Source organism: Pituophis catenifer, unplaced genomic scaffold (genome assembly GCF_029215685.1).
Source record: "Pituophis catenifer annectens isolate HBS135680 unplaced genomic scaffold, rPitCat1.0.hap2 SCAF_6, whole genome shotgun sequence".
In the NCBI taxonomy this organism is placed as follows: domain Eukaryota; kingdom Metazoa; phylum Chordata; class Lepidosauria; order Squamata; family Colubridae; genus Pituophis; species Pituophis catenifer.
The window spans coordinates 30872087-31016265 of record NW_027256886.1 but is presented as its reverse complement, the minus strand read 5'-3'; the positions used below and the strand labels follow the sequence as shown (position 1 = coordinate 31016265).

Below are 144179 nucleotides of genomic sequence, written 5' to 3'. Positions count from 1 at the left end.
GAGGAAGTTGCATAACATTTTCAGAGACTCTTACAATCTTTTTGGACTGTTGCCTTCTGGCAGAAGATACAGAACAATTAAAATTCGGACCACATATTTTCTGAATAGCTTTTGTCCCAGAGCTATAATTGCACTCAACAATGAACTAAAGGGCCACCATCAGGGAGCTGTTGGACAACATTACTTGGTCGTGTTGTGTGGATGCTTGGGTGGTTTTAGGGGTGGGGAATTTTTGGTGGGTGGGGTGTGTCTGGGGATTGTCATGTGAGTTGGGTCTGGTCTCTGGGTGTTATGTGAATTTCGTTGTATGGGTATACTGTGTATACACATACAATGACAATAAACTATTTTATTTATTTAATACTGGCTAGAATACAGCTGCTGAAGTTTTAATGATGATAAACAATTGATGGCTCTAGTTTTTAGTTTGTTTCTAGGCCTTAACATAAAATTCTATTTGTAAAGCAAGATACAATTTGAATACAGGAATGAATTCATACAATAATTTGAAAATTTACTCAGTATTCCTTCAATAGTACATGGATCAACATGAGATAAAGCTTCCAAAAGCAATAAAGAAATTCTGAATTCTCAAGATGACTCCAAAATCAGACTTTCTTGGTTTGTAATCTCATAGGAGGTGATAAAGATGTCCTTTACCTGAACCAGTAACATCATTCAGTTTTATTTAATTTTACAACTGGTATATTCTACCTACTAAGCCATTCTGGTAAAATGCACAAGTTACCACTGAAATATTGTGATGCCTCTGCAATATCATTTTTTATTTGTTCACCCAATTCTATATAAATTGGAGAGCAAAATATAATTCCTGATAGGATGATTTAAATGAGTCTGCATGTGTATAATATTGAATGCCAATTGACGAATTACCTTTTAATCTAGTATTTTGTGAAAAACCAGTTTGTATGATTCATTCATAGCTAAAACTCAGAAACTCAATCCCCCTAAAAATTGGCTCATTTGAATAAATTGTAGTTAAGTTAACCATAGTGAAAAAAAATTGTAAATATATGCATAGTGTTCTTATGCAGTGAAATAATCTATGGTAAATTTTGTATTAAATTCATCTATAATCGTGATGGCAAACCTATGGTATGCGTGCCACAGATGGCACACATAGCCATATCAGGCATGCGTAGCCATATTGGTGGGCACGCGAGCTCAGCTCCGGCACGCATGCGTGTTCTGGCCAGTTGATTTTTGGGCCTTCTGAGCCCACCAGAAGTAGAGAAACAGGCTGTTTCCTGCCTCCGGAGGACCTCAGGGGATGATGGGGAAGGCCCGTTTTTCTCTCTCCCCAGCCTCCAGAGCCTTTCTAGAAGTCTGGGGAGGGCGAAAATGGCCTTCCCCAACTCCCCGGAGGCCGAAAAGGGCATGTTTGCCAACTTCCAGTCTCCTCCGGTTAAAAAGGTTAGCCATCACTGATCTATAAGCTGCCCAGAATTGCTATGTGAGCAGGACAATTATATATCTATATCTATCTATCTATCTATCTATCTATCTATCTATCTATCTATCTATCTATCTATAAAATTGCATGAAACTTTGAGTGATGCAAAATACTTAGGCAAGGAGATTCTTATTAGCTACAGTATATGATATAAAGCAGCTTATGAAGGTGAATTGCAGCTGACTTGCAAAAACCTATTTATATATACTCAGAAATACTCTTCTTTACACATTCCAGGTTTGAACAATGTCATAGCAACATTTTAAAAAATGCCAAGGCTAAATAAAGATCTATTCTCTTGGAGAGGTCACTCTTTCAATTTGTTCATCCTTGAGCAAAGACTGAAGTTGGAGCCAATAGTCCTTAAGATGAGCTGAGCCACTGCATGAGTAAGGGAGAAAAGAATCTTCTTCCATTAAACAAATCTTGATATTTTTTTCTAAGATATGCACAGCCTTGAATTGTCATGGATCCTGGGTCATCTGAATCCAGACAATAAATTAAAATGTGAACAATGTGCCTTACGATTTGACAGGTTGAGCATGCTGTGGTCCCTTCACTTAAGCAGTGTCATGTGGCAGGACCCAGGAGATATGCCTTCTCTATACCCAAGCTTGCCCTTTTGAATAGCGTTCCCTGAGATCTGGATAGCCTTGACCTTAACTGCCTTTTGAAAAGCTTTTAAAACTTGGTTTTCCCCCAGCACTACGTTGATAGGTTTTGTGCCTATTGAATATTTTGACTGCATGGCAGAATGAAATTACCTTGCAGGTCATACTCTTTTTATTGCTTATATTTGTTTGGCTGTTACGTGTTCTTTTTATTTGACCTCACCATTGAGTCATTTGTTGATTGGACAGATATATAATTTAATAAATATAAATAAATAAATTAACTAGTCAGCCACAATGTGTAATCACAGGCTTGTAGGTTAATTAATCCTAATTATGATTAGATATGTCATACAGACTATCAATGGTTAAGCTGCCACTACTCCACTAAGAAAATAAGGTAGGGAGAAGCAGCAACTACTAAAACAAATCGTTCTTCTAACAATATCTCTACTATTATCAACATAATTTTCACATATGAACAAGTTTGGATCTTTTTTAAAAAAATAAATAGAATAAAAGAAGTATCTGTCTTCTGTCACATGATGGCAAAATGCTTACTGGGCAGTCATTCCAGGAAGCAGGAAGTGAGATGTGTTATGGTTGAAGGTGATTAGTGGGCCCTAATGCTGGCTTTTTTAAACTTATATTTATAGCACAGAACGTTTTTGTCACCATTTGTTGTATCTGTCCTACTTCTGATTGTGATTTAGCACAAATTTTAATGATTGTTACTGCTATTTCTACTACAATTACTATAATAGTATTTTATGTAATCTTGCAATGTTTAAGATTTTATTAATTACAGATTCATGCATTTTATTGTTGTACTTTCTGGCTCGTAAGCCATAATAAACATTTTGATTTGATTTGGCTGAAAGTGATTGTTATATAACTTGACTAATAGTTGTCAGTTGAGTCCTTTTAACCCCAGTTTTTTTAATGTCTTGTGTGCACGTTGAGTCAGGACACTGGCCTGCCATATCCATTATTGGTCATTTCACTGGGAAGGATCTTCTGCCAAGTTCACTTACTTTCTGAAGAAACTTTTATCAGAATGCTACAAGTACTCTGCCACAGAGCTAAAATCACTTTTAAGTGGTCCAGAAGTTTTTGCATCTGTCCCATTTCCTTGCTTCACTGTTGGAATCAACACTGCTGAAGCAAGCATAATCTTTTTCAATTTCCTTCCAAACTGCATTTGGAAAGAAATGCTAGCTACTCTTTCAGCTTCAACTAAAACAGTGGTTCTCAACCTGTGGGTCGCAACCCCTTTGGGGGTTGAACGACCCTTTCACAGGGGTCACCTAAGACCATCAGAAAACACATATTTTCGATGGTTTTAGGAATAATTTTATGGTTGGGGGTCACCACAACATGAGGAACTGTATTAAAGAGTTGCGGCATTAAGAAAGTTGAGAACCACTGAACTAAAACCATAGTTTGGGACCAACTGTTGCTATAGGAATATCTAAACTTATTCACTTGAATATCCAGTTTAAAATCCACATGGAGCTATCCAGGGTGCTAGCTGAAGCATGAATTTGTGGACTCCAAAGTTTGGCTGGAACAACCATGTGGCTGTTAACCACAACTTACTTCTGTATATCTTTATTTAATTAAATACTTGCAATATGTGACTCTGGGTAGCATATGCAACTAAAAACAAAAAAAAAAAATTAACTCAAGTGAAACAGATTGCTCCAAAGTAATCCAAACAACCAAAAACAAGCAAGAGGCTCACCAAACCATCTGACCAGTGCCTGTGGGAGGAGCCCTGTCTTCAGATCTTTGGAAGACAGACGGGGTCAGGCCTATGCAAATTTGTGACTGCACCCTATTCCACAGGGTTTGGTGCAGCAATAAAGTTTTCTGGATGCCAGAGATGAGCCTACTTAAGTAACAGCACCCAGTGCACAGCAGTCCCATCAAAGTCTCAAACATGCTTTTCATGATGCAGTTGGACTTCGTTTTTTCTTTGAAAATGAAGAAGTGAAACATTTAAAAAAAAAAAAGTCCAGTTGCATTTTGAAAAGCATCTTTGGGATAACTGTGACCTGAATGATTGAGAATTTCCCTAGACAGTTCCATCAAACCTTACGAAGGACTTTATAGGTTACTGTGAGCAGTAATTGCATCTGGAAGCCCACTGACAGTGAAACTTGTGAAATAACAATATTACATAGTATATTAAGGTGCACCCAGAACTACTTGCGCTGCTGCATAATGAATAAGTTAAAGTGGTCTTCAAGGGCAGCCTCATGTAAAAGTTACTGCAATAATTCAGATGAGACAGCCCAAAATATAAATGACCATGAGTAGGTTTTTTCTGTGTAGGAATCTGCACAATTGGTGCACAAGATGGATTTGTGCAAAGATCCCCTCAGCCACAGCTGTAACCTGGTCTTTAAGCAGGAGCCCATCAGTCTAAAGTGAGCCTTAAACTGTGTACAAGATTTGATACAGTGCAACCCCATCTAGAATTAAAAATAAAAAAAAATTGCAGATGAAGGAGGCCCCCAAATCCACAAACATTAAGTCTTTCTAGGATTGAATATGATCCTGTTTTCCCCCGTCTGTAATTCAGTCTACAGACACTGAGACACAATATCAGTAATTGCTGGCCAGCTGTGGGTGAGATACATAACTGAGTATAATCAACATACGGATGATACCTAATCCCATACTGATGGGTTATCTCATTCAGTGGCCTCAAATAGATGTTAAACAGGAAAAGGGAGAAAGGGTGATTCTAAAGTATCACACAAAGCAAGGGCTAGACCTCTTTCATCAATGCCAAATGGACGCATCTGTGAAGGAAACAGAACCACTACTCCCACTCCCACCCTCTGAGGCAGTCCAGAAAAAAATGATTGATGACATCAGAGGTCAACAAGGAGGAACAGGATAGGTTGAGCAATGAGTTTCTGAAGAGGGGGATGGGGCAACTTCCTCACTTGGGGATGAATTCATTATAATCGGGACCCAATCATATGTTACTTTCACGAGAACCTAACCAATCAGAATGCATATGAATCTGATGAACAAGGACCCATGCACCCAGCTCTGAGGATGAAGTCACTTCCATGGAATCAATAAGATCTAACTCTTCTCTTTGGGTCAACACTATTGGGAGTAGTTTCATTTGATTCCATAATTTGTTTACAGAAGTTTACAAGTAAAAATATGTGCTTTGTTTTTAAGGCCATGTAAATTTAAGTTTTCTCATGTTCTTCTACAGAAATCATTGACCCTTGAATTGCCTTTCTAAATTGTCTCTGCATTTTCTGCTAAGCTCATTTTACAAATGAAATTTTACAAGTGTGTGCCACAGAAGACGTGACATTGTGGTTTGTTGGACTTCCTATATTTCAGCTAACTTAGTGATAGATAGCTGAGCAATTTTATTACTACAAAGAAACATACACATAGGTAGGTACACTGTTCAAGAAGTTCAAATTATCAATATTTTCATACTATTTAGACCAAGCTTCAGTTTAAATATATTTAGCATCTAATTATTCTCAGATGACTGAGAAAGCATCCATTGATCATAATGGGTCTATATCTTATAAATAGCTTAATTAACACAATATAAAGGAAATGGTAATGAATAATCATTTGGGAATACAGAGATATAATCACACTCATAGTTTATTGTTGCCATGAAACACATGTTCATATTGAAAAACTGAGATGAATAATAAAAAAACAAGCATCAAAAAACTTTCACCATATAACAGTATTAAACATCCAAAACTGTTTAACAGTTTGCACAATCCTTAGCAGTTTAAATGCACAATTATTTATGAAAAATCTGAATACAAAATGCTTAGGTATAAATTTACAACATAGCACTTCAGCATGTTAAAAAGGAGAAACCATCTTAAGCACAATATAAATATACAAACAATGCTTTTGTATTTTACTTATTATAGAGTGAACGTTGAAGGCCCTGATCTGGCTCTACCAGCATATAAACAAGAAGTCAATGCACTTTTGAGTGTACAAGGATATTAAAGGCAATATATTGAGATAGAGGATATTTTCTCACATGTAACTGTTAAGAGGAAAGTTGGATTTAAGCTTATGACTCTCTAGTGAGCAAGTTTATACAAACAGTGATACATAATTCCTTGGAGTGTAACACATTTCATCAATAGCCAGCAAGTGAGCCTTTATCAGAACAATATTCTTTAACTGATTGAATAGCAGTAAATATTCTGATGCAGAAAGCAAGCATTTGTCATTATTAAATGATTGCACTGGAGAACAATTTTTGTTCAAAAGTTTTGCTTCTTGAAAAACTTTTGGTATTTTGATAGACCCTTCAAACTGAACATAAATACAATTTTGAATGACTTTATCATGTAGGCATCTTGAGAAATATGAAAGTAAATTTTAATGATTGTAACATTATTAATCGCATGTTTCTCACACACTGCATGAATTCAACAGGGCCAAAAGTGTTTTGTTGTTAATTTTAATTTGTATTCCATGCCCAATGCATCTTACTGTAATGTCTGGAATAGTCATCTATTCCAGTTGCCCTGATACCATTTCCTTTGTGGCAATGCCCTGGAGAAAACTTTCACCATGTTCATCTCTTGACTGCATCTAGATTTTTGAAAAAGTCGTCAAAGTATGAATGCAGAAGATGAATCTTCAGTGACATGTTGAGCTTCATGGTCTTGTATGCTGTAAGAAGTTAGTCAACCAGCTGAATGTATGTTTGGTGCTCTGTACTTGCCAAGAAAATTCTCAAGGACATCCTTGACTGCTTTCCAGGTGATTTTCTCTGGCCCCATAACAGATCTTCAAATTACTTATCATTGATAACGTATCTGTTTTGTGGGCTAACAAAAATGCCTTTCTTAATCCTGGCATCAGCTATTCCTGGAATAGCAACTCTCAAATAACAAAAGCTTTCACTTTCCTAGTTCATCACTTTCACAAAAATTTCAGTCAGAGTTTAAGTGAAGTGGAGGCAAAAATATATTTGTTGAATCAAGAAGTGTTTCATGTGCCATGGTTTTCTGAGCTGGAACGGAATTATCTTAGATTGGCCATTTCTTTTTAATGTAATGTGACTATCTTGCATGGCTGTCCCGTTCACATATTTAATAATAGTACTCAATATATCCAAACTGCATTCCAAACAGCAGTCACTGTTAGCTCTCCACAGATATTCCAATTGTATTTCGTTCAACAACAGTTTCATGTTTTTGTATGTTTCTTTCATATGTGCAGCATAACCAACAAGCACTGAAGAGCTTACATTGCAATTACCGTATGTAAAAACAAGATTTCTACAATGTGGAACATTGCAGGTTAAATTTTGTGATTAGCAGCCAGAAATCCATAAGATACACCCAAAAGTATTCAGGAAGCAAAACCTTTGTCATCCAGTGTTATGTAAACATCCATTCACTATTACAGGATAAAGAAAGAAAATCATGCATTATTTTATTATTCTATTAAATACTGCTGAAGTTTGATTTTTTCATGTAGTAGCAATAAAAGCAAGAGGGTTCTATACATCCAAAATACTGAAGTGTGTGTGTGTGTGTGTGTGTGTGTGTGTGTGTGTGTGTGTGCATGCATGCATGCGAGTATGTTTGTGTGTGCATGTGTATCTTCAATCCTTTGACTTCTACAATGTTTTTTAAAAAATATAATTGTCTCCATCTTTTCCCCGAGTCAGTAGTAAATTTAAATAAACAAGTAAAACAAGCTTAACTTATATTAATTTCACCATAGCCATTTTAGGCCTGTTCTATGCAATGCTATCTGCCTATCTGAGATCACTTGGTATGCAGTGCCATTCCTTCCCATTCTTAGTGAAGCACGGCAAGTAAAAAAACCTGAACTGATACCAGAACTTTTCTTGGCTTAGTTGAGCTCTTTCTCTCTCCCCCCAACTTCATCATATATGGCATATGTCTTTATAATAAAGATTTATTTGTAAAACAATAAGCCAGTTAAATGAATCATGGTTTAACAATAAACCCATTTTCCTGGGTTCACACTATATCCTAAACCATAATTAATTATGTACATTGGTTAAAACTGCATAACTCTCTGAGCCAACTACATTGTAGTTTTTTTATAAACCCAGTGAAAAAATCAATGGTATATCAGCTTTGTGTCCAAAATGGTACAGCCCAAAAACAATTTTATCAAATGTATGCTGAAGCAATATGTAGAATGGCTCTAAATCACATGTATATACAAAGCCAATGTACATATAGACATAGCTGTCATTTCAAGCATGGCTTGAACATCAATTAATTAATTTTCAAATATGTAAGCTGACACTATATTTGAAGTAAAAATATTATAAAAAACTATGCTCATGGTCTGTTATAATTCTTTCACCTACAGATGGTCCAAGGAGTTGCAATCATTAGTACGGACATAGATATGAGGCCTAGTGGCTTTTTATTGGCAAGAAATTAGCCCTTTCATAGTAGAATCAAGAATGATTTCCATATGTGATCTGAGTTTCATTCCATATCAACAAAAACTATACTTTCCAATAAGGAATTGTGCGTTCATCTGATATTAACCAACATTTAAATAATTATTAAAATAAAGAATCTGTATATGAATATCTGAAGCAAAAAAAAAAAAAAAAGAATGGTGCAAACTTACTGTTTTTAACACTTTATCATATTAAAAGCATACAGGCATTTTGTATTTTTATAATAATTTCTCAGATATCTCTTTACATAAAATGTTCCATCCATATCTTGAGAAAATTACTGATAAACTTTCTCAGTAGGTTTAATAGAACTGGATAGCACCCAACACAATGTTTTGACTCCTATATAGCTTGCTGAGTAAGACCCAATTTCGGGGTTCATATATCATTCTAAATCATAACATGGTTTGTTCGTTTGCTGTTTAGTATATTGTGTGAACTGACGGTTATGATTAAGCAACATATAGCTTAGAAACAAGTCAGAATTTAGACTAGCATTTGCATTAGTCCCAACATGAATTAAAGAAGTTATATAAATCAATTTTTATCTTTAAAGATGGAAATTGATTCTAAGTTTCCAATTGAATTTATCTTTTTGTGATTCATGCGCTGCGCTAATAAAAAATAATAAAGGATTTCTTATTAGTAAATCAGAATTTAAAACTACTGGTTTCCTACAAAATGCTGAGACAAAGCATGCATGCTACATTATAGCAAAACCAGAAATTAGCCTTAATAAGAACTTTAAAAACAAGTATTTTTTAAAGAAAAAAAATGGCACACCTTTTGTTCAAACTCAAAATATATTCTTCAAGAATTTTAAACTCCAGCTCCAGGTTTTCAAACAATCAAAGAGTTTGAACAGTTAGTTTAGACTACTTAATTCAATTCCATGTCCAGTGCAGAAATCTAAATTAAAACATCGTTGATAGGAATCTATCCTCCATAAAGACACACCCAGTAAAGGCTCTCTCCTCACATTGCTGAAACCAAGTGTGACAGAAAATTGAATATGGATTTCTGTTTAAGCATTGCAAGATCAATTCAGATTAGTCCTTTCACAAGCCTAATGTTCACAGGCACCTGTTTCATAAGAGATTACCTACCCTCTGAACTTCTATTAGGAGTCTGAATCCAGCTAATGGATCAAGAGATTTTAATTAAAAAAATAATTGCAAAAACCTAGTCTGCTTGTTCCTGCTCAGAATAAACAAATAAGAGAACGTAATATCAGAAGAATGTATTGAAGAGCTGCCTTTTAAATGGACTAGCCCACATTCTTGCCATATCTGTATAACAGTAACAGATTGTTATGACCACCTATATAGAGTTCTATGTAAGAAACACCCAACCAGACCATTACATCTTTTGGTTGATTGGAGAAGTAGTGCACAATTTCTGAGTTACCAGGGATTTCTGCCTTCCTTAGAAATCATGTTCACTATTTTTAGATGTGTGAGATTATTCTTAAAAGCAGGGAGAAAAGGCACTCAGTATAAACTTAAGAGGCACGCTCTGCTTAATACTGTATATTCCCAGGCAGAACTTTGGCACAAGTAGATGTCAGAACTAAATCCATATTCAGAACCAACTCAACAGCAGAGGTCACTTACCTAAAAGCTTTACAACCTGTTTATTCTTTTAACAAGAGCCAGGTTGCAGATTTCAGTTCCTCTGTACCCATTCCGTATGTTTTAACAGCTGCATTACAAATGGAAATACCTCATTTCTATAGATTTTGGGCCAATATTACCTAGTCACTGGTATAATTTCAAAGCATTTCATAGTATTTCACACTCCTAATGCCCCATTTTCTTTTTTAAAAAAGTCAACGATGCCAAAAAATTGAACCTTGTAGCCTGCACTGGATAGCAAGTGCTCTAGAACAGCTACAACTGATGATCCCCACCCTATCATACAAGCTGTGAAGGCACAGGGGGAAATGCAGCAATCTTTCCAAGGGGAGACTTTCCCCCCCTCGAGTATTAACTTTTCTTACCACACATTCATCTAAAGTTATCCCTTCATTAGGCAAAGTAAGACGGCCACTTCAGCAAGATCTTTGGAGAACCAAATTGTGAGCATTGTCCTGAATTCTTTAAGCTACATGGCTGTCCCCAAGTGGGGCACACAACACTTTGAGGAGTTTAAAAAAGGGTTCATTATTGGTCAGGTTGGCTTCTGAATCATGATTGGGGAAAAGATGCTATATTATGCAGCAAAATATTTTGAACATGCCTGCACTGACCCCAGGTCTCTCTAGAGCAGAACACTCAACAATTGCCCAGTGTTTTGTTTTCCCTTGCCCAGGTGCAGCAAGCAACCTGGCATTCAGGAAAAGAAGGACCCAATCTCTCTCTCTCTCTCTCTCTCTCTCTCTCTCTCTCTCTCTCTTTCCTTCTTTCTTTTCTTTCTTTCTTTCTTTCTTTTCTCTCTCTCTGTCTTTCTTTCTTTCTTCTCCTCCTCCTAGCATAAAAAAGTAGGTGTGGAACTTTCAGCTGCTGTTTTGATTCATGCCAGGCAGTCTCTCAAGCCCTCCAGAAAAAGAAATGGAAAAATTGGGGAGCGCCTTTCCTAGCCAGCACCGGCCTAGCAGCGACTCCTCTCGTCCACCGCAGAGCGGCTTCCGGGAGTGCTGCGGCAAGAGGGCCCTTCCCTTAGACCGCTTCCTCCTGCTCGAGTGAAAAAGATTGTTCTCGGCTCGCTGCGGATTCTGAAGTTGTACATAAAAGGCATGGTGGAGGCGAAGAGGAGGAGGAGAGCGATCCCGAGGAAGATGGACCCGTTCAGCCATTCCATCCAAGCGAAGCCCAGCAAGGCCATGGCGAGCACGGCGAACACGAAGCACAGGCAGCTCGCCTTCTTCCTGCAGTTCGCCCCGCAGTTGCTGACGGGGCCGCCGCCGCCACCCAGCCCTTCGATGTACGTCTCCATTCCGACGCTCCGTATGGAGACAGTGCCCGAGGGCGTCTCCGCGCCGAGGCTTCGCTCGGATGAGAACTGCTGGCGGGACGGCCTGGGCACCGGCAAGAACAAATGTTGCGGGCGCAACTCGGGCAGCAGGGGCGCCCAGCCGCGCAGCTGAAGCAGGATCGCTTCGACCAGCTTGGTGTTGACCGGCAGGCTCTGCACTTGGCCCTCGGGCAGGGCCGTGCAGTGTCGGCACACGGGGCACGTGATGCAAGGAGCGGCGGAGCGACCGCCATCGCTTAGTTCAGGAGCGCCATAGCCGCTAAGGTTGCTGCTGGCCTCGCTCCGGCAGTGGGGCGAATGGTCTCCGCGCTGGTACAGCTCGCTGAGGCATTCCCGGCAGAAAGTGTGCAGGCACTCGAGCAGTTTGGGCGCGTGGCGTTCCAGGTCGAAGAGGTTGTAGCAGATCCGGCACTCGTATTCCTCGGAAGTGAGAGGAGCCTCCGGCTTGCTTGCGGGAGCCTTGCCCTTCGCCGGGTCTTCCCCGACTCCTTCCTTCTCGCCATCCTGAACCTGCTGGGTCCCTCCCTGTAGACTGTTAGTCTGGTCGCCGCTTTGCTGCTCCTCCTTGGCCATAATACCATCGCTTTATTTCAAGGGATCTTTTCCTTCACACCTCTTAAGCTTTTACTCTGCAGGATGGGCGGATGTGGGGAGGAGGGGAGCGGCGGGCAAGGGAGTTTAGCCCTTTTGTTTGCTTGCTGGCGTTTCCTCAGTTCTTTTCTGGGTTAGCTCGGTCGCTTCTTGGCAGGAGCAGCCGGCCGCAGTAGTGCGTGCTTCGCTTCTCCCGCTGCTGCTGGCGACGGTGCAGCCCTTCTGGATGTCTTTGATTCGATGGTGACTCCCTTTTCCCTCGCTACTGAATGCTGTTTTCCAGCCAGGAACTGCCCTATGACGTGCGGATTCCCAGTGGTTGAGCTGCAAGACAGCGACCAGGGCCCCCGCCGACACCACTCCCTTCAAATCCGAGAGCATCCTTATGATCTCATTTCCTCAGGGAGGAAAGCCGGAAGCTGCCTAAAAACAAGGCAACAATTGGGATAAACACACACATCAAAGTGCACTCTGGTGCTTTTTTTTTAAAAAAAGTAATGGCTGCAATTTAGCGTAGAAATGCCTCTGGGTGCTGCTAAAAAGGCAAAAATATAAAAGTGTGAAACCGACTTTCCAATATAGGGTGGAAAATCTGATACCATTAGTACCGGTGCAACAAATTCTGTCTTCTGGCCCACCTCCCCACTTCTGATGTATTTGGAATGCTTGCAAAATGCTTGGGAGCTCAATTTAACTGCATCTTAACTGTTGCAACCAATACTGCAATCCTAGCTAGCATGACCCTTGGTCAGGCTTTGTTGCAGGGAATTCTGGAGTTTGCAGTGGTGAGATTCAAATTTTTTTACTACTGGTTCTGTGGGCGTGGCTTGGTGGGTGTAGTGTGGGCTTGGTGGCGTGGCTCAGGCATAGCAGGGGAAGGATACTGTAAAATCTCCATTTCCTCCCGATCAGCTGGGACTCGGGAGGCAGAGAATAAATGGGGGCTGGGCAAGTCAGAGGTGGTATTTACCAGTTCTTCGAACTACTCAAAATTTCTGCTACCAGTTCTCCAGAACTGAATACCACCTTTGGGAATTTGACACTCAAATGCATCTGGATGGTACAAGTTGGCTTTTGAGCTTTAAAAGTCCTAAACACCATGGTATCCTTGCTCTGTGTATAGAGAGTAAACTGCATTGTTTTGTGCCCTCCTTTCTACAGAATCAATACCAGGCAATGCTGATTAGGGAGGAGAGATTGTGCCCTCAGCCACTACTCTGTGATGTGCCCCCCCTCCACTCTGTGGGGTGCCTTAGGGTTTGATACTCTCTTCTATTCAATATTTACATGAAGTCACTAGATGAGTTCATCCATTGACATAGAGTGAGGTATCATCAGTGTAATAGATTATACATTTCTGTGATTTGCCCTGGATGATCTATTGGGTTTGGGTTTTTTTCCCCCCTTTCCTTCACTTATGAGTTGTTATTGATATGTATTTTGTGTTTGGAGGGCTACACTAAGGGAGACTCATCCAATCTCATTGTACACATTGTGTGCATTGACAATAAAGGTTTGAATTGAATTGAATGGAGAATATAGAAAATATTTGTCAGAATATTCAATTCCATAAATTTTTGTTTGCTTTGTATCTTTCTGATAATTGTAAATAGGAAAACCATTGACAATTATGTCTCTTTCCATTGTTTTCATGATTTTATTTTGTATTCCCCTTGACAGAATTCCAATATTTTACAGTATGTTAATCATTTGTGTTTGTCTCTGATTTCTCATCTATAAAATGTGTCTTGTTTTGAGAGCCACAAAGATTTTTTCAGGTGAGCCAAGATTTGTATTTATTCTATATTCTTAATATGGCACATCTAACATAATGAATTTTAAAGTCTATATTAACCTTAACTTTATTCCTTTATTGTACTACAAATATCCCTGCCACACAAATCCAAGTCATGTTCTTCTAATTCTAAACATTTTCTATTTCTCACCCACTCCTTCATTCAGACAAACAGCAAGCTGCAAAATACAATTCTAAATCAGATAAGCCCAACTTTTATCTTTCCTATGCATCTTGTATCATCTTATATTGTTAACTTATGGGTTTTTTTCCTTTGCCATACAAACTTAGATATATCCCTTGGCCACTGTTTAAATGCTGAGTCTGTTTTCAAAATGAGTATTGTTTGAAACAAAAGCATTATTCTAGGAAAAGCATTCATTTACATCACAGACATTCTCCTAAAAGTAGTTTCTTCCATCTTAACTGCATTCTACATCATAACTTTTTGAATATATTTTTTTGAAATAACATATAATTCATACTTGTCACAGTGATACCCAGATACTTTTTTTTCTCAATCTTAAAACCCATTTTCTTCATAATTTCTGTGTTCCTCTATTTTAATATTTTTGTCAAAATCTTTGTCTTCTGATTATTAATCCTGAAACCTGCTAATGCACCCAATTCTTTTAATTTTTCCATTTATGTATTTATTCCCTTTAGAAGATCCTCAAAAATAAACATCAAATCATCAGCAAATGTTATAAACTTAGAAATTTCATTTTAAAACTTTTACTTCCACAATTTTGTCATCTTGTCTTATATATCTATTTAATATTTCAAGAATTAAAACAGAGAAGAGACAATAGAAATCCCTATCTTTTTTTTTATTTTTTGTATCTCACAGGCTTTTCTTAGAACACAATTGACAATTATTAGTGCTTGTGAAGTATAAGTTGATTTTAACCTGTTTAATAAAATTCTATTTTCAAAATTCATATCTTCTGAAAGTTTAAACAGAAAGGCCCCAGTTCATATTGTCAAAAGCCTTCTCTTTGTCTAAGAAAGTCACTGTTGCTTGATTTTCATTATGTAGTTTCAACTATTCCAAAATGCCCAACACATTTCTAATGCCATCCTTTTAAACTGTCCTTTAAGTAAAAACCCAGATTGATCCTCATGAATAAATTATCACAAAATTATTTTTAACCTCTCAGCCAATAATATTGACTATAATAACAACTTATAGTCATTATTCAATAAAGACATTGACTGATAGTTTTTTTGTTAAAGTCAATGCTTGATCTGCCCTCTTATACTATGGCTATATTCATTTGGATGAGGAAAAGAGATAATGTCTTTATTAATGTCTATCTTCCATCTGCACAAACTGTCAATGGCATTAGCTCTGCTGGGAACTAATAAGATTAATTTGTATTATGATAAATTCTCCCCAGACCTTTTGCATTTTGTTGTGCAATTTTAATTCAAGGTGTGAATCTGATGTATCTTGTTTAAAAAAAAAAAAAATAAAGAGGAAAGAATAATGAATCCTGCTAAAAATTGTTGACAAAGGAAAGGGAAGGTCTATGGAGATTCTCAGTCATCCAGATCATGGTTGTACCAAAGCTGCTTTTTCAGAAGGCAACTGGACTTTGTTTTTCCTTGAAGACATTCCGCTTCTCTTCCAAGAAGCTTCTGAGGTTCAGAACTGAAGAAGCTTCTTGGAAGAGAAGCGAAATGTCTTCAAGGAAAAACAAAGTCCAGTTGCCTTTTGAAAAAGCAACTTTGGATCAAAGGGAGGGTTTTTATGGCACTAGTTAACTCCACAACTGCACACTCCTTTGTATTCCATGCAAGACCATAGAGCCATGTTTAACCCCTTTTTGCAAGGCCAGGTGAATGGGGCCCTCATCTGTGGGGGAAGAATATTATCTTTATCCTTTTTTCAACAACTGAATCTTCCATCTAAATAGTATGTATATGTTGGTTGTTCTTAGCTGATTATATCAATACAATAAAAAAAAATATGTAGATACTCAGGTTGCAAGTAACTGTTTGAGGCAGTTACATTACTTTCAATGGATTATTTCTAAGTTCGTAAAAGTGCCAGAAGTAGAATTGGCAAATAGTAAAAGTACTATTAATAAATACATGTGGATACCCATTGAGGAAGCCATTCTGCATGTAAAGTGATGCTATTATTATCCATAAATGATTAAAAATAGAAGTCAGTCAGTACAATCTATAAAAAGTCCCATTGTAAATTATTCAGAGTTCTGAGTAGCGGTCAGAAAATGGCCATACCACAGCATCTTTAAAAAGGCCATTAAACTGAAACATAAAGTTTAAAGAACCTCCCAGAAGTCTTGTTAGCTTATCCAATAAGTTAATATCTCTGTAGAACTAATAGTCGATGCTGGTATGAAATGAAAATTATATGTGTGTGTTTTTCTTTTAATCTATTGAAACCTCAGACTGACCAAGTTTTGCAGACACCTAAAAATCTAAATAGCTAAAAATAATAATGTAGCAAGTGTGAATCCTGGTGACATCAGTTTGACTGTGGAGAACTCTTTTGCATTTGGAAGGAACACAAACTATTTATAATGCTGTTATATTCAAAGCACAGTTAACTATATATTAATTCAGTTAATCCATTATGCAGAACTATAACAGTAGCTTGATTGATTGATTTGGCTTCCCAAGCTGTGGGAATGCAGGTACTATGATTTATAAAACATGATCTACTATGTTTGTAAATCAACCCAATTGTGGTTTATGCAATAAAATATTGATTCAAGTCAGTTTTGAGCAATTGTGAGTGAGCTAGGCAGGATGTACTGCATTCTAAAAGATGAATGAGGTGGGCTGCCCTTCTTTAAAATCATATTTTCTTCAACAAAATTTCAAGTAATTTTAGATCAACAAAATAATATGATTTTAATAACAGAATTGGAAGGAGCCTTGGAGGTCTTCTAACCAACCCCCTGCTTAGGCAGGAAACCCTATACCATTTCAAACAAATGGTTTTCCAGTCTCTTCTTAAAAACTTCCAGTGAAAAAGTCAGGTTCCCCAAAACTGGATCTGTGAATTGGAATGTAAGAAAAGATATAATTCTTGTAATTTAAGTGAATAATAAGAGAAATATGATTATGGGTATCAAGTTGCAGTATAACTGTCAGTCCCATGCTGTCTTGTGCAAACATCTGGGGTGACAGAAATTGTGCCCCTTTCAACTTTTGTAAAGATATCTAGTCTGAATTGTTCGACATAAAACCCAAAATATATGCTTATTACACTATCCGTAGAGGTGGTGACTCTGCAGAAATCTCCCATTAGATTTAAGAAGACCTTCCACAAAACTAATGGCAGTAATTTTTTTTCAGCAATACTTCTGACAACTATGTTTCATCTTTTTCAAGGATAATCAAAACCAGAGGTGGTCTGCTGCCAGTTCGGACTAGTTCACCTGAACTGGCTGTTCTCATTCTGCATGGTTCGGAGAACCGGCAAATCAGACCACCAGCTGGCCCACCCCCGCCCGTTTTTCAGGCCGTTTCGGGCCATTTTCAGACCATTTTCCCAGCCAAAAACGGCCTGACATGGCCCGAAAAATACCCCAAAACCAGGCCGGTTTTAGGGCCATTTTCAGGCCTGAAAAAAGGCCTGAAATCGGCCCAAAAAACAGCCCAAAAAACACTCAAAAAAGCTGGCTGTGAGAGGAAGAGAAGCCAGGTGAGCTGGACCCAGACATGTCCCGGGTCCCCTCATCCCAGAAGCAGCAACCTCGCACTCTTTCCCTCTGGCCAACTCTATGCCACTTGTGTGGGTGGTACCTGTATGGTACAGGCAGGGTTGGGGAGGGAATCCAGAGGTCTCCAGTGGGCGGGGGGGGGGGGGGAGGAAAGAAAGATCCAACCTGTTTGTGTGTGTGTGTGTGAGTGAGAGAGACAGAGACAGAGACAGAGACAGAGGCTGAAAGCTGGCTGCAAGAGGAAAAGAAGCTGAGTAAGCTGGACCCAGATGCTTCCTGGGTCTCCTCATCCAAGAAGCAGCAACCTTGCACTCTCGCCTCTCTGCTAGCCCCCTTCTTCGCACAGGATCGCCCAGCATTGGAGAGGGAGAAGGGTGCAGTGTTTCTGTGTGCTGCCATTTCTGTGTGGCACTCTTGCCTCAATGCTAGTGGCTGCTGCTGCCCCCTTCTCCCTTTCTGTCTTCTTTTCCTCTCACAGCCAGCTTTCCCAATCTAGCTTGACGCAGTCTCTCTCTCACACACACATGCGTGCGCGCGCACACACACACACACACACACACACAGAGAGGTTGAATCTTTCTTTCCTCCCACCCACCCCCACCAGAGACCCCTGGATTCCCTCCCCAACTCTGCCTATCCCATACAGGTACCACCCACACAAGTGACATAGAGTTGGCCACAGTCACTCAGTCACATGATCCCACCCAGCCAGTCATTAGGGCAAAGAACCGGTTGTTAAAAAATTTGGAGCCCACCACTGATGAAAACACTGGTTCATGTCATGGTGTGCCATGTATCCTCTAGGCCCCCATTCTGCAATATTCTCAATAACATCTTGATTATGATGTAGTTGATTATCCCACCTTGGGCATCTTATCAACATTAGAGTTTAATTACAACTTTGAGAAAAGGTACTTAATAGAAGCCCGGTTTGGTCTTACCTAAAGCCCTGGAATACTAGCCAGTCTTATCTCTACTTAGTGTCACTTATGGACATGATATTATGGTAAAAGAAGTGGTTGAGTTGGGAAGGCAAAAAATCATTTTCTATCCATCTGGTATACATTCTGTCTCTTTTCTTCCTCTTCACGCAATGTGCAAAAGGGCCTATGCATTATCATAACATTTAACTATTTTGCTACCAAATAAGAGAGTAAAGAATACAGCCAAGCCATTAGTAGCTTCTAATGCTATGATCAAAACCATTTTACAGATATTTCTTTTTTCTCCTTAGTAGATTTTCTTGAGAAAAGAAACAAAAATATAAGTAATGAGAAAACTTAGAGAATTACAAGTGGAAGACAAAACTCATGTCTTTTAAGTTCCTTGAATGAAGCAAACCAATAAAAAATCTCACTTAGAAGTCTTTTGTCAAGACTGTCCTGTTCAAGGCTATATACAACCTGCCCAGAAGCTATGACATTGTTGCATGGTGGAATTCTGTTCGAGGGTTATATTAGAGAAAGCAATGACAAGTTAATATAACAACTACAGCCATAGCCAGTAAACATGATACAGTCTAAGTTCCAAAGGAATTAAGAGTTATTATCAGTAGACAAGATTCCATGGGCCAATACTATATTAAAGGTCAGGCGAGGTTGTCGTTAAAACTTCATCAATCACCCCGGTAAGAAAATTATCAGTATTTACTACAAAATTGAAAATGAAGAATTAGACAAGCACTTTTTCCATTATTGCCATCACACTCAAAATGTAAAGTTCTAATATTGGAGCACCAAAGGAAAATAAACTGAAGATAAAACATACAGACCCTGTATTGGTATTGTTGTTTTGCATTCTTTTAATAAAAGCAATAGTTCCAAGATCCTGAAACTTACATATCTTATGTAAGAAACAGAATGTGTGAGTGCATGTATACTTTATTTATTCCAGGTTCACAAAAAAGCATACCCAAAAAACTATTAATACATTTCTGGAGAATTATCTCATTCATAGGAAATAAGAGCTGTATTAGAAGCAGCAGAAAATCCTCTTTTGTTTGTTTGTTTGTTTGTTTGTTTGTTTTATTTATTTATTTATTTAATTTATTTATTTATTAAATTTTTATACCGTCCCCTCTCCCGAAGGACTCGGGGCGGTGAACAGCCAAAATTAAAAACACACAATACAAATATTAAAATACATTAAAACGAAATTAAATTATCTTTGGCTTCTCCAATTTAAAACCCCTTACTCATAAAATTCCCCAATTAATTTTTTTTAAATTTTTTAATTAATTTAATTAAAATTTTAATTAATTTAATTTAATTAATTTTGTTTGGGGATAGAACATACCAAACCAGGAATATTAAAATTGTCTCAGTCCCGTATTAAGTCCTGAATTCCTAGTTCTATATAGGAGTGGAGTGGAGTGAGAAACATATTTACAATTTTGTTGTAAATATGGTCCTGGAATATCTCAATTTCCAGCGACTTTAGTTTTTGTGAAAATGATATGGAAGTGGTTTGCCATCATCATCTTTGAGGATTGATAGATAAAATATCCTTATCCAAATTGTAAATTAGTCCCATTAAGATTCCAGGTCCAGATGAAGTCCTGTCAGCAGTGAAGATACATCTTAAATGAGGCAATTCTATTCCTATTTATGTGGGAATCCATTTTTTTTGTATCACAGTGGAATTTAGCAATAGCACTTAGACTTATATACTGCTTCATAGTGCTTTTACAGCCCTCTCTAAGGGTTTACAGAGTCAACATATTGCCCCCAACAATCGGGGTCCTCATTTTATCGACCTCGGAAGGAAGGAAGGCTGAGTCAATCTTGAGCCTGGTGAGAATTAAACAGTAATTGCAGGCAGCTGGCAGCTAAATGCTACTTTAACAGCAGTTTAGTCCGCTGCGCCACCTCGGCTCTATTTACTTCTCAGAACATTCCCTATTGGTCATTTACAGATTCTTATCAAATCACCTAGTTATTGCTGAGGTACTATAATTCCTATATTCATTGTTGTATTGGTACAAGCAACGCCAAGTGTCTGGTGATGCTAGGGAGACACCATAAGGGAATAATGAGAAAATGTCCCATGTTACCTCTATGTAATATTGTACAATGCCATATTTGTCATGGAACAGGCAGTTTTGAAGCAGAAAAGACTTCACTAACCTGCCATTCTCAACTTCTGAAATGACCATGTCACATGTTTTTCCCTAAAACATTCAGAGAGCATCAAAGAAGCCTGCCCAGGAATCAGATGCACAACGCAGGAACAGTACATCAAAAATGTGTGAAAGAAGGTCTGGTATCTCCATAATTCTTAATGTCACTCTAGCCCAGTGTTTCTCAACCTTGGAAGCTTGAAGATGGGGGGACTTCAATTCCCAGAATCCCCCAGCCAGCAGCGCTGGCTGGGGGATTCTGGGAATTGAAGTCCACCCATCTTCAAACTACCAAGGTTGAGAAACACTGCTCTAGCTGGTAATGAGACAACATAGGATGCGGCCCAGTGAGCAAACAGGAGAACGATCCATGGATTGAAGGTCCACAAGGTAGAGGCGATGGAGACCATCACCAAATGGAGGCCGAAAGCGAGCCATTCCCAGGGAAAGACTTTCTGCACCAAGTTTTCCCAGCTTCTCGCAACGCGGCGCAAACTCCGACTTCGTAGCCTTCGCCCATCCTTTGCCCTTAAGTGCATCGTTCGCTCTCCCTGCTTGCTCCGACAGAGGTCGCTGTGCAGCCACTTCGTGCGCCGGGGCCAAGGCAGGGCAGCTGCCGGTGGTTTTCGGGTGGCGAGGGTTAGTTGAATTGGGCCAAGTTGCAGATGATCCCCGCGCTCCTTGCACAATGGAGACAGAAGGGGCGACGCTGCCAGCATCGAAAGCGGTCCGGGCTTCGTGCATCAGGATAATGGAACCTGGGCCAAAATGCGGCCCGAGCTGCCTCGGAGAGCACAATTCCGGGCTGCAACCGCAGCAAGTCTGGTGCTCATTTCTCATCGGAGCAGCGGAGGAGTTTCCGGCCGAGTAGATGCAGATCTGGAGGCCGAGCTCGCCTTCAGGCTACTCAGGTATAAACATCTCCCTGCTTTGTTTTTCTATTAGAGCTGCAGCTGTTGCTGTCAATCCCCGGGACTCTTCTCGGCTCGCTCGCCCATCGCTTTGTGATGACGGTTCGCCTCCCTGCTGGTCTAGCCCGGGGAATAAAGGAATAAGGTTGCTAAAAAGCCGAGGATGGAGTGATCAGGGACTGCTTTCCCTTCACCTTCTTGAACACGGATTTGATGCTCCCGGATTTTAACCGGACGGCTCTCCAGCGCGTTTTCCGGCCCGTCATCCTGCTGAGGGCTCGATGGATGTCCTCGCGGTAGCCCCACGTGGCACTAGATCGCAGCCAGCAGCTGGGTGATTATTTCATGTGGCTCCTGCCAAATTGTTCCTACGTGCCAATCCTTCCTTCGTCTTCAGCAGGGGTGGGGTGGGGTGGGGTGGGGTGGGGGGAGCCTTAAAGGACAAGGCATTGGTTTGAGCACCGGGGCAAGGTTTTGATTTTACAGTCGCCATGCCTCATTTCCTGTATGGAAGTAGTGCTTCCAGACATACTAATCTAATTTAAGTGTTTAAAATCATATAGCAGGGTATGTTGGGGGGTGGAGGGGGGGATGGCAAAACGTATCATAATGGTGAGAAAATTAAAAATGGGAAATGACATTATCTAGATCGCAGTTACATTTTCTGAATGAAATTCATAAAATCAAGGAAATAGGAAGGCTCATTTTAGACAGTTAAATCCAGCCTCCAATTTAGTGCAGAAAGACAAACCAAACATCCTAATAAATGTCTAGACATCCAAGAATCCAACATTTATTTTCTGACCATTCAGAAGTTGTATTCTAATAATCCAGTATCAGAGAACCAGAGAGATTCATACCTTGGTTTAGGAAATCTGGAACCTGAGTTTTCCTCGGTGACATTGGGCAAATCCAAAATATTGCCTGGAAAACTCCATGGGTTTATTCATGTAGTTGCCATGAGTCAAGACTGTCTTAAAGGGAGGAAATGAAGAAAAAAAACCTCTTAAGATTATTACATCAGATTCTGGATTATAATGGACAGGTCATGGTCTATATGATATTCCCTTCAGATGTTTGAAGTGTGATCATAGCCTCCTTTGATCATTGTTTTCATACACCCATTTCTCTCAGTTTCTCCTAATATAGTTTAATTCTGGGAAGATTTTTAAAATATATTTTTAATGTTCAGTTGGACTTTTCCATGTTACACAACTTGGAGTGAGAGAGAGAACAGGCCTTGACCATATTCTGTATAACACTTCCTCGTATGCTTAAAGAGTGCTATCATATCCTCCTCAGTTATCTTTTCTGAAAGATAAACATGATGCAAATATTAATTTAGTTCACTGTAGCTCACTTTCTCCATCATTTGGTTAAATGATGACCATCTTCAGGTCAGCGTAAAACAAAACGGATACCACCTGTTGTCCTGATGCCAAATTTCCTCTTGTCTCTGTTGCATCTATTCTGAGTTACTATCAAGTGATTAGATTGAGGTGATTGGCTTTCTTCTCTGGCCTTGCTGCTGCCCCCCCCCACAGCCAATTAGAACAGTGCAACAAGATTTGAGACATGATGTTCAATGGGTGATTCTCCCTTATAGTAGCCTAGGTGGGGTAGCCCATAGAGATGGATCCTGTCATTATTGTGCAACTTACTACAGAATGGGATAAATCACATCACAGTAATTAGCTACTTAGCTACTGATCAAACACTTCTCTTCAAGGGAAGAGCTAAGAGAATTATTGAAACTGGTAAGTATGAGTATATTGGCCAATAAGTAACAACACTACAGGTCAACATCCTTATTTCCTCACAATGCGGTGAGAAAAAATTGTTGTATGATAAAGGTACTGTATCCACTGTTGCCATTTCAGATGCAATTGAACTGATGTGCAAACAAACAAAATAATGTTCAAATAAAATACTGCAGACTCATATCTTTTCCCCTACCATGTTGACAGCCTGGAGAGAAGTTGATGGGCTACAAGATTCTGGATTTCCATCTAGTTACTAAAAAGTGCTCATAGGACATTCTGCATTACCTGGAGAGATATTTCTAAGGATTCCATCTTTTACCAGTCCTATTCAACACCTTGTAGACAACCTATCACTGGTCAGTTAATTGATTTATACCCCAAATCTGTTACCGGTAGTCCTTGCTTAACAACCAATCACTTAGCAACCATTCTAAGTAACAACAGATTTCCTACTTACAACCGGTTTCTGGAGTTTTGATGGCTCCACATCAGAGGTGGGTTTCCGCAGGTTCTGACCAGTTCTGGAGAACCGGTAGCGGAAATTTTGAGTAGTTCGTAGAACCGGTAATAAAAATTCTGGCTGGCCCTGCCTCCCAAGTCCCAGCTGATTGGGAGGAAATGGGGATATTTCAGTAACCTTCCCCTGGAGTGGGGTGGGAATGGAGATTTTACAGTATCCTTCCCCTGCCACATCCACCAAGCCACGTCCACCATGCCATGCCACGCGCACCAAGCCATGCCCACAGAACCGGTAGTAAAAAAATTTGAAACTCACCACTGCTGCACATGTGGGCACACACACGCTGCAGTCACATGACCGCATTTCCAGGCGCTTGGCAACCAGTTAACCTTTACAGCTGATTGCAAATTTCCATGGTCACATGACCACAATTTACAACTTTTTTTTTTTTACTGGTTTCCAGTTTTTCTGGCTGGTTTCCTGCAGAAAAATGTCCATAAGAATACATTGATTCATTTAATGAATGTGGCATTTGCTTAACTGTCACTTGATGACAGTGGTGTTTGGTTAATGATTACTGCAAAAAAGGTCCAGTCCCATGGGTGTCTTGACTTAAAACCGCCATGACTTATAAGGGATATTCTGGGATCCATTAGTCATACTTGAGGACAGTACTTGCCTGTACTGTTTTTTCCTTTCCTTTTAGAAGGTGTAAACTTCAGGAAAGTGAAAACTCTGCAGTAAATTGTATTTAAATAGAAGGAGAATGGTACTTTCGCTCCTTGTCCCCAGCATTTACTGAACTAGGAACAAGTAACAAAATCCATTTTAATCTGTGGGTTTTGTTGCATGCCTAATTATTTCTACTATGCCCTGCTTCTGCTTTCAGATGGATTAGCCTTACTGGCCAGTTATTCTGAAAATTGTGATGTCTTAGATTTTTAAAAAGCCATGGGTTCAGGAAAGCTATTCTACTTATGTTTTACTTTTTAAAGCCCTAAAATATATCCAATGTAATGATGTAGTGTTCTTTCCCATTCAAAAGAAATTAAAATATAATGGCCTTTGATACAAATACAGTATAACAAGAGTTGGAAGGGATCTTTGAGGTCTTCTAGTCCAACCCCCTGCTCAAGCAGGAGACCATGTACCATTCCAGACAAGTGACTGTCCATTCTCTTCTTACAAGCCTCCAATGATGAAGCACCCACAACGTCTGAACTTTTTATAATTTAGGAAAGTGAAGAGCATAAAGCTGCTTATACTGAGAGAGGTGATTTGCATATCGTTTTGTTTTTCATGTTATTTTTCATGTATAGCTGACTGAGTCATAATCTAAAAGTTTGCAGCTACACTCTAGAAATTAAAACCAAAGAGCTGAGAACAGCTTGTTATTTGTTTCCTGATGTTGTGACCTAGGCTTTGAGTCATTAAAACACACGAACAGTCCCCAAAACCTCTTTTATTGCAACAGCTGTGAATTAGTTCATTCACAGCTGAGTCCCAATTAGTTGCAAAAAGTCCTTCGGGAGAAGTCCTTCAGAATAATCACCAACCTTTATCTCCCTTGACATTGCCAAAGTCCTACTTGGCAAAGCCACACTGATTCCAGAATCAAACAGAGATGCCGACTGGGAACAGAATTAACGATGTTGCTTTCCTGCAAAGTGCCCATGTGCCTTTGTCCTCTTTTAAGCCTTATGGGAGGGGCCAATCATCTCCAGGCTTTACTCCCAAGTTGCCCCTTTTGGTTTAACTGTTTGTGCCTTCTGGCAGCTCTGTGCATGCACGCATTAGGAACAGGCTCCTTCTGTTCCTCTGCCTCTCTGCTGTCTGACTCTGTAGGCTCCAGAGTCTGTGCATAACTCCCAGATGGCCCTGGCGTCATCTCTGCCTCCGACGCAGAGCCCTCGTCTGGGCCTTCCCCAGACTCCAGGACTGGTCCATGTTCCTCCCCAGCCTCCACACTGTCCGACCCGCTGCCAGCTCCGCAGGCTGCTGGCAGACAACACCTGATTCAGGTTCTGAACACCAACTTCAAATAAATTAAAACAGGTGAGGAAAAGTGTAGGAAAGATAATGAGAGCATTGGAGGAATCCCACAAAAAGATATTGATAGTCCAACCTTAAGAAGAAAAAAAAGGAGAGATATTTTGGCATAGTTCAGTTATGTAGAAGGATATAAAAAGATGAAATGATCAAGATCTTTCTTTAGTTCCAAAATGCAGGACATTGACTCAAATTATGGGATGGCAGTTTCTGATTGGTAGGAAAAACTGTCTAACTAAGAAAAAAAGATTACATTTCTTTAGTTTCCCAGGAGTCTTTCATAATCACATATATCATCAGGTGGTATCAAATTCCATTGCATAAAGGAAGCCATTGCACAGAATTTATCTGCACATTTATCTTTTAGGTCAGCCTTTCTCCTGCCAATTATCCTTTAGACAACCTGGGCTACATTTCCATCAACCCATGCCAGAAATGATGAGAACTAGAATCCAATACATCTGGACAGTACCAGGAGGTTACATGGTACTGATTTTATTTTTAATATAGGGAAAAATTCAAGTTTCTTATTGTTAAAAAATTAAAATTCTTTGTAACTTGATCACATTTTAAAATAAATCATAACCTACTGTTCTTATAAAATGTTCTTATCCATATAAGCAATTATTTATTGCTATTTCACTGGGCATATCATGCAGTCTTTGCTGGGGAAGCATGCAAAGGAATCATTTATCATTTGGGCTGATAGCTCCCACAATTTATCTCTTTCAAATTGAAAAAAGTTGGTTCCATATGTTGCAGAACTACTTAGATATACCGGTTTAGCAATTCAGTGCAGCAAAGAAGTTATCATTTGAAAGATGATATTTCGGGGTGATGATCTCAGAATCAGATTCTTTTTCATGGATTTAAATAAGAAATAATCCATGCATATATGTGGAACTCTCATTTTAATCTGTGTGAATGCACAAATTGCAAATGGCAGGAAAACAAGGTAATGGAAATTCTGTTAAGATGACAATAGCACGGTTCAGTGTTTCCAGTGCCATTGCTAAGCAACTATGGATTACTGGCAGCAATCAGTTACACATTTCAGGTCTGCTTCTTTAACTCCCAATCTGGCCATTCTTAATCATTCTTCCCAAATGCATCAGTTGGAGGAAGGAGACAAGCACAGCTAAACCAGTATATTCAAGTAGTGTATGATTGGTGATTGCTATGCTATTTAAAATGGTCTATAATGTTTAGCAGCAGAGGATGTTGTCTTTATCAGAAGTGTTAAAATTCACAACTCCAGTTTGATCAGTGAAATGGGACAATAAAAAAAGAGTAGATTCTACTATTACGGAGAGAAAGGACATAGCAACTGCTGGCAGAAGACAACAAAGGATTGGAAGAGAAAACTACATGTCACAAAATGTGCCTATTGCTTCTTATTCTGACCTGTTGCCTTGAGGAGCAATGAAGGATTCTCTATCCTTATCACTATGGAAAACTTCCAAGCCAACTAGCTTTCAGATCCTGGTAGTGCCATTTTGCTTTCTCTCTCAGCAACAAAATAGTTAGTCCTTTATGCTGGGCAATTGGCTTTGGGACAGCTTCTCTTAATTTGCTGAAGCAGTCATGTGGCTGGAGTTCCTTAGGATTGGGGAGATGAAGGGCATGTGCTACTATAATAGCTTTAGGGATTGCTGGGGCCCAGCAGTTTCAGGTTACAACCAGCCTCAAAATCAATCAAGGCATCTCAATTTCCAGGTGTTCTTTTATGCCCCTCAAGTGAGGAAGAGATGGTATAAGTCAGTTTCAACCCTGAGCTACAAATATTCTTCTTTATTGGTACCTCATGTTAGTTAATCCATTAATTGTGTAGGAAGGATGTCTGTTACTTGTAATAATCCTTTGAATTGGAAAACAAGTCTAAGTGGTTTATGTAACTTGTATGAAGATATTTGTAAATGACATATATTCACATAAATAACAATTTGGACAAATGATACTAATTTTGTAATTTGCATCATTTGTGTAATTACTTCATTAAGCAAGTGACATTAATTACTGCCAAGATTTGGTCTATTGTATGCAATACTTAAAGGTGGTTCAGTGGCTAAGATGCTGAGCTTGTCGATCAAAAGATCAGCAGTTCAGCGGTTTGAATCCCTAGTGCCACCCCTCTCAATAAAGAGATGGTGGGGAAAGGAAGCAGCCAGGCTGCTGTTGCCATTGGGGTGGGACATGTCGGGCTGCGAGACGCTCAACTTACCTTTCCAGCACCATCACGTTCCTCGCCTTTCTGTCCAGGGAGACACGTTGTAGAAAAAACTTTCTCGCGAGTTCAAGGAGTTTGGCTGAACTCATGAGAAAGTTTTTTCTACAATGTGTCTCCCTGGACAGAAAGGCGAGGAATGTGATGGTGCTGGAGAGGTAAGACACGCGTCCCGTGGCCCAACATGTCCCATCCCACCCCAATGGCAACAGCAGCCTGGCTGCTTCCCTTCCCCACCATCTCTTTATTGAGAGGGGTGGCAGGTGGGGTGGGGAGAAGTTTTACCATAAGCTACTGTGGTTATTTAATTTGATTATTCAAAAGAATTCCTTATCTTTCAATTACTAAATCACCTGATTTAAAAAAAAATCTCAGTTATGGTACAAGAGAATGTGGTTTTACTGGTTGCATGCAGGATTCAACAATGACTTGCTCCACATGCCGGTAACTAGGCACAAGGTAGCTCTCTTCAAAAAAAAAACAAAAAAACCCTCTACCTTGCACAGGAGAAAAAAGGGTGAAAGGGCAGCCTGAGCAATAAATGATTTCTTCCCTCAGTCATACAGATAGGAATGGGTGGAGGCTGCCTGCTGGGTGGTGTGCTGCCAAAAATAAGAATCAGTCTAACACCCTAGATAAAATCATTCTTGTTACCTAAACTTAAGAAGAGTTTGTACTCCTTTGCCAAATCAAGGAATAAGCTACTTTTTAAATTTTTGCTAGGTGATCATTTTTCAGCATAGTTCAATTGAAACTGATTGCTGATTCTATATTACAAACATGCATGAAACGTTGATTAGCAAGTTGGGGATTAGAGTAATAAAAATTGAAATATAAATACAAATACAAAAATGCATCCAAACTATTGGGAAGAAGATTCTGTCAGATATACAGTATAAGCTGCAGATTGCTAACCATAACTGATGATTGTACAGTTGGTGGCATCAGCAATAGGACTTGAGAGCCAAGCTTTCTACTGTGGGGAAAAAAAAACACTGCTTGACACCATCATAAGAATAGATTTTACAAGAGTAATTACCTCTGTCCTATTGGGAGCAATGAATGCATATACAGTAGGTGATTGGAGTAAAGAGAATATGCAGGAAGAAAGAACCATGTTCACAACTGATTAAGCCTAAATGTCAAAAGTTAATGAACAAGCTAGTTTGGAAAATATCTAAATAGAGAACATTGGAGTAAAACCTTTGGTTCAAAATGAAATGAAACGAAACAAACAGCTGAACAACTTTTATTATTCAAGGTTAAAAGGCTATAAACGTTAAATGTTAAAACGTTTTGATACAAGGTGCCTAAAATGTGTGTATGTATAGAAATGCACAAATGTACTTAAATCCAAGAAATAAAGTAATGTTAACACAATTTAAATTAAAGGCTATTTTCAAAACGTTTACATTGGAAATAAATGTTCAACTAGTGACGATTTTAAGCATCAACTACAATGAACTACAATGGTTAGCACGACAAGCGTATATAGTTAATAACCTCAAATGGGCTAATCTCTATATAAAAAGGTCTAAGTAGGACCCGGTATTATGAAATATACATTTGGAAGTTTATATTGTTTTGTATTAAGAATCCAATGAGATTTTCCTCCCACATTATGACACATAGAGTCTCCCCATTATTGTTTATACTTTGAATAAGAGCTATACCAGGCTTCTATACCTATCCAGACTTCCATTATATACATTGGAGACTAGCTATCCTTCCCTCCCTTATCCAAATTCATATCTCAGCTATAGGATGGAAGAAAAAAAGGTTACAAATGTGAAGATCATCTGGAAGACACAGATCATATAATGTCACATATCTACAAACTTTTCTTTGGGAGTTGCCTAAACCCTCTGGAAATAGTTTATAAAATATGTTCATGGATTTGGTAGCTAGAAAACTATTGTGGCATAAAGTGTCAGATAACCATCTCCTGTAAAAATAATTAAGTATATTTCAGGTAATCATATTTTTGTTTGACACATATCATGTCTTTTATCAAGGAACTCAAGGCAGCTTATAGTTTTCATTTTAACCCCATAACAAAACTTAGAAATTAAAGCGGCTGAAATAAAACAGCAGACTCAAAGTCACCACGGATGTTCCCATAAATAAGACTTACCCATATTTTTGGGAGTATAAGATCTACCGGAGTATAAGACTCAGCTTAGTTTTTTGGGAGGAAAATAGGGAAAAATTGCCTACCAGGTATTCATTTGGCTAGTGTCCTTAGTCTGGTCAGCTTCAGCACATTAGTTTGCTGTTTTTTATCCCCTGCTTGGGGATAAAAAACAGCTTCTAAAGCACAATTGATCTTTGGACAGAGAAGCAATGGGAAAAGCAGGCAAACCATGGAGATCGCTTCACTCGCCAGTGTCTCGTTAGGGCTGAAAAAAAGCTTCACAGCTGAGAGTAGGAGGGAGCAGGCAAAGCATAGATTGCTTCACTCGCTAGCAACTCGTTATATCTGAAAAAAAGCTTCAAAAAAGCTACATTTGGAGTATAAGATGCACCCAAATTTTCAGCCTCTTTTAGGAGGGAAAAAAGTTCATCTTATACTCCGAAAAATATGATATCTGGAATCTGGATTTCTCCAGTCCTAGTTCACTACTTTAACTACTATTTCACACATTAAAGCACACAAAAATCTGGCAGTTTGTCAGCTTGGTAAGGTTGAGAGCTCTTATTTCTGCTTGTCTTACTGATCCCAGATGATGGAGAGAATCTATTCCATATACACTCACAACTGTTTTGTAGGTGACATTTAAATTAATTACAGTGCAACACTCACACTTTTGGGTATGGAGTCACTCTGCAGATCATGGTGAGAAGGGCCAATATTCACTGTCATCAAATGTAGTGATTGCTATTACATTGCCACTACATTATTTTAAAGGAACCAATTCATGGTCAATGCAGCTGTCAAAAGATGCTAGTCTTGACAGCTGTTTGATAGATTGCATACATTGAATTCCAGTTGCTAGGGAGTAACAATGGAATGCAATAATCCCTCTCTTTCTCTCCCTGTCTCGCCTACATACACACCTACACACTCTTGTCCACAAAAGTGAGTTCCTGGATGCATCTGGTTCTTCAGGAATGCTGAACTCCATGAGCCATTTGTCTGCTCCAGCAGACCTGTTCTTATGCTACTTTATACTAGATTCCTAGTATTTCTGAGTAGTCAGAGTAATAAAATTAAAGATAAATTATTGTTTTGCACCAGAGCTGTGGAGTCGGGAGATAAATGTTCCGACTCCGACTCCGACTCCGACTCCTCAGTTTTTTGTACTTCCGACTCCGACTCCCCGACTCCGACTCCTCTGTATTAATATGCGAATGTATTTTATACATTCCTTGAAGGAAAGAAAGGCAACATACATGTCATTACCACAGGACTACTGGCTGGGAAGCCAACAGTCTACTGTATTGAACAGTTTAAGCAAAAGACAAACACAATGAAAACAACAAAGTTTTATTAATTTTTTTTTATTAATTTAATTAATCAAGTTGCTGGATAGTAGCAGCAGGCATAAACATCAGGAACAGGAACTTTACCAGTTCAAAAATACAAACCACATTATTTGGTTGTTTTAGAACAAAAACAAAGCTTATCTATATGAACCAAAAACAAAATCTGTAAAACCTAGAAATGGTTTATATTAATCTTGAAATGTAGTTATAGGCTTAGCAAATGCAAATCAATTCAATGTAGAGTTCTAAGGAAGAGAATTGCCTCTGCCAGATCCTCTTTCATAGAGGCTCTTAAGTCAGACTTTATTATTTTTAGGGCTGAAAATAATCTTTCGACACTGACTTGGGTGGGTGGCATTGCAGTAACTATTCTGGCCACATCACTAACGATCTCTGGATAAACAAGGATGGCTTCTTCAACAGTAAGTTTTGATGAGCGATCATACTTTTCAACTTCTTTTAGTGCTTTATAAAACTCCTGTTGGAATTTTTTTATTTGGACATTTACTGGTTCTGTAACGCTTATGCGACGTCGCTTTCCTTTAGCAACTTCCATTTTGTCTAAGAAGGAATCAAAGTCTAATTCTTCGTTTGAAGAAGATGATTCTGAGTTACCACTATTGCTTAAAAGAACTCCATCCTCCTGTGGAGGTATTTCAGGTCGTAATCCCTTCATGCGAACTGCTACATCATAGAGGGCCTTTTTCCCAGTAGCAATCTGTTTACTGTTCAATAAAAGTCGGCTCATTGGGTCGACATAAATAGCCGCTAACAAGATTTCATTTTCCAGCAAAAGACACTCTCTTTTCATCATTGAAGATGCAATGCCCTCAGCTATTAACCCTCCATTTTTGTTCAGGCGATATAACAGGCTCTTCCATTCCAAGAGGAATTTACCCGGGGTTAGATCATCACATTGCAACCTCTTGGTGACAGTGAAGGGGTGAGAAAGAAGGTTCTCCAGCTCTTTTGTTTGTGTCCACTGGCTTGCAGTTAATGCAAGATTTTCATTGTCCATTTCTTCTATGAAGTCTTTAAGTTCAAGCAAACGCTTCACCATTAAATAAGTGCTTCCCCAGCGAGTTGTTTGATCCAAAATGGCTCCTTTTCCTGCACGTCTTTTCAAAATTGCATCTGTTTTTGGGGCCCTGGCTGCAACAGTTACTTGCCGTAATTTGCCAATTAATGTAGCTGCATGGCGATCTTTTAATCCATCTCTTATGGCAAGTTGCAGTGTATGAACAGCACATCGCATATGATGAATAGTAGCAAGCTTCAATGCTTCTTCAACAAAGTTGTCTAAAAAAATGTCAGCATTCTCTTCAGTTTCTAAACTTTCTCTAATACTTGCAGAGCTGTCTTCCTCTAAGTCTAATATCTGTTTGATACCTTCTTCATCTGCCTTCATCTTCTCAATTGTGCTCAACATGTTAGAAGCGTTATCTGTCACAACACATAAAATCTGTTCCTTTTTAATTTCAAAATCTTCTAGAACACCCTCCACTAACTTCTGAAGGTAATCACTGGTGTGATGTGCCTGAGTGTCCTTTACTCCGAGGGTCCGTGTTATTGTTTTGTTATTTTCATCCACAAATCTAACATTAATAGCGAAATAATTGACTCTGTGACATGTGCATGCATCCATTTTAAGGAAGACAAAACGTCCTTTCATAACTTTCTGTAGTTCTTCCTTTTTACATTTGGCCTCCTCAATTATAAGTTTCCTTATACTTTCTCTTTCCAGAGAAACACCAAGTTTTTTTGCCATTTCTCCATTTAGGCCTAAAAAGGCTGTCTGTGAAAAGAAGGATAGTGGTACACTATTCTTTACTACCATTTCAATAATGTGGTGTTTGAATTTTTCTGGTGTCATCCTTATGGTAACTTTGTCAGATATAAAGAATTTTCTTATTTGTGATTGTTCTCCAGTAGATTTCTGAACGTTTTTTGTCACAGAAGTAGATGCAATGTTTTCATTGCTATCTTTCTCATTCACGGCTTCTAACACTTTGGGATGAAAACGCTGTAAGTGTCTTTTCAAATTTGATGCTCTTGTAGGTGCATTTTTATCAGGCCCACTGAAACTGCTAATTTTTGCATCACATTGTTTTTCACCATCATCATCTTTTCTAATACATTGGCACACGTAATGTTTTCCATCACTTGATAATGCAAAGTGCTCATAAACAGTAGACTTTGTTGTGTTTGTTGTTAGCAGTCTTTTTGCCATTGTTTAGGATGCCTCTTTCCCTAAAATATAAAATATGTTATACTAACTGGCATATAATTAGATTTTTAATATCAACATACACAGTCTTGTAAGTTGTACGTACATGGCTTTATACAAACAAATAAGCTATATATCCCAGCACTAAACCTAGACATGATTTGTCCTATACAATATAAACACTTACAGTTGAATCCAAGAAGCTGTTCCACCAAGTTCTTCTAAGCCAGTGGTTCTCAACCTTCCTAATGCCGCGACCCTTTAATACAGTTCCTCATGTTGTGGTGACCCCCAACCAGGGGTGGGTTCTAAATTTTTTTACTACCGGTTCTGTGGGCGTGGCTTATTTTGTGGGCATGGCTTGGAGGTTATGTGACTGGGTGGGTGTGGCTAGCTGGTCATGTGACCGGGTGGCCATGGCTATGTGTATAGAGGGCTGAAAAAAGTCATTTCTGACAGGTCCTCGCACTTTTGACTGGTCCTCACACTTATGACCATCCTCACATTTATGCCCGTGCAGCATTTTTAACAACCATGTCACTCATTTCACAACTGCTTCTCTTCACCATGGTGACAAAATAGGGCAAAAACGTAAAATGTGAGGACAGTCGTAAGTTCGAGGACTGGTCAAAAGGGAGAGGACCAGTCAGAAATAACTTTTTCAGCCCTCTGAGTAGTCCATATACATAAAAGGATACAGCAATAGAGAGGGATGAAGGAAGGGAAGGGAAATTAGAGTAGGAGTGAGGGTAAGAGAGGGAGGAAGAGAGGAGGAGAAGGAGAAAGGAAGAGGAAGTAGGGAGGAGAAGAAGAGGGTGAGGAAGAGAAAGTAAGAAGGAAAGAAAAGAGAGAGGTGGTAGGTTTGAGGAGAAAGATTGCTGTACAATAAAAAAGATGAAAGGGAAGAAAGCCAACCCCAAACAAATATAAAGATATTAAGATAAAGAATGAATTGTTAAACTTTAAAGAATAAAAGAGAACAAATATGAATAAATAACAATAATTAGAAACACACATACAAACATACAATGTATTTTCTTTGAACAGAGTATTTGGCCGGTTCATAAATTTAAACAGTGTTTAGTCATGTTTAAAGTTTAAGCTAACAATCAGAGTTACAAGTTTTTATAGCCTTAGCTGAATGACAGCAGTTTTTCCAATGGTTTACAGCTTCAGTCTTGAACTATTGACCCTCCATTCCCTTCACTTATGCAAGTGTCTCTAGTCCTGCAAAAAACATATTTACTTAATCCCTTATCAGTGAGAGGCTAGGTTACCCATGGGCGCTGCGTTCCCTGTAACAGCAGAACACAACACTATGGAAAGTATAAGTATTGCCACTCCTAATTGTGCGTTGCGTGCCTTATAGTGAAGCACATGAAAAGCATGCTTCTTCACGGTCACTTAACGTGTTCATTTTGCGGTTACGTGAGGCACTGCATGCATTGGTCTTTATTCTTACAGTAGAGAAGTCATTAATTATAACTTTTTGTGAATTGGGACATTTAAACTTGCTTTTTTTAAAATTCCAATCTAAATTTAGTAGGAGTCGGAGTCGGAGTCGGTGCATTGTTTGCCGACTCCGACTCCGACTCCAGGTACCCAAAATTTCCTCCGACTCCGACTCCTCGACTCCGACTCCGACTCCACAGCACTGTTTTGCACTAGTTATACCTTTCATCCTCAGAATTCATCATCTATTAACATATGAATGCTAATTGGTTGAGAAGGTGCTAGTGAGTTAGAGTTCGTCAGATATAGTTAATACTTGTATCATACATGTAATTCAAAATGCTTGGTTCAAAACTGCAACCAGGGCATTCTTAAGATTCTGAGGAGGGAGAGAATATTCATTTAAATTCTTCTATCTCACTGCACCTTACTTCAGTCTAATTTTCGCCATTGTAATTGACAGAATATGGGATAAACTGAAATAGCATGGCCATTATATTTTAGCTAAATGATTGTGTTGCCTTGAAAGAAAAATATTGATCCATGTGATTATTTTGAGTTGGTGCGGGAGTTTATGACCTCCATGATGGCCATGGACCTGACTCAGATTGTACAGGGCCCAACTCATATTGGAGGACACACACTCGACCTTATTTTTCTCTCTGGACAGTGGATAAATGATCGTGGGGAGGGGACTATCTATTGACCCTCTGTCATGGACCGATCATTCCCTCCTTAGACTCGACTTTTCCTCCGCCATCCCCCATCGCAGGGGTGCGGAACCAGTAAGATGGTTCCGCCCCAGGCGCCTGATGGAACCCAAAAGTTTCCTGATGGAGCTTGGGTCATTTCCTGCCTCCTTAGCCCACGATTCATCTGAGACCCTTGTCGCAGCCTGGGAACAGGCTGCGGTGGGGGCCCTGGATCGAATCGCGCCTTTGCGGCCTCTGATCCAACGCAGATCCTGGGCGGCTCCTTGGTTTACTGCGGAGCTCAGGGAAATGAAGCGTCGGAAAAGATGCCTGGAGGGTAGTTGGAGATCCTCCCGATCCGAGTCCGACCAAACACAACTAAGAACCCATATTAGGTCTTATCTTGTGGCGATGGAAGTGGCGAAACATAACTATTTCGCCACTCTCATTGCATCTGCAGAAAATCGCCCAGCAGCCCTGTTTAGAGTGACCCGCTCCCTCCTTAATCAGGGAGCGAGGGAGGACCCCTTACAGGACCATGCTGAGGACTTTGCACAGTTTCTGCAAGATAAAATCACTCAGATTCGGACAGGGTTGGACTCCGACTGGACAGAGTCCGTTGAGGTGACAGGGCCTAGTCTCAGTGGAGACATCTGGGTTGAGTTTGAGCCTGTTTCATTGGATGAAGTGGACAGGATTAGGGGTAGGCTGGGGTCTTCCACATGTTTACTGGATCCTTGTCCCTCCTGGCTTGTTTTGGCAGCCAGGGAGGTGACTGGAGACTGGATCCAGGCTATTGTCAACGCTTCACTAAAGGAAGGGGTCTTTCCCGCTGCGCTTAAAGAGGCGGTGGTTCGACCCCTCCTTAAGAAGCCTAACCTGGATCCTGACGTACTTAACAACTACCGTCCAGTCTCCTTTTTAGCGAAGGTTGTTGAGTCTGTGGTGGCACAGCAATTCCCTCAATTCCTGGAGGAAACTGACTACCTGGATCCTTACCAATCTGGTTTCAGGCGTGGCCACAGCACGGAAACAGCATTGGTCGCCCTAGTAAATGATCTCTGGCGGGCCAGGGATGGGGGTTGCTCCTCCATCCTGGTCCTTCTTGACCTCTCAGCAGCATTCGATACCATCGACCATGGTATCCTGCTGCAGCGGCTCAGGGGGATAGGGTTAGGAGGCACTGTTTTACAGTGGTTCTCCTCCTATCTCTCGGGCCGTCTGCAGTCTGTTTGGGCGGGAGGTCAGGGATCCTCCCAGAGGCCTCTCACTTATGGGATGCCTCAGGGCTCGGTTCTCTCCCCTCTGCTCTTTAATATCTATATGAAACCGCTGGGTGAGATCATCTGTGGTTTTGGGGTGAGGATCATCAATATGCTGATGATACCCAGCTTTACATTTCCACCCCTGACCGTAACCAGGGGGGCCTTCACACAGGTCCGTCTTGTGCGCCAGTTGCACCCGTTCCTAGACCGGGATGCCCTCGCCACGGTCACTCACGCCCTTGTTACCTCTAGGTTGGACTACTGTAACACCCTCTACATGGGGCTGCCCTTGGGATGTGTCCGGAGGCTTCAGCTAGTCCAAAATGCAGCCGCGCGGGTAGTTACGGGGGTGTCTAGATACTCCCGTGTAACACCTCTCCTGCGTGAGCTGCAATGGCTACCTGTGGCACTCCGGATACGTTTCAAGGTGCTGGTGCTCACCTATAAAGCCCTTCATGGCTTAGGTCCGGGGTACTTGCAGAACCATCTCCAGCCGTTCTCCCATCGTCCTGTGCGCTCTCACAAAGTCGGCCTCCTCAGGGTGCCGTCGGCCAAACAATGCCGGCTGACGACCCCCAGGGGGAGGGCGTTCTCTGTGGGAGCCCCGACCCTCTGGAATGGATTGCCCACTGAGCTCAGGACAGCCCCCGACCTTCTTTCCTTCCATCGCGAGCTGAAGACGTGGCTCTTCCGCCAATTAAACCGATCCGTTTGGGGGTACACTGGTATAATTTTAAATCGTTTTTAATTGGGTTACTGATTTTAATTTTGTATTGTATTGTGATTTGTATTGAAGTTGTCATTTTGTAAGCCGCCTTGAGTCCCTAGGGAGAAAGGCGGCATATAAATCGCAATAAATAAATAAATAAATAAATTATTTTGAGCACTAAATTATAATTTAAATGGCACCTTTGTTATGTAAGAAAATTATCCACATCACAGATGGACTCAGTCTTTATAAATTAGGATTCAATTCACCTTCTACCTCCAACCAGGATTCTGCATATGGACCTAGTTTTGATTTAGCAAATAATTCAAAAACCAAAGTAGATCCCTGAAATTAAGGGTCCCTGTTGAATGTCTTATGGAAGCTGCAATTTGCAACTCATCTACTACACAAAATAAGTTGTTTTGCCACTGTTTGTAAACCAAGTGGTTGGGTTTACATAATGCCAAGCCAAAACTAAACCATGTTTTGACTTACTCTGCCAAAACTGGTCTTAAATACCCCAGGGAATTAAAGCTATATACAACCAATTTCTACCTACTGTACCTTCTCCCTCAGGTAGTACCTATGATTTATACCATAGTATTAGAAGTAAACTAGACTACTTTACTTTTTAAAAAAACCAAAAAGCTATGGTATGAACCCAAGTCTTATTAACCTAAGTTAAATCTGCTAAATTTTGACAGTAGAATTAATTTCATAGCAATTCTGTATTTATTATCCTCCCCCATTCTCAATTAATTGGAAATATCTGCTTGGTGTGGTACTCACTTGATTGCTAATACACTTTACATTTGCTCATATAGCTTAATCAACAGCAAATGACATGTAATTTAGATTGCTCCAGGACAGACATATTGTGAGGTTGTAGTAGATGACCTTAAGCACCTTGTAGGCTGACGATCCTACATGCTATGAAGGACAGGATTCTGGATCACAATGAAGGGTACACTGTAAAGCAATTTGCTTAAATTAGAGTATAAGGCTGGGCTGATAACTCCATTTTGCACACCAGTGCCTCTGCATTGCAGTCTTGATATGAAAGTAAAACATTACATATATTTCTAACAGAAATAGCATTTCCTGGATATCAGCAATAAAATCAAAGAACTGCTACTGCTGCTTACTCAGCCATATATATATATATATATATATATATATATATATATATATATATATATATATATATATATATATATTACTTAATTAGCCAATACAAATCAAAGGTAGTGCTATTCTTATTTTGAAAGGGCCATAAAATACAGAAATCATTTACTGACTGAGAGAAACAGCACATTTAATATAACATCTGTATTAACTTCCCAGTTTGTCTTCGGTTCTCATGGATTTTTTTTTTAAAAAAGATATATTTCTGAATGTATTTAAACTAAACATAGAACTGCTCTTACAAATATCAATAACTTTTAATTAACCAAATCCATTTATTTTGCTTATATTTCTCTCTGACCTTTATGTGTTCAAAGAATCTGAAAGTTAATGCTACATACATCTTTATCAGCTACAGACTGCATAGAAATAAGATAGAGCATGGGTTCTACAGCTACAATGATAGAATAGGTCTCTTTGAAGCATGCTTCAGATTATTCCAGAAGGAAGGGGGAAGTATAGATGAGTGGGATATAACTTTAGCTCATACTTTCCCCAACCTAGCTATTGAGTTTAATACAGCTGAATGTTAAAAGCCAGTACTTTTATTGTGGAGGATAACTGGTTAGTCCAATAAGCACATTGATGAAAGAGAATCACTTGTAATCAAATCATATTCACTCCTTCCCTGAACATTAAAAATCCAAAACTATACCTTTTGCCCACAATTCAATGAGAGCAAAACATACCTAGTGGTCACAGAATAACACTTGGAGTTTAAATTGACAGCAATGTCACTCAGCATTCCCAAGGTTCCCTTTTGATTAGTTCCTTTTCCAGAATTTAACCATTCTCCTTTCATTATCTTACATTCTGGATTAAAAGTTACCTTCACTGCTTATGTGGATGTGATATTTCTGAAACAATAACGTATGTAAAATGTGGTGTTTGTTCTTTCAATAATAATGGATTCCCATCATCTTTTCTCTGCTTCTCAGGCTCTAAAATTAGTGTTGGGATAACTTTTAAATCTTTTTAAATTCTTTAAAAAACTCTCACAAACACAACACTTCTCTGCTGAAAGACTTCCTTCGTTCCTTCCTATGAGAAATATTTTCAAAGACTGCAAATTTTCTTGTCGATTTCAATGGCTTTTGTTCCTTCAAAAGTAGATCATATTACCTTCCCATCTCATTGGATAAGAAATAATTTTTGGTGTCAGAGAAAATACCACCAATCCTAGAAATGAAAGAAGCGATCAGAGGGCGAACAGTTGCAGATTTGGTCAAACCTGAACTGGGACAGATCAGAAATGACATTCTTGTTGCAGTATTCTGATTTGCGCAGCTTTTCTGCTAAGAAGCGATGTTATAAAAAACAAGAAGATGCCAACGCCAGGAGGACAAAGGGACAGTGGGAGTAGCACAATCTGGCATTGATGCCACAGAGTAAAGATGCGACTGATGGTGTGGACAACCAGATTAATGATACCAATATTTTTCCTGACATAAAAGACGAATGAGCAGTGCTTTAAACCGTTCCCGAGAAAATGGGTCTGGTTACATTAAAGGGAGGGTAAAATGGTATGTGGTGTAAGATTGGTGTAACGTTGGATTAAGCCACGATATCCTTTGGTCTTGGGACTGTTTTGTGGAGGTCACTTACTGAGTTCAACATGCTCTCTTCCCGGCAACTCTGGGAGGTCGGCTGAGAACTAATGGCTCGGCTAGGATTCCGCAGTGAACTTCCGGGCTGCGGACCGGGGCTGAACTGAATGCAGGTCCCGTAAACGCCAGCGATATCCAGCCGAGTTGGTAGAACTCCTGTGGAAAATAAACGGCCAGGCTACTTCAGAGAAAAGGTCACCCATCTCTCTAAGGGCGTGACGGTCCCAGGACGGCTTCCTTCCTTTCCCGGGGGCGAGAAGAGCCTGCTTGATTACAAAGCAGTGACGTCCAGAGGAACCGCGCCGGCCCCGCAGTGAAGGCAGCCACCCAAGTCGAAGAGCGACTCAGGGCGCAGCGCCGGCTTCGGGTCCCGCGGCGGGGCGCGGCTGCACCTGTCCGCGGGGCGTCCCAAGCCCGCCCCTTCTCTCCGGGTCCTCTACAGAGCGGTGGCCGGTTGGCGGCTCTGCCCGCGGAGCGTCTCGCCGCGCCTGGTTTTTGGGTCTCTCTACCCCCCCCCCACACCCACCTCCCAGGAGCGAGCATGGCCGGCCTATTCGGCAGCCTCTTGGGCTCTCAACTCGTGGCTCGGTTCCAGCGCCGCTGCGGGCTCTTTCCCCGAGTCGACGAGGACCAGCGAGCTCAGGCGGTGGGGAACGGCAGCCGGCTGCTGACTCCTCGGGACGTCCGCAACGGGCAGCGCCCGAGCTTTGGTCTGCCGGCTGAATGCGCCACCTGCAACGGCAGCCCCGGGGGCGGCTGGAAGGTAACGCGTTCAACGGGGGCGGGGTGCGAGAGGAGCCGGAGCTCAATTTGCAGCCCCGAACTCGGAGACCGCCTCCTCCTCCTCCTGTCCTAGATGTATACTGGAACCTTCTCGCCCGGTGGGGACTTGGGGGAAATGCCCGCTTTCTTAACCAGGTCAGTTTATCGCAAGGCGAGCGAGCAGGAAGTGTTGGCAAGCCGTAAAAAAAAAAAAAGTCTCTTGCCTTCCTATGGATGCTTCCCTTTTGGAAGCCCGCTGACTTCCTGTTACTGAAAGGGCGTCGGGGAGATAGGAACAAAATTGCAAACCCGCTACTTTAGGGACACAAATCTGAAAAGCTCTTAAGTGCTGTATTCTTCACGACTTTGCTGCTGGACAGCTTTGGTTCTCCCCCACCTCCCTCTTTGACTGGTTCACTTTTGGGTAAAGACTTTTGAAGAACTGAAAAGCTTGCCTGCACATACAAACATACACAAATAGCAAGCTTTTGAAATAACCCCCCACCCCAATGATAACAGTAATAACTTTCAGAAGTGTTTTGATTTTTGCCCAGATGTGGGTTGCTTTCTATTTTGCATCTACGGAATTTACAGGAAATGTTGATTTTCAACATTGCTTCTTATAATAATTAGACCTTAACAAAAATGGTGGTGGTGATTAAATGAGCTGGTGAATTCAATGGTGGTGGCAATGATGATGACGGTATTTGCAGCGTAAAATCAGTAGAAGACAGCAGTTCATTCAAATATATTGCAGTGGCCTGAAGACTATTCGATTCCAAATTACTTCTGACATTAAATAACATTTCCATGTTATTTATTGGCAAAGGTGTCTTAGTATGCCTTTATGTTTAGTAAACTGGCATAAACACATCATGGTCAGCATGTTGTGTGCTACCAGCCTTTGTGCTTTGGAAACCATGATATAGGATTTAGCATGATGGATGAACCAAGACAGGTGTGTTGTATTGACTGTGGTTTAGGCATAATGTTTCAAGCTTGTCAGAGGATTGGATCTCAAAAAATTGAAGGGAAAGCACTCTACACTATACAGTTCAGAATGGACTCTCAGTATGTTGGTTTAGACCAGTAAATGGCAAATCCAAACAGCAAACTTTTAGTAGACAGAGAGTACACTTAATTTATTCTTTGCAAAGTACAGCTCACTCGTTGAAATTATTCTGAAAATTTTGTACAATGGATCAAAAGGAGAGAATATACAGTTCATAATCTTTTTACTATGTAACTTGTATGTCTCCAGCATTCTTAGGCACATTCTTCTGACAAGCAAAGTCAGTGGGGAAGCCAAATTCACTTAACAACCGTGTTATTAAGTTAACAGCTGCACTGATTACTTAACAAATGTGGCAAGAAAAGTTGTAAAATGGGACAAAATTGACTTAACAACTGTCTTAGCAATAGAAATTTTGTGGTCTCAATTGTGGTCGTAAGTCAAGGACTACCTGTACATGAAAATGTATGTAATATGTCTGCAGTTTCCATTTTCTGCTAGAGTTATTTGGATATATTTCCAAGGTTTGACCACTTTTGTGAGTCATATGCATTTCCGTCTCTAGAGTCTATTGTAATTGGGTGGCTATTAAATGTAAATAAATATAAACTGAGGACATTTAAACAGATAATGATAATACTGTCATATAAAAGGAATTCTTAAAACCGGAAATTGGGCCTGGTGGCTCAGCAGACTGATAGCATTGTGATTAACACCAGCTGTCTGCAATTACTGTAAGCTCGAATCTCACCAGGCTCAAGGTTGACTCAGCCTTCCATCCTTTCTAAGGTAGGTAAATTGAGGACCCAGTTTGTGGGGGCAATAAGCTGACTTTGTATAAATATACAAAAGTATGAAGACTATTGCTTAATGCATTGTAAGCCGCCCTGAGTCTCCGGAGAAGGGCGGCATATAAATCCAATTTAAAAAAAAATGAAGAAAATAAATTTGAACATTGAAATATTGAGAAAATCTGGCCCCTCACTTGACCCATTTGTTAAATCTATGGATGGACAGGGACATAAGTATAGATGCTTCTGCTGCAGTTAAATTATTTTAGAAAGCTACTGTTCCATTTGAACTATGACAGGTACTGGTTATTAAGTACTTCTAGATTTTTTAGCTGACCTGCTTGTTGCTATATCAAATGTTTCACAACACTTATACTATATTATCCTGAAAGGGTCCTAACAATGCCCTCGGCACTTTAAAGAAAAGAAGTGAAGCCTTTATTTTCAAAAGTCGTAAATATTTTTTTTTAATCCCCTTTTCACCCGTATGGGTGTGTCAGGCCTCCCAGGTAAACCAGACAGGAAATATAGTGTTTACCTGAGCTAAATCTACTTTATTGTAAGGCTACTTTAACAGAAGCTTGCAAATCAGAAGTTACAAACTTCCTGCCACCACTTTTAACTGTCTGATTTATGAGGGCAAATCCTTCCTTTCTAGGTTTCTTTCTCTGACTGTTAAGTCCTTGTGGGCCCCTCTTCTTGTCTGATCATTTCATAGGCAGCATCTTTTTCCCTCATCCCCTAAGGGATTTATCCCCATTCCCTCATCCCCTAAGGGATTTATCCCCATTACATTTATCCATGATCTTAGGTCTCATATCATTTGCTGTGCTCTGTAATGGAGGGGAGGACAATAATGTTCTAGTTCAGGTATTGGCTATGCATCCAGTTGTTCATTCAGGTTTTCTTGAATCTGGGATATAATGTAAAGTTGACCTATTTCGAGTTATGAATACAGCTTCCTCTTCACTATGTTGAAGTGTTGGGTAACTAGCTGTTTTTCTATCTTCTGTGCATTCATAGTTCCTACATACATCTCATATATCTCATTAGGTCTGCTGTTGTAGTAGCATTCTATCAGTTTCAGGTTCCCTTATCTTGTCCATACACATTTTTTAAAAAAAATTGATTTATATGCCGCCCTTCTCTGGAGACTCAGGGCGGCTTACAATGCGTTAAGCAATAGCCTTTATACTTTTGTATATTTATACAAAGTCAGCTTATTGCCCCCACAAACTGGGTTCTCAATTTACCTACCTTAGAAAGGATGGAAGGCTGAGTCAACCTTGAGCCTGGTGAGATTCGAGCTTACAGTAATTGCAGACAGCTGGTGTTAATCACAATGCTATCAGTCTGCTGAGCCACCAGGTCCTGTTCCAGTAGCCCACTTATCGTCAGATTGTCCTGGTTTTCTATCATTTGGCCTGAACCTTGCTAATCCAGGTGATATGATAACTGAGCTGGCATGAATCTCTTAGTTCGTGTCACTCTCATATTGGAGGCAGGCAAGTGAGCATGGGGGATAGGTCTTGGCAAGGACCCCTACTGATAAGGTAGGCACCAGCAGGGATTGAAGCCCAGTCTACCACATGAGAGGGCAGCACTCTAACCAGGGGTTGGATTCTACCAGTTCGATTCAAACTGGTAGCTCCAATGATCAGCTGGGAGCAAACCGGTTCGCCCTGATGATAAGATGGGCCCACCCACCTTCCCGCACTATTTTCCTACCTTTATATTCTCAGCTGATTTGCACAGCAGAGCAGATTGCCACGCCTCAGCTGTTTTTCTCCTCCGAAGAAACGCGGAAGTGAAGATTTCCTCAAACTGTGCATGCAAAGCGTGCGATTACTGAACCGGTTGTTAAACCAGGAGGATCCCACCACTGACTCTAACCACTACACATCTAACTGCAATAAATGGCTACACACAAACATGAAAAATAAATACATACAAGAATCCTACTTTAATCCTGTGGCATTCTGTTATTATTGTCTTCAGCAGTTTATCTTGAGTATTCATTTGAAACACATTCTTTTATAATTAATTTAAAAAGAGGGAGGGAGGAAAGGAGAGAAGGAGTGAGTGAGTGAAAGAGAGGAAGGAAGGAAAGAAGGAAGAAAGGCATAACTGACTCATTTTCTCAAAACTCTGCCTTGTACTTCTGGGTTTTCTCTAAATTACATTCTTGTGCATGGATTATCTTTCTTTGACTATATGAAGACCAGTGTCTAAATAATTTAAGCATGGTATTAGGTAGAGAGTTTTCCACATCCTCAATTTTTTTTCGTACTAGGAAAATAATCTATTTCCCTGACCCATATAAATACTATCACTGTGCTTTCTAGTACCATCATCTTGAGTCTTCAGAGAAAGGCGGCATACAAGTTGAACAAATAAATAAATAAATCTTAAGAATAGTGATTAGTTGATTACAATAACAATAGAAAGCATGAATTTTAGCATTTGTAATGGCTAGTTGCATTTGAAACTATCTAGGTATAACCTTCGACATAATGTATCTCTTTTGATCAAGGTTGCACTGTGTGCTTTGAGCTTCGTTTGCTTGCAGATGTGTCATTACCCAAGTGGATAATGAATACAAACCAAACTAACCAAACAAAAAACCAAGCTCAGAGAACACTAAGGACTCTGTATATCTCTTTTCCCATCAGTAATTAAGTTGTAATTGCTTCCAGATCAATGTAACTTCTTGCAATAATAGACATGCACTTCATAATTTCCCCTTGCTATTTTGGAAATATATAAAGCTCGTATCAGTACTGAGCTGCCATAATATCTGAGATATTAACCTTGCAATTACAGGTAGTCCTTCACTTACAGCATTTCATTTAGTGACCGTTTGAAGTTACAACGTCACTGAAAAACAGTTACTTATGACCATTTTTCACACTTATGATTGTTGCAGCATCCCCAAGCTCACAGGGTCAGAATTTGGATGTTTGGCAACTGGTTCATAATTGTGAGGGATCATGTCCTGGGATCATGTGATTACCTTTTGTAACCCTTTGACAAAGTCAATAGGGAAGCCAGATTCACTTTGTTACTTACTTAACAGTTGCAAGGATTCACAAAGTATAGCTATGGCAAGAAAGGTCATAAAATTAGGCAAAATTCATTTAACAATTGTCTCACTTAGCAACTGAAATTTGGGGGTCAATTGTGGTCATAAATCAAGGACTACCTGTACTTAGTAGAGAAACAATTGATGTCAGGTCATCCCCTGAACTTTATAAATAGAGCTGACTTGAACCCTAGATGTTCCAGATCTATAGTCAATCTATCTACACAACGGGGGTGAAATCCAGCAGGTTCTGACAGGTTCTGGAGAACTGGCAGCGGAAATTTTGAGCAGTTCGGAGAACCGGCAAATACCACCTCTGGCTGGCCCTAGAGTGGGGTGGGAATGGAGATTTTGCAATATCCTTCCCCTGTCATGCCCACCAAGCCACGCCCACAAACTGGTAGTAAAAAAATTTGGATTTCATCACTGGTACACAACCTCCCAATTCCAGGAATCTAGCCCCTTTTAGATTGGGTCTCTTCAGCTTGATGCTCAGCAGATCTATAGGGTAAATTGCAGCAGGGCTATTGCTGCAGTGACTTGGTTTGAAAGATCCCAGAAGATAAAGAAAATGAAGTAGAAATTGTCCATCTAGACTGTGCCCTTTCTGTAGTGTTTGCCATCATTTCCCCTGTGATATGCTGCATATCCTTAATGTGGCCATTTTTAAAATTGTGATTTCATTACTAATTCATACCATCTAACCCTGGTGTTTCTGAAATTAAAACTTTCATAATTTGTTCTCTTTCTCCCTGAGGAAACCTAGAGTTGAGCATAGTTTATGAAATACCTTAACTTTAATATGACATAGCAGTTCTTCATAAGCATCTAGCAAGTTGATCCCATGTTGAGAAGCCTGAACAGATGGAATCCATCTTCTGTTTTTCAAAAAACGTCTTCTGTATAATATTGCACTACAGTGTGATAGTTGTTAAAGACTAGTCAGAGTCTTTATCTAGGATGGATTCAACAGCTCCATAATTTTCTGACTATATCCAGTCTATTAGTGAACATTTTGTTTGGTTTGGCAAAGCAACAGTTGGTCTTTGTTTTCACTGGCTGAGAATTGTGCTTCGAAGAAAAATAGAAGTTGGGAAAAGGAAGAAGTAATAGCAGCAGCAAGGAGGCCCTGCCTAAGGGCATCCAAATAACACACCCAAAATATCTTTTTCCAACTGTATTCTTTATGTTGAGCCATTAACATGTGCTGAAACTCAAACGTTTCTTCAGTAGATAATAATTAACCAATTTAGCTAAGCTGTATTGGTTTTAGTTGGAATTTAGTGGCTGTGATGATTGCCTACTCTTTATTTTCTTTCTTCCACTTTTTCCAAAGTGGAATAAACTTTTTATACATTGAAAGATTTGTATTGGGTAGCTTAACAAAGTGTTTCTCATTATATTTCCCTGCATGCACAATTGAATTGCTTTTGTTTCAGATTGACACGGTGTTTGTTTTATTGGCATTGTTGGCTCTCACAGGAGACCTAAAATATCTTCTCTTCTTTTTTTCCTATCACCGAATTGAATGATGGAATCCTAGATAGACTAGGAACTTGCCAAGTAGGACAATGTAGGAGATGCTTGACTGCAACCTATTGGAGGATCTATAGGAGAAAAAAAAATCTGTCAGTAAGATTTCAGTTACCGGCAATCCTCAACTTACAGCCACAACTGAAGCCAAAATTTCTATTGCTAAGTGAGACAGTTGTGATGTGAGTTCTGCCCCCTTTTACAACCTTTCTTGCCACAGTTGTTAAGTGAATCACTTCAGTTGTTAAGTTAGTAACATGATTGTTAAGTGAATCTGGTTCCCCGTAGACTTTGCTTGTCAGAAGGTTGCAAAATCACATGACCCTGGGACACTGCAACCGTCATAAATAATGAGTCAGTTGCCAAGCATCTGAATTTTGATCACATGATCATGGAGATACTACAATGATCACAAGTGTGAAAAACACTCATAAATTCCTTTTTTCAGTGCTGCTGTAATTTTGAATGGTCACTAACGAATGTCAAGGACTACCTGTATTAACTTCAGATAGTTATATAACTCCATCCTAATTCCTGATTCTTTTTTCTTGGTTCCTTCTTGATCATCCTTCTTCTTTTTTTTTTTTAAGAGTTCTAGCATTTGTAAACATCTTTCTTTCAGTTTGGTTTGTAATTATAATTCCGGTCCATTTCAAGATAACTTTTAAATGTTTATTGCACTAATGACCTTTCTTGAAGGAGCTTGGACAGGTCATGATATTAAACGGAATCCTTTCTGTTCTTATGCTGACTGGTTTATAACCTTGTTACTAAACTCTACTAATTGTCTTTGATAAAAGTCTTAAGAGACATAGAACCCGTGTTTCTGCCTTCTTGTTTCAGGCAATTTTTCCAGTCAGTGCCCAGTACCATATGCTATGCAGACAGGCAGGCACCAGGGGCTGTGGCCAGTTTTGAAGCCGCCTGCATTCAAAAACAGCAAAGCTGTTTGGGAGAATGAATTGGAAGCCAACAGGCATAAAATCTGCTGGATCTTGCTCCTTGTGTTCATAAATATTAACCAGCTGTTTGACATGAGATGCTTCTAACAATTGACACAGCTCTTTTCTCCCCTAGTGTGTTCCCAAGAAGGATATTTCTGTGTTAAAAATTGGTAAGCGTTTATTTTTTCCCCATATGGTCAAACTATAACACAATTCATGGCAATGACAAACCAACCTTTCATGAAATTTTGTGGATCAAATTTGGCTGTTTCATAAGACTTAATAAGGTATGATAAGGCACAGCTTGCTGTTATGCTATATCTGATGCATGGCATCCATTTTCTCACAGTGAACTTATACGAGCAGGGTTTTATTTTTCAATATTTCAAATAAGGAGTAACTGTAAGGACTTTTTTCTCTAAGCAGGGTTCTCAAATATTTGTATAAAAGTCCTGAAGTATTGTTTCTTCTGAATTGCTAATTTTCTTCCACAGAACAAAAATATCCTTTATAAGTAGTCCTCGATTTACAACAGTTCATTTAGTGACCATTCAAAGTTACAATAGCAGTGACTTATGAACATTTTTGACACAACCGTTCCCGCATTCCCATGATCATGTGATGCCTGGCAATTGACTCATATTTATGACGGTTGCAGCGACCTGGGATCATGTGATCGTCTTTTGCCACCTTCTGACAAGCGAAGTCAATGGGGAATCCAGACTCACATAACAACCATATTACTGATTTAACACTCGAATGATTCACTTAACAACTGTGGCAAGAAAAGTCATAAAACGGGGCAAAAATCACTTAGCAAATGTCTCACATAGCAACAAAAAATGTGGGTTCAATTGTGGTCATTAGTTGTGTACTACCTGTACTTGCCTGTAAAAGAAAATTGTTCTCTACTTGTACCCAAATGGTTGTGGATAATTTTAAGAAAGTGTTAAAAATTCAGGTAATCATCTGGTGTTTGGTATTTAACACACTGAAATACTTTGACCACTTAATGAGAAGGAAGGACTCACTGGAGAAGAGCCTAATGCTGGGAACGATTGAGGGCAAAAGAAGAAGGGCACGGCAGAGAATGAGGTGGCTGGATAGAGTCAATGAAGCAGTCGGCGGGAGCTTAAATGGTCTCTGGGGGATGGTAGAGGACAGGAAGGCCTGGAGGAAAGTTGTCCATGGGTCGATGGGTCGGACACGACTTCGCAACTAACAACAACAACAACTTAACGCACTCTGGCCTACTCCTAGAGGATTTTCAGTCGATAACTACAAAAAAGTGAAACCTAATCAGATTTTATATATCAAAAAGAATTATAGTTGATTAAATTTCTAGATTCAACCATTCAACCAATAACTTCACTGTGACCTGTGAAAACACAGACATACACCATGTTATATTCTTTCAGGATAAGCAGTTTATTCAAAGAATAAGAAATCACAAGCCAAGGAAATAGGAAGCATGAAGAAAGAAAAAGGGAAATGTGGTGTGTGCTGGCATAACACCTTTCTAAATAGCATTCTAAGCTAACCAAGCATCCTTGCCTCCAGGATGTAAAATGGATGTAAAATGTAATAAGTTGAAACAGGAAGAGGAGCAAATGAGCAGCAGAAACAACAACTATGAGTTTTGAAAAAACATATTTCCTTTACAATGATCATTGTTGTAGAATTGGGATTAAATATTGACAATCAATTCCTTTGTTTTAAAGGATAATTAGACAAATTTTTGAATGATAAATTTATTGATGGTCAAGCTCTAGCCCAAGGACAACACCGCAAAATCCAATTGAGCCTAGTTCTTTATTTACTTACACCTAATGGACAGACTAAAGCGATAACCTTCTAATCTACTAAATATATCCTGAGAGATTCTTGGGTGTGGTTACCCTGAACCTCCTCCTTCCCTCCTCTCTCCAGTTTATTACTGTGCTATTTCTTAATCTGGGCTTCTCTCTGTTGAGATTTACTACCTACTTTCAGGGAAATATCTGTGTTGCCCAAACTCCTCTCCACTGATTTTCCAGGAGCACATTCCATTACATTGGTGGAACTGGGTGATGGAACTGTATATTAGGTCTGTCAACAAAATGCATTCTGGGTAGGGATGCAGTAATTTTTGTGAAGGTGAGAAGGCAATGCAATTCTACTTGATGCAACTTGAAGCCTTGAAAGGCAGTTCCAACAATCAGAAAACCACACACAGACAAATAAACATATACACACACATATATATCTTTGCAATTCTAAAGAGTGACAGGGAGTGGCAGAAAAAATTTCGGGGCATGCACTGGCAATGTAAGAATTTCTTTCCTGGCCACTGGAACTGTTGATAGAGGCAGGCAAGGTGAAGCAGTATGTTCGATTTGCTTTGCTTTTAGAAGGTATAAGTGTTTTTTATTAGGGCAATCTGGTCTACCCAAATATGGGACAGAGCATACTACTTCCCAGGGGTGAAATCTACTTACCTTCCCTACCGGTTCGGAAGTGCACGCGCCCTGCGCGTCACATGTAATTTTTGACCCTCTGCGCATGCGCAAAGCCTTCTGCGTGTGCATGCACAGAGGGTAAAAAAACAGGTTACTTCCTGGTTAAAACCAGGAAGTAATTACGTCTGGGTGGGTGGGCGGAGCCTCATGCTGCCGCCACTACCGGTTCTCTGAACCACCTGCTGCTGCCGCTGCTACCAGTTCACCCAAATTGGTGTGAACTGGTAGCATTCCACCCCTGCTACTTCTGCTTTCTCCTTTCAGCCCCAATCCAGGAGCCTTCGCAAGCAATTGCTTTCACGACAAACTATTTTACTTCTTTGTTGGTAAATATTAAAAAATTAACACAAAAATTTTAGAAGCTATGTTACATAACTTCAAGGAATTTTATGAGCCTGTAGTACAGTGGACTAAAGCACTGTTATTAACATCTCTTTGCAATTACTGCAAGTTCAAATCTCACCAGGCTCAAGGTTGACTCAGCCTTCCATCAGGTAGGTAAAATGAGGACCCAGATTGTGGGGGCAATAAGCTGACTTTGTATAAATATACAAAAGTATGAAGGCTATTGTTTAATGCATTGTAAGCCGCCCTGAATCTCCGGAGAAGGGCGGCATATAAATTAAAGCAAAAAAAAAAAACCAACAACACAAAATTCTGCATTGCTAAATGGAGATAACAGAGAACATCATTGGGAAGTACATTGGAAAGAAGCCATTGAATCTTTATCTTACTTTGAGTTTTTATTAATTAACCACTGGAAGAACATAGATGATCCATTGTTCATTTCTAGCAAGAATTTCCTTATGCTTTTATAGCACCAACAGTTTGCAAGTTGGTTTACAAATTTCAAGGGAATCCAAGAAGACTATGATAGGAGTGGTGAGGTGCATAATGTTCCTTCAGCTATGGAAACTCAATATGCAACTTTAGGAAAGTTTTTTTTTTTCTCTCTCTCTAACTATAAATTCATGGGTGTTTCTCATAGGAAAAAGAGGTTAGTGACAGGAAGAATGTACATTTAATAAATAAAGAATAGAACGTAATACTTCATTTCATCATTTGGGAAGAGAAATCATACCAGAGCTGATCATTTTGTTGCCTAACCTGATTATGCCTGTGAGCTATTAGATCAGTTCTGTTTAATTTACCATTTTTCTGCCCCTATAATGTTTGGGGCTTTTAATTGCTTACTCCACCTTGCTTGTGTAGGATAACAAGTCTTAAAAATGGAATGATTGAATTGAATGTGATGAAATGTTGAAGAATTGAACACTGTAATGAATTGTTGAAATGAACATTATGATGAAAGAATATAATTGCTAGGAAAGAACAATGTAATTATGCATTCTCTGTTCACATATACTTGAATTTATATGCATATATTTGAAGAGACTCTGGAATGAGGAATAGAGGCGTGGTACACATTTAGCAGAATAATGCACTTGAGTTTAAAGAAATAGAGAATAGCTATTCTTAACTTGAAGACAGAAGAGATTAGTTCAAATTACTCTTTAAATCCAAAATTAAGTCTTTATTTTTAACACACACTTGGTCATGTTATTTTTTTTATCAATGGGAAATTGTGTAAGGTATATGACTCTCTTTTTTCAACTATTATTCTTGTTAACTGAAACAGTTCACTCTGATGTTTGGACCCAGAGTAACTGTTTTTCTTGAAACAACATGGATTATTATGCCAAACTAACAAAGTTATATCCATAGAAAACTATATAACAACAAATGAAAAAAATAGAAATTTAAGATTGTCTCTTTTTATATTAAAAGGATCAACTAGTTGATTAAACAAAAGTATTTAACTGTTTGAATTGTATAGAACCTTTAGAAATAGATGTATAACAAATTATATAACAGTAAACAAATCTTCATATGCCAAATAAAACAAATCTCAATTATACACCGTATGTTGTGTCTGGCTGTATACTGAAGACATCAACATTTCTTTTGTTTCAAGATGGTTGGCTCATCAACATTCAAAACAGGGTGGGAGAAACATTGGTGCCTGCAAAACCTTGAGAAAATTTGTTTCAACTATACCTTTCTTGCTTTTACTATAGGTTGGTATCTGGAGCCTTATTTAGTTACCCATAAGATATAGAGGTCCTAGAATCCCATCTAGAGAAGGGTGATATATTTTTATAACTACCAAATATTAGTCTTCTAGCTAAACTGAAATGCCTTTCTATTTATGGATAATTCAAGAAAATAAACCAAATGCCATTGTGCAGGTTTCATTGAGACTATCATGTTGAAATATTCAAGCTTTATGACAGTTTTGAAATCAATACTCTTCCTAGTATCTTGTGAATTACTTCTAGGATTCCTTGAATGAATTCATATCCTTTGAATTTGTTTCTCAATGTTCCATTTGTCTGTAAAATAGTTTCATTTTTTAAATTTTAATTACAATATGTAGACTATTATTAAAAAGATGAGGACAAGGGATAAAAACTAAACTATAGGTGAATAAACAAGACATTTTAAAGTATCGTGGAGCTTGTGATTTTCATTAATTAGATAAAAATTACTGAGGTACTATAGCAATTGCACTTAGATTTATATACTACTACATAGTGTTTTATAGTATTACAGTTCAGTGGTTTACAGAGTCAGTTTACACAATCTAGGTCCTCATTTTACCGACTCAGAAGGATGGAAGTCTGAGTCAATCTTGAGCCGGTCAAAATCAAACTCCTGGCAGTGAGCAGAGTTATGCAGTTTTTAAAAACCAAAAATCACAATTAAGCTCTAAGCTACAGCAAGAGTATATCTCAAGACAGTATAAATCATCATGTAGAATTACGGTATAAATTAAAAGACATTCAAACCACATTATTAAGAAACTCTTCTGATAAAATATCCTGTGCAATTGGAGTATAGGTTCCATACCTGGAGAAATCCAAATTACGCATATGGTACAAATCCATGCATTAAATTGAAATCTCTGGATGGTTTGAATTGAATTCTATGTCAAATGTATTTTTAAGGTACAATTGTATTCTAAACATTGAAGTATACTCTCAAATTTGGTTAGTCATTCTTCCGTGGACAAAGAACCTTTTCAGTGAAAGGCATAAAATCTTGCAGCAGCTAGCATATGCAATGCTAATTCAGTACACTTTGAAGGGCTACATGGTTTAGTAAGAAAATTGAGGCTGAAATGGGAATTTAGCTTTTAAGATTTCTTTTAATGTTAGTATTAATCATTTTCCAGAATTGAGCTTTACAACACTGCAACCAATTACGGAAAAAGAGATCTGCTCTCTTGATTACATTTCCAGCAAAGTTTAGAGAAAGAATTGTCCATTTTTAGTAGTCAGGATTGGAGTGGTGTTCCAACAATAAGACATCTTGTAATAGTTTTCTCTGATATTTGGAATAAATTTAATATTCTTCCATTGGAATTCTCATAGTTGCATGTGGTGCTTATAATCCTGCAGATGATCTGTCTCATTCTGTTTGGCTCCCATGACAAAGTTTGTTCAGTTGTTTGCATTTCCTTGCTTTCAAATCCAGTGGGCTTTGAGAGATTCCCCACCTTCAGGATGGATTTATCTCAAATGTTTTCATTGGTACCTTCATTCCTCTTAAAAACTTCAAGAACCTCCAACGTACTTTGTTGGGCAACTATCTGAATGTAGAACATTCCACAGAGGAGAAATTATTCCACTTTTCTATTGTGAGGTATATGTCATTTAGAAAAGAAACATTACTGTCAAAAACCTTTTCTCTTAAATTTCCTATTCTTCATTTCCTACAAACTTTCCCTCCTCCCCCTTTTATTTTCCTTATTCTTTTTTTCCCTTTTTTTCTTTATTCATTCTCTGGTTATTCTATTTCTGCTTTTCCTCCTCCAATTAGAAACATTTGGAAGTTGTTCACGACTGGGAGAAGGACTACCCTCAGTTTTGGGGTGAAATGCTGCTGGTTTGGCCGATCCGGTAGCAATGGCGGCGGGTGGTTCGGAGAACTGGTAGCAAATATCCCTGCTCCCCCCCCCATTGCCAGCTGAGCTGCACAATCATCAGAGGCTTTTTAAAAAATCTTTAAAAGCATTTTTTCTACAACCTCTTCAGCTGAAAAGATGCTTTTAAAAGTAAAAAAAAAAAGCCTCTGATGATCCCGCGGCTCAGCTGGGATCGTCAGAGGCTTTTAAAAGCATTTTTTTTTACAACCTCTTCAGCTGAAGAGGTTGTAGAAAAAATGCTTTTAAAAGCCTCTGACGATCCCAGCTGAGTTGCCTGATTGGCAGAGGCTTTTAAAAGAAAAAAAAGCCTCTGCCAATTAGGCAACTCAGCTGGGATCGTCAGAGCCTTTTAAAAGCATTTTTTCTGCAACCTCTTCAGCCGAAGAGGTTGTAGAAAAATTTTTTTTAAAGTAAAAAAACAAATGGCCACGCCCACCCAGTCACATTACCCTCCCCCCAAGCCATGACCACAGAACCAGTAGTAACAAAGTTTACATTTCACCACTGCCAGAACTGGTATTCAGCCAGTTCGGAACAGTTTGGGTGAACCGGTAGCAGAGATTGTCCGTCCCAGCCCTATGCCATCCTATTTAGGCACGGTTTTGAGGCTGGGCACATGCATGGAAGGTGCGCGTGCGAGCAAAATGCATGTGCGGAAGGCTGAGTGCATGTGCAGAAGGTGCACGCAAAGCGAGCATGCATGCACGTGGAGAACCAGTGGTAACAAAATGTGAAACCCACCCCTGGCTTTGGGGATAATTTAGAAAAAGCTTACAATATATCCTGAACACTAACATCATTTTGTCATGATAAAAGAATGATTGGTTGAATGTCTTTGGGCACCGGAGAACTTCAAGAAGTATTCTTAATAGCATCAATGAATGTAGAAAGAATACCAGTGAATTTTGCTGTTCTTCTCATACCATCATAGCATAAGGGAAATTGAAATATGCTACTTGCTTCCAGGACTTCTTATTAATTCAGTAGATCCCTACTGCAGCAACAGAATCAGGAAAATTGTTGTAACTTCCTGCCGGTTAAAAAAGAGAGCTAAAAGCCGATGCCGAGTTTTTGTTCGTATTTTCCAATTTTTGGAAAACCAAAATTGTTGAAATTGAATATCATTTAGATTCCCCTTATAAATGTACTAACACACTTACAATTACTTTGCAGGACTGTTCACAAGATTATGTTGTAACAAATTATTTCTACTACTACCTGTTCAAAATTTCTGCTGCAATGGGCCAGGAAGTTTTCTACATCACATTTCTTCCATTCACTTACTGGATCATAAACGCCCAAGTTGCACGGAGACTGATAATAATGTGGTCGGTAAGTATTATTCACATTATTCACAGCTTAATATGTTGTTGCTAATTTTCTCTAACTAACTGGTTGTAAATTAAACCATGCAAAAGCCCCACTAACTACTTCTATGCTCATTTCTCCCCATTTGGATGGAGACAATAAGACCCTTAGTGTGGAACTCCCAAACAATGATATAAACTGTTGATTTTCAGAAGGGTTCATGCCTGATGCAACTTGCCTATCTCCTGAGAGGGTCCTTTCCACATGCTTACAAATGGACACTTCATGGGAAGAATGTTCAGATGAACAGCCACGTAAGAGGATGTCATACTGTTGAAACTGGTTTTCATATATATGTGAGACTGCTGGAATTGAATCAATCCAGCCTTTACATCTGGGGAGAATATTAGTCCTACAGTTCCTTTTCATTGTAGTAATTCTCCAGAGGATTAGAATAGCTGATCAAGAACAGTGGTGGTCTTTGCTGCGTTGTACTCTATTCACAGTATCGGATTTTCATTTTTATATCTCTGAGTGTAATAGTGCCCTCTGCTGGACTGAAATGATTAACAGGGCTGAATTGGTGACTTCTGTTAAACATTTTGTATTCTATCAATTTAAGAAAGCTTACTTGCAGAAGGACAAAGGCATTCCAGGTTCTGCAATGAATCTGTGTATAAAATCAATAGTGGTTCCAGAAATGAGAGAATGGATAAGAATGCCTTGACATACATGCACAAATTCCTCGGCTGTGTAAGCCTTCCCCCTTCTTGGCAGATGGTGGCAAGGATGGTAGAACATTTTTTTTAAATGAACAAAATGCATTTGACACCTTGATTTTCTGAGTTGAGAGAAGCCACTGCAACTCTGCTTTTCAGGGTATCTGGTTTGTCAGAATGACTGACTGACTGACTGACTGGATGAATGAATGAATGAATGAATGAATGAATGACAGGATGGATTCATATAGGCATGCTGTAAACTGTGGAATTTACCGACAGATATGTCCAGGGAACAAGCCTTACCAGTACTCTCACACAAAATCATATAACAAAATTGTGGTTTAAGTTTAGGGTTTATGTAGAAAAATGGAGATTGGCACAGGAGGACATAATTTTATTGTGTGTGACAGGATGCTTTTAATAATCCAACATCTCTGGAACTCATACAGTAATTCCACAGTCTCCACTGGTGGATGTATTTCCTGACCACCCAGAGTTAAAAGGGTAAGTGTCATTTAAAGAGGCCAGACTATACAACACATCTTCCAGTAGACACACTCCCTATCCAGGACCAATCTCTGCTCTCTGTTTCAGGTATGCTTTGAAAGTATCATAGGCCTTATGTTCTACATTGGTATTCTGAGTGAATATAGCCAGTTTTCTTTACAAAAAGGCCTAAGCAAAAATGTTCAAGTAACAATTATGTTGCCATTTTCTAGCTGTTGTCTTGGCATTTCATACTGTAGTTCTCTGAATGCATTGATTTGGCTGGATGATACCAAACCCATTTTCAGGAAACTGAACTTAGTTAGATTGTTGTAGACATAGGCTTTCAGGGATCTTTTATTGCTTTAAAACATTTCTGAGTATCCAAATTGTTACAATCTAAGTGCTTCCTCTTTCTTATTTGTTTGTTTGATTTATTTATACCCTGCCATTCTGCTCAAATGAGCACTTAAGAAAACTAGCATAAGTTAAAAACTTGAAAGATTTTTTTTTAAAAAAAATGGAAATGGATGCTAAAATCAATAACCAATTAAAACCCCAGCAAAAAAGAAGGTTCTTTGCAGATTTTTTTCACTGCTAAGAGAGTTAGGGGCTAAACATAACTTCTGAAAGAATGAGTTTCATGCAGTGATGGGTTGCCCCTGGTTCGGACCGATTCGCAAAAACTGGTAGTAAAATCGGTGGGAGGCTCTGCCCACCGACCCCGATGTCATCAGGAAGCTTCTGCAAATGTGCAGAAGTGTGTGCGCGCGGCCCCACTGCAAACCGGTAGTAAAGGTAGGTAGAACCCACCTCTGGTTCCATGCCTTTCCACGAACCTTCTTCCAGGGATCTGATAAGCAACATTCTTTGAGCTTCTTTGAAAGGGTTTCTGTAGACCTTACAGTCTGGACAGGTACATAACAGAAGATAAGATCCTTCAGGTTGTCAGGGCCTTAAAGGTCAATAAAGTGCCTTAACTGTAGCCAGCAGGGAGCTGCCAACTGTGCAAAACAATCTTCATGAGATCCTTGTATCGGTATCAGTCAACAGCCCTTCTGCACCAATTATAACACTAAAGCATTTCTCAGTGGTGTGCCCCATTTTACATATGTAGAATATAGTTTTTAGGGCTCAAGTAAGAACTAGTAACAATTATTACACATATATTACAATTCATTGTAACAATAATTGATTATGTGCTACAAGTTGTTTTTGACTCCTAATGAGATTTTCTCCATGAGCCAATGTTAAATACAAAATTCAAGTATTTAACTATGGGTGTATGAGGATCCACATGGGAGAGAAGGGGGAGATGCAGTTTACTTTTAATATAAACCTAGTAGGAGTTTTTTTTTACATTATTATTTTTTCTCTTGTTTACTTTCTTTGTATTCCAATATATCCTTTTTCCTAAAATTCTTTATATTATATTTACAAAAATAGCGCGCTCTAGAAGTAACTGGTTATAACAATTTAATGAGTTTAATCAAGGGATAGATTAATGCCTCCAAGATTAGTCTTAATTTTGCAAAAGTGCTTCTTGCCACAGCCAGAACCTGTAAATTCCAGTGACAGCTAAGAGCCAAAGTATTTTCAGACATCAGAGCTACCTTCTTTAGAGGGAGTGCAGTCTATTCAGTTAAAATAGATTGAATTTCTGTCCCTGAGTCAGTGGCATCAAGGGACAGCAAGAGGACAAAAGTGGCATTAGAATGTCATGAGTGTAATATCTGTTGATATTACATACATCTAAAGCAGGACTCTCCAAACTTGGCAACTTTAAGACTTGTGGACTTCAACTCCCAGAATTCCTCAGCCAGCAATTCTGGGAGTTGAAGTCCACAAGTCTTAAAGTTGCCAAGTTTGGAGACCTCTGCTCTAAAGGAATAGAATTTGTAGTATAAACTGAAGAGCCAGTATGGTCTAGTGGTGAAGGTACTAGCCTACAAATTGAGATTGTGAATTCTGTTCCTACCTTAGGCATGAAAGCTGGTGGGGTGACCTTGGGCAAGTCACTGATTCTCAGCCCAATCACCAGACAGGATTGTTGTTATGGAGAAAATAGAAGGAGGAAGTAGTATGGATGTTCTCCATCTTGAAATATTTATAAAATGATAAAAATCAAATAAATAAATAACACTCTGGTGCTGGCTTTTGTCATTTTGATGAAAGCAAGACGTATCCTCCACCACTTTTTTATTTGTGAACAATGCCTCTATTTTCCCTTGGCTTATATCAGTTGGTAAACCATTGTTCCTTTTAATTTGGTGAAAATGTTAGCTGATTCTAAAGGGGCAGAGATGTGGGAAAATTTAAAACTAAGCTGAATCAACACATCTTAAGGCCATACAAACTGGTTCAATCTGTGTTCCCTGACTTCACTCATCCATTTATGGATTGGGTCAAAGAGAGTTACATTACCTAGGGTAGTTGCTTTTATTTGAGATTGCCAGATGTATTGGGAAGACTAGTATTTCTTACTCAAAGCAGACCTCTAAATTGTGAACAGAAAGGGTTTTTTTTGTCTTGCTTTAATTGAAGCTTCTTATATATGCATTTTGTTTGATTAAACTACTTAACAAGATATATGTGTTTGAATAAAACTCTTTACACCTTGCAATGTGTTTTAGCAAAACATTTTAAAAATATTACCTTGCTAATATATTCAGGCATGAATAACACCCACAGTAAATATGTGGAAGAACTGAGCCTGAATCACTATACATCACCTGGAGAGTGTTTGATGCACACCAATAAGTTTCAGAAAAGAGGGATTCCTCATGTTGGACATCTCCAGACCTTTAATGATTTGAACAGTGATGGCAATGATGATAGCCAAAATTGTCAGTACTTATATAAGAAATATCCCAGTATTTTCATAATCTCATTTTGATAGGGAGTCTGTAGTTCTCTGTATACTACCGGTATTTAACCAGTATACCTATTGTAACAAGGACAATGCTGGGAGGATACTGGGAATTGCAATTCAGCCATGTCTGGAGTCTCACCAATAGGAGAGTGCAAATTGGACTGGACTGACTTCAAAACATTTTTTTTTTGCTTCTATAATGAAGTTGATTTGAGTGTTCTGGAAATGATTTGGCATTTTCAGAAATACATTGTCTGGGACACGATGTTCTGTATGTGCTAGAACACATCTCTAGCTACATATTTCCAAGCTTTTCATTATAGTAATTGCATCTGCTGATTCCTCAAGATTTCACAATCCAAATTAGTGGCTATTTGTATTTAACTTTTAAAGCCTGAGCTTTATTACTTTTGGCTTAATATCGTAATGTCTTGATATCTGTCTTGACAGGCTGCTTATAGAATAGCAGAGAAAACACGTACTACAAAGTGTATAAAGTACTACAAAGACAGATATCAAATTAAAATAGACTTATGTTTTAAAAATAAAAGCAGCTAAAATAGTGTACATTGTTGTTATTAATTATGGTGCAGGATCTCAAAATGCCCACATACATCCTGGGCAGGGGTGGGTTCTACTTACCTTTACTACCGGTTCGCAATGGGATCGCACGTGTGCATGAGCAGATCGCTTCTGATGATGTCAGGGTCAGTGGGTGGAGCCTCCCGGTGTATTTACTCCTGGTTCTATAGAACCAGTCCGAACCGGGGGCAACCCACCACTGATCATGGGATAATACGACTTCTGCAAAATACATACTTAAAGGTTGTAGAAGTTAATGAAGGCTAAGATGGCTACTGTTTGCAGATTTCATTTTCATTTGAGATGCCAAATTTTAAGCCAGCCTTCTCAACATGCATAACTCCTAGTCCTGTGACGGCTGTGTTAATATCTGTTATCTCTGGAGGGCATAAAGACGGAGAAGATTGTCAAACATGAAGCCATGCTACTTGCAGGAGTAAAACAATTTAAGAATTACCGCAAACAAGGAACCACAATGCTGGGGGGATGGCAGAGAAGGGAAATTCACCAGGCTTGAGAATGGAACTACAGCCTAATGGTTTGTATGTTTCACTGCTTGAGGTTCTGATGGTTGCTAGGAAAGTTTAAGGTCACAATAACTGCATGTACAGTACCTTCATGAGGAATTCTACTCCAAAACCTAAGCTATTGATGCAGACAAGAGGCCACAACTATTGGTGAAAGGATTTTTTTATGACACATGGCTATTGAAGATAGTATAAGCCCCGTTGTATGATTGTAAAAAGGAGCATGCAGTGGTTGTTTTTATGAGCATGTTTCTGCCACTTTGCTTTGTAGAACTGAAAGTTGTCAAGTTAAGATAACATAAAAGTTTAGCTGAATGCAGTAAGAATGGGATGCTTTAAAAAGGTGTGTAATAAAACAAAGGTCCAGGTTGAGTGGGTGAGGAATGAATACAAAAGTGAGTGACCAATATAACATTTTATTAAAGTTGCATGCCACTTGACTCTTAATATGAAAGAACTATATTAAGATGGTTTGGTCATATATAATGAATGAGTGAGACCAGATAACTAAATAAATATGATAAATTTGTTCTCTTATTGGAAAATTGAATCAATTGAGAGGCAGGGGAATAATGAGAAAATTATGGTTGGATAGAGATCCTCCAAAAAGAGAGATTAGAAGATTAATTGAAAAAATGAATGTATGAAGTAAATTATGGATATAACAGAAGGCAGGGATGGTTTTCAAAGAGAAATATATGGAAAACTATAGTAAATAGCATTGGTATAAACTATATTTAGCTGCATTTCCTTTTCTTATCTCATGCCTTTAATTTATTTTCTACTATTTATTACTCATTTTCTGTGCTTTGCTTAATGTTAGTTTGCCCAGAAGGCAGTAGTGCAGACTTATATGTGTTTGAGTATGTGCTTGTATGTGTGTGGTATACGTATTCCTGTATGTGTTCCTGTATGTAACTACACAATCAGAGAAGAAAGGTAGCCTATTGCAAGTAGCAGGAGTAAAAACAGATCAGTCCAACTAATTAATCTTTCTGCCTTCTTAAAACCTGAATAATAGGCATTACTTGACTGTTGACTGTTGTATTATTTTAAAAAATTCAAATGACTTTAAATGAGTCCTGGTGATTCTGCAGCACTCTGTGTACTCTAAATTGCCTAATTAAGTAGCTAGCTGAAAGTATGTGCTCTTAGGCCTGCTTCCAAACTGAAAAGCCTTTATATTGAAGGTAGCATTTAGAGTTAAACTAATAGCCCACATAATAGAATATTGGGAGGGACAATGTGATTGAGTCTGTTTAATTGTTTCAGTCTGAAATATGAAACAAAGTTCTTGCATAGATTATTACTAATTATACAGTAGAAGAAAATGTGAGGGTATAAACGCCATATTCCCGATGGCCTTATTTTTGAGGGAATAAAACTGAGAGATTGTTTTTGTGCTCAGCTCAAACTTTCCCGTTAATGCTCATTAGATATTCTTTAGTAGAAAGGAGATGAAATCTCTCTGCTTCATCAGCTTTTGACAACATAAATAATGCTGAGGTTCAGTCAGCTACTCATGCTTAAAATCTAGCCAGTTCAGTTTACTTTGCAAGTACCATTTACATTTGTTCAAAGATACACCTCATCTTTTATCATTCTACCTTACACTGAATAAAACATACTATATTTTCAATTGTTGTAATAGATAAAATTGAGGAGAAAGGGTGGCAAGAAGATAGTTGGCAGTACTAATAAGTAATTTAGGGTATAGCTGAACCGGACTTTACTTAATTGAAGTAACACCTCTGCACAATTATTTTGCTTTCTGCCTTGCAGAGATGGGATGACTATAGTCTATAAACAACCTGAAACCCCTATTTTACATTCATAATCACGCCACAAGAAATTATAAATTATAAGCAGCACATTCAAAGCTAGGCAGAAAACATAATAAGCTAATTAGGCTCAATATCTTAGTAATAACCTCTATCCAAATTTCATGATATTGCTACATCACTACCCTACTTCATGTAGTCTCCAGTTGCTGAAAATATTATCAATTAATATTTAATGGGAAATGGGAAATGTGTATTCCCAGGTTGAGTGATCTGGTATTAGAGCATTTGTTATTCCTTTTCCTTTTTTTTTGATCTGGATATTGGTATTTATAAGGTTGGAGCATACATGCAATGTGCACTGTATTAAGCAACAAACACTAATGTTTTATAGCCCCTTAAGGTCAATTTATTTTGGCATAAGTATTTCTTGACTTGACTTACTTCATTGATTCAAGTAGATTCATTCATGTGGGAATATGTTCATACATCTGCTACAAGAAATATGTTCATCCTCTAGGTACAAGGTGTCTTTGTTTTTATGTGGCATCATAAAACTAACCCATCTACTCCTTTTGGATTCTATAGGGAGGACATAAGATTCTGGGCAGTGTGCATGCTTCTTTTCACCATCTATCTCCTACTCTAAAAAATTAAAAGCAGGAGTAGAGTTTCTAGGAGAGCGATTTTTTTCCCTGACATCTGCCTCTGTACCTAAGTCATTCTGTTTTGAGAAAGTTATCCTGTTAATGGACAGACAGTCAGAGTTTTAAATTTTTTTATGTAACTGTTACTGTAACATTTTGTTGGATTGGAAACAACAAAAGCAAAAGACTTGGCTAGTGAGAAAGTACAACAGTCGTCTTCAACGTCATTCTGTGCTGCTGTCTGATAATCATAGTTCATGATTTTGCCTGTCACAGCGGTTGTGTCTTGTGAAAGTAAATCTTTACTTCTGATTGATTGATTGATTGTGGGACACATCAAGTCTTTATCACTCTGAGCAACCACGCAGAAAGATTGTCTCCATGATGATCTGTCCCTAACCTGCTCATTCAGGTCTTTCAGTTGTGCACCCTTTGCTGCTGTAACTGGTACATCCACTGTGCTGCTGGTTATCCTCTTCTATTCTTTTCTTCCACCTTTCTTGCAATGCAGAGTAAGTAGGGTATCCTGACAGCATGGCAATGGAGAAGTGATGAATCTTTTCTCAGGGCTTTATAGGTCATGTAGTCAACTGATTAATTATCTTTCTTACTCTGATGTAAGATGCTTTTTTTCTGACTTGAACAAACAATTTCTTTATATTAGCTTGGCAGAAGAGTCTTTTCTTTCTCTGCAATCAGCAATGAAAAACAGAAGTTTGTTGGAGGCTGGACAGAAAGACATCTCTGTCCATTCATTGCCACATTGATGTGACAGGGACAAGGGAAACAAGGGACAAGGGAGTAGAAGCCACATGCTGGGTAATAGTCTGCTTATTGCCATCCAACTGAAAATCTCAAGATTTTTCCAATTGGATGTAACCTACCAAATTTCCTCCTTTCAGACTGTCTCCATTCATTTTAGTAGCTTACGCTAGCCATTAATCATCACAAGTCTTTTGCAGGCATTTTGAAAAATGTCAGTATCTAAAAGCTTTGGAGAGGGGACTGTTCTTCACCTGAGGGATAAAAAAACATATGGTACTGCTACTAGTGTCACCTGAGGAGATTGTATGGATGTTCTACTCATTGTATCTTGAGTCACAATATTTGCCAGGTTTGACTGGAAAAATCAGAGTGATGCTATACTGATTTAAGGAGACTTTCATGACCTAGTCCATTTAGGAAATTTATTATTTTTGAAAATCCCAATTTTTCAGGATTATGAAATCCTCTGCTACCAAACCCACTTAAAATTTCGACTGCATGCCAGGTTTCAGTATTCTTCTGTACATCGACAAGGTTGATGCCCTATTGATTAGCATATAGTTTAGACATTTCTCCATATCTCTACTAGCAGACAAATATGACGATTTCAATTATAGTGTAGTCAGACTCTAAGTTTGACTGGAATTACATTTTACTAATATAGGCTATGAATAGACTCTTGAAAGCCTGACAGTCATTTTGCTTTCCTCTTCACTCTCTTATCCTCTAGCAAGTTAGAGTGGAGCCAGTTTGTTTTGTTTCATTTTTGAATGCTTTCCTCACATCCCGAGCTTAAAACATCAGGGTTGAACTGTGGGGTCTTTGGTGCTGTTTGAGCTTGGCTGTTTTCTAGTTCATGTTTCATTTCCCAACATCAATAAGACATATTTTATTTGTAACTGTTGCTGCATTGTTTCTCCAAGCTTATCTCTAAGGCTCTCTACAGCAGCACACAAAAGTTCATTTGTCCATTGCTGTATAATTTAATTTAATTTTATTATGGACCGATCTGAGTTTACCAATAATATTTAAATAGTTTGTTTTATTTATCTCTTGTAGAATTAATGTATTTCCCAAAGTACAGCCAAATCCTCCAGCCACCATATTATTCTGCTCATTGTTGGTAATACAGAAATTATTTGAACTCTTATATTTTACCTTTTGATTGCCAGAAAGCAGCACAAGTTGTGAAATCCAGTCTCTCATATGCCATGCTTGGGTGGATGTCAGGTGGTGCCTGGAAAATAAGTGGTTGCAGCCAGAACTACTAAGCTAGTAAGAAGCTGCTTCGCCAAAGCAGAAAATAAGGTCAGGCTTCTGGGATGAAAGATTTAAGACCTCCTGCCCTGCGGATTCAGCAATCTGCTATAACCTGCGGAGTATCTAGTGTTCAAGATGCTGATTTTTTCAGGATCATCTCAGCTTTGTTAGAGGAATGTTTCATCCACCTACTGAACATGCAAATATATTGGCAGCAAGGCCCATGTAGCTTTCTGAAATTGTCATATTTATCTGAAATATACAAGATGTTCATTTGAATCTCCTACCCCAACATCAAATCAGCAAAAACATCTCATTCATTAAAACAGGACAACAAACTTCATATAGCAGGCAACATCAGGAGACTTGATGTAGTGATGGAAGTTTTTATTAAATGGTAAAATGTTTTAGTTTACGAGATGGCTAGGCTCTAGCAGACTTGAAAAAGTAAAATATTTCATTGTATGCTAATTTCAGTCTGATGAAAGCTTAACTAATGAAGTCTGCTATTGATCCCAAATATAAAATGAAAGTGCATTTTGAAGTCATCATTATATTACACATATGGCATTAGCTGTTTCTCTGCTTCTTAGCCATTCAGTTTCATTTTGATTTTCAGTGGCTTATTTTCAAATACCTATTTTGACAAAAATAGTCATTTCTGTTCCATGAAAGTCATTTGTAAACGTATAAAAATGATAAGCATTTTTTAAAAAGTCATTTCCCCCCAAATCTCCAGATGTATACTGTTGATAAAAAAGACCCTTAACCTTGAGACCCAAAAATTAACTGTCAGCTGTCATTTTATGTGTTCCATGGTCATGAAAAAAATTGTAACACATCTGAAGCAAGTGCTTTATGCAGATATTGAAGATGAAAATTACAATCCATAAATCTCCAATCTTAAATTTTTCAAGGCTTCTGAAACAGTTTTATATATTTTTTTCTCATAAGATTAGGAGTGACAGAATTTTGAAGTTATTGCTGACAATCAGACTTGATGCCTCCAGGTCACTCATGTACTTTAGTTCCTCTTTGAACTTAAAAAGGAATTGTATTTAACTTGTGAACTTCATTTCATGAAGGAAAAGAAGGTGTACCAAAGGAGCAGAAAAGATATTGATATTAAAGCTAGAAATAGGATAAAATTTAATTGAGGTGGCACCTCTTTTTCACTAAAGGCTGGGGGGCAAAAGGGAAACTTGCTTACATCAACTAAAAGCGTGAATAAACCTAGAGTCCAAACTATATCTACCTTTTTCGTAAATGCATTCTACTGTATTCATTTTCTTCCACCATTTTAAAACCACTAAGTAAATTCTACTAGAGTTGAACACCCAGAAGTGTTTTATATAAAATGCAAGAAAGTAAAAAGAAATAAAGGTGAAAGAGAGTGAGAGAGATACATGTGGAACAATATTTGGTAGAGAAATAATGAAAGATATAATCAATACAGATTTTCTGGAATATAAAGCATCACCTTGCAACAGGATGTGGCACTAACTTGTCTAATGTGCTCTCTGTAGAAGTTTTTAATCTTTCTTTTGGGGGAACTGGGTGGGGGGAGAGCAAAGCTCAGAAGCAATATTTCCTGTGATGGCCCATGCCTGTGGACTGGCCTCCCCTAGAGGTCAAGTTGGCATAAAACTCCCCTAGAGAGCTCTTAGGGAATGAAGGCGTGGAAACTCTTAGCTTGTGGATTAGGCTTTAAATGTTTTCTGCTTTGATATGTTTATTATACTTCTATGTTCTATATTGTCATCCATCAGGAATCTGTTATTTGATTAAGTCAGTATGCAAAATTGAAAAGTGAACAAACATTACTGTATTTTTAGTATTTCAGCTCAATGTAGTTTGTTTTATCTTTGCTCAAGGATGTACTAAGCAAACTACATTTCCCAAAAGTGGAAACACATTGTCTCTTTAGGTGTAACTTGTAATATTTGACGTTATGATGTTCTTTGTTGTGACTTTCGAACATTTTACCTCCTGCAATTATGATGCACTGCTTTAGCATTACATTTACTTGTTTTGTTATTTTTAAACGTGTAATGTCACTGCTTAATGTTCCTGCCATTATTGATATTTTGTGTTTTTAGATTACAACCTTATTACTCCTAGAAGGGTCATTGATGGTACATAGAACAGTTTAGTTCTTCTGTTTTAGGGCCACGGGGGTGTGGGGGGTGCATCTAGACTTCCTATCTGACCTCAGGCTTTCTACTCTGTGCCTTGTAAAATTATTTATTAGTCTGAGATTTGATAAGTCAGTCTTTACCAGCAGATGAATTACAGATGAATTAGACTTTTAATTCATATACACCTTTCTCTGTATGTCTAGGAATTATGATATCTGGAGCTGATCTGGTTGGGGTAGGTTCCCCCAACTACTTATCTCGAACCCTTGGGCAAATCTCTCATTTTAAACTTTAAATAATGGTTTGGAGCCAGGCTGTTTGAAGAACCATCTTTCCTCCATTGCATCTACCCAACCCACCATGACAGGAATTCAGAGTATGGTGGGGGTCCAACTATTAGGGATCTACATTGGTGGGAGCATGAAAAGTGTCTTGTTGGTGGTGGCTCCTTCCCTATGGGACATAATTCCCATGAAGGTACAATTGCCCCTCCCCTGTTGCTCTTTTGAAAAATGCCAAAGACTTGGCTATTCAGCAGACCTGGGGTTCCCAAATGGAGATGTAGCTGATCAAGTGGCTGATCTGATGGTCTTGTTGAGAGGAGGAGGGGGGCTATGGTTTTTATGTTGTAGTTTTTAATGTTGTAAGCCACCCAAAGTCACTGGCGTATGAACTGGGCAACCATGTAAATTTGTTTACTACATAAATAAATAAACAGGAAAATGTCTCTTTGCTATCTCCAGGTAGTCATGTATATTGGTCAAGTCATGAAAGACCTTCTGAAGTGGCCTCGTCCTCATTCACCACCTGTTGTCAAGCTAGAAAAGAAGACTAATGCAGAATATGGAATGCCATCCACACATGCAATGGCAGCCACTGTCATCTCTTTCACTTTTGTATCTGTGACTGCAAACCAGTACAAGGTAGGAAGCAGCAATTCTGATTTAATCTAGTCAAGTTGCATGACCAAATTTTATTGCTTTATTTGGTCAAATATTAGTCCTTCCATCTTAAGCCTCAAGTATTTCAGTGGCATTACAATCCATTTCTGTTTCATCCTCTTTCTTCTTGGGTATTGGTCTTCATCGGACAGTATTAACAAACTTTTCACTGTGACTGACTAAGACAAGTCATTCCTAGGAATATGGGACTGTTTTACATCCTCCATCACATTTCTGTAAAATAAGGATCTTTTGTCCCAGTGGGATTTTTTTGGGAATGTGCACAAATTCACTTTTGGGCCTACCGTATTTTCCGGCGTATAAGACGACTAGGCGTATAAGACGACCCCCGACTTTTCCTGTTAAAATATAGGGTTTGGGCTATACTCACCGTATAAGACTACCCCTCTTCCAACGCACACCAAATAAAAATTAAAAAACATCAGCTGGCTCACCCACAATGTAAAAGCAGCTGTGCTAGACCCAAAATGGCCCCTGCAACAAGCAGGAACCTCACACGGCCACAAAAAGCCCAAAAAAATGACTTTCACACTTTACACACACAAAATTCCACATACAGCTTTGTGAGATTTTGTGTGTTTGTGTAGTTAGAGTGAAACACTACAGAAACACACTAAATCTCAGAAAGCTGAACAAATATTATTTTATTTTTATTTTTATATGAAAACTAAGTTTAAAACTTCCTAAACTTTAAATGGCTAGGTCTAAAAAAGAACAACTAAAAAAAACCCCAATTAACTATTTTTTTTAAAGCTCCCAAAGGGGAAAAAAACTTACCCAATAGAACAGGGGTCTCCAACCTTGGCAATTTTAAGACTTGTAGACTTCAACTCCCAGAATTCCTCAGCCACTTTGTTGCTGGGTGAGGAATTCTGGGAGTTGAAGTCCACAACTCCTGCCTGCTTGATTGCAGGCAGGGAGTGGCTTGCTGATGGAATGGATTCAGGCAAGCGAAGCAAGGCAAGCGTTGCGATTAGCAGCTAAGGTAAGCAAGCTGGAGGGGGAAAACTTTTTTCCTTTTACAGGGCTCTGCCGATCCCACCTGAGTTGCCTGATTAGCAGGCAACTCAGCTGGGATCGTCAGAGCTTGCAGAGCTACGTAAAAGGAAAAAAGTTTTTTCCTTTTACATGGCTCTGGCATCCCAGCTGAGTTGCCTGATTAGCAGGCAAAGCTGGGATCGTCAGAGCTTGGATCGCCAGAGCCATTTAAGGCTCGTCAGAGTCTTTCGGGCTGGTCTGCCTGGTTACAGGAGAACGACACCCGGCGTATAAGACGACCCCCGACTTTTGAGAAGATTTTCATGTGTTAAAAAGTCGTCTTATACGCCGGAAAATACGGTACTTGGTTAGTCTTTCAATTGTGGAGATGTTTGTTTAGAGTTCTTCATTTAGCCTAGGATACTTTGAAGGGCATTTTTAGAATGGAATTACAAAATTTCACCATCTATGATCTTCAGGTAACTTATCCAAATAAGGCTCTTGGGAAATCATAAATTCCTCTCTCATTGTCTAAGTAGTTTCATCTAAGATTTAGGAAAGGAAGATTCTAATTCTTTAGATTTATGGTATTCTCAAACTAAATTGTGGATGGACTGTTTTCGGTTAAGTGATGAATAAAGATTTTATTAACATTCTTTCCCCTTATATTTTTAGTACCCACTTGAACTTGGACTGTTGGGAGCCTTCTTATTTTCATCTCTGGTAGGCCTCAGCAGAATTTACACAGGAATGCACACAGTGCTGGTAAGTTTTTACCGTGGGTAACTGCTGGGACAATGAGAGAGGCAAGGAAAAAAAATCATGAAATGCTTATGGTGCCATCATTACTTAAATTACAGAATTTTGATGCAAGTCCATAATTGTGCAGTTATTTAATGACATTGCTATATTATGTCATCATTTAGGAGTTATTAAATACATACATACATACACACATATACATACTTAATAAAAATAATTTCTAAGATATAAATTTTCCCCCTTGAAAAGAATATGTAGTTAAGTTTTCAGAAGCAACTTATTTTTTGTGATTTTTCTCTCATGCCTCTCCTAAGTTTCCCACTTAAACAAGCCCAAGGAATTCTGGCTTGATGTTTTCATAAATCAGGATTTGAAAATTAAGAACAACGATTTGCTATTCTGTGTCTTAAAGGAGCAATAAGCCCAAATCCCCAGCTTGTTATTCTACAGCTCCCATCATCAGTTTGACATCTGCCTTGAGCTGAAGATAGGATATAGCAAAGTATAACAGCAAAGTTAAATACAAAGCATTAAGCAATACAAAGCATACAAGTTGAAAGAATCTGTAGACATTTCTCAAATCTGAACCTAAGTAATAGAAAATTTGTTTCTTCATGATTTAAGACTTTGCTCACTGAGGAGATATATCTTTATATGCCTTTAGGTCAGGGCTGTCAAACTTGCGGCCTGCAGGCTGGATGTGTAACACACTGGCCCCGCCCATGCCCTGTTTAGCAAAGGGGGGAGAAGAGTCACGATATGTCATGTGACGACACTGTGATGACGCGAGTTTGCACCCCTGCTTTAGGTAGAGTCTAACACTGCCATTTGCACATTTACTTTTCTTGATGTGTGATCTAATCAAACTGGAAGAAATTATGAGGTAAAACTCCATTATTTTAAAACATCTTGTTTGCTACATAGTGCAGCTGATTGAGTGCATTTACTGAGAGTTAGACTTAATGTTATTTACGGGATGAGAAGTTCAAATAAGACATTTTAATGATAATTTCAGCTTACTCATATAAGCATCTTAAATCATTGTAGCTGCTAATGGCTACATTTGTTTATTCATTACTATGAATTTTGATGGAAACCCTTATTAGATCAAGACATTTAGTTTAGAACAGAGAATTCTTTCTTCCCCTTTATAGAGCTTAGTTACCCCAGTTAGTTAATCAATCAAGAGCCTGTAGTACAGTGGACTAAAGCACTGTTATTAACAGATTAACATCTGCTGTTTGCAATTACTGCAAGTTCAAATCTCACCAGGCTCAAGGTTGACTCAGCCTTCCATCCTTTCAAAGGTAGGTGAAATGAGGACCCAGATTGTGGGGGCAATAAGCTGACTTTGTATAAATATACAAAAGTATGAACGCTATTGCTTAACGCATTGTAAACCGCCCTGAGTCTCTGGAGAAGGGCAGCATATAAATTAAAGCAAAAAAAAAAAAAAAAATCAGTAAAAATTCTCATGACTTTAATAAAATTATATGTCAATTTATCTCAGTAACTTATAATTCTGTGAATAGTTTTTACCTTAAATATTCTGGAGTTTGAAACTACTTATATATACAATAACATGGAGATCTCAATGTGCTCATGTTTCTAAAATAAAATGCTATGTTTATCTCCCAAAGTTTCAACTAGAATTTTCTGATTAGTTCAGTAGTCTCTTTTCTCCCATCTGAGTATGACCCAGGTTTTTTCTGACAAAGGAACAACAATATTTTGCAGTCCTGGTTGTCATTAAATAATGTGATAGCCCATTCCCCTCTCACCACCTAAAAGTCTTGAGTTCTTGCTTCAAATTACTAATCTCATAAAATTTCATTACACGGGAGAGAATAAAAAAACACAGGAGTAATTGGAAGTAAAGAACACGCTCTGGCGGCAGGGACAGCATAGTTCTTGATGAGATTTGATGTCATGTAGTTTTCTTCAGGCATGCAGTTACAAAATGGGGGAATGGGATATGTGTGTTGGTGTACCCTTTTCTGTTCCTGAATTCCATGCAGTCAGCCAGAGTTCTGAGGACAGTGTGCTCAAGTTTTCATTAGATGCAATATGTTAACAAAGCAGAATCCTGGGATACAAAATGTTTTCAGATTCAGATTCAAGATGTTTTTCAGAAAGGAAGCCCAAGATGATAAAGAGTTTTGTGGATGACCTATTTTCTACCTTGTTTTTGATGCCATCCATGTGTTTACATAAATGCCTAAATCCAGCCTTTCTTCATGTTATATGTATTTTCTTTGATCCTATATAGTAAGTTATTTCCAAAGTGTTTAAATTTAAATTTAACCAGTTTACACACATAAATAAAAGTAAATTATCCCAAATCAAGCTTGACGCCTGATTTTTACACAAACATATTCATGAGGTTTTCCTAGCATCAGTATGGAAATGACTATTACTTTTTTCTAGGATAGTTTTTAATTTCCTAGTCTAATAGTAACCTGGGGTTTCTTCTTGATATACCATTCAAGTAGTAACCCAGTTCAATTCTGCTTAGTTTTTTTTAAAGATCAGTTAAGGCAGGGATGTCAAACTCAATTTCATTGAGGGCCACATCAGGGCTGTGGTTGACCTTGGGGGGAGGGGCTGGGGGGCATGGCCGACTGCCACTCCCTGGGCGGGCATGGCCAACTTGATGCCACTCCCCAAACTGCTGGCATATTTCCTCTTCACACTGGGTAGCCACGCTGGTCCAATTTTTTCTCTTTCAATTGGGTAGAGCATGACGGCCCCGTGGGCCTTGTGTTTGACACCTGTGAGTTAAGGTAAGTGTGGGTGCTACAACATAACTAATCCCTTGGCAACACACCTTCTCATCTCATCTCATCTCATCTCATCTCATCTCATCTCATCTCATCTCATCTCTCTCTCTCTCACACACACACACACACACACACACACACACACACACACACAATTCAAACTGAAATGTGGAGGAAGACAGAGTGACTAAAATATTATATTGAAGCTTTTAGGCCAATTTTTATCATATACTTGGCACAAACCTGGAGAAAATGATGGAAGGGATTATTGGCTAGATTGATATGCCTATATATGGACGTATTTCTTACGTTTAGACTTCATCTAATACATTGTTCTCTCCAAAGCTAAACATCTAAAAGGATAATATAAGATGATGCTACCGTATATAACAGGAAAAAATGTACCGAAGTTTGACATTGGCTGTTTCTTTTTGAATGTAATCCATGCACATGGATTACAAATATTGCATACTTTTATTCACAAATACAAGTGCCAATGAACCTTTAATCCCCAGAAATATTATATCCTTTTGCTTGAAGGCTACTCTTTATGCTTCACACATCCTTTGTTTATTACAGCTAAATTATAGGACACTTTCCAAGAAATATCAGGTTATTAGATTCTTGCTAGCTCTTGTCTCCAACCTCTTCTTGTAAATCTCATGTTGTTTCCATTTCTGACATAATCCCTTATGGGAATAGTTCCAAAAGCAATTCTCTGAAGAAATCTATTAAATCCAACAGTAATAACTTATATACATACATACACAGGGTTAAACCTAGCTATACTCTAGTATGCCTAATTACAACCATTTGTCTACACAGTATACTTGCTGCATATCCTATTATAGTAGTGGAAGATGAAAACAAAACCTAGTGCCTCTAGGCCTTCATAAGACCATAAGGAGCACCATAATGTATGAAATAATATAACCCTTGGCATCTAATGCAGGAATATTATGATGAACCACTTCAACTTCTTCCAGGATACAGGAGCAGCCAGCTCCAAATTAAGGATTTAGTATCTAAGATCAATCATAATTTAAGGGAATATATAGAATCATGGATTTTCTGTGGAGAAAGTTCTACTAACATCCCCAGAATGATGCTTCCCAAAGATTTGGACTACACCATCCCTGCTAGCAATAGGAGCTGTAATTCAATATCTCTGAAGGATAGCAGCCTAGGGAAGATATGTGTAGAATATAATTTGTGTAATGACCATGCATATGCGTGTATGTTTGTGTGAAAGAGAAATAGAGAAGACTTTTGTTTAAAAATCTGTGATGGTATTCTTTGTTTCTTTTGTGTGGAATGGAATTAATTTGAGATATGTACTAGCATTACTGATGTTTTAAAGTTCTTTAGTGTAGATTACAGTAGCAGTAATGAAGCATTCAAAAACTGGTCTTTTTTCTTAATAAATGTAGTCATTCAAGATGACTTTGATTATCAAGAGTCCTTTTCTGAACACTCTCCAGAGTCCCTCTTTGAGTGAAATGGGTAGATGAAAAATATGAAAAATAGATAAAAATAAGATAATTGATATTGTTTGGCCTAAAGCCACCCATAAAAAAGTAAACGTAAGGAAGGAACATTAATTCTTTGCACAGAAATTACGAAGTTATTAAATTGAGTGCCTATGGAGATTCTCAATCATCCAGGAAATAGTTACCTCAAAGCAGTTCAGAATGAAGAGGTTTCTTGGATGAGAAGTGAAACTTTTCAAAGGAAAAAACTGAGAAAATCTATTTGCCTTTGAAAAAAGCATCTTTGTATGATTAAACTGAGAGATTATGGGAGGGAAAGGCTGGTGACTAGAAAGAAAAAAAACTTTTTTTATTTCTAGTCATCAGAAATCTTAATTTAAGAAGCATTACTTCATTGCCTTTCAGCAAGAAGGTCCAAATCTAAATTATGGGTTTGCATACAGTGATATATGAATACATACTCTGCCTATAAATTTTACCTTAATTCTGCAAATGTAGCATATTTACTGCTCTTGCAGAAATCCTCTCCTGTCCCCCCACCCCCACCCCATGAAGAGTATAAAAGTGATGAAGATTCCTCAGTTAAATTTTGCTTCAGTGAAGTAGTAGAAGTTGAAGGACATACATCATACCAAGCTTTTGTATTTGTTATGTTACTCATTGACATTTATTCTTAAGGTATTTCTTATGTCTACTAGACCTGTCATGTTCTAAACCTGTTTTTCAATTCAAGTTAGGGATTGTATTCTGAGACAAATGGCAACTTGTGTCTCTAATATCTTTATGTGTTTTTCCAGGACGTCATTGTCGGCAGTCTAATTTCCTTATTTTTGACTGCTATTACCTGTCCTACCTGGGATATCGTGGACCATTTGATGCTCACCAGCGCTTTCTGTCCAGCATTCTGCATCATTGTGCCCCTCTTCTTGTGCTACAATTATCCCAAACTAGATTATTACAGTCCAACTAGAGCAGATACTACCACTATTCTAGGAGCTTCGGCAGGAGCAATTATCGGGTTTTGGGCAAATAATCATTATGGTTCAAATGCTGCATCTACAGATGTCACTTACAGTGTTTCTTCTATCAATCGTGAAATTATCTTGCTAGTGCTTGCAAAATTTATAGTGGGGATTGGTGTTTTAATGATGACACGGCAGATTGCCAAAACTATTGTTCGTAAATCATTATGTTCTTGGCACAAGGTTTCTAACAGTGATGTTGTAGCTATGCAGCAAATAAAAATTGAAGTGCCCTATAAATTTATAACCTATTCTTCTATTGGTCTAAGTGCTACAATGTTTGTGCCACTACTATATACATTTTTCGGTTTAAATTAAATGCTATGCATTTGTTTTGTTTTTAATTGTCCAGATTATGGACTGCAGATTAAAAAGATTTGCAGTAGTTGGGGGGCTGGGGTGATGGGAGAATGGAATGTGCCTTTTGCATAAACTCTTAGGATTGCTAATACTGGAGACTAAAGATAGGATTTAGTTATTCTAGTATTCAGTGTGAGAGAGATGGTCACAGACCAAAAAATAATAATAATCAGGAATGACATTTAATTCTATGTATATTGCTGAGAATTATCAGCTTTGTAAGTTGAGGGAAACCAAATATAGTACAATATCAGTCTTCAACAGTTTGTAAACATATGTGATTGGGAATAAATGCATGCTATGATCTTCCTCGGAATGGAGATGCTGCACTATTCCTCTAGGGTTTAAATGACCGTCACAGTCCCCAACCTAACCTTTTATCTTACATACCATAAGAATACAGGTTGGAATTTTCATTTTTCTCTTTGTATTTTGAATAAGGAGTCTGAAAGATATTGATTGTATGATGACATAATATTCTTATATCAAAATACTGTAGACATTTCTCAGGAATGTAGCACTGACAGCATAAAGGAAGCAGCTTATGTATTCTAATGGTAATACAAGAGAAAGGTGCTGAGTTGCTTCTAAGTCTTTTTCCTGCTCATTCACATTCTAAACGTTACAAATGAGCATGGATGGATGAGGCGATTGGCTATATGAAAGAACATGTGGAGATTGGAATAGTTGATTAGTACTACTGGTTAAGTATTCTTTGTATTCACATTATAGCGGGAGCAGAAGACAGTAAAACCTTCATATCATAGATTTTAATTGAACAGATTTTAGATATAAAATGTTTTTGTTTGGACTTCACCTCTATTCACTTACATCACTAATGTGATATAATTACACAAATGAGGTAAACTATATAAATTGGAATTTAACAGACATCTGATATGCTAAATCTTGGTTTTACTGTAATGCAATGCATTATTGAATTAAGTAGGACAATTCTATTTAAAATAAATTTCTAAATGTATGTTGTCTTCCCAAAAGCTTTGGGTTTGTTTACATAACTGTTTTTATGAAGAGCACATAGTTTTTGCTGTTCAACAAGACTGCATGTATATGTTCTTATTTATAAAGTATACAATTTCTATTTTTGTATCATTTTACCGTAATATGCTAAATACATAATCTGAAAAAATACCATCAATTGCTATATTCAAATTATGTGTTTCTATATTTTTTTAAATTAAAACATACGTCATATATGTATCTGTAGTGTACTATATAAGTTATTTCAAAGTATAAATGTCAAATGCTCTTAACAAGGAAGCACAAACAAATACAGTATTTTCTGGTTATTTTTAGTTCATGTAGACACTGAATTAAAATGTTAAATAAGACTGCTTGCAAACATATAAAACTAGATATGGACGCTAGGTAAAGGGCTCGTGATTAACATTTAAAGCAGGCATACAAATCCTATAGCCTTGCCTCCATTAATTTGATCACTCCATCCAAGTGGTCTATGTGTTAAAGGCAGTGGTGGAATTCAATTTTTTTTTTACTACCGGTTCTGTAGGCGTTGCTTGGTGGGCATGGTGTGGCTTGGTGGGCATGGCAGGGAAAGGATACTGCAAAATCCCCATTCCCACCCCACTCTAGAGGTGGCATTTGTCGGCTCTCCAAACTACTCAAAATTTCTGCTACCAGTTCTCCAGAATCTGTCAGAACCTGCTGAATAGCACCCTTGGTTAAAGGTATTTATTGGTAATTTATTTAACAAATGAGATTTTCAGCATAAATCACTAGTGTCCAAAATTTTGCTTCAATTCCCTGTAATCTCATCATCACCACAACTAATCCAAAATGGGGGTTCACCTAAGATCATTAGTTGTTTTTTTTTTTTTCATCAAAAGGCTTATTTACTCAATATGAAAATCTGCAAAGAAACACCATGTCTAGAAGACAAAAATATCTTTAGGCATTTGCAACTACATACAAATGACAAAGCTTCCTTATTCTATTTCTAGTATAGGAAAAAGCAGAATCAATGTATAATTTAGTCTTAACATACAGCTGCTTACAATTGTATGTTCTACAACTAAGGGTAACTGAGTAGGCAAATTTATTTTGATCCCCTTTTTTTAATAGAATAAAAATTTATGGTGTAGCTACCATGGGGGAAAAAACAAGTTTGTTTCAGCTTACAAGAAACATGTATGTTTATAATCAGGAAAAAATTAACCTCTCAATTTAGTTCACATTTGTTTTTATAAATTATCACTCTATTTGGTGTAGCTGCAATAAGTTAACAGTCTACATTTCAATCACTAAACTATCTGAGGAAACAAAGAAGCATTTAGCCAATACATATTTATGATACTTTGCCTTGTTTTTTAAAAAGATTGATGTCCTTAACTGTTAAAAAAGAGGCTTTCACTGGTTACCAAAACTTTTCTTATTACAGTAATAATATATTAAATCCTAATAAAGCCTAATGTAACATTGGTCTAATACTTTGACGTACAGAGAACTGCTAGGCAGTAGCAAGACAAAATAAAATAGAGAATGAAGTTGGACCAAAGGACGATGTTCTTCTTACTGGAAAGGCTCAATTGTGATTTCTAGAGCAGAACAGGGCATAGTGAGCTCAAATTTGGTGACAACATCAGGATGAAGAACTCCCAAGTTCCCAATGCTCTGTCCTTTGGCAAAGATCTCAGCACAACGACCAGGGAAGAAAGCAGAGTCTGAAAGCAAATAAAGGGACAATAGAGTTAGTATTTCTAGGAACAAACAGAAATCAGAGATAAACTCTCCATAGCACCTAAGATTCAATTGAAATGGTTGCAAATCAACAAAAATGGCTTCCCATTTTAGAGTGTTAACACAATCGAGAAAAAAAAAAGCATTTGAAAAGTCAAGCCTTTTTTCAGAAGTATATATTTTACATTTATAAAAAGTTGGGAAAAGTTTTGCTAGGAAACTTTAAAATTCAAATCTACATTTTCAACATAAGGTGTCCAAGTGGTTAATTAAAAAATTAAAACTTTGAATTACTAGGTAAAATTAGGCTACAGATTCAAATAATTACAACTGAAGTACCTGTTTTATAACCCTGCTTGCATTTCCCCCCCCCAGTAATCTCAATAGAATTTCATAATTTAATGCTAATATAAAATTTTAAAGTAATAAATACTATTCTGAGAAAATGTCCACGGTATTCTATTTCAAAAATTATCTTTCTGTTTGTATCTCTCTATCTCACATTGGATTTGTAAATAAACTTATTACTAGGCACATATTGCCACATCTGAGATTTTTCAGTTGTATTACATTGTAAAGTTATGCACAAGGCAAAGGTGGGGAGGACAATAAAATAATCCTGAAAAGTTCATTAGAAGAAGTAGTTCTAAAATCATTAATATTAAATATAGCTAATTAATGCAAGTGCTCTAAGAAGCATTAAAAAAAAAAGAATCCGCTACTGTATTAGAAAACATTTCCATAAATTATCTCAAGCTAATCTCAGTGTCTTCAGTTGTCTTGAAAATGTGTACCTGTGAAAACAGGATGATGTGAGAAGCTGAATTACAGCAACACCACTTTATTTAGATTTATGGATTCTGCCACAAGAAAAAACAATACAGAACTGAAAGAAATAATGTCAATATATAGTATCATAATGGTCACTATTAAATCACTTGTTCGCTTGCAAACATGCCCACGGACAGAGTTGGAAAAATATTACTTTAAAAGTACTTATACTGGGCCATGCAGGCCAGAGGAATCTCTTTTCATACCCTAGCTACGATTATTTAAAAGTTAGATTGCAGTATCCTCTTAGGTCTCTACCACTCTACAAAGAACAATTAAAATTTACAAATTACAAAACAATTAGTTTTGTATGAACTAAACTACCATGAAAGGCTAATTTCTCAGCAAAAGTACTATTCTGTTCACAACAGAAGATGTATGCTAATAGACTGACCTAAAAATTAATATGAAAATAGGAATTAATCAAAATAGGTACGCAGAGTGTTATTTCTCACAGGTAACAATCTTCTAATTTATTAATTTATCATTTTTTAGGAGATTTACAACAAGTAAAAAATGCATGATACCCAGAATGCATTGGCATATTATAGTTGCCACTTCTGTAGTAGGATAGCAATATGCTTGAGTTGCTTTAAGGACCAATAATATGCATAAAATTTCTGTTAAAATTATATGAAGTAAAATTCCCACTGCTTTAAAGAATGTTCCTTAATGAAACTAGATTTTATTAATCCTGAAAGATGTCATTTTCAAATGCAAAGATAAGAATAGCTTATGGGAAAGAAAAACTTCAGCCCAATGGCATCTTAACTAGGTCATAGCAGACATCTGACCATACATGTTTTCAATATATTAATTGGAATTTAATCCTGTGTGAATGCATATTAGATTCAAGTCCAATTTTGTAGTTAGGGTCAGCAAACATGTCAGTTCCTGTTATAAGAAAGTTCCCCATGAACTAGTGTACATAAATTGTTATCTTCCACAGTAATAAAAAACATGCAAAAAAGCTTCCTATGAATTAGTACACATAAAATGTTATTTTCCATGGTAAAAAAATTAGCAAACTATATCAAGCCTTTTCCTGCTAACTACTGTTTTTTTTTTGTTTGTTTTTTGGTTCACAGGGGTTCTGTCCTAATAGTCAAATCTGGGGGCCTAAGGCTGAGAATCACCAAACTACAGAGTAAGATGTATTGGCAAGCATATCTAATAGATCAAAATTGTATTATATGATGCAGAAAAAGATGGAATCATATAAAAACACACATGTTAAACCTCTACTTTAAAGCCCATAAAATTAAGAATTTATTACATGCTTTTAAACTCAAATGCCTCAAGGAATCCAAAAGGAGACTGAATTTGAAAGTATATGAGTGCTGTAAAAGATAATTAAGAAAGATAAAGCATGAACTCCAAAGTCTTTAGATAAACATACTTGCCTTCTGAAAATGGCAGCTCTAAAACTTTTTAAACCCTATAACATCCAAATAAACTAAAATCAATGATCCATAGTAAGAAAAAGATTTCTGAAATGCTTTGAGGTTCAAAGAATTCTGTTATTAAACTTATGTCCCTAAGAACTGATAATTGTCTTTGTGTTCTAACGCCAAGACTGCTTTGATTATTCAGGGCATCTTCTTTGGTCACTAATCCAATGGAAAACCTGGTCTTTAGCCTATTTTCTGGTTAATTGACCTTCAAAGAGCTTGTTGAATTCTCAGTGTGCTTTATTGTCAAATAGTCTATACATAGCTTCTTTTCTCTATCAATCTCCTTTCCATATTTGGAGTGAAAAGATTAACGAAATGATATAGGATCAGAGTTAGCATCAGCTTTAAAGACTATACTGATTCAACTCATAGCTTGAAAACAATAAGTAAACAAAAATTAGATGTTGGGCTTCAATAATTAAGAGGAAGGAACTATGCTATCCAGCATGATTATTAAAGGCTCAGTCCAAATATTCCAAGAGTTAATATTTATTATCTTAACATGAAATGGAAAAAAATTAGTTGATCAGAAACATGATGCATTCGTAAATCACATCAAGACTGATTTCATCAGGCCTGAAAAAAATTAATATCTTTTCTAGGCAGTATAAAGAATTATTTTTCTGAGTTTATGGAAGGTTATCTATTCTCCTCTATTCCCTAACATCTGTAACACACATCCCATATGAAAGGATAAGAAGAAAAAGAAGTTTACTGTTTACAAAACAAACGCGAACAAGTAAACTGATCTGTGTAAGGAAACTACTGGAAGAGAAACAGTTAACAGCCACTAAAGTTCTTAATACATGTAAACTAATCCCCTAATTCAACAAGTGCCTCTCATCCCTTTTTTGAAGATCAAAAAGAAAACTTTCTTTTACTGTATATTTGGAATCAGTGGGAACAGGTGTGGATTCTGGATAGGCATGCAGATGAAAAGGTATAATTACCTAGTCCACTTCAGAATCAGGGGGTCTGAATTCCCATTAAGAGGAAACATTTCGCTTTCATAACTTTTGTAATGAAGTATGTTATTAATAAAATAAAGCTTAATACACATTAGTGTTTACATCAGCTGGCTAATACCTTTCTACAGCAGGATATAATTTTCCAGTGGTAATTTCATGCAAAATGTAAAGCAGATCGAACAACAGTTACAAATATTGTAAAATATAACAGAAACAGACCAGAAACTAAACTTGGAGTCTGGTTTTCCAGACTATTTCTTTTCATTTATTTCTATTTCATATTTCTAAACTGCCCATCTCCCTCAAAGAGTGATCTTCCAATATGACGCTCTATCATCTGCCGATAGTGCCCTTTTTCATTCTAGGTTATACAATCAGGGCAAGAACTAATTTAGCTTCCATCTGCGGCAGCTCCTTGAGCCCCAGCAGTTCTTGCTAGCATGGCTAATTGTATATAATACTGAGCCACAACTTCTATACTGTATCCTTGCTTTATGCAAAAGAATATAGACAGAAATCTAAATTTTAAAATGACAATATAAATATTTATAGGTCAAAGTTTTTAACTACTATGAAATCAGTTACAAGGAGTGCGGTGGCTCACATGGTTAGGACACTGGGTTGGCAGTTAGCAAGCCCACAACTGAGACCCGAGTACTGCTGTATGGTGGAGTGAGCTCCTCCCGTCGTTCATTTCAGGTCCTTGACGGGAACATGAAAGGAGCACCAGGCAACGATGATGTCACCAAATATTCCTTTCACCCTGGAAGCACCTTAAACGGTGTCATTGACAAAAATGGGGTGTGTGTGTGGGGGGGGAATCAGTTACTGATCTTAGACTCTGTATGCAATTGTTTGGATTTAAAGCAACAAAAAGGTGGTTTGAGAGAGGGGGTGCTTGCAAAGGTGCTCATCTGATAGGCACCCAATCTGAAGAAAATATATGTCTGAGATGAGGCACCATCAACAACCCCACCTAACCCCAAGCTTTCTACTGTACCCTGTTAGCATCTCTTTACCTCAAATATTTCCCTCCTCAGGGATCACACTGCCCCCTTACGGGCTTAGGAAAATGCAAAATTGTAATTAAGTGCCAAGAAGGAGAGAGCATGCATACCTACAAACCTTCTGGAGCAGCACCTCTTCTGCCTTGAATCTGACATACTACACATCCATAAATTGTAAACTATTCAACGTGGGTTATGGATGGCAGAAGACTTGATAAAGGATATATTTTATGATAAAATACCTATATGATAGACAACTCTCTGTTATCTACCCTGTTTCCCCTAAAATAAGACATCCCCTGATAATAAGCCCAATCGGGCTTTTGAGTGTGTGCGCTAAAATAAGCTCCCCCCCAAAAAATAAGCCCTCCCTGAAAATATTTAAACACATGCGCAGCTGGTCTTCGCCATTTCCTCTGGTTAGGATTAGGGAGACAGAGCTGGAAATCAGGTAAGACGGCAAGAGGAGCCCCGCCTTGCTCCACACGTCCCAAAATAATAAGACATTCCCGAAAATAAGACCAAGCACTTATTCCGGGGTTCAAAAAAAAAAAAATAAGACAGGGTCTTATTTTCAGGGAAACACAGTATATATCATAATGTGTTAGTTTCTAAAAAATGGAATTGGAACCAATTCAGAGTCGCTTTTTTTAAAAAATAGGATATGTTCACATTCCTTTATTCCTTTATAAGAGTTTATATGATGAATAATCCATTTCACTCTGCAAATCAAAACTTTATGTAATCCACATATGGAGGAGGTAAAGAACAGAAAGTATCTCTAATTCTATAAATAATTCTCCAGAATTTTTGGAGGTCAGATTTTCTGTTCTTATAAAAAAGCTCATTTCTCAACATGGAAAAAGAAAAAAAAGAGAGGAAGGAAGGAAGATATTTTAAGCACTGTAGTCTGCCAATTCTCGCGGTAGTCTAAGCTCTTACTGTATTGAGTTCTATGAACACAGAAACCCCAGGTAGTCAACTTACTCATGGTTGGCAGTTTTCCTGCTATTTAACGATAATCTGGTAAATTAGGAAGTGACATGATAAGTATCACTTTAAAAAATATGTAAATCAATATTTCTTCACCTAAAAGATGGCTGGTATTTTTATTTGGTCTAAAGACCACATAGAATGAGAAACATTAGCTCTGGAAATAGGTCCTTTACCCTTATTGTTTGAAAGTTAGTTAATGGAACTAGCAACTAACAGAATGAACTAAAGTTTTAAAATAGCCAAAAATATTGACTACCAACTAGTAGCTTTATTTGGACTTTATTTATTTTTTATTTTTTTATTTTTTTTATTTTTATTTTTTTCAATTATTATTATTATTATTATTTTATTTTATTTTTATTTATTTATTTGGACTTTATTTTTTTTTATTTTTTTCAATTATTATTAATATTTTATTTTATTTTATTTTTATTTATTTATTTGGACTTTATTTGGGCTAAATTATAACCATCATTAGTGTCTTTTATCTGGTTTTCTAGAATTCTAAGAGTTGGAGGCATAATAATTATAATTTAATGTTGTTTTTATTGTTGGAAAAACAGAGGGAATTATGAACAAGCAAATATGCTCTCACAATCAAATACATCTCAATGTAACCTGTATAAGGAAAAAGTCTGAAACAATTGTGGAATTTTTCCAAAAGATTCAACATTATGCTACTGTAAAGGTCTGTATGAAGTAATTATGAAACAGTAGCTATACCAAGATTTCCAGTGACATAAAGGCCAAAAGAGAAGTTTCACAGATACTGTTTCAGATTTCCAGTGATTGCTTGTCACTTGAGAGTAACAAAAGGAGGATATTTTTTTAAAGTTATCATTAATTCTCACACTTTTACTTGTACTTTTACTTCAAATGGGAGGTAAAATTTTTGATGCAATGTAATGTTGAACATGTTTTATTTTTTATGAAATATTTTGAATTATCTTTAATGAGAGAATTAAATAAAACACTGGGTATTAAATAAATCCAGGAAGAAACATACTTGAACCTTTTCGTACTTGCACCTTTTCATACAAAGCTTAGCATGCTAATATTTTTTTAACAAATCTTTATTGTATCCTTTCCATGGATTAATAATATATTTCCACCCCAACTTTTTTCCAAGATATGACTCAATACTGGCACATTTAAGATTTCTAGGTGGTTTTCTATTTTGGTACTAATCAGACCAGCATAGAAATATTTATAATAATCAGATTTGATGCACTAAGCATGCATCTCCAGCAGGGGTAAAATCTACTTACCTTCCTTACCGGTTCGGAAGTGCACGCGTCACAGGCACGCACAGATCTTCTGCGCATGCACAAAAAACACATTACTTCCTGGTTACAACCAGGAAGTAATGACACCTGGCCGGGTGGGCAGAGCTATGCTCCGTCGTTGGTACGTTGATACTGGATCGCCGAACCACCGGCCAAGATCGCTACAGGATTGGCCGATCCGCTCCGATCCGGGAGCATTTCACCCCTGTTCTCCAGTAACTAGTTAATACTAATTACATGGACCTAATCAGTATCATATCCTAAATAGATTTCTATTTATATTAGGAGAGAAAATAGGAGTCAATGGGAAGGTAACTCTCCCAACATTATATTTAAACTCTTAACTTAATAATTCTGGATCATAGCTTGTAATTATTCCTGTGACTCAAGTTACTTTGTCTGAAGTAAGAATGAAAATTCAGCAATTCATTCCTTAAGCTTTAAAAAATATTAGATGTTATTCTGCAATTGAGTTTTAAAAAATATGAACTTATTTAGGTTGTACAAAGCCTGACCAAAACAGTCTGCAGCACATCTGTAACACAAAAACCATTACTTACTGTAGATTAGAGTGTGACAAATCAAATACAAGTGTTTCAAATTTTGGTTTCTTTCTTCCCTCGTTTTTATAACTACAGCATGATTTTTTTAAAAAAAAATAGTTCCACATTTGACATACTTTAATAATTTTTCTTTTCCAAATATTTCAAAAGGAAAATGGCAGAATGCAACTATTGTCAGCAACTAGTCATGTCAACAATCCCAGGATTTGCAATCTAAAATTAAGCATGGACCTGCCAATTTAAAATCTACCATTTCCTGGAAATATATCATAGTTCTATTTAAAGGAATATTAACACCATAATATATTTAAGTCCTAACAGATCTGACAAAAGCAGCTTGGGAGGGCTGTTGTAAAGATAACAATAATTCAAAAAGCCAAGCCTGGGTTGAATCTTCATTATCTTAAATCAATTGACCAAACTGATGATTTATTAGACTGAGAAATCACTCAGGTAAGAATGGCTGCTCCTGGGTATACTTTTCATTACCTTTATCAAGAACTCAGAGGAAATCCATCAGTCACTCTGACCAGTGGGCTGTCCCAAATGACATTGAAAATCTCATTACATTACCGTAAAATGTATCTTGCAGCCTTGAGAGCTGTTTTTCATTCATGATAATACACACACTAGACTTTAGATTAATAGAGGCCAGAAAGAGCAAAGCAGCAGCAACAGCATTTTAAGCCATTTCTCCCCAAAGAAAACAAACTTAATGTTTGAAACAGGTATTTTCATCTCAATTAATTTACAAGTAGATAAAAAAAAAAATCCTGCAAAACGGTTGTTTACATGGGGTGACTAGATGACCTCCAAGATCCCTTCCAACTCTGTTACTGTTAAGCACTTACTGCAAAGTTAATCAGAAAATATAATAATACCTTCCTGGATATATCTAAAGGAATTCAAGAATATTATTTTTTATTAAATCAATTTAATCATATTTTCCTTTAAAAAACCTAGAATAATGTAACAAATACAACTTAGAATATATCTTTAAGTAGGAGGAGAAACATTTTTTTTCTTTTTGTTTCACTTCCTGTGATAAGAATTGCTTTTGAAATCAACTCTCATTTAGTTCATACCAGCGTGGAATATTTACTTTTTCAAATTTAAGGTTAATAAACAAGGAAATGTGAAATGGGATTCATGATTTGTAACTCTATTTTTAAACTCAAACAGGTTCTGATCATTCTTATATGAATTGAAAAGTTAATTCACTGGTAAAATGTCACATATAAATCCAAAGGCAGAAAAGTATGTAAATAATATTTATTTATTTATTTATTTATTTATTTATTTATTTATTTATTTATTTATTTATTTTGTATACCGTCCTTCTGCCAGGCATGTAAATAATATGCCTAAGACATACTATGCTGAAAATTTGTAAACAGTTTCTATTGTTTTTACTATCTGTAAACTATTCACGGTCAATATTAACACATCTCTATATTTAAATATGTCTTTTAAAATAAACATTTTATAAAAAACTGTGGGGCAGACAACATTGATATTTTCTGCACTGAAGCATGAAAAAATCTATTTCACAGAAAACATTTTAAATCAGTAGTTAATGCTTTCCTGCTCCCATAAAAGTAAATAATGTTGAATTAATATTTTATTATCTTGGAAGAAGAAATACAGTGGTAAATGAAAGAAATAGATTAGAATCATAAGTCTTTGCACACAAAAAATAAATGAAAGTATCAATGAATAGGGTGATACAGACCACTGGATATACAACTATTGCACTAGAGTCTTTGGGTGATGGCACATATACTTTTAATTCTTTACAGCTATATTGCAAACTTGAAAACTATTTTAAACTTAGTCTAGTAAAATTGAAAAAGTGGCCCTATGACTGTTAATTTCCCTTTGACCAATTTAACAACATATAATAGCATCTCCGATTATTGACCTATCTAATTTTGTAGCAAATCTCTGAGATTTCATGCTCCAATGAAGCAAAACCTCTTTCACTAGAAGCAACAAAATATATTTTCCCTTTGAGCTAGAGTCCTTCTAAAGAAAATTCAGAGCAGAAACAATCTGCTGAACTTTGTACTTTTTCTCAGGAGCACAGAAGCTTGCACATTTGTCTGACAAGATCTCTTATCCCAGCAGATAAGAAGCATAAATTTACTTAATTTCAGGAATAGAATTGCATCATGTGTTCCTTCAAATTGTTTTCTGGGTCTAGATTCTAGAACACAGAAGTCACATTTCCATATCTGCTAGAAGAGAACATACAGTATCACTCGAAAGAGATAGGATTGAAAATCTATACAAGCAAGTAATTCATACTTTCAAGGAAAAAAAAGTAGCCTGCTATAATATCTCTATATTCTATTCTATTCTATTCCATATCTGGGTGGAATAGGAAAATTGCACCAAATTTAAAGATGACACATAGGCTTCGGATATTCAGAACACAAGGAGAATCTGTAAGATGGTTAAGAATTTGTAAATATTTAACTGCTCAGAACTAGATCCAAATTTAGAAAGTCATGCTTTAGTAATGACTAACTGATTTCAATAGGACTAAAATATGATTACTGCTCATTGGCACTTGTGTTTCTATAAGGAAAGCTTTATTGGAGAAATGTATTTACCTCATTGCCCTAGATATTTGTACAAGCGATGTTCTACCTTGAATTATGCCTGATTATCAGGGCTATAAAATTTTAATTTAATTTTAATTTTAAGGAGATCAACATTTCACCTATATTTTTAAGCATCTGCTATTGTTCTGAAGAAACTGCTATACTTTAAAGACAAAACAGTTTATGAACATGAGATTAACATTATTAATATTTAGATATTAGTGAAACCAATGGCAAGCCATGATTAAACTATATGGAGTCTGAATGAAAGTATAAAAGTAATTTTGTTTCTCTATCTAATTATGGGAAGTAAATTATATAGATCTTAAGAAGATAATTGTCCATTCAAGATGGACAATATTTCATGGCTTCTTAAACTAAAGTCTGTAATCTGATGTAATACACAATCTGCCTGAATTACAGAATTGTTCACAAATACATTATTATGCACATTTAAAGCATAATCATGCATTTGCCAAACTTATATAACTTTTGTTGAAAATAATGGTCATAGATAAAGCATATCCTTGATTAAAGCAAAACTCTGTCCTTTTTTAAATAAAACCAATAGCTATCTGAAAGTTAAGATCCACGGCACATTCATTCCTCATATTGTATGTTCAGAGCAGAAGAGAACTATCTTCTATAAATATCTAACATTAAATGAGAAAAGCAGGGATCAACACTTTTAAAATAAAATACAAGAAAGCTATATTTCAGCATGGTTATTCATTGAAACAATAAAACTGCATATTGGCTTGCAAAAACTTAAAAGACCTTACTAAAATGCCCCCCCTTTCTACAGAACACCACTATATTACATTCTGTCATGTCTTCAGGCTGAAGATTTTATGAGAATAAAGAAACCAGTTACAGTATTTGTGAAGACAGTGAAACTTAAGCAATTAACAACCCTAAGCCACAGAACAATGGATTCGAATTTTAAGCCATTAAGAGATGGACATTTTATTTAATACAGATGTACAAGAACATCCAAATGCATTTTCAAATATTGGCTTACCTTCAGCTGCTTTAATATAATATCCATTCTCTTTACTTGGAGGGATTTCCAGGAGCTGCATGATTCTATCCAGTAACCCATGAATAATCTCAAACCCAGGGTTTCTGTTATAATAGATAGCACAAAGATGCCTATGGTTTTTTGCACCTACATCTAAAGATGGAAAAAGAAACAAAAGAAAAAATCAACAACTTTGTAAAAACTGCACTTTAAAGACCATATTTGTTTCAATCCTATCAGGTATCAGTGTTTAACAAAACCATGGGTAGAAAAATTCATAGCTTTGATGGGCGACTATTTGGCTTATCTTTCCTGATAGCTAACTACCAATAAATATGCCCAGCTGCCTTATCATCTTTCTCAGCATGATACATCCGTACATGTATGTCCAGCAGTTAGCCATCAATGAGTTGCTTGAGGGTTGAATGGTGAGTAAAGAAGAATATGCAACATATACATTTTTTCAGAAACTAACCTTAAAGCAACATAAACTTGTAACTGATTGGTATTAATTCAGAGGATCACAAGATTAATACCCCCCCCCCCCTTAACAGCCAGGTTTTAACAAAGTCATCTTGCTGACATACTAATTTTTAAAAGCTGTATGTATTATCCTAATACACCAAACCAGAGTTAAACATACGGGGAAAAGTTGCAGTTTTAGTCTCAGAGACCTTCTGTTTGCCTGGATTTCCCATGCCGTGCAAGAAGAGATGGGAGGGGAAAGCTTGTTATAACTTATTCTTCTTTATACACATTGCAATAAATCAGAGATAAACAACCTGAAGTCCCGGGGCTTCTGTAGTTCTCAAACATTCAAAGACTTCCAAAATTTATCATTAAATTGTAATTTTATTTTGAGTGAAAATTTAGAATGAATTTACTAATATTAATTGTATTTATTAGAACTAAATGTAATCATATTCAATTCTATCATATAATTTTTTTTAGGTTTGTGCTTCCACAAGTTTTTGGCAACTTAATATACTACTAAAAAGCCAAATATGGTTGTGGGCAAATAAACATTTTATATCACTATGATAAACTATGGTCCCATATGGTTTATATGTTGAATGCCTTTTAACTGGAAAATATGGTCAAAAAATGAAATCAGAAATAAAAATAGCAATATGAAATTCATTTACTACAGACCATATAAAAAAATTGTTGCCAAACCCAGGCAAAATTTTCTTAGATATACTTAGTGGGTTTTGTTTTTATTTTTTTGCAAAATAGAAAGAAACTTATTGCATCATTCCATAAAACAATTTTCCTGCTTTCGTTTCTGTTTTAAAATGAAGAAACCAAGATGTTAGGAAAAATTACAGATCTTTTGTAGAGAGTTCAAAGTGCTGTCTGAAAAACCCATTCCATTCAGTTTACAAGGAAGGTAATCAGTGGGGGCTCTTTGGAACAAGCCAAGAAAATGTAACATGAAATACTAGTATATGCTGCCCCCTGGCAGCAAAAAATATTAAAACATATTTAGAAAAATTATTTTTCATACAGTATTGTTATCAGTACTTTAGCAGCAATAACTACACATTGATAACTCATGAAACAACTAATAAATGCCTGCAAAAACATTTCTCTGTTCAATGTTTCTGTTGTCTGGTGCTTGTTCTCCAAAATGTCCATTTTAATAGTGACATCATCAGGAGATAGTTCACTATCATATATTCATATATTGTACTGTAATTCAAGCTGAACATTCTACTCCATTGTTACTATGCAATGGACACACACTCAAATTACACATATTATTGTGGTGTGTTTAGAACTATCTATTAATGAAAAATATTTATAATCCAACTGACAAATGTTTACACAGTGTTAAACAGTACTGACCAAATACAACGGCCAATAAATAAATTTAGCTAAAAGTAAGCATTGGTGAAAACACGTGGCAACATAGTTTGGATTCTATTAAGTATGCTATTTAATAAAACTGTGATGGCTAACAAATGTCTTAGCTTTATGATTTTCAAAAGCAGAAGCAATGCCTTTAGAGGATTTTAGAATATACATTTAAAAACAAGTTTTTTCATAATACAGTATTGTAACAAAGGATCTCAAAACAATCAATTAATACAATAGCAATAGCACTTAGATTTATATACCGCTTCACAGTGCTTTACATCCCTCTCTAAGTGGTTTACAGAGACAGCCTCTTGCCCCCAACATGGATTCTCATTTTACCCACCTGGGAAGGATGGAAGACTTAGTCAACCTTGAGCCTGGTGAGATTTGAACTGCTGAAACTGCTGGCAGCCGGCAGTCAGCAAAAGTAGCTTGCAGGACTGCATTCTGATCACTGCGCCACCTCGGCTCTTTAACATTTTTTCACAAATTAATTTTTTATTAACCCAGCTTAGTTTCAGTGGTGGGTTCGCCCTGGATCAGGCGAACCGATAGCGGCGGCGGCGGGAGGCACTGCCCGCCCACCTGGACGTCTCGGTCCATGCGCAGAAGTGTCGCGTGTGTGTGTGCGTGCCCGTGAGCGAACCAGTAGTGACCAAAATTGAAACCCACTACTGCTTAGTTTGCATGAATCAGAGAGCTGAGATTATTCAGTAAAGCATGACACTGTAAATGGCTTAGAGAGGGCTGTAAAGCACTGTGAAGTGGTACATAAATCTAAGTGCTATTGCTATTTAGCGTAACATAATCCAGGCTAAAAATCCTACATTGTCTAAGTTTCTTGAAATGGGAAAAAAGATAAAAAGTTTAAAGGAATATATTTTAACAGAAATTAGAGGTATATTTTTTGGATCCAAAACTGGCAAGGATGTTTGAGATCCACCAGGGCTATTCACTTTGCATATATCAGTTGCTAAAAAAAACCCCTATTCTGGGACGGCATAATCATAACATAATCATATGTGAGCATAGAAAGAGAAGAATCAGGTCTAGTAAGGATACCACAATCTTCTACTATGGATGCCTCAGTTATGGTGAAATGACTTACATCCCTTACATTTACACTAATGAACATTTTCTTACCCATGGTGGAATCTTTCACTACAATATCAGAAATTTCAAAGAGTTTCAGAGGTAAAGGCATCTTTTTATTAGCTGTAACAGTTTTCAAGAGTCCAGGCAACAGTGTAGTCCGTGCTACCTATAAGGACACATAAGGTGCTTGATAAATTATACTTCCCTGAAGAGAAAAGCTGCCAGCATAGAATGGGTTTTCACATGGTTGTTGTTGGGGAAACAGGAGGAAAGAGTATTAAATAAGTAGGCTATTTTTCAGTATTTTGGTTAACTTAAAAGCAGGCTAATAATCTAATAAATATCTACATAATTCACCATAAATACTTATTCCATATTTCTCCCTGATGCAGCAGCTATTCTCATTCTTTATTATTTGTCAACAAAGCTCAGTATTAACAATATTGGCTCGTATTAAATAAACTGAAATATGGATAAAATTAAATATTATAAAATATTTTTTCCTTGACAAGTGAGAACTATAAAAGTACTGAACAAAAGTTGGCATGTTAATAGTTTCTACTTTAGAAAATCAATAAATAAGGTTGGGAAGAATATGAAGATGAATGTATTGTCTCATTCACAATCTTGCCCGCTGGCCAGGCATATTATGTATGGGTATTACACTCTAATATAATTTGAGTGGGTTTTTTTTCAAGATGGTTTTAGCTATGCTGGCTTCAGGAAAGACCCAACCTGATAAAGCTGAATGTTCCTGAGATTTATAGGAATTTTGGTTCCAAAACTGGAACCTTCCTCAAAATAGTCCCATTTTGAGAATCTACGATTGCTGACACAAACATTGCTGATAGTAATTTCCTAACTTTGGAACTTCACAAAAGTAAGGTGGGGGGAGGACTCAGTGATGTTACAGATGTACCCTCCCAGACAGGTATGATTCCTTGGAGGTCCTCCAGCAAGCTATTTTATGGAAAGGATTGCAACAATTTTTTTCAGATTCATACTGAAATTCTTGTACCCCTTACCTGAAATTCAGCTGTTTTGGGATTGGCTATATGTACAGCTTTTGTTGCAGAAATATCAATCCCCAACTTACTAGCGATGTCTTCTTGGGAACACTGGATATGGATATAGGAAGTCAATGTATTTAATCATGTTAAATTACAACTTAACTGCAAGAAGTAGATTTAAAAGACTAAAAAAAAAAGAAGGCCCAATCCCCAACAATGAGTTAGTTTTCATGTTACGGTAATACCTAATTTAGTAATATTTTATTACCTTCAGGATTTTAATTATCGTTGTTTAAGGAATAACAATTTTTATAACACTTTAGACTTAAAAAAAAATAATTTGAAACATTGCTGAAAAGATATGGGACCACATTACCAATGCCGCTGGGCTATTACAAAATTCTTTCAGCACCATTCAAGTAGGAGCAAAGCCACTAAAAATTGGAACCTCAAACCTCCATTAGGATTGTGCGTGTGCATGCATGCAGAGATTGTCAGGATCAGCTTATAAAACAACTCAGCAGTTATGTAAAATGATAGGCTTTAATAAGTTGAAGAGAGGTATATTACATGCACACCACATGCTGCAAAATACCTATCTGAAAGGAGTTGTAAAACTTTATCTTCCATTTCTTATCCCCAGATGAATTATCTGGAACTATGTTACTGTCAATAAGCAATAAGTCTATCAGGACAACTGTGGCTGTTTCAGTGCTGAAACTTAAATTAAACTTAGCAGTTTATTACTATAGTCTTCTTGAAGTTTCTTCAAAAAAGCCATATGCTTTGTTCAAAGCAAGTGAGGCTGCTAGCTCTTGCAAAGAGGCTTTCATCATTCTGAATACTCAGCAAGTGACTCATTTAATTCAGCGGTCTCCAACCTTGGCAACTTTAAGACTTGTGAACTTCAACTCCCAGAGGTTCACAAGTCTTAAAGTTGCCAAGATAGGAGACCCCTACTTTAATCTACTGATGTCTGCTGACATACATATTAGTATTTACCTTACAAATAAAGACACTGAAGGTGGTTTGAAACGCTTCTTTTTTTAATAAAGGTAACAACTGAACAGTCACTGTAGTTTGAATTTTCAGATGTTGAAAATAGTGCAAGAAAACTAACTCTCATTCTTTGAACATGCTGAAGCTAGTTTGCGTCTTTATCAACACCATTCCTCACAAAATAGGAATATTATGATTTCTTCTTGTGCTCTAATTAGTGAAGACAAAATAAATCACTGCAACAATCACATTTTACTATTAGTGTAGCATCATATATGAAATATATACTGGAGATATTAAAAAATCAAGGCTTCACAATTGTGGAGTGCTTCTGTAGTCTATCTCTTTTTAGGATGCAGTACCCTCTAATGAAATCTTATTTTCAAGAAACAGAATCTATTATACACATACCAGAGCAAAAGTGAGGGCTTCAGTAAATCCTGCAGCGGCCAAATCTTGCCTCAGAAGTTCTGTGAGTTTATTGAGAGGAAACTAGAAGAGAAAATAAAAGTTCTTTCTGCTCAATGAATATCATATATTTATGGAAATCACTGTTAGTTTACCCTTTAAAAAAAAAAGAATGGAATAACACCAAACAGTTACATCTGGTCTCTGCAGAGGAAATGCAGTTCCCAATTAGAGATGGAATATACGGCCTCCAGGTTTAAACCTTGCCTTTCTGGAAGCCCATACATTGCAGATCTTTTGAATTTCTCAGATCAGTTAGGCATCTGTTTTGTATCTTTGCTATGGTAAACTCCCCTTGCTACAAGATATGACAGAAAATGTTTTAATTCTTAGGCACAGTTTCCTTCTACAAACTCTTCTGGCATACTTCTAGCCTTTTAATTGACAATACAGACTATTTACTTTGAGGGTGCAATCTTACTTGATTAGCTATGGTGTACGTTTTTGGAATCGTCATCTGAATGTTATTATAGCCATACGCTATTGCTGCATCTTCTATGATATCACATGCATGGATAATATCAGCTCTCGTAGGTGGGATTTCAACTTCTATATTGTTCCCATTCCCTATGACGTGTGACTTCAAACACATTCTAGTAAGCAGCTTTGCAAGGCTTGATGGTGTCTCACTAAAACAAAACACAAAAGTAATTTTTAAGGAATGTTTTGGAAAAAAGTATGTACTTTCATCAGTAACTTTCAAGCATTGTAATTCAACATAGCTAGGTACTCTCATAAATCAAGCCCGGACATGAAATAAATATTATCAGAGATACAATACAAATCCTGATGAAGCTAAGCAAGGTATAAGTTCATTAGATTTTTTAATAAAAATATACTGCCCTGTTGCTTTCGAAAGCTGGCATTTTCAGTGTATACAAAATGCTTTCCACTTCCCAATCAAGTTACCCTTTATACCTTAATATACAGCTAATAGAAAATCACCAACAGATGCATAAATGGTTTGGGTTTTTTCTATTAATCCAAACTATGTAATATGTTCTAGAAGTTGGGTTTTTTAAAATAATTGTTTTTTAAAAGAAGATATAAGATAATACAATAATACCAATTCAACTTAGAAAGAAAAAGAGAGAATAGAAAGTACAAGAAAAAAAAGGGGGAGGAAAGAAGAGAAAAGAAAAATTTAAAGAAGTGATTTCCGGTCTTCATCCTAACAAGTACAAACATAGTGATTTTTCACTGACTATAAAGTTACATGTTAAGTATCTCTTCTTTTCACAACTCATCCTTATCCATGTGAAAATCAATAATATTTTAGTCTTACTGCTAACAAAAAGTATGTACAGGATTCCCAGAGTTTCATAGAAGCATGTCTTATTTTAACTTTGGTCAAACAAATTAGCTTTATACTACTTCCTTTTGTTTCTACCAATCTTGATTTTTAATTTACTTAGATGTTTCATAGAATTTATTTCTCTTCACTTATTCTTTATGCATCTGAAAGAGTTCTTCGAAGCTTTAGCAAACTCTTTTGTAAATGACAGATTGCATGACTGTAAGGAGTCATTATCCAGATCACACTCTTGAATTATTTCCACTTTAACTGTCATCTCCATCTTAAAATCCACATTTTTAAATTTTTTCCAGAATTTTACCAATTTCTTTATATTCTAATATTTCTGCATCAGATGAGGTTTGCTTTACCTCTTCATCCTGTAGATCTTCCAAGGTATTCTCTTTCACGTCTTAAAGACAAAGAACTTTGGGAAGCCGTTGAGAAAAAAATGCTTTTCAACTTACAAGTTCAAATTGAAAATTTAGATTAAAAGTTTGATAAAATAACAGTGCTTCTAAATCAACCCAAAGATGATACTCAGAGACAAGTAACAGCATCTAAAGCAGATTCACAATTGGACAGTTTGGAATTTAATGTGTTACTGGTGGATTTGAAGACAAGAAGTTTGGTTTGAAAACAGCAGGCTTGTTGGAGAAGGTTGAAAATGGCATGGATTTTAAAGACTTAGAATTGACAGAACTGCTGAGTAATGAACTGGACTTTCTTAAGAAGACAGAGATTTAGGAATGGAATGGACTTATATCCAACTGAAAAAGGTTTTTTTGAACAACAAATGCTGTGGAGATATCTACAACAGAAACTTATGATTTTGATGAATGAGATCCAATTGTTTGGAAAGATCTCGATTAAAATTAAAAATTTAAGGAAAAGCTTTATTCTTAAAAATCAAATGAGAATGTTTGATCCTACATGGACCGAGATAAGAATTGTGGTGGTTTATGGTAGATTAGAAGCCATTGTTGACTTTCTGTGACTGACATACAATATATATTGTTAACAGACTGCTCTGAAGTTTATATATATTAGACAGTATCATGTCAAATTGCTTGGGTCGCAAGGGAGGAAACTATTATATGTGAAATATATTTATCAGTATTCAACTAGGAGGGACAATCTATGTAGTCCACTAACCCCTGCTACTTTTTCCTACATTCTTTTTTTAATGTCTTATTTAGTTTTGCTTTGTTCTTATTTTTTTTCTTTGAGTTTATATTTTAAGTGTGAATAAAATAAAAAAAACTTACTGCAAAAAAAGGTTTTTTTAAAAGCATATCAAGTGGAACAACTAGTTGTCTTAGTCCTTAAAACCTTCTTGATAAAATTTGTTTTTAATTATACAGAACACTCCATTAGGAATTTAGATGATGTAATTCAAAAGTTGACAAAAATTCTTGTAATGAATTCTCAATGAATGAAGTCAATCTATAACTATTTTAATGTTTACAAAAAAGAGGGAAGACCAAGCTGGTTAATTTACAACCAATTAGCTTATTAAATATTAACAATAAATCCTCTCTGCCAAATCCTGTTAAAATAAATGTGTTGACTAAATGATCCAAGTGAAGTTGCTGGCTCAGGAGCAAGACAGTTTTAAACCAGATCAATCAACTTTTAAGCAATGTATCATTTTAAATCTTCTGGCAGGAAAATAGTCCAGCTGCCAAAGAAGAATTCTCTAGGCAATTATTCATTGCATTCCTAAAGAGAGTTTACGGAAGAAACTGGCAGCCACATATATAGATCACCATTTACTCTGGCTGACTATGATTTATGATTTATTAAATATTTATAATGCTTTATTTATTTACTTTAATTTCTATTCCACTCAATTCCCAAAGGATCCAAGCATCTTACAATAAACCAAGGTATATGATTAAAGCCAGGAGAAAAGGAAAACAATCACCAATCCTCGCAACAACCTAAGTGCTATGTTTGAAACAGGATGACAATCAGTTAAATTTTGTCCAAATGCTCTCTTGAAGAACTGTCTTTTAATAGCTCTTTGAATGCACATTAAAGAGAGGAGGTATGAGTAATTAAAATTCTTGTCTGAAAGGCCTCCAATCTATACTGAAATACATTAGTTTTTAATGATAATTCTGATAGGTAAAGGTAAAGGTTCCCCTCGCACATATGTGCTAGTCGTTCCCAACTCTAGGGAGCGGTGCTCATCTCCGTTTCAAAGCCGAAGAGCCAGGGCTGTCTGAAGACATCTCCATGGTCATGTGGCTGGCATGACCCAACACCAAAGGCACACGGAACACTGTTACCTTCCCACCAAAGGTGGTCCCTATTTTTATACTTGCATTTTTTATGTGCTGTCAAACTGCTAGGTTGGCAGAAGCTGGGACAAGTAACAGGAGCTTACCCCGTTACGTGGCACTAGGGATTTGAACCACTGAACTGCTGACCTTTCTATCGACAAGCTCAGCGTCTTAGCCACCGAGCCACCAAATTCCTTCCACTGAGCCACCGGGTCCCTGATACTGATTCTGATACTGCAGTCATTAAATTGTTTCAATTCAAAATGCTAAAGCTTTTGCTATATAATGCTCAACTTTTCATCTACAAAGAAACACTTATTTTATAAACAATTCGGTTGAAATTTATAAAAACCATGCCACATGGATTTCATTAATGAAGGTATGTTTCTATAAGGTGCACATGAGAATTAGTTGCTTGAAATACTACTAAAACTACTTTAGGGGATGAATGCTTGGTTCAGGTTATCTTCATTGAGAAGTTGGACTTGGACTACAGAATGAAACTTTTACTACTGTTAAGGAGCCATTGATAGTATACTTTCTTTCCATTTTACATACAAGAGGATGTATATTAATGAATTTAACATCTAATTCTCAGAGATATTGGAATTCAGGAACATCCCATACTCAGGTCTCTCCGTTCACGGTTAAATGAAGCCATTGTAATAGTTTTGTAATCTTGCTGAGTTTTCCATTGTCGCACATTTGGCATTCAGATAATATTTCCCTCTACTTTATTTAATATATAGATTGGCCTTAAATATAGGTTAAACACTTTGTAGCAGCAGACCAATCTACCAAAACTCCTATGAAAGTTTCCAGATTATGCTCAATTATGATTGCTAACAGAAAATGCTGAGTTTGAATGTCTAAACTTCAATGATCTTGTGTTTATGTTTTCTTTTTGTTTCTGATTATTTACTTCAATCAATCAGTAAATAAATATGTGCTAAAGATAAAGAATAGGTTTACTGGATTAGATCTGATAACAGAGTGCCTGAAAAACTCTGTACTGAAATCTGTGTTCAGATAATTCAGGCATATTCATTTTATCATATTAATGAATGGACAGGTTGGAAAGTCTTGCCCACACTCACTATCAGCAACTAATTCCAATAGACTAAGATCTTTATCACATAGAAAGCAAAAATTCACATCCCTCCCTGTTTAAAAGGCAGAATCTTTGTGCTTGTGCAAGACAGCAAGCAGATCTCCAGAGGATGGGAGAAGATCAAGAAGCTGTGTACCAGGAAGGAGAGAAGGAGAAAGCTGAGATCATTCTCTTTTAGCCCCAAATTAAAGTTTGGAACTTCCAGAAAAACAAAAAAGCATATCTAACAAAATTGAAATCAGAAGGAAAATCTGATTAAGGACTGTTATTTGGCAAAAAACTAGACAATTATCTAATTGGAACCGTATCAGGTTTAATTTTTGCTTGTGTGCTATCATTTTTATATCTCTGCACAATTTAAAAGCCTTGACATTCTTGTCAATTTGAACCAAACTTTGAAAGATCCTGGGCTAAGCCTTAAAGGCCTGTTAGCTTTTACTAGCAGGAAATTTGTGACACCTTGTAGTCTGCTAGAATTCTTATATTTACATTTATATATTTACATTTATATATTCTGCCAAATCTTTTTTCTTGTTAACCCCATTTATTTTGAACTCTTTCTCTCTCTTTGTCTTTCATACTTTCTCTTCAGTAATTCTTCTATTTTTACTTTCATAAGTTTCACTTTTTCTTCCAGAAAAGGTCCATTTTTTTCCCTTCAGGATCCTCTCTTGGCATTAAAAGTAATTAGTTTTTCCTATGTTAGACCTTATGTGCACCTTTTATCTCTCACTAATTCTATGCATATTTTATTAGAAACAAACCAATCATATATTTTAATTTAGATTCTTTTCCTTGCCACATGTACAAATGAATAAAATGATGCTTAAATCATGTATTCAAAATAGATCTTTTCTAAATAAAAACTCACCAAGTGTCCCAACGTTTATTTAGGTCTCTTGTTTCAGTCACAGATATTCATTCATGTCATCTAATTTAATCACTTTGTTCCCAGGATTACATTCTCTCAGAATATTGTGCATTTTTTCTCCTCAGAAACCTGGTTCTTTACTTGTCACCATTTAGTGGAGTATAACATACAATTATCATTAACAAATCAGTTTCCAAGTTTATAAACTACCCACAACATTCTTAGATGCCAATTAATTATTTCTGGGATATACTACCATTCTATTCATGTTTAAACTTACACTTTTGATTCCATTAAGGTATCTATCAACTGAATTCTATAAAATCAGGCCGTCTATAATCAGATGTATTATAACATTTTTCTTTTGCTCACAGTCACAAATACACAATGTATCGATCTTTTTTCATTTCATTCATGCTGTTTACCATTTACCTGCCTTATAGTCCTAGCTGCAATCTTCTATACACCGAGATCATTGCCAGATGATCTCGGTGTATAGATGGGCCTCATAGATGGGCCTTCACTATCCATCATGCTTTTGGCAATCTGGCTTTGTCATAGAATTTTTTTAAATAGATAAGTTATAGATTAGGTGTCCCAAACCTAAATTGTACTTATGCCACAAGCAGCATTCTCTGCTCATGGTAAGAACAATACTGAACATTTCATTTTGATCAGTATGCCACATGCACAACCAAAGCCAGTTGTCAGGGTTCCAAGTAACAGTGTCAACCGTGGAGCCATCTTGGAACATCTTTAGGGTTGCCACCAGTTTTATTCTAAGCATGCTAACAATAGGATCTCAAATCTAGAGACTACTTTGCAAGCTATCCTATTTACTAAGTTGTGATTTAATAGTATTACAGTTTGTAGAACAAACCAAGAAGTCTGGTTAAATAATATACGTCTAATGAATTATGATCAGTCTTGCCTGCTCTTATAAAAATTACCATTGGCTAGAACCAATCACACAAAAATCTTATCACAGATGCCATAAATAGCACTCTATATGCATTTTCTGAAGAAAAAGAACATACCTAATTCCTATCTTCTTGTTAATTATTTCAGGTTTTATCTTTTCACGACGATAGGGCAGCTCCTAAAAGATGATGACACAAGAATCATTGCTCTCATATAATTAGACTTGCTTCTAGAACAAACTTAATTTTCAACTAGGTATTGCTAATAAGAGTTTTACTATTTTAAAATATTAGTAGTAATCATTATTAAACAATGTAATCAATTTTCCTGACTAAACATATGATAGCAATTTTTTCATAACCATCCATCATATGAACAATCATTTAACATATTAGCATTAGATATGCATAAAATAAATAGCTATACATGAATATAAACAATTCCAGGCTTTTAAAAGTTTCTCCAGTATGCATTGCCAGGCAGAGAAATGTCAAGAACTTATTAACATCTTCCTCCATGTAACTAACTACTTGTTATAGACAGGCAAATCACCTTCTAATATTTGGAGCAATATTGAGTTATTCATGTTCTGGAACCTGCTGTTACTGAAAATATGTGTACTTTGTTAGTATATTATATGTTATATATTTTGCATTGGCTAAGAATTGTGTTATTTTTCTTTCAATATATGCAAGATCCAGTGTTCTGTTTTTCCACTCTGTTTTTTGCAGGAAGATCTTCTCCAAAAGATCAGAAGAATATCTCTATTAGAGGTTCTCTGAGAGGGAAAAATGTCTGCTTCCTTAGTTAAAATATAAGAAATCTGAGATTTCAACTACGCTTTGGATTGTAATTATTTATTTTAACATATAGACAAAAAAACTCTTACAAAATTTATACATACATTAGACATAAGCAAACATTTTGAACCTGGGAAAACATAAGTATTACCAATATATGCTAGATGCATTTATAAAATGGTATGCAATAGGGAACTTAGTTCTTTATTAAATGACTTCCAGTGGATGGAGAATATCACAAAACAATAGGTATCAATAAAAATTTTCAAATTAAAACTATTTGGAATTTGAAATAAACTGTTTGGAGTGCCAAACAGCATTTTTAAAGGCAAAACTGCTCTCTTGAACACTTCATTATTTTTTTTTAGTTCAAAACATTTCCAAAATATAGCCTCGCTTGCAATACTGGCAACTGATTTACACTTCAATACATGGAGCATTCAAAATTAAAAATGATTCAAATTTGAAATCCAAACAGAACATTCATTTACCAGAAGACAAACTGAGTTTCTTTCCACAGAACTTTCTAATTCACCAGGATGCTCTTTACCACTATCACTTACTTCTGATTTTTTTTTAAAAAAATCTTAATTCTATTCTACAGAATCAACATCCTGAGGACAATGCCCATGCTTTGGTAAATCATGAGTGAAGCAATTTAGTTCAGATAGACTATGAAGTTAGAAAATGCACTGCAGTGGAAAGTGCTACCCATTTGGTACAGTAACACTTTAAAATATACCTTGGGCAACCAGTATATTTTAATATATTAAATAGAACAGTGTGGGAAATAGTAATAATACCATTCACTAAGGAAGATCTATGAACTCAGAAGGAGTAATAAAGACAAATGTCCAGAGTTACTTTCAGAAGACTGACTGACTGACTGACTGACTGACTGACTGACTAAATAAATAAATAAATAAATAAATAAATAAATAAATAAATAAATAAATAAATAAATAACATATACTAGCTTTCCTTTCCAAAGGTGTTCTGATTCTAAAATATATAAAAACTCTTATGTTAGCTTTTATAATACTCACTGGAAAGATGTAGCTTTTTCCATTAGGATAAGTTACTTCTACTGCTTCAACCCTTAAAAGAGAGCAAAAACACACAATTACAGCAGAGGCTACAACAAACATGCATACTGTTATAAAAGGAAAAGTCAGACTAACTCACGTGAATGGCTTATTGCAATATTCACTGAACATTGTAACCAGGATATCGAGTACATTTTTTGCCTGAAACACAGAAAGCATACCTATTTCTTAAATTAAAATATTTAATTATTAAATACTATAATTTAAGTAACCGTATTAAATTAATGAATGTTTTAAATACAAAATTACAATATCAGTTCATAAGAAATCTTTAAAAAATTTATTAATTTTCCAAAAATGTCCATGAAAAACTGGGCAACTAAATTACTAACTAAACCAATTAACAAATGAAGTGTCCACATGTCTATGAAGCTGACAAAAGATCCAAACTCTGAGTAGTTCATTACATTATATACATTTATATCCATTTTAATTTCTAGAGACATAAAAATAACCCTACAACTGATTGCTATGATCCAACATTTTCAAATCCTTTTATAAAGCATCAAACTTACTCCTTATATTCGCTTTGAAGCAGGTCACATTTCTAAAAACAAACACTGATCAGTTTTAATTTTTTTCTGTAGGTCAAGATTAACTTTGCTCAACATTTTGCTGGTCAAGGGTATTTACCTTGGTAAGATCTGTGGCTGTACACTCAATGAATACATTTCTAGTTTTGAGGCTAATTTTTGAATGTTCTCCTAAAAAACAGAAATACACTGGAATTGAAGATGCAATTTTTTGTGTTCTTGAATTTAAAAGACCGAGGTTTACAGATCTTTCTATTGAATACTGGAATTAGAACTACAGTACTAGAAAACCTAACAACCAGCAAAATAAACATGCATGCTTAGATCCAAGTGATCTTTCTTTAAATGAACAAGAATTTGCAGGTTCGGTAGATTATTGTTTCTCCTTGTTTATAGCTGTTCATAATTTTGTACCAGGATATTTGAGAAGACTTTGAAACCCAGATGTATAGACATGATTACACCTACATTATTTTGGGGACCAGGCCCTGCAGCTGAAACTACTAGTGAAGGTTGCAATATAGTCAGTGGAATGTTCTACATTTGCCATAATTTTGTAGTAATAATATAGTGGTAATTTGCATAAATATCATGGCTTTTCTAAGAAATCGATATCATTTGAACTGCAATAAATTGCAAAAATTATTCTTTGAAAAATGAAGCAATACTGCCTATAGCTAAAGACAACATTGGTGCATCTATGGATAGATTATTTATATTTCTTTGAAACATGTTGCAGTATTTATTGAAAGAACATGCAGACATATATTAAGCTTAATCCCAGTCAGTTCTATGTTTTCGCAGGCCAGAATCCCCAGTTTCTATGTCATGAGAAACAAACTACAATTTACTGCTGTCCAGAATTCATTTAACTATGTTGTTTTATAATAGGAATTAATGACTGCAATTTCAGCAGTATGCAGTAGCGGTTTTGCTTCCCCATCTGTAAGCAAGAATTCTGAAATTCTGGCTTCCTATGAAGTACAAATGCACTTTCCACGAGAGTTCACTAGGAGCCTCAATCTGTTCCATAATGGATTTTTGTGTTTTGTTTGTTCTTTACTTTATAGAAAGATACTCAGTCTCATTTTAAAATTACATTCTTGAGAAATCTGTAACCTTAGAGCTGTTTTAAATGATATGTAGAAATGCATTTTACAACAATACCACATTCATCCTCATGGAAGTGAGCTTCTGGTTATCTATGATGTTTCCCCTATTTTCTTATCCTGGGAGCTTTTCCCAAATATGTTCCAGTTGTACAGTACATGGGAAGGATGCAGACAGAACAGGAATTCAATGTGCCAGTTGCATCTAGTCTGCTGAGTAGATTATACCTAAGTGTACATATGAGAACCTTGGTGCTTTCTGAACTTGTTTTCTTGCATAAAATTCATTATCCAAACTAGCTAACATCCTCAGTGCTAGTTTGGGTAATGAAACATCTGCAAGAAAACAAGCAAGTTCAGAAAGCACCAAAGATCCTTTATGCCAACCCTGAGCTAAAAATATTCTCCTTTATTAGTACATATGAGAACTTCAACCAATTTAAAATTTTATAAAAAGTTTATATTCCATTTTTGTTAAAGAGATCAAACAGATCTTGAGAATATATTCAAAAAGCATGAAGAGGTTCTTAGAAACAGGAAAAAAAAATTCTTATATTGAGGAGTATGTCCTGAAATAAATACAACAAGTTTCAGACTATAACAGTATGCCATTTCCTATTTCTTTCATTTAATTGAGGTTAAAACAAATATTGCTAAGAAAAGTCTTACCATTAATTATTGGTGGCATTGAGAGAACAACACCATTGCTATCATAGATAACTGGATAAAGTGATTCATTTTCAATAATATGCAGATAGTGTCTAAGATGGCTATCCGTCTAAAACAAACAAAAGTTAATGTTCAGAAACCATTACACAGTATCATCTTATAGTATCTGTATAATATACATTAAGCCCTAGAATAGATGCGTAGATGTTATATATGAATGATTTTTTTTCATTGGAAAAAGTCACTATATACTAGAAAGGTGATCGGCAATTCACTTATTTCCCAGTATATTCCTTATGGCACATTCATTATTCAAAAGTCTATGAGCAGATATGAAATTAGAAATAGAATTATCTGTAAAAACTCAACTGGCTTTCAATTTATTGCTAATCTGTATAAAACAAGCAAACTATCAAGGAGTTTGAATGTTGACAAATTCATAACAGAATGACCATAGTGCAATAATTTTACAGTATCACCAGAAGAGAAATTTCTAATGTTATCCATTGTAGGCGAAAAACATTAAAAGCAGATTTTGTCTTACTGGACATTATATTTCAGGCCAATGTTCCAAAATTGTTGGCAAAATGAAACCAGTAAAGTAAATTTGATAGGGAAAGTATAGAGAAATACATGAAGGATTATTTATTTGGGCAGGAAGTTGGACAAGAAGACTTCCAAGATTCTTTCCAGCTCTGATTCTATGAAGCATAAGAAGATACATGAAGAGCAATCAGCGGAGTCTAATCCGAACAGCCATATAAGCAACAGCTACTTAGCTTTAGCAAGATTGCTACATCACAGGCTTTCAGATAGAACTATTATCTAATGTCTCCTAAATCACAAAGTGGGCTTACAAGCTCAGTTCTATGCTATGACATCTAAATAAACAGATCATAGTTAGGGCAAGCTCTAGTTAGGGCAAGGAACAACAGTAGTATGAGGTCAGAAATGAATTTACAAAAAAGAGAAAACCTATTTTAGCAATGCTCAAAGGTTTACTGGATTACTGCATGATCTAAGGCTTTCTACTATCGGCCAAGTGTTTTGGAACATTCCTAGTTATAAAAGCTGGATGTTAACTCAGTCCAGTGTATAATGCTGGTTACAGTTTTTCCAAATCTGTGAGTTCACTAGGAGCCTCAGTTACATTGTATTGTTTGTGTGTGTTTGGTTTTTTATTTTTTATTTTAAATTTGATTTATATGCCACCCTTCTCCGAAGACTCAGAGCGGCTTACAATGCGTTAAGCATTTTTCCAGGTTATAGACATTAAGTTCTTGTTTATACTTTCATGAGATGCTGTTTGCATGTATTTATAATTGTATTCATCCAGTCACTATGTTGAGATAAGTGGTCATATAAATTGTATCAAATCACAAATTAATGAAAAAATATCTAGTTGTTTTAAAATAACTTACCCTGTACATTTCCATGATCTCAGGAGCACTGTATTCTTTATCCTGATTCAATGGTTTGAATTTAATTTCAGGTGGTGGTTTAGCTGTATATATAAATGGGCCAGAGATTGTATCTAGATCATGGGTACCAATTGCAACTAATGATCTCTTCCTAAAAAGAAAGCAAAATGAATTAACATCTCTTCTAGATACCAAATTCCCATTAAACAGGGTACCAATAGAGATAGGGATAAAGTGACAGTTGTTATATTCTTGTATAATAAATATTATTCATGTATAATAAACTTTAAATATTACACTGTAACTTGCATCTGAAAAATGAATACACACATATTATATGCAGAAGTTTCCTTCCCATTTTACTTACATCTGATTTTTAAAATACCACATAAAAACAGTGTACTTTAGCATTTTCTTTTCAACTTAAAACACATTCTAATTCAATAGTTTTATTATTTCACTAAAAAAAAATCTTTTTCAGAATACAACTAACCTGCATATATTTTGATGCAATTTTTCCTGTAGGTCAATGAAACTATCATAGCGGTCTTTGACAAAAGTTATATTACGAAGAACTGCAGCCACAGCATAAGGACGGATTTGGGCAGTCTGCCATAAAATAGATATAATTATTAGTAACAGACAATTTGGATGAAAATATTAAATGCTCCATAAAGCAATCCATTATTTAATAAAATTAAGCCTTCATCTTAAACCAAAACATTTAAAATAACTAATTCTGTAGACTTTAAAAATGAGTATTATTTGTATTCTTTAAATGTCTGTATTCAAAGGAAGAGCAGTACTGTTGATCAATATAGCAACAATTTTATGCTTGTTGACTCTTAGCTAACCTCTACAAAAATTGACTTCAATTTGAAAAACATGTATTTACAATCTATGCATCAAGATGAGGATTCAACTATACTTACCTCTTCATTAATGGTAAGTCTTTGAATTTCACCATTGGGTGGTGTAATTTTTTTATATCGTGGAGCCCTTATTCTAAAATAATGAGATTTTAATATTAAAGATCAGTTTTGGAGGCAAATGTCATCTTAATGCTTCTTCCCCATCCAATCAATACCCAACTAGCACACAGAAACATACAAATACTTCCAGCATGATTCAAAAAGCTATTTTGAGCTTTAAAAAATAGAAATATTTTGCCTATCACTAGCAGATAATTCTGTCATTATTATCAATTCCTAATGATAATAAAGGATTGTGTCTTAAATGCTATTAAATACCAACAAAATGAAAATAATTTGCCATTAAATCTTTTCAGAAATTTGTTTTAATGAGTTTTGAATGAAATTTATTTCCATTTGTTTCATAAACATAAAATGTTTATGATTTAATGTAATATAAGATATTGTTTAAACAACAGGCAAACATAAATTACATGGGCCCAAAGCAGTTCAAGCAACCTGAATTTCTAGTTATTTCTGAATCTATCCTTTACTAGTACTTAGACATATACCACTTCACAATGCTTTACAACCCTAAAGCAGGGGTGAAATCTAAAATTTGTTACTATTGGTTCTGTGGGCTTGGGGAGTAATGTGAGTAATGTGACTGGGTGGGCGTGGCCAACTTTTTTTTTTTTTTTTTTTTACTTTTAAAAGCATTTTTTCTGCAACCTCGTCAGCTGAATGCTTTTAGAAGCCTCTGACAATCAGGCAACTCAGCTGGGATCATCAGAGGCTTTTAAAGGCATTTTTTTCCCCTACAACCGTGATGATGAACCTATGGCACGTGTGCCAGAGATGGCACCCAGCGCCCTCTCTGTGGGCACATAAGCCATCGCCCCAGCTCAGCTCTGCATGCGTGTCTCCCACCTGCCAGCTGTCTTCAGGTCTCTGCTGTGCATGCAGAAGGCATGCGCATCATGGGGGCCACACATGCCTTGCATTTTGGGGGGTTGGGCATGCGCGCTTTGGGCACAATCAGGAAAAGGTTAGCCATCATTGCACTAAGATCTTCATTTGCAGCACACAGCTAATTTAATTACTGAGAACACTTTGGGGGTGGAGTTGCAAAATACATAGAACCAAAAACTAGTCAGCCAACCTGAGATTACTTAATAATCCATACTGAAACTCGCAGTTAGACTAATAGCAGATCCCCCCCACCTCCCCCACTGCACATCCTGCTGCCGTCCCCATTTGTATTTGTAGACTGATACAAATCACTATTACTTTCACTGTTTTTTGTTTCATTGCTTTTACTGGAGTCATGGTGGCTCAGTGGATGGCAAATAAATAAATACGTACATACATAGCCACAAAAACGAACATAAAACCAAAGTTCCCTCTGACCAAGCTTGGAAATATTGCACAAAACTCGAGACACTAGACCTTTATTCAATCAATTTAAGTATATTTTACAAACCAAGACTTACTGTCCACTCAGAAATAAACTTGATGTTTACTTATTAAGACCTGATGCAATGTATTGCAATACGGGTAATCCTCAATTTACAAACATAGCAGAGTCTGAAAGCCTCTGGAGCCTGGGGAGGGCGAAAAACGGGCTTACCGGGCCCACCGCTAACCTTTTTGCCATCGCATGCATGTGGGGGGGGGTCACAGGGGGCATTGAATTATGGGTTTGGGTACACGCCCACGCAACCCCCCAGCACGACCCCCACTTTTGGCACACGGCGGCAAAAAGGTTAGCCATCACTGCCCTACAACCTCTTCGGCCGAAGAGATTGCAGAAAAAAATGCTTTTAAAAGCCTCTGATGATCCCAGCTAAGCCACGCGATCATCAGAGGCTTTTTTTTTACTTTTAAAAGCATTTTTTTGGCTGAAGAGGTTGTAGAAAAAATGCTTTTAAAAGTAAAAAAAAACAGCCTCTGATAATTGCACGACTCAGCTGAAGGGGGGGGGGGCAGGGATTTTTGTTACCGGTTCTCTGAACCACCCATTGTCATCGCTACCGGATTGGGTGATCTGGTCTGAACCGGGAGCATTTCACCCTGCCCTAAAGCTTTACAGTCAGCATATTGCCCTCAGCATTCTGGGTCCTCATTTTATCGATCTCGAAAGGATACAGATAGACCTTGACTTACAACAGCAACTGGGACAAGGATTACCATGATTAAGCATTATGATTTTAGAGTGTGATTTCAACATGATCATATTGCTTAGTGATGACAATCCCAGATTATTGGTTAGGAAGTAACAGCAGTCCAAGGTAAGAAGAATGGTGTGGCACAGAAAAGGATGCCCTAGGATCACCAGTGCAGGCTGCATATGAGATGGGAGAAGGTTTGGGAGACCTTCTGTAGGCCATGTGCAAGTGAAGGAAAGCCTGGGGATGGATGGCACAGTGCAGTGTGACTATAGAAAGGCTAGTGGAGTGGATGGAGTGACAGGCAAAAGCATGGGAAGTCTGGGGGTTGATGGCATGACATTTCATTGCACAAATATAGGAAAGCCAGAGAGATTTATCAGTATGACTTGTAACCTTTTCTGCAAGCTTCCCCATTGACTTTCTTGTGGGAAGCCAAAAGGAAAGGTTGCAAATGGCAATTATGTACATAGCAACGATTGTAAGCACAAGCCAGATTCCAAACAATCAAATCATGATTATGTGACCAGGGGCACTGCGCCAGCTGGAATATCAAGACTGGGTTGTAAATACCACTTGTTCAGTGCCATCGCAACTTCAAACAGTTGCTGAACGAAGTGGTTAATAAAGTGAAGACTATCTATAAAGTGTAAAGTTTGGATTATTAGGTAGGATTTGTTGCTAAAGCACAAACACATAAAAATTATTCAGGAGCTGAGATGTTACATCTGAATGCTTACTTATAAGTCTAATACAGCATTTAATAATATTAGTCTCAAATGTCATAGAGTATTACCTCTCTTTAAAAATCTGAAGACCTCTGACTAGGCCTTCCAAACAAAGGAGATCATATCGATTAGCAGGAACATCAATTTTATACAGAATGGTTTCTGATGCACCCTCTGCTTTTCCATCACCTTTTTCTTTGCTTATTATGTCCTTCTCAGAAGTCTAAAATAAAAAAAAAAGTATAAAGCATATTATTTTTTAATTATACACTGCCCAGAGTCATATTCCAAGTGTGGCCTCATCAATGCAGTATAAGGTGGTACTATCACTTCCCTGATCTTGATGCTTTCTCTCTGTTGATGCAATCTAGAACTATGTTGTCTTTTTTGGCAGGTGCAACACATTGCTGACTCATATTTAAGCAGTGATCCAATAGAACACCTAAATGCCTCTCACAGATACTTCTGTTGAACTAGGTACTTCCTATTTTATATCTATGCCATTATATTTTCTTGGCTAAGTGCAGGACCTTATTTTTTACATCACAGAACAGCATCTTGTTAGATAGGGCCAATGCTCAAGTCTGTCAAGATCCTTCTGAATCTTGAGTCTATCTTCCAAAGTGTTGGCAATTCCTCCAAGCTTGGTGTTGTTTGCAAATTATCCCCTCATCTAGATCATTTATGAATATGTTGAAGAGCCCCAGCCCAAGACAGAACCTTGAGGTATCCCACTGCTTACTTCCCTCTATGTAGGTGTAGCTCCATTGAGGACTACACACAAATGCAGTTGATCAGTATTTTCCTGATCCACTAATGTAATCACTTTATAAAAAGAGATAATAAAGTTTGTCTGGCATAATCTGTTTTTAATAAACCCATGCTGGCTTCCAGTAATCACCTTGTTCATTTCTAGATATGCAACAGATTATTGAAAAAGGAAATAATAGCATAATTAGAACCACTCTGTTTTCATTGTTAACTAAAGTTTTTTTTACAAAACAGAATCTTGAAGAATTAGGGAAAAATGCTTAATATGACTCTTGCATTACACCCAGGGGTGGGTTCTACTTACCTTTACTACCGGTTTGCAATGGGGCCGTGCGTGCGTGCTCTTCTGCAGAAGCGTTCTGATGACATTGGGGTCAGTGGGAGGAACCTCCCACCTGTTTTACTACCAGTTCTATAGAACAGGTGCGAACCGGGGGCAACCCACCACTGATTACACCTCACCCATTCCATCTACAGTAAGTCTGCAATAAATATAACAGTAAAAATACTTACAATTTCATCAAGTTCCAAACCAAATTCAAAACACAGTTCATCAAATTCTTCATCAGCTGCAAAAAAAAAAAAAAAAAAAAAGCGCTTTTACGATTGGTTATCTATTAAAGTGAAATTAATGTATCTTTTGGAAAAAGATAACTGATTTCATCTTAATATTTGGTTAAATATCATTCAGAAGGATTTCAAACCAACAGGAAATGATGCAATTTCGATAAGCAACCAATGTAATATCCTTCCATTTTCATAGCTATGGTGGGCTAATGATCTTTATTAATCAATAAGTAAGGTTGTTTTTGTCTGGCTTCCTGTTGGAAAATAAAAGCCCCCCCCCCCTTTACCCTTGTCACTTAACCTCTCTCCAACCTGGTACAGGCTGAATGTGCGGGAGTACAACTGCCAAGTCCACACCAGACACGGACTTGGTCGAAAGCAGCGGAGGCTGCAGCCCATCGTATTTGGGTAAGCACCAAATCAGGGCAAGATAATGTACCTTTTCGCCCCTGAGCTCAAAGAACTTTATGGAAGCTCCATTATGCTCCGAATCTACTAAGGTGCTCCTTTCTTACCCTTAACCGAGCTGCCCCACATCTAGTGCAAAATATCATCGTAATGACCTCTTTCCCCACCTCTTCTGACCAAAAGACACGCTCACTACAAGCCCCCAAAGCTTTTCCTTACTGTAGCTCCTTCCCAAGGCTTGAAAAAGCAGATCTCGCTTCACGCCGACAGTCGGCATGGCTCACTAGCAGTTCCTGCCAATTACTTTCCTTCGCGGCGCATGTGCTAGGTTTGCTGTCACTAAGAAAGGCCCCAGGACTTCAACTCTCTGACGTTAAGGACTGGTGCCTAAATTTCTGCCCGATCCAAATTCTACTTTTTTTTTTTTTTGCTACCTCTTCGTTCGAAAGTATAAAAAAAGTATAACGTCCGTCAAAATCCTGTGTTCTTAAAGTGGTGAATAACCCGGCAGAGAGAAACTCGTATCAAGTTTGTTTTGCGTTGATCAGGGTTTGCCGCGGACAGCTAACCATTCCACTTTATCAGCCGGAAAAAAAGGGAGACGTTTTGGTTTCTAGATTTACGAACAGTAAATGGTGTAGAACGGGCTTCGCCCTGGCACCGTGTGTCAACTTGGTAACAAGAAACAAAGTGTAAATTACTTCTTGCATGTAAATTAGTGCAATCTAACATGTTGGCGTTAAATTGAATACTGGCTCTGAGATAGGCAGGTACAGAGGTGTAAATTAATTTAAATAGAATGGTTGGATTTTTGTTTTGTTTGTTTTTTGCAATTTCAAATGGGTTTATGAATGGGATTGTGTTTATTTAATTTATACTCCTATTTGCTTTCAGCATACAGTAAAACGTACCTGATAATTTTATAGCAGTGTTTTTCAAACTGGCAACTTTGAGACGTGTGGACTTCAACTGTAGAATTCCCAGCCAGCAGAATTACGAGGATTGAAGTTCACACATCTTAAAAGTATGAGATATGCAGCCCCGTGTTGTTCAGTAAATTTGGTTTCACAGAAACGGAATTGCTGCCTTAGAATCTAGGTGCACTTATTGATTCACGTGTATTACTGCTCGGGTTTGCACATTTCATAAACTCATGATATTGTTAGGCAGTTTGTTAAGAAAGTCTTATTTAGATACATTCAGGTATCGGAGTCTCAAAAGGATTTACAAGGCTTGGATGTAAATCTCTCTAGCACTTCTTTTTTTAATTATTCAGGAATCTCAGAGTATATACAGTATGGGCAGAGAAAAAAAATGTACAGGATGTTTTGGGAGCAGAAGGTTTGTTTGCAATCAAACGGTGATTTTATTTAGTGATGGCATGTGCACTGTAAGCTGTAAATTCTGCTTTACAAAGCACAATAGTGGACTTTTTGCAATAAGGGGAGACATAATAGACGTGAAAACTGTCATACAGAAAAATGGATACATTTATTCAAAGTTATTCCAAAAGCAGGACAAAAAAACAATTGGATAAAATTACAAAGAAGTAAAATGTAGTTGGGCATAGGAAAAAATTCTTAACAGTGTGGACTGTTCAACAATGGAACAATCTGCCTTGGGAATTTATTTGTTAGATTTATTACCTTTATTAGAGAGATTAAACATTTCTCAGATAATTCAGTTCATTAACATGTTCAAGGTATAATATTAATAATATACTGGAGAAAATCTATCCATCTGCTTGCTAAGAGTTGACCCTGACTTGGCATATGACTAAAATTTGAAAACACACATAGAAAAGAACATAAATGATTACCCAAAGATAACAATAAATAAATATATGCGGCAATTACATTTTAAGTGTTTTCCTAAATAACTTGGTTGTGAGTATTAAAAAATGCTACTAAATTTCCCTCATACTTCAAGGGAAAGGGTAGTCTACTGTACAGCACAGTAGCAGAGAAGTAGCATGTGTAAGTCGTCTTCATGAAAATGGGAGACAAGCAACAGATTCTGCCAGGACATTTTTATGGTTCTAGACCAGCTTAACAAGTCTTGAATATACATTGGATATACCTTGGAAACAAGATTTGTAGGACTTATATAATATTTATTTATTAAATCGTGTAACAATAATATTAAGCTCATAAGATATTGGCATAATTACATTTTTTTCATGGGAAACTTTTTTTTTTTTTTTTTTACAAAAATAAGACTGAAAAAAGTGAGACTGTTTTAAAATTCTGAAAATATTATGTGTAGTTATGGGTGCCAGTGATGGGCAGCATATACAATGATAGTTACCATCACTGGTTACCCCTAGGTTTGCTTATGTAACACTTCTGTTATGCAAGCTTCACTGGCTAGTTTCTTTCCAAGTGCAAATTCAAGGTGCTGGTCAACACCATTAAAGCTCTAAATGGTACAGATTACCTGTGGGACTGCCTTTCCCTAAGAACATCTACCCTACCAGTTTATAATAAAATGAGCACGCTCCTAGTCCCTTCTCTTAAGCATTGCCATCTTATGGGATCTAAGAAGTGTACCTTTTCCATGGCAACCCTTGCCCTATGGAACACTTTCCCCCCTGAAGTTCTGCAAAGTCTCTAACCCTCCTAGCCTTCTGTAAAATACTGAAGACTTGGCTTTCCTCCCCAAGTGCTGGGATAGGATAAGATGACTGCATATAGAAATCTTGATTTTGTACCAGGTTTTTATGTTCAATATGTTTAGTTTTATAGTTTTAATATGATTTTTATGTTGATTTAATTTTTGATTGGGAGCCACCCAGAGTTTGTTATAAGGCTATACAAGACCCCCAGGAGCAGACTTTAAGGAACACTGGTCTAAATAGTAGGTCTTCAGATAGATTCCATCAATTCCATCAATGGAATCAATTTCAGGGGGCACAAATTATGAATCTTTTTTAAACAAAAGCAAACAAATTGCTTTATATCTTAGTACAGTGTGTGATTCCAGGCATTGGGTAAATGAGCAAAGGCTTCAAATAAATGAAAATTTTAAGATGAATCACTTTTTCTCTTGTCTCCATTATGGGCATTAATAGGGGTCATAAGCATATCTTGCATAATGGTTAAGCAATATCTTTGCTTCTTCAGGATTAATTTAATACCAACTCAAAGCCCTTTGTCTGAATTCACCAGACCACTGTTGCTTGAACGTCTGGCTTGCAGTTCATTTGTCTTTGTTTTTGTGCTACAGGTCATCATTCAAAACAAACAGGCAACTATAAGCAGTTGTTCCCATATTAATCATGTGTACAGATCAAGGGCATAGTGTCATACATAAAGAAGAACGGAACTTTAAGGAACGTTAACTCAAAGCCCAGGAAAACAGGTGACAGAATAAGGTCTCCTATTAGGTTTCTGAATATGGATACAACCTTGAAGAATGGCATTTCTAAGTTTAATGCAGCTAATACAGCAAAGTAAAGAATGAAGTGTTGTGAAGAATTAGTGAAGAGGGATTTTGTGACATGTTGCACCAAGTTTCCCCAAACCAGTACTCTCTCCAGTGTTGTTGAACTTTGATTCTTAAAATTCCCAGCTAAAATACCAGATTGGAGAACAATGTTTTATACTATTCAGTAAAGTATAAGAAGCTAAAGCCACAGCAACTGAGAAATGTTCCCAGTATAATCTATTTAGTGTAAAAAAAAAAATAGTACACACAAACACTCATGTAAATTGTATCAAAAGTGGCTAACTTGCTTTGATGAAATAATTTTGAGTGGAGGATAGCCTATTTATTCATATCCTATCTGCCAGAATATAATATTTGAGCTACAGCATTTAGATATTAGATTTGCTCAGACAAATGATCACAGCCCGCAGTCTGGCTTCTAGAAATTACAACCAGTTGATACTTAATGCACATCCTGCTGTTTGAAATACTACATGGATAGAAATAAGAGTACTGACTGATACCCATTTCCTTCTAAACTGCTGTTACATACAGTGTGTTGAAAGCGTAAAACATACAGTACATGTCTGTATTCATTCCGAAAACAGCTAAAACAAATCAAAATAATTTATTTAAAAACTTTGAAAATATAATATGTGACTTTATATCCTGTTATCAAGAAATAAAAAGCATTAAATTTTGGGACCAACATATAAGATACAATAGTAATTTTACCATGGATTTTATTATTACAAAACAGTTGGTTGATTGATTGATACATATACAGAATCATAATCAATGTGTAGACAACTACTGTACAATAGTTTCTATTGTGAGTCAGTGTGGAATAATGGTTAAGGGATCAGACTAGAAACTGGGAGACCAGGAGTTCTAGTCCTATTTTAGCCACAAAGCCAGCTGGTGACCTTGGGCCGGTCTCTGTTAACCCTGGGAAAGAGGTAACTACAAACAACATCTAAAAACCTTGCCAAGAAAACTGCAGAGACTTGTCCAGGCAGTTATTAGAGTAAAAGACTGACTATTGGGCAAGAACAACAATAAAAGATTCAATTACACCTGCACTTAGGTGAGTACTAGCCCATTTCTGAAAGATTTCTTTTGGAAGGATTTTTAAAGAAATCTGCAAAATACAAAAAATTGCCAATAATTTATTACAGAAGTTATCCCAAAATATAAACTTTTCTAAAAAGGGAGGAGGAAAATCAAATCAAACTGAATGTTATTAATTATGGCCTGATATCCGCACACTTAAAACGATTCTTTAAAAACAAAACATCCGAAGCTATGTGTCTAAAAATTAAGATATAAAATCAATGAATAAGAACACTAATGATGATCCTCACTTTTATACTGTAGAAGTCATCATTTGCTGATATCTGAAGGCTAAAATAACAACTTTGGCACCATTGTATATAAAATAGCAATCCTCATTAATTAAAACCTACATCAAAATCTTAAATCTAATCAGAATTCCAGCTGAAAGAGGAAAAAATTAGCTTGTGCCGCAAATCCAGATAAAACCTCCTCCGTGCCATGTGGCACAAAGAAATGCACTGCAGGAATTTGAGTACTGTATATCTGCCCTGCAAATATACAGTTGAAAGCAGTTAATATGCTGTATGTCTTTATAAATGCCAAACGATTGAGTCAGTGTATAAAGAGAAAGGATTAATGTTCTTTAGAAAAACATTTGAAGATTTTCAAAACCTAATATTAAATTATTCTTGTGTGTCTAAAAGTTGCTCTTTGCTCTTGAATAATTCTTCCCTCCTGGATAATTTTTTTACTCTTGGATAATCTCTTCCTTATGTGTTAAGGCCTAAGTGTGTAACATACTTTATTTTTTATAGTACTGAGTAAGTTAAGAAGCCTATCATTTGATGGATCTACTGCCTTTCTTGTAGATTGGACTAAAATGCATTATCCCCTTGGTTTGGGGGTATAAAGGCTATCCTATGTATAAATAAGAGTAACACAGCCAAAATTGGTAGCAACCAGTAAGCAGGCTTTTTTTTTTACATAGCTTCAAGGGGGAGGGATTGGAATTGACATCAATAATTTCTAAACATTTGACAAATTTTAATTCTTCAAGAAACATCCATTTCCAGGAAAAATTGGTGTTGATCTTTGCAGAAAAGTAATAAGTCCTTTCTCAATGTGGGGCAGAAGAAAACAATTCAATCCGTTGATTGTATCCTTCAAATGAAAGTCATCTAGTCCAATGGAGTATGTAGATTGGATTGGATTAATACAATGCATGAACCCAATCATCACACAAGTTTATCGTTCAATGTGCTATTCATGATGGTTATTCCAATGACTGGTAAGTGTAATATTTGAACCAAGGCTGGGAAAAGCCATTCCTGAATTATTGGAAAGGATTAATATTTGTAGAAGACAGAAAACTTTTGTTTTTGTTAGTCAGAGGCAAAACTGAAATATAACAAAAAAGATATCTGAGATTATTTTTCCCTAATTAGTGTATGCAGTGGACTATAACTCCAAGCAATAGTCACTCCCAGTCACTGGAATTCAACCCAGGTGGAAAACACAAGGTTCAGAAGGCTTGTCTAGACATTCCCTGGACTTCTGGGCTGCCAGATACAGATGATTTACTACTTATTCATTTGACTTCTTTCTGCTTTTCTAACACAGAGACAACACTACTGCCAATAATTTTTCTCACAAACCAGTTCTAGTAAGGCTACACATTAGAAACCAGAAGACTGGGAGTTCTAGTACCATTTTAGGCATGAAAAACTGAAAGTATTACTTTGGGCCTGTCATCCTCTCTCAGCTCAGCTCACCTCTCAGGGTTGTTGCTGTGGGGAAAATAGGAGGAGGAAGGAGAATTAGGTATGTTCACAACCTCGAGTTATTTATAGAGTAATAAAGGCAGGATTTTAAAAATCTTCTGTGCCCAAGTTTGTTATCAGTTGGGTTATTAGTTTAGGTTTAATTAATCCTTTTAAGAAATGTCTTTGATTGAACTCTGAATCATGAGTTTGTGTAATAATTTTGTGTAATAGCTCATTAAAAAGAACACATGAAAATTAGAGATGATTATGGATTTGCTTGAGGCTTAAAAGTTTTGAACAGATTAGCTTCACAATTGCAGTTATGACAGGAGTTTTCTGAATTGCCTCAATTGGCATAGTTAGCTCATACTTAATATGTTTTGCATATTTTGTGATAATCTTCATGTTAAGCAACGTGAAATCCTTTTTCAAGAGGTGAAAGGAAGGCAATTTTAACAAACCATGCCTTTGTGCCAAACCACTGTATTGAATCATCAATCAAGGCAGGATGTATCTCATTCAAATACATTACATATTTCTTGCCTTTTGGAAGATAATTTAAACAGAATTGCAAGATTCTTTTAATGTAACAGAGTTTGTGATCAAATGGAAAGCAAAACAAAGCAAATTAATCTGTGTTTATGCCAATATCATTTGCTACTCTTCTCCATACAGTTCCAGCTTTGCAAACTCTACTTGCTTCTCGAGGGTCCAGATTATTTCATAATAGCTTTATAATTATGAGAATTATAACTAGATTCTCCTTATCATTTTTCATCATAAGAAAAGTCTAATTTGGGGTAAAAGAATGCCTTGTCATCTATTGCTACTATTAGGTATAAACTATTCTCTTTGTCTAAAAGGTAAATGTAAAGGTTCCCCTCACACATATGTGCTAATTGTTCCCAACTCTAGGGGGCGGTGCTCATCTTCGTTTCAAAGCCGAAGAGCCAGGGCTGTCCGAAGATGTCTCCGTGGTCATGTGGCTGGCATGACTAAACACCAAAGGCGCACGGAATGCTGTTACCTTCTCACCAAAGGTGGTCCCTATTTTTCTACTTGCGTTTTTTACGTGCTTTCGAACTGCTAGGTTGGCAGAAGCTGGGACAAGTAATGGGAGCTCATCCCATTACGTGGCGCTAGGGATTCGAACTGCTGAACTGCCGACCTTTCAATTGACAAACTCAGCGTCCTAGCCACTGAGCCACTGGGTCCGTCTGTCTACTCTATCTCTATTCTATAAGACGTTTTAAGTACATATTGTGAAAACAAATACATATTGCTGATCATCCCCAGATTTATCTTGGGATCCTGATCTACTTCTTGTTCATTTCTACGTTAAAGGAAATGCTTAAGCTAGAATCTTTTTGGATCAGGCTAAGCAAGTTTATATATGACTATGGCTGAGTTTATACAACCCCATTGAATATAGCCAGATTTATTTCAGGGTAAGAGTTCTCTGATTTGCAACCTTACACAGATGTTGGACTTTATACACTCTTTGCTAATGGTACATAGTTTAGAATTCACAAATGTAGTAATTTCCTATATTGGAAAGAATGTTTGTGATTATTATTTCTAAATGTGCTATTGGCCAACTGCAGCCTTGTAGACTTTTCACATCTCATGGGCATTGCTTTTGATTTCCAAATGTATTGCATTGTTTAATGTAATTTTCTATTTTAAAAAAGGTGGGTAAAGAGGCAACCAGCTATAAAATTTGGTCTGATTTTCTCAACAGCACTTTCTCTCTGTCTGCATCTTTTAAATGCATCTTTGATAATGTATAAATATATTTAACAATAATTTTGTGAAACAAATTAACTGAAGGTTCCATCATGAACCCAAGCTGATAAATTAATACAGATGTTTTTATTTATTTATTTAATTTATTTGTTGCCCATCTCATAGGAAATGAGTCTCATATAGCAATGGTTTTCTAAAACAATTTACTGAATAATCACATTTGATGGAATGAATGAATTCCATCAGATGTGATTATTCAGTAAATTACGTTTTAGAAAATCATTATATTTTAGAAAACCACCATTTACAAGATCTAAGATACAAACACAACAATTAACAAACAAACAATATTTTGATTTAATTTGGCATTCAGTTAAGGTTTATAGCACATGATTGTTGTCTGATGATGGAGAACAACATGTTTGGAGAACATATTATTGATATTTAGAACTGTTCTTGTTATTATGGGTATATATGCATGTCATTTAAAACTAAAATATATGTCTAAAGTGATCATCTATCTCTTGTATATTTCTGTATCACTGGTCCCTGTTTATTTTACATGGGCAGCTGGAATGTCCTTCACGTTTTGGGTGACCCCATTGGAATTATATACTCTTGGGATCCAGTCCAAGCATTTTTTCCTCATTGCTCCCCAGCACACTCTCCTGATGAGGTAGAATATCAGGACTTGAGGGAGAAGTCATGATTTCATCCATCTAAACAAATCAGAATTATAAATGATGTGAAAATGCCATCTAAACAACTACTATTTTATTATGATTTAGCTTTATCCTTTATTATCTTTATAACAAAGAATCCATCCACATGTAATTTTTAAAAAGCCCAAACTGCGTATTGAAGAATAAATGTGAATTTTAGATATACATAATGCGTTTATTGGTATCCTTATGGTTGCAAATTTGAGCAATTGTTATTGCCTTTTACCCTTTTACCCATTATTGCTGAACTGAGTATTCTTCAGTTTCACTTTCAACTTTACCCTAGTTTAATTCTTGGAAAATTTCATCTCCATACAATTGTTTTGGCAGACATTTTTCTTTCTCCCATGCCTGCATAAATTATTCTAGCCAAGTATGGATTATAGACTGCATGTACTGAATGTGATGTTATTACAGCAGACAGTCAATAACTGTTAAGGGCAAATAGAGGAAAGAATGTGAGTCAATGCTAGCACACATGCTTTGCAATACAGCAGGTCACAGATATGGTCCCTGTAGTCTCTAGATGGGCTCAGAAAGAATTATGTATGAAACCCTGAAGAACAGCTGCTACCTTGGTAGTAGTGTAGAGATACATACTGATAGTCCTCTGGTTATGATGGCAATTGAGATCAGGATTTCCATCACCAAGTGATGCAATCATATATTTGGGCATTTGCTAAATAAATGAATTTAATGTGAGGACTACCTGAATGAAGGTCATTCACAGTATAATGCACAGAATAATGTTTCCAAAACTGTATTAATAGGAATGATCAGTATAATCAACTAAGGATCATTGTAACTGTTAATCGTACAGTACTTGAAATTATTTCAAAATTCCTATGATTTGCTATGATTAGTGGCAATATTACTGGCTTTAACAGTTCTAGATAATACATTGTTAGTTAAAGTAATATATTATAATAATATAAATGTATATTTTTGATAAATGGAAGACTAGAAGCAATAAACTATTTTGAAACAAGTGTGTGCATATAGCTCTCAAAGGGCCTCAACATCTAATATACACCACTGTACATAGTACTTCTTATGGAAAAATTGGCTAAATGAAAATTGGAAAAAAAAATTATATGATATCATTTCCATGTGAAATGATGTTTATACTAGCAGCCATGAACTAATTAAAAGTATAGTCCGAGATAAAAGTTCAGTCCGAGATAAAAGATGTTGGGTGCTTGCCATTGTAGACTTCTTTTTACTATGGAAATAAAGTAGCATGCTGCAATATAATATAAACCAAGACAGGAATAAGGCTTAATTAAATACCTTAGTGAAGTATTATCTCATTATACTTAGTATGAATGGAAGTAGCAGCTGTTCATGATATGGCATTATCAGATTTAATAAAGAAAGGTCAACATTGTAGTTTGTTACTATGGAAACAGAGGGAGTGAATTGTCATTTGGAAAATGAGGTGATGAACATTGTTATGGACATTGTATATTTTTCAAAGGAACTTAAATACTGAACATAAAATTGTCATATTAAAGCAGATTGTTTTCCTGAAATGAATGCAAGTTATCTAAAGCCTGCTGACCACTTCATTCACTAAGGTAGTTAATAAAAATGAAATGGATCTAATATTATAGATTTGATCCAGTATTAGAAAAGAATTCTTAATATTTATACCATTATTCATTTCAGTTATAAGAAAATAAAGCAAAAATGACATTTTGTTGCATTTCAAATCCCACCAATTGCAGCCAACATAACCAGTGATTTTAAAAGGTGAGAGCTTTAGCTCAATGTTTGTATGGGCCCAACTACTATAGCAATATAATACCCTGAATGCAAGAAGAGACAGGTGCTAGTTACCCAACATCATAAAAACTTACAGGTGACTTTGTTCCAGTGACACACACTCAGCCCAACTTAACTCACAGGTGTTTGTTGTGGGTAAAAAATAAGAGGGAATAATATGCACATAGAACATAGAATAACAGAGTTGGAAGGCACTTCTAGCCCAACCTCCTGCTCAAACAGGAGACACTCTACCAGAGCTGTCAAACTCATGGCTTGTGTGCTGGATGCATCACGCGCTGGCCATGCCCACGCCTGGTTTAGCAAAGGGGGAAAAAGTCCTGATACATCACATGACGCCATTGTGACATGAGTTTGACACCCCTGCCCTATACCATTCTGGACAAATGGTTCTCCAATCTCTTCATGAAAACCTCCAGTGATGAAGCACCCACAACTTCTGGAGGCAAGCCATTCTATTGATTGATTGATTGATTGATTGATTGATTGATTGATCTCACTGTCAGGAAACTTCTCTTTAGTTCTAGGTTGGATCTTTCTTAAATGATCTCAGATCAATTACTTGTTAACCTGCCCTCATGTGTTTTGAAGAATAGGTCCACCCCATCTTCTCTGTGACAGTTCCTTAATATTGGAAGACAGCTATCAGATCACCCCACTCCTTCTCTTTGTTATACTAGACATAACTAATGCCCACACCCATTCATTGTATGATTTAGCTTTCAGGCTCCTTATCACTTTTGGTGCTACTCTCTGCACTCTTTCTAGAATCTCAACATCTTTTGTGTATTGTGGTGACCAGAACTGGATGCAGTATTCCAAGTGTGGTCTTACTATAAAGCAGAACTAATACTTCATACGATCTTTATACTATCCTTCTGTTGATGTAGCCTAGGACTGCATTGGCTTGTTTGGCAGCTGCAGCATACTGCTGGCTCATACTAAGTACAGGACCTTATTTTTCTCATCACTGAACTACTATTTATTAGATAGGGCCCAATGCTCAAGTCTGCCAAAATCCTTCTGAATCTTGAGTTTATCTTTCAAAGTGTTGGCTATTTCCCCCCAGCTTACCGTTGTCTGCAAATTTGATGAGTTCCCTTCTGTCCCCTCATATAAATTTTTTATGAAGCTGATGAAGAGTACTGGGCCTAAGACAGAACCTTGAATCACCCCTTTACATACTTCTTCCATTTAGATGAAGTTCCATTGAAGTTGGTGAGCCACTTGTGAATCCATCTAGTGGTGATGCTATCTATCCCACATTGTTCTATATTACCAAGAAGTAGGCTATTGTCTGTTTTTAAAAATGCTTTCCTGAAGTCTAAGTAAATTATATCCACAGTATTTCCCTGTTCCACTAATATAGTCACTTTATCAAAGAAGACAATAAGGTTTGTCTGGTGTGATCTGTTTTTAACAAATCCATATTGATTTCTATAATAGCTTTGCTAAAGACTAGGTGCTTGCAAATTCATTGCTAAATTATCTTTTGCAGAATTTCCCCAGGTATTGATATCAAGCTGATTGGTCTGTAATTTCCTGGGCCCATTTTTTCCCTTTTTGAAGTTTTGAGCCACATCAGCTCTTTTCCAGTCACCTGGTATTTCCCCAAGGCTTCAGGAACTTTGAAAGATTTTGTTCAGTGGTTCTGAGATCATGTCTGCTAGCTCCTTCAAAATACAGAAGTAATGGGAAATAATCTGTCTTCTCCTGGCAATTTGAACTTGTATAGAGTGGATAGTGTTCTCTTATCATTTTCTTGCCTATTTTGATTTATATTCTTATTCTGTCTTCTACCATACTGTTTTTGAAAGGTTAGACTATTTTTTTTCCTTTTGAGTAAAGACAGAATGAATGAATGAATTAAGCAGTTCCACTTTCTCCCCATATCCCCGTTCCTATTTGCTATCTTCTCCCATTAGTGGACTGATCATTTCCTTGACATTTTTCTTGTTTTTCATATGTTGAAAGAAACATTTTAAAAATTATTTTTGGAATTTTGGCCTGCCACTCTGAAGCACCGTTTTAGCTGCAAAGTGCTGGGCAAGGCCTGCACAAACCAAAATGGAGCTCCATTTTGGCCAGCAAAGTGCCAGGCAAGACCTGTGCACAACAAAACAGCTGCGGAGGGGCACATGCAGCTGAGAGGCTGGAGAGGAGACAGCTTGCTAGATCTTTGCATGGTAAGTTACCTGGCGTGGCAGGTTGCGGGGGGGGGGGCAGCAATTATTGGGGGCATGAGGTATTTCAGTAGGTCGGGGAGGTCCTGGATGGTCTTAAACAGGTGGTCTTTTCCATCACTAGGTCCCCATGGCCTTCCCTACCTTGAAATACCTCATGTGCAGTTAATGAATCACACATTTATTAGCGAATGTGTGGGCGAAAGGAGAGAGTGATCACGTTCAAGGTACGAGATTCACTTCCACAAATCCTTGGGCGACGAATGGAATGAGCAGGTTTCATTCCACTCATAACTCAAGGACTACTTGTATTTTGTTCCTATTAATAAGAACTATGTCCAGTATAGCTGACCCTCTGGTTCCTTCCCCTACCTTTTGGATGACAAAGTTATCTCCTAGATTCATCAGGAACCTGCTTTATATCCCACTTGGTGTAGAGTTCGTCTCCCAATTGATGTCAGGGTAGTTGAATCAGGGTAGTTAAATTTTGATCTTCTAAATGAAAGTGGGATATAAATCAAGCAAGTAGCAATGGCAATAGTAATAGCACTTATATACTGGTTCATAGTGCTTTACAGCACTTTCTGAGTGATTTACAGCGTCAGCATATTGCCTCCAACAATCTGGGTCCTCAATTTACCAATTCGGAAGGATGGAAAGTTGAATCAACCTTAAGCCGGTCAGGATCAAACTCCTGGCTGTGAGCAGAGTTAGTCTGCAATACTACATTCTAACCACTGTGCAACTATGGCTCTTAAATAATGTAAATAATGAAATCCCCAGCAGCCAAAGTTTTTTCTAAGGTATTCATGAGATTTAATTGGGACAGAAGAAAAGTTGTGTATCATAGATATCAATTAATTTACTAAAGTATAAACCTGCTATCATTTCAGACAGACATGTTTTTAATTTTATTTTTACTAGAATAGAAAGTGATAGTATGGCTGAAAATAAATAATCTCTTTATTTAGTCAAGCCTAGCTAGGTGAGCAGAGAGTAGCTTAATATCTGCAATTTGCTTTGAACTTTACTGTATTTTCACCTTTTCTTTGAAGAGTGTCTGCCTCATTTTTTGTTTGTTTATTCATTAGACTTATATGGCTTTTCATCTCACCAAAGATGACTCTGGGCAGCATACAATAATACAATAAACCAATGCATATATTTTTAAAAAGTCATATAAATATATAAACGTCAGGGCTAAAAGTGCTGGTTCAACTATTTATTTGTATCTTGCCTCTTGCCTTTATTATATTTGCAAATAATTCAAGACAGTGAACATATCCAACTCACCTCCTACTCGTACTTTCCCCAAGGTTGACTCAGCCTTCCATCCTTCCGAGGTAGGTAAAATGAGGACCCGGTTTGTGGGGGCAATAAGCTGACTTTGTATAAAAAAGAACACCGCTTAGGGGGGCCCTGAAAGCCCTACTAAGCAGGTATATACAAAAGTATGAAGGCTATTGCTTAATGCATTGTAAGCCGCCCTGAGTCTCCGGAGAAGGGCGGCATATAAATCGAACCAATAATAATAATAAAAATAATAATAATAACAACTCTGTGAAGTGGATTGGGCTGAGAGAGAGTGACTGGCCCAAAGTCACCCAGCTTGTTTCATGGCTAAAGTGGGACTTGAACTCACAATCTTCCACTTTCTAGCTTGGTGCCTTAATCACTAGTTCAAACTGGCTCTCATTATAAATTATCATACCATAATCATATCATATTGTATTTTAAATATTGATCAGAGAAAGACAATTTGTAGATTTCTCTTAGAAGAAAGACAGTCTTCAACTTCCTAAATTAGACTAGCATGTTGAAAAAATATGACAGAAGAAGGTAATTGCAAACTAATTCCATGGACTGATCCCGATAGATAGGTCCATGAATCACTAGTCTTGAATGAGACTTTATTTGTTTCACTTAACTATGTACTCGGAAGACATTTCTTATTTTTAATCTATAAACATTGGCTGCAGCAGATATTAATAATAAGTATACCAGTATTTATGTGGAAATAGAGCACCAACAATTGAAGGGGGTAAACAGAAGTCTGATTAGCTGAAGAAAATGTAGGTCTCTGTATCTGGTACATAAGAAGCTGTACTATACTTAACATAGTTTAGTATTGTCAATACCAGCCAGTCACGCCCAAAACCAAGAATGACATGTGGTGATTCTTCCAAGCTGATTTTGACAGCTACGTATAGACAAAATCTTGGCAGACTCTACCATCTGCATCTACAATGCACTCTGTGAACTATTAGGGAGGGGCTGTCTTTATCCTCTTTCTCTTACAGATAATATCTGAACTCATTTGTCACTGCTCTGGAATGTACTCCCTCCCTCCTGGGAATCTACCTCCTTACTACCCTCTTTCCCCCAAAATAAGACATCTCCTGATAATAAGCCCAATCGGGCTTTTGAATACATGGCAATAAGGCCAAGCACTTATTTCAGGGTTCAAAAAAATATAAGACAGGGTCTTATTTTCGGGAAAACACGGTACATTCCATTACATTGATTTACATATCCCAAAACAGGTTTGCTTCTTTGTGGCTTAGCATGGTATATAAGCCAAACCATTCTCATTTCTAAATTGTGGCATAACATTTTGTATGGACTCAGCTAATTTATTGAATAATAGCAATAGCAATAGAGTTTAGACTAACATAACGCTCCATAGTGCTTTACAGCACTCTGAACTACTTACAATGCCAGCATATTGCCCCCAACAATCTGGACTTTCATTTTACCATCCCTCGGAGAGATGGAAGGCTGAGTCAACCTTGAGCTGCTCAGGATCGAACTCCGGGCAGTGGGCAGAGTTAGCCTGCAATACTACGTTCTAACCACTACACCACCATGGCTCCTGTATAAACTATGGCTAGATGAATATTGCAACACTGATTGTTAATTGTCAGAATATCTGCAGAGTATCAGGCAGGAATATTTTTTCCAGTCTTATTGGAGGCACTAGAGATTGACCCTAGAACCATCTGTATTCTACAGCTGAGCTATAGCTTCCATGGACCAGGTGGACTTTGCTATGTTTAACATTGCTGGAAACATTATTGTTCTATAATTACATAGGATAAAAAGCACACCTGCTGTCTGTTTATTTTAATCCTCTAGATGTCACCTTTCCTTTTTATTTTTCTTTTGTTTGCCAGAATTCTTCATCTCTGCAAGTGGCATCATTAGACGTTTGTAATGCTAGGGACTGGGCCAATTATTCAGAAGATGTTTTTTAGGGTTTTGTTTAAAATGGGAATTGGAGTTGAAAGCCTCAGGAAGGAAAAACACTCCCATTTCTATCTTTTAAACCCTCTGACTTCCCTTTTTCTGTAAAATGGCCTGACTCATCCTATCAGAAGTCAGCTGCAAGATAATGAGATTTCAGTGGCATGACTTTGGACTATTGGCAGAAGGAGGTTGGAGAGAAATGACCAAAATGGATGCTACTTGTTTATTAGGAGGCTTTCCAAATAGTGCCACTGAAAATTAGTCATTGATCACCAAATTTAGTTGGCGTGATCTAAGGGTGCTAAAAGCCACCGCTCACCCCTGACCTAAGGTAAATTAATGGAGAGAAGTATCCATTAATGGATACTTGGAATGTGAGAAACAAGCCTAAAATTATAACTCTGTACTTCCCTAAGAGTAAAACTCATTGCACTAGGTAAATCTTGTTTTGGATAAATATTTACAATCCTGAAATGTTAAACATTTTCTATGTAAACAAGAAGGGAGGAAGTAGGCAAATGAGATGTAGCTGCTGAACAGTGATGGGTCATGGAAAAATTAATATGAATAGTTTCTCACAGCATGCTATGCCTGTCAACATTTCAGAATCAAAAATAGGGACAAGGTTATTTCAATGTGTCTCGCACATAGCACCAACGCACAACATTATTTTCAGTCCTATCCTCTCTGCTTCTCTGGTACTCTTCTGTATCTGGAGCTCTAAATGATACTCCAACCAAGTGAGATACCTAGTGTGTGGATGGAATAGGGTAGATCAGGTTTACATTTATTTCATTTTTTTTTACCCCAAGGATAGAGAAGGTTTTTCATCACAATTCCAGGAAAAGTTTCATATTCCATTTATTACAGCCAAAAATAAAGTAGTTGTACAAACACAAAATTTACTAACATAAAGTCAGAAACTGCATATAGTACAATATTTTTCACTCTGCATATCTACCTAAAAACTGAAATTTCCAGATTGAAAAAGTTGTTTCTCTCCGTAAATATGAGTCACTTTAGATTTAATGGGCCTTCTGATATACATCTGTATTGGATTACAGCCATCGTACATAGAATTAAACAATGTATTTGCCACAAGTTATGCCATCCTTTTTCCTAATCAATAAAAAACATAGAATATTTGGATAAATTGCCACTGTACACTGCAATGCTAAAATTCAGGTTTGAGACAAAATTTGTTAAAGAAAGCTTATTCCTGGGTGGCAGTATTCTAAAATTCCAGCCATTTTAAACATAATTAAATTGCACAAGCCATTTTTGGAAAAAAAAAAGAGAGAGAAAATCTTTTATCTCTCCTGTTGACTTATTTTTATCATTAAGAACTCCCTAGGTACAACATATTTCTGATTTCTATCTTATGTTGCAAGCAGCAGAAGTTTATTAAAGACAGCTAGGCTTAGTCAGAAATCTCTCTTCTGTGCTTTTGATTACTGCTCAGCTAAAGAATACTTTTCTAAAATTCTTGATACAGAATAGCTATCCTTCAAATGCAGATTGAAGGCCAAGTTTTAAATTTAAATATCTGATTGGCTTTGCCCTTAACTGAATTCAAAAGATAATGCTTCTAGCAATATAAAATGGGCATGACTAGAAGAATAGATGGAGAATAAAAAAGAGACTTCCATGAAATCTTTCAAAGTTACTGCAAACTTCAGCAATTGCGAATTTGAGATGGGGAAAGGGCAGTACTCACTGCAGAATGCACTTCAAAGACATGATTCATGCAAATGCATGGCAGAAAAATAATAGAATTACAAAATGAGAAGAGATTCCAATCCCTGCACCTAGAATCTCTGACAAAAACTAACAAACCTCTAAGATCTCTGGCAACAGAATTTGCCACATTGTGAGTTGCATTTATTTATTTATTGGTTTGATTTATATGCGGCCCTTTTCCGGAGATTCAGGGCGGCTTACAATGCATTAAACAATAGCCTTCATACTTTTGTATATACCTGCTTAGTAGGGCTTTCGGGCCCCCGCTAAGCGGTGTTTTTTTTTATACCAAGTCAGCTTATTGCCCCCACTAACCGGGTCCTCTCTGTCCTCTGAAGAGGCAGATCACTCTTGTGATATAGAATATTCTTTCTTGTAGTTTTAACCCATTGATTCTGAAATTAGGACTTAGAAGTCCTAATGGACCACCACTTAAGTATGAGCCAGCAGTGTGCTGCATCTGCCAAAAAAGCCAATGTAGTCCTAGACTGCATTAACAGATATGTATGATGTTACAGTCTGTTTTTGAAAGTACCTCTGCAGACTTAGATGAACTCACAGTCTCTGTGAGTTCATCTAAGTCTGCAGAGGTACTTTCAAAAACATTCCAATCAGTGCAGTCAAGGCAGGCCTGTAGCTTTAATTTTGCCTCCTCAGTCCAGGTCTTCATTGATTTAATTGTTGATTTTGTGGTTTTAAGTCTTTGCCTGTAAGCAGGTACAAGGCAGGTGTGAAATGCTCCCGGTTCGTACCGGATCGCCCAATCCGATAGCGATGGCAGTGGGTGTTTCAGAGAACCGGTAGCAAAAATCCCTGCGCCCACCCCCGCATGCCCAGCTGAGCCGTGCGATCATCAGATTTTTTTTTTTTTTTTACTTTTAAAGGCATTTTTTTACAACCTCTTTGGCCGAAAAAATGCTTTTAAAAGTAAAAAAAAAAAGCCTCTGATGATCGCGTGACTCAGCAGGAATCGTCAGAGGCTTTTAAAAGCATTTTTTCCTACAATCTCTTCGGCCGAAGAGGTTGTAGGAAAAAAAATGCCTTTAAAAGCCTCTGACTATCCCAGCTGAGTTGCCTGATTGTCAGAGGCTTCTAAAAGCCTTTTTTTATGCAACCTCTTAAGGTTGTAGAAAAAATGCTTTTAAAAATTTAAAAAAAATGGCCACACCCACCCAGTCACATTACCCCCCCCCCCCCATCATGCCATGCCCACAGAACAGGTAGTAACAAATTTTAGATTTCACCCCTGCTAAGATCCTCACAATTCAATGTACAAGCAGTATTCCACATATAGAATTTAAATCATATTCTGATTTAGCAGTCCTTGGTTTGAAAACAGCTCATGATGTCTTAATTTACGCATGCACATATACTCACCTAGTAGAATCACTTTGCCTGTCTTGCACCATCTTATCAAGTGACCTTTCACACACTGAACTAAGGCTAAGATTTCAACTGGGCACTTTTTTTTCTGCTACGCAATTTGTGTGGACTTTGACTAATGATTTTTATAACCTTTTAAACAGAAGATTGCCACAGTCTATAGTACACATGAGAAGTTCTTGATATCACATATTGAACCTATGTTTATTTGTTTGCTTTTGTTTCTTCATGACTTCTTAATTTTCTGTGTTTGAAAAGAGTGACTGATAAGAGATAATAGGAGACAGTCACAGATAAACAGTATCATATGGGACATTGCTGATGTGTTAATTCTGGATAAACTGATAATAAAGGTTAAAATGCCATAAGAATATTTAAAAATTATGGCAAGAAACATAACCTATTTCTGTCCAAGTAACAATCATTTCCTATACATATTCTGCTCTGATGTCTTATGATGCAATTGCCCATGCATTATTCAGAGGGCAGAATTCTTGACATTGATTCACAAGGCTGAACAGAATGAAACTTATGTCCTGAATGTTATAAATCCATAACATTAAAAGATTCATTGGGCTGACGGTCTGGGGAAAGAATCAGACAGCTGATACTTGCATATACAGCATGACAGCTGTTACTAATCTTCTGGAAAAGAGTCTGTGAGTTTTATTTTAGGAAAAGAAGGTGTCTGTGTCTGTGTGTAAGTAATGACTTCTAAATCTTGATCTTAATTCAAACTCATTTCCACCTGCTTAAAGACCGCAAAGTCTTCTTAAAACCAGTGTCTACAAAAGATAGGCATTTGTTTTAAATAACATTGTTGGAAGAAAAATCAGGTCCGGTTCCAAGCCAAGAGAAAGATGCTGAAATAAAATGGAGGCAGGCTGCAGGAAAAAAGGTCTCCGTTTATTTGGTAGCCAGAAACGTCAGTGACCATAGCATGTTTCTGGAGTGGCTGACAAAATGGGGTTGAGAATAGGTGGGCTTTTATGCATTCTTTGTGATTGAGATGCCTGCTCCTGTGCAAGAATATGTCCTTTAATATTTTAATGGCTCTTGCCAGATTCCTATGGAGTTGTATAGGGGTCATGGCTGGCTCTATAGGCAAAAGCAGAAATGCAAATCCTAGGTGTTTTGTTTGTCTGAGCTAATCTTATTTCAGCTCCTTACAGCTGGTCCATCCCAGCTTTACTCAGAATTTTTATTTATTTCTCAGAAATCTGTCCAATGTGAATACATTCGAAATTGTAAAGCAACATGGTCAAAATTTGCAATTTAATATAAAATACCTGCATAAACATATCATAATTTCTAATATTATGTATGAATAAAGAGAAAGGGAGCATATATAATTGTTAACATATTTAAGGATTAAACTGTTTTTATATTATGGTGAGCCATGGATTGTTTTAACATGGTGTATTGAATAATTCATATTGACTAGGTTCATATAACACAGTTAGCATGATTTATAAATCACAAACACTGGAGTTTTCTAACACACAATTCTTAAATTAAACACATTATAAGCTGTATTAATATAATGTATGAAGCCAAGTGAAAAGATACCATCCTGTTGCTTTACTGGTCATCTGGATTATATAAAACTCCACAACTAGGACATGATTGCAATGGCATTGTCTATTTGCGTTTTGCACAAACTGCTATTAAAAGCATACTATTTCTAATAATAGATTACAATATATAATCTATTAGGAGGAGATATATATCAGATATACTGATGGCCTTATCCTCACATTGGTCAAATCCCTTTTGAAATCTGTCCTCAATTTTTTATATAATTAAATTTTGTAATTTAAATGTGTATGGTGTAAAGATAAGTTTATTTGTAGCTGTTCTAAATCACATTATCTCACTTTATTGGATAACCATGGGTTCTAGTACTATAAGATAGGGAGAAAAATTCTCCATATCCCCCCCCCCGCATAATTTTTATTCAGTACTTACATTGAATTCCTCCCTTATTATTCCCGCACCAAAATTAAAAAGTCACAAAAGCTGTGATCTTTCTTTACACAGGACTTGTGCTGACAATGCATTTTAAGGATAAAAACAGAACTGAGATTATTGGCCTCATTAATTATTTTCTTATTCTAATTCACTTTATGTTCTTAAAATATAGCTATTATTTCTGAAATAGTATTGTGATTGTTAAATTGTGATTTTTATTTAGGTTAAAATTTGGAGGTTAATTTTAATTAAGTGTAAATTGTACTACACTGTACTAAACTTAACTGAATTTGACATTCAGGCTATTAATGATTATTAATGATTCTCATTTCAAAACCTTATAAAATTACAGATTGTAAATGAAAATATATATAGTGGCTCACAATAATATTTTCAAATAATATCATTAAATTGAATTGCTTGGAATTCATCATCTATTTGCTGTGTTACTCTGATCTAAAAGAACCATTGAACTTAGCCCAAATTCAATATTAATTGTAAAATTTTCTTTTTTCTCTAAAAAAAAACATTAGGGGAATGTGGACCATCAGAAAGTAATTAGAGAAGGGTGCAACTGTTTTAATTGATGCCTTTTCGTTTCTCTGCATGTGAATTTTGATTATTTTAAATTTGTTTCTTCAGATGAGGGAAAAAGTAAGCATTTTAATAAATAATTCTGCTTTTTAATTACATTATTGGTATTGCTATTTTATTGTTGTTTTGAGTATTCCTTCCTTCCTTCCTTCCTCCCTCCCTCCCTCCCTCCCTCCCTCCTGACTGTTAAGACTTAAGTATATCAGCAGTTATTTATCTACAAAGTACAATGTACAATAGCAGAACCTTGGCAATATAGGATTACATTATCCAAACACTGAGGCATTCTGATTAAATGTTTCATATTTTTCATATTGTAGACTTCGGAATCATCAATCAATTTTTATTTGATCATAGACCAACAAACAGGCTTTGGAGTAATGATTTTTTTCCCCCAGTTCAACATTCTTTTTAAAAAAAGACTGGATCACATATAGTGCTCACACATACAGAATAATAAAGTTGGAAGGGAACTTGGAGGTCTTCTAGTCCAATCCGCTGCTCAGTCAGGAAACCCTATACCATTTCAGACAAGTGGTTATCCAGTCCCCACTTAAAAACTTCCTGTGTTGGAACATAATGTACTGGTTATATGAAAGTTTCAACCCTATGCATGCTTATGTGGAGATTTGATTTCTCAGTAATAAACATAGAATACATAGCCATTGGTAGTATTCTGAGCAGTCTGAATATTTTACTCCAAAGTAATGGATCAATACATATATTCGTGGCAGGAAAAGAATGATAGAGTTGACTTAAAAAGCCACCAACACTGATAACATATCTATTGACTATATTGATCAGAGGAGGATATTGTCTAAAGGTGATGTATTGCACATAGACCTTGATTTTACCTTGGTTAGATTTGATATGGTCATAAGACTAATGAATCAATTATTCTAATTCTATCTATCATCTATCTATCTATCTATCTATCTATCTATCTATCTATCTATCTATCTATCATCTATCTATCTATCTTATTTTTTGGAGTATAAGACCCACAAATGTAGGTGCGGCTTATACACCAAATACAGCAATTTTTGGCCTCCTGAAGCCCCACCCCATGCATCCCGTTTTTGCAAGAAACGGGCTCATATTTCGCAAAAACAGGATGCGTAGAGGCTTTGGGAGGCCTGCAGAGTGCTCCTATGGGCCGGGGAGGGCAAAAACGGGCCCATTTTTCGCAAAAATGAGATGTGCAGAGGGTTTGGGAGGCCTGCAGAGTGCTCCTTGGGGCCGGGGAGGGCAAAACATTTTTTTTCTTGCTTACCTCTTCGAAATCTTGGTGCGTCTTATACACCGGTGCATCTTATAGTCTGAAAAATACGGTGTCTGTCTGTCTGTCTGTCTGTCTGTCTGCCTGCCTACCTACCTACCTACCCACCTATCTGTCTGTCTATCTATCTATCTATCTATCTATCTATCTATCTATCTATCTATCTATCTATCTACAATTATTTTAATTCTATATTCCTTTTATGGAACTACTTTTGCACTTTTCTTCTACCCTGAGTCTTAAAATAATCTGCTACAATGATCTTGGTGCGATTAAGATCTTTAAGTGCTCATGCATAATACCAAAGCAGCACTGTTTGTGAATTTTTCTGTAAGTCATATTAGTCTGTTTTATAATACATGGGTTCGTGCCTTATTATAAATCAGAAATCAATTACATTATGGTTTAATGCTTAGCATGACCTACAAACTGAGAATGACTCTAGTTACTGCCTGAGAAAGAAATTTCTTTGAACATCTTTGGGCTCTTTGAGAATATAAATGAAAGTAGATTTCATATATTATCTTAAAAGAGAGAGACAGAGGGAGCCAGTAAAGTATAGCAATTAAGATATTGGATCATCGCCTTGCAGGACAGGTTCAACTTCACTTTCTGCCAGAGAAGCTCAGGGAATGACTTCGAGTACTCATTCTCTCCCTCAGGCAAGCCTACCTCACAGCAGTGTTAATGTGGGGAATAAGCCCTGAGGTCATAAAGGAGCAATGGAATATAAATCTCTATAAATATCTATTTTTCAGACTATATGGAGAAAAAAACAGCAAAAAATTATTCTTATCCCAAACAACACAATAAGACATGTATAAAATATCTTACTTAATAAACTTGAACAAATTTGGCTCATCATATTCAAAAGATTTTTTAAATTTGTTTTTACCTATTTGTTGATTCCTATTTTTTGAGCTAATATAGCAATCTGAACAGGCTTGGGATGCAACTAGTACACAAGTTGATTATAAAATATTTTTGTAAACTAGGGTACTAGGATTTGAGAGGAATGAGACTTTTTTTAGTTTACGTAGATAAACTGTTTTGATTTTTACATTTGATATGCAGGTGCAGATATCTAATTCATTTTCACATAGTTTATTTTGACATTGTAATTATCATTTTGACACTTTATTGTAAACTCTCATTGGAAAAATATGAAGGGGATGTCAGTAATAACAAGATAGTGTTTTCTTTCTGAAACAATAATTCCCATCAGTACCTAAAATTAGCCATTGCCTGACAAATGAAAGCTGTGGAAAATTATTTTTGTCTAAGTGTAATCCAACATCTGCAGTCTGCCTGTAAGTCTAAAAACCTAGAGAATGAAGGAAATTAAGTTTATAAATCATATCATAAAACTTTCAATTTTTCCCCTTGTATGCTCCTGACTTATTTTTGATTCAGAATTTGAAAGCTCACCTGGAAAAACAGGTTATGCTCCAATCAGGGAATTCTTTCTGGGGTTTATGTTCTATTCCATTTTAGTAATGAATTATTCTTGTACTTTTTGTGTTGAAACTTAGCAGGGTGAGGAACTGGGCTTAAAAAAACTTTAAGAGGTGCAGACAGACAACATTCCCCAAGCTATCTATGGAATTCTGGGAGTTGAACTCCACACCTCTTAAAGTTGCCAACCTTAAAAACACAAGAGTTTTGTATGTGGAAACAAAGGAAGCAAAAAATCTGGAAGCTGCTCTGAAGAAATAATATGTATGATCCAGGAGTCACAATGTCCTTTCAGATCTCATCAACAAAAATAAAAAATGTGCATGCAAATTGTTCTCAAGACTGTGGATTATTCTGATCTATTCCTTGGTATGTCTTCCATATAAATATAATCAGAACATCAGGCTTTCTCATGCATCAGTACTACCTCCCAGAAGATCTTACCAGCTGAACCCTCTTGCATTCTATGGCAGCTTTTGCAATATTAATTTCCAGACAGATGTACAATGTTGATAACACAGCTCTTCCAATGTCTTGATTCTAACAGATCTGGAGCAGGGGTGAAATCCAGCCGGTTCTGACAGGTTCTGGAGAACCGGTAGCGGAAATTTTGAGCAGTTTGGAGAACCAGTAGCTGAAATTTTGAGTAGTTCAGAGAACCGGCAAATACCACCTCTGGCTGGCCCTAGAGTGGGGTGGGAATGGAGATTTTCCAGTATCCTTCTCCTGCCATGCCCACCAAGCCACGCTCACAGAACCGGTAGTAAAAAAAATTGGATTTCACCACTGATCTGGAGGATATCTATTGGCAAAAAGCTGTTTCCTATCTGTTGCCATTAGCTGAATCTCTTACCACTGGACAGATGCTGATGCAGCTTCTCTACTATTTCATCATAAGAGGGCTCACACAAAAGATAAGCAACAAGTTAACAAATCTTCACAAGTTAATAGGGTCAAAATGATTTCATCCTGTGGCTGCATCTGCCTTGACTCTTTTGAACCTACCCTTGTGGATACTTCTGGCAAACACAAGAACCCACTAATTGGATGTGCATGGTATGAAAAGTTAAAATAAGTTTGGATAGTTTGAAGCCTCATTGCACATATGCAGATCTAGCTAGCATGGCTAGTTAATGGTTCTTTAGCATATCACAAGAACCTAAAAGATTGGGGAAAGTTGAATATATTATGGTTGCTAAGCAGACCTGCTGGAAAGTAGGCTTTATAAGGTTTGTTGTGCACTATTGAGCACACTGATTTCAAGAAAAGTTCACAGCTTATCTGAAAATATATTTTATTTGGTCAGAGCAGTGATTCTGCTCTGGGCTTCAATGAACATTGTTAACCTAGTTTACAGTGAATTTTTATTTTATTAGATAACAGAATAACTCTTCTGGCATCAGTGCTTCAGATGCTATTGGATTTCTCTAGGTTTTGCTGGTTGAAGTCTGTAAGAGAGATTAATTACTCAAGACTAGCTATTAAGACTAGCTCAAGACTATTAACAGACTAGCTTAATATGTTGTCTGAATACAATTCTTTTAAAATATATTTTCCTTTAAAAAGTGTTTTTCTGAATTTGAGTAACTTTAAGAAGCTGCAATCTAGATTTAAAAGTTCACAAAAAGGTAACATAGTTTACCTTGTGGAACAATATTTTATCCTCTCTGGTATATAGGAGAAAAGATATATTGGAGGCAAAAAAAATGAATAGTTCCAAGTATATTAATAATAGCTTTAGAGAAGGGGGTTTGCCTAAGTTCACACAACGATCCTGAACAAGCAACAACCTGGATTTGCACAATTTTTTAGTAACCATGAACAATCATGGCTGTTCTCATCTAACTTCCTGAGGCATAAAGAAGGTTGCAGAAGGATGGTATTAAATTTTACAATAAGCAAATCTGCAGAACCAAGATGCTCCCTTAAAGAAACCTAGGCATTTGCCTAGAGTAGCGTGACAGATAGGAGCAGTGGCTTGGGTGAACATTGGAAAACAGAAAAAGAGTACAGAATATCCTAACTCTTTGTTGCCATCTGAAGGTTATTAGGATTTTGCTATTTACATCTGGTACTTGTAGCATTGGTATAATCTGCTGGTACCAAGCCATCCCTAAGAGATCACTCTGAGCTACCTTTGCTGACATTTGTCCCTCAGAGTGATTAATATATGCAAGCCTTGGACACCGATGTAAGCCTTCTCCTTCAAATGAAACGACTTGCCTTTAACTGAATACTTATGATAGAAAGGGAAGCTCCATCTATCTTATGGCTCCAGCAGCTCTGTTTCCCTTTGCCAGAAACAAGTAAGCTACCTTAGAGTTAATCCAATCTCAGAAATACTAGTGTCCAGAGAAAGTGAGGAGGGCCCCTCTTCTTAAAACTGAACTTTGAATCCAATTGCACTTTGTTCCTGTTCGCTGTCCCCAAGTATTTTTTTAAAAGAAGGAAAATGTTTACAACTAACAGTGATGTGGACCTTGACCCAATAGTTAAGATGTTAAAGTGCAAGAGATAGTATTTCAGTTAAAATAACTCTCCAGAGGTACAAAAGTGGAGTAAAGTTTTTAGTAAAATTCAAATGTGCTTGCTTAGTTCCAACATGCTAGGTCTGTTTCTTATGGCAATTTTGAAATCAATGTCCAATTTAGAGCATATTAAATATTTCCTTTCTTAATCTCAGTTTAAAGATTGGTGGATCATTTGATTCAAAGCTTTGACTAAAACAAAAAACAAACACAGGATCAGTGCAGACTCTATGCAAAGTCGATCAACCATATGTATACTTGGGCAACTCCCATAAAATAGCAAAAGAAATAAAGACCTTGATGAAATATAAATGGAACCGCCAAACATTTCTCTTGAACAAATATTTATTTATATATTTCTGCAATTTGTCAAGCAGCTTTAACTTGTTGAAACAAATGCCTTGGCAGAATGCCTTAGCAATCTGTTCTGTCACTTGAATCAGTATCTGCAATATTACCCAATAAATGGTTTTAAATTGTAAACTTAATTTAATTCCAAACAGAACCTTTTTTCAATAATATTTTGTTTCATGCTGTCTGCTTTAATTGAAAGATGCAGCCCCCCCCCAAAAAAAGAACTCATCAGTTTTTGCTGGTTGAAGTCTGTAAAAGAGATTAATTACTCAAGAGTAGCATTTCAGGAGCTAGACTGATAGTCTTGCCTTTGTCCACCTTCTTGAAACTATTTGCTTTTGAGACATATGACTCTTGATCCATCCTTGTTCTTCATCTGAAATATTTTAGTTCATGCATAATATAAATTTTGAGTATAAAAAATGCATTTGGATTCCTTCATAGAGCTTGGCCTTTGTTTTGATAGTCTAAACCAGGGGTGTCAAAACAGAGGTGAAATGCTCTCGGTTTTGGACTGGATCGGGTGATCTGGTAGTGATTGTGGCAGGTGGTTTGGAAAACTGGTAGTGATGGTGGCGTGAGGCTCCACCCACCTGCCCGGGTGTCGTTACTTCCTGCTTTTAAAAGGTTAAAAAAAGGCTCTGACGATCGCGCGCCACAGCTGTGATCATCAGAGCCTTTTTTTACCTTTTAAAAGCATTTTTACAACCTATTCGCCCAAATAGGTTGTAAAAAAATGCTTTAAAAAGTAAAAAAAAAAAAAAAAAAGTTGGCCATGCCCACCCAGTCACATTACACCCCCATCAAGCCATGCCCACAGAACCAGTAGTAACAAATTTTACATTTCACCACTATGTCAAACTCTCAGTCTGTGGGCCGGATGCGTCATATGCTGCCCATGCCCACCCCCCGTTTAGCAAAGAGAGAAGTCGTCACTATACATCATGTGACATGAGTTTGACACCCCTGGTCTAAACGGTCTCTTCCAACTCTTTTTAACTAAATTGTCTCTTTCAAATTTAATCAAAGGCTCAATGCATTTAATTTTGCATATATATAAATGATATTTTCAAGTAAGTAAAAGATGTATGTCTAACACAGCCTCATGATCCATATGATTTAAATCAAACTACATGTGATGTAGTTTGATGTAAAAATGAATTGCTTAATTTTAGGAAAAAAGTAATCAGACACTTCTAATCTGCATGGAGGTCTCACTGGGTCAACTCTACCATTAAGCAAAAAGAGATGGCCATTACAAGCATCAAGTTTGAGAGTCCCATGAAACTGCAGCATCTTTTCAATTATTTGTTTCAGTTATTACATACAGTGAGTAATGTTGGGAAATGGGAGAAGCATCTGTCTCATTGTCTACATAACTGGATTGACTTTGGGAAGCCAGGCATCTTGATTAGGGAAGAGCAGCACTCTATTTTGCCCCATGCTTTGCAGAACTGTCCCATCACTGAGAACTCAGATCAGTTTGCTTTTAAAAAGTATTCTCCTTTGGTATGTTTTGCTTCTCCTATGTGCTACTGATTGTAAATATCACTTTGGGAGAAAAAGAGCAACAGATGAAACACAGAGCGCTATTATAGGCTTCTAATCCAGATTGGAAGCTATGCTGATGTGGTCTCCTCCTGCTTTCTCTTCATGATCAAAACAGTGAATCTGAATGTGCCTGTTTAAACATATGACAATGCATGCAATTTAGCCTTCAGAAGCCATACAAAGCATTGTTCTTATGCCAGTTTAGATTAAGACCTAAACATGAGTCAGTATGGAGAATGAAATAGGAGTGACTAATGCTACCTACCTAATGACATTTGACTAAATGTAACCCTGCATGGTACGCTCTTGAAGAATTGCAAAATATGCACTCTAGGCCAGGCTATCTTTGAATAATAGAATAAGTTGATAAGGACCTTGCAGGTCTTCTAGTCCAATCCACTGCTCAAGCAGGAAACCCTATACCATTTCAGACAAATGATTGTCCAATCTTTTCTTAAAAACCTCTAGTGGTGGAGCACAACTTCTGAAGGCAAGTTGTTCTATTGATTTCTGTCAGGAAATTCCTCCTCATTTCTAGGTTGGTTCTTTTCTTGATCACCTTCAGGTGTTTTGGAGAATAGGTTGACTTCCTCCTCTTTATGGCAGCTCTTTAGATATTGGAACATTAGTATGATGTTACCCTTAGTCCTTTTCATTAAATTAAACATACCCAATTCCTGCAACTGTTTTTCATATTTTAGTCTCCAGTGCCTTAAACATCTTTATTACTCTTCCCTGGAGTCCCAACATCTTTTTTATATTGTTGTGATAAAAACTCGGCGTAATATTCCAAGTGAATCTTACCAAGGTATTATAAAGTGGTATCATTTCATGTTATATCCCTGTGTTAATGAAGCCTAGGACTATGTTGGGTTTTTTGGCAGCTGCAGGAGACTGCTGGTACATATTTTAAGTGATCGTCCACTAGGATTCCAAGATTCTTCCCAGTTACTACTATTGAACAATGGAGTTGCCAGACTCAATTGTGATTGTTATACTAGGAATACCTGTAGCTTGTCAAAGAATCACTCTCAGAACCCTGTGAGACAAAGAAATGGTTGTTCCTCAGTTCTAAAAGCTGTCTGACTGAGTGAAGATTTCCCTAATCCTAGTCTAGCCCCTTATGGAAATTTAATATGTGAGTCCACAGTTGTTATTATACCATTCCCATCAGCCCTACAATGGTGAGAATTGATGGGATTTGCAGTTTTGCTGGGTTACTTGCTACTGACTTCTGCTTCAAAGGATAACCAACCATGACCTCCATTTGCCCACCACTGATATAACTAATAATCCAGGATTATGTTGCTCTTCAAAACATGCAAATTTTCCATATTTACCAATTTAGTCTGTATTTTGTCTTTCCCTGTGACTAACACATTTGTAAAATATTTGCATTAAAAATTGCAACCAGTCCATTTTAGAAGACATTCTACTATATATCCTCTTGCCAGGATTGCAGTGGCATCTCTGTTGGGCAGGTTACTGGGGAAACCTTTGCTGACTTCTCCAGTAGCCACGTTACATGTACACAAACTAGTGGTAATGATGATTAATAGTATTGTCAGAATGGCCTCACTTAAGACTTACTTGACCTGTTGACTTTGCCCTGTCTGTTCATTTCTTTCCTATCTGTTGACTTTACTCTGTCTGCTGATTTTACCCTGATTGCTGTCACACATTAACACTTTTTTTACTACTGTTGTTGCAATGTTTTCTCTCCTCCCCAATATAGAGAAAAAACTAATAATTTAATAAAAATGAGAATAGAATGCTCTTAACAATTATAGAAATAGAAAAGAAAGTGATCCATTCTAATTGCTTATACAATAGAAAATCTTGCAATTGCAACTTTCCTGACTGATATTCAGGCTTTTCTTTAAGTGTTTCAGTTCTGATGATTCTTAAAATCTCACTAAAGACTATCAAAAGAGATAAAGAAAGCAGTTGCATTTCCACATACAGTAGTCCTCAACTTAAAATTACAATTGACCCCAAATTTCCATTCTT

The 144179-nt window shown here is 36.9% G+C and overlaps 3 protein-coding genes across 3 annotated transcripts; 1 reads left to right on the top strand and 2 right to left on the bottom strand.

The window, feature by feature from the left end:
* Positions 1 to 11158: 11158 nt before the first annotated feature.
* On the bottom strand, positions 11159 to 12115 carry RNF228 (ring finger protein 228). The gene has a single exon (XM_070946270.1). The coding sequence runs from the start codon at positions 12113 to 12115 to the stop codon at positions 11159 to 11161; it is 957 nt and encodes a 318-aa protein (XP_070802371.1).
* Positions 12116 to 41318: 29203 nt separating this feature from the next.
* On the top strand, positions 41319 to 76787 carry SGPP2 (sphingosine-1-phosphate phosphatase 2). The gene is made up of 5 exons (XM_070946050.1): positions 41319 to 41540; positions 56561 to 56719; positions 69219 to 69398; positions 71091 to 71180; positions 76245 to 76787. Exons 1-5 carry the CDS (start codon positions 41319 to 41321, stop codon positions 76785 to 76787), a joined length of 1194 nt encoding a protein of 397 aa, XP_070802151.1.
* Positions 76788 to 79033: 2246 nt separating this feature from the next.
* On the bottom strand, positions 79034 to 113681 carry FARSB (phenylalanyl-tRNA synthetase subunit beta). The gene is made up of 17 exons (XM_070945222.1): positions 113607 to 113681; positions 112926 to 112981; positions 111710 to 111864; positions 108767 to 108839; positions 108328 to 108443; positions 107835 to 107985; positions 106414 to 106522; positions 104736 to 104806; positions 104182 to 104243; positions 104043 to 104094; positions 102313 to 102374; positions 96133 to 96340; positions 95655 to 95735; positions 94260 to 94352; positions 93283 to 93400; positions 90280 to 90432; positions 79034 to 79531 (listed from the first exon to the last, which is right to left on the bottom strand). The coding sequence occupies exons 1-17, from the start codon at positions 113662 to 113664 to the stop codon at positions 79380 to 79382; spliced, it is 1770 nt and encodes a 589-aa protein (XP_070801323.1). The 5' UTR covers positions 113665 to 113681; the 3' UTR covers positions 79034 to 79379.
* Between the last annotated feature and the right edge of the window lie 30498 nt (positions 113682 to 144179).

Bases quoted from the DNA above. Each gene is read 5' to 3' on its own strand.
- RNF228 (XM_070946270.1), bottom strand. From the start codon at position 12,115: ATGGCCAAGGAGGAGCAGCAAAGCGGCGACCAGACTAACAGTCTACAG.
- SGPP2 (XM_070946050.1), top strand. From the start codon at position 41,319: ATGGCCGGCCTATTCGGCAGCCTCTTGGGCTCTCAACTCGTGGCTCGG. The intron at 41,541-56,560 runs GTAACGCGTTCA...ATTACTTTGCAG, and splicing joins GCCCCGGGGGCGGCTGGAAG to GACTGTTCACAAGATTATGT. The intron at 71,181-76,244 runs GTAAGTTTTTAC...GTGTTTTTCCAG, and splicing joins CAGGAATGCACACAGTGCTG to GACGTCATTGTCGGCAGTCT.
- FARSB (XM_070945222.1), bottom strand. From the start codon at position 113,664: ATGCCGACTGTCGGCGTGAAGCGAGATCTGCTTTTTCAAGCCTTGGGA. The intron at 107,986-108,327 runs GTTAGTTGTATT...CTTTCTTTTTAG, and splicing joins TTGCATCAAAATATATGCAG to GAAGAGATCATTAGTTGCAA. The intron at 104,807-106,413 runs GTAAGACTTTTC...TCTGTTTTTTAG, and splicing joins AATGCCACCAATAATTAATG to GAGAACATTCAAAAATTAGC.